At 44.5% G+C, this 135,000-nt stretch overlaps 1 protein-coding gene and 1 long non-coding RNA gene across 3 annotated transcripts; one reads left to right on the top strand and one right to left on the bottom strand.

Moving 5' to 3' along the window:
• Nucleotides 1-15,327: 15,327 nt before the first annotated feature.
• Nucleotides 15,328-89,768, bottom strand: MIER2 (MIER family member 2). 2 transcript variants are annotated; one of them, XM_032224966.1, is made up of 13 exons: nt 89,737-89,768; nt 67,646-67,733; nt 66,643-66,806; nt 60,744-60,869; nt 50,750-50,873; nt 41,874-41,980; nt 40,000-40,069; nt 37,454-37,605; nt 34,782-34,863; nt 26,891-26,985; nt 20,782-20,885; nt 19,432-19,568; nt 15,328-16,731 (listed from the first exon to the last, which is right to left on the bottom strand). In XM_032224966.1, the coding sequence occupies exons 1-13, from the start codon at nt 89,743-89,745 to the stop codon at nt 16,265-16,267; spliced, it is 1,725 nt and encodes a 574-aa protein (XP_032080857.1). In that variant the 5' UTR covers nt 89,746-89,768; the 3' UTR covers nt 15,328-16,264. The 2 variants fall into 2 exon arrangements, with proteins under 2 accessions (XP_032080857.1, XP_032080941.1); XM_032225050.1 differs by having other exon boundaries at nt 20,824-20,885.
• A 2,589-nt stretch (nt 89,769-92,357) lies between these two features.
• Nucleotides 92,358-96,272, top strand: LOC116515804. Its single transcript, XR_004256278.1, has 3 exons — nt 92,358-92,575; nt 94,514-94,582; nt 96,067-96,272. It is a non-coding gene; the product is annotated as an uncharacterized LOC116515804 (long non-coding RNA).
• Nucleotides 96,273-135,000: the final 38,728 nt, after the last annotated feature.

Raw genomic sequence — 135,000 nt, 5'->3', positions numbered from 1 at the left:
GGGCTAATCACCAGGAGACTGGGAGTTCTAGACCTATTTTAGCATGAAAGCTGACTGGGTGACTTTGGGCCAATCACCAGGCGATTGGGAATTCTAGTCCCAATTTAGGCATGAAAGTTGGGCGGGTGACTTTGGGCTAATCACCAGGAGATTGAATTGAATTGAATTGAATGGGTTTATTTATAGGCCGCCCTTTTCCCTGAGGGGACTCAGGGCGGCTAACAACTCATAGGGAGGGGGGTACAGACAATAACATATAACATTACATATAATTAAAAAGTAAACAACATTCATCCAACATTCGGGTGGGGGCAGATCAATCTCTACCCCCAGGCCTGGCAGGATAGCCAGTTCTTGAGGGCTGCGCGGAAGGTCTGAAGGGTGGTGAGGGTACGGATCCCCACGGGGAGCTCGTTCCAGAGGGTCGGAGCTGCCACTGAAAAGGCTCTCCTCCGCGTAGTGGCCAGCCGGCACTGGCTGGCAGATGGCACTCGGAGGAGGCCTAATCTATGAGATCTAATCGGTCTCGAGGAGGTAATCGGCAGGAGGCGGTCTCCCAAGTACCCAGATCCACTACCATGGAGGGCTTTATAGGTGGTAAGAAGCACCTTGAAGCGCACACGGAGATCAACAGGTAGCCAGTGCAGCTCGCGGAGGATAGGTGTTATGTGGGTGAACCGAGGTGCACCCACAATCACTCGCGCGGCCGCGTTCTGGACTAGCTGAAGTCGCCGGATGCTCTTCAAGGGCAGCCCCATGTAGAGCACGTTGCAGTATTCCAGCCTAGAGGTCACGAGGGCGCGAGTGACTGTTGTGAGTGCCTCCCGATTCAGGTAGGGTCGCAACTGGCGCACCAGGCGAACCTGGGCGAATGCCCCCCTGGTCACAGCCGACAGGTGGTGATCAAAGGTCAGCTGTGGATCCAGGAGGACTCCCAAGTTGCGGACCCTGTCTGAGGGGTGTAAAATTTGGCCCCCCAGCCTGAGTGATGGAATGCTAGCCAAATTGTTGGGAGGGAAACACAACAGCCACTCGGTCTTTTCTGGGTTGAGTACAAGCTTGTTAGCCCGCATCCAGTCTCTAACGGCCTCAAGACCCTGGTTCATCACGTCCACCGCTTCATTGAGTTGGCATGGGGCGGACAGATACAGCTGTGTATCGTCCGCATATTGATGGTATCTTATCCCGTGCCTCCGAATGATCTCGCCCAGCGGTTTCATGTAAATGTTAAATAGTACGGGGGACAGGACCGACCCCTGCGGCACCCCATGTGTTAGGGGCCTCATGGTCGATCTCTGTCCCCCGACCAACACCGACTGCGACCTGTCCGAGAGGTAGGAGGAGAACCACTGCAGAACAGTGCCTCCCACCCCCACCTCCCGCAGTCGTCGCAGAAGGATACCATGGTCGATGGTATCGAAAGCCGCTGAGAGGTCGAGAAGAACCAAGATGGAGGGATGACCTCCATCCCTGGCTCTCCAGAGATCATCGGTCAATGCGACCAAAGCGGTTTCTGTGCTGTAACCAGGTCTGAAGCCGGACTGGAAGGGGTCCAGGTAATCGGCTTCCTCCAAGGACCGCTGAAGCTGGTAGGCCACCACCTTCTCAACAACCTTCCCAATAAAGGGGAGGTTGGAGACTGGACGATAGTTGTTGAGTACAGCTGGATCCAGAGATGGTTTCTTCAGGAGGGGTCTCACCACCGCCGTTTTAAGTGCGGCGGGGAAGTGCCCCTCCCGAAGCGAGGCGGTAATAACCGCTTGGATCCAGCTCCGTGTCACCTCCCTGCTGTTAGCTACCAGCCAGGAGGGACACGGGTCCAGTACACAGATTGGGAGTTCTAGACCTACTTTAGCATGAAAGCTGACTGGGTGACTTTGGGCCAATCACCAGGCGATTGGGAATTCTAGTCCCAATTTAGGCATGAAAGTTGGGTGGGTGACTTTGGGCCAGTCACCAGGAGATTGGGAATTCTAGTCCCAATTTAGGCATGAAAACTGACTGGGTGACTTTGGGCCACTCACCAGGAGACTGGGAGTTCTAGTCAGCTGCCTAAGACTAGTTCAAAGTTACCAGATAAATCCACAAAAACATAACACAAAAAAATGCACAGGCACAGTATAGGTGGTACCTTGCTCAGTAGTAGTAACTGTGAGGGCGATCTTGGAGTCCTAGTGGAGAACCATTTAAATAGGAGCCAGCCGTGTGCAGCAGCTGCCAAAAAAGCCAACACAGTTCTAGGCTGCATCAACAGAGGGATAGAATCAAGATCACATGAAGGGTTAATACCACTTTATAAGGCCTTGGTAAGGCCACACTTGGAATACGGCATTCAGTTTTGGTCGCCACGATGTAGAAAAGATGTGGAGACTCTCGAAAGAGTGCAGAGAAGAGCAACAAAGAGGATTAGGGGACTGGAGACTAAAACATATGAAGAACGGTTGCAGGAACTGGGTCTGTCTAATGTTTAATGAAAAGAAGGACCAGGGGAGGCATGATATCAGTCTTCCAATATCTCAGGGGTTGCCACAAAGAAGTGGGTATTAAGCTATTCTTCAAATCAACTGAAGGCAATGGGTGGAAATTAATCAAGAAGCAACTTAGAACTAAGGAGAAATTCCCTGACAGAACAATGAATGTTCCAACACTGGAGTTTTTAAAAAAAAGAGATTGGTTAACCATTTGTTTGAAGTGTTGAGTTGAGTTGAGTTTATTTGATTTCTATGCCGCCCAATCCCGAAGGACTCTGGGCGGCTTACAGAATAAAAAAGAATTAAAAGAAAAAAAGGCTTAAAAACAGTAAGACACACAAAGATAAAAGAAAGTCAACAAACACCCAATCAGAAGGCCTGCCGGAAAAGCCAGGTTTTAATGGCTTTGCGAAAGGCCATGAGAGTGGGGAGAGCCCGGATCTCTGGGAGCAGCTCATTCCATACGGCCGGAGCAGCAACAGAGAAGGCCCTACTCCTCGGCGTCGCCAGCCGGCATTGTCCTGCTGAAGGCACCCGGAGAAGGCCCATCCTGTGCGATCTTATTGGTGTAAGGGAGGTATGTGGCAGGAGATGGTCTCGTGGGTACCCAGGTCCTAGACCATGTAGGGCTTTAAAGGTAATAACCAGCACCTTGAATCGTGTTCGGAGACCAATGGGGAGCCAGTGCAGCTCGTGGAGGATAGGTGTGATGTGGGTGTACCTTGGCACACCCAGTATTGCTCGCGCGGCTGCATTCTGGACCAGCTGCAGTCTCCGAACAGTTTTCAGGGGCAGCCCCAAGTAGAGCGCATTACAGTAATCCAGTCTTGAGATGACGAGGGCATGAGTGACTGTCTGAAGTGCCTCCCGGTCCAAATAGGGCCGCAATTGGTGATAGGTTTCCTGCCTAAGCAGAGGGTTGGACTAGAAGACCTCTAAGGTCCCTTCCAACTTTGTTATTCTATTCTACTCTACTCTACTCTACTCTACTCTACTATCAAAGCAGCCTCTTTTGATGTGGAAAAAATAGTTTGCAGGCATTACAATAAATTGGTATGATATTAGATCGATATTTGAGGATATTATGCCAGGGATTGATGACAAGGGAAGAAGATATGCCAGCCAACTAGCATTGGGATCCGGTTCCCCCAGTCTTTTTCAAACATTCGGAGTATATGGGGCTTTTTAGCTCACTGGTTCTAAGCCCTTGACCTTGGACGATGGTGGAAGTGTGAATTCCTTTAGAAAGGGCAGACTCAATGGAACCAGGGAAATCTAAATTAAGCTCAGGGTTGCCTCAGGGATCATGCTATTCAAACAATGAATTGTTTTTTTTAAACATGTGTGCACAAAAAGAAAATATTGAATTCGGAAATTTGAATGGTGTTTAGTAGGCAAAGTCCCATCCAAACATGAATTAGATTTGGATTCATTGTTTGGTTCTAACTGTTCATCTCATTCAGAAAATCTATGCACATCAGCTCTTTGAATAGCAATATTTCTGCTTGGTCTATCGATTAAAGGGGGAGATTTGTGTGTGTGCGCACAGCAATCACCCCAAATATGGAGGATCCAGTTCAAATCGTATACCAGCAGGGACTCCTGCTTGAGCAGGGGGCTGGACTAGAAGACCTCCAAGGTCCCTTCCAACTTTATTCTGATTGATCAATCAAATGAATACATACATACATACATACATACATACACACACACACACACACACACACACACACACACACAAACACACACACACACACACACACACACACACATATATATATATATATATATATATATATATATATATATATATATATATATATATATATAATGTTTAGTGTCACAACCCCTGGTAGGCCCCAATTATGGGAGGAAGCTAACAGCTTCCATTATCTGTCAATCGGCTCGTCACAAGAGTCCATCACGACAGAAACCCAATATTTTTACTGTTGCCTTTGTTACAAATATAACACACACACATATATATATATGTGTGTGTGTGTGTGTGTGTGGCATGTGTGTGTGTGTGTTGTATTTGAGCTGATAAATAAATAAAGGGAGACTAGTATAGATCTATTTCAAGCTATTTAGCTCTCATCAGCTAGCCATACCCTTACTGGGATTTGAACCTGTGCTGTATTACATATTAAGCAGTTGTGTTAACCACTAAGCCACAAGGTTCTCCTCCTTTATCACACCCCTGGTATGCCCAAATATTTATTTATTTATCAGCACAAATGCAACACACACACACACACACACACATATATATATGGCTGTGTCTGTGTGTGTGCGTTTGTGTGTTCCAACATAACTCTGGGACACCTTGAGCAATTTCAACCAGACTTAGTACACAGATGACGTACTCCCTGGAAGAAAATACTGTGTGGGTAAGACACCGCTAACACCCCTCGGGGTATGTCTTCTGTTACGATGCAGCCTGTTGTGCCTTAAAATGGCTGTCAGCCCTCGGGCTGCTATTCAGAGGGGAGCCAGTCCATCGCCACACCCGCTCAGCCATGCTTACACGCCCCCAATGTTGCCACGTTGATGTTGACTCTCTGATGTTGGTGGAGCCTGTAGCTCCATGTGGCTCTGCAAGGCTTCCCTCATTATTCTGCAGAGTAACTCTTCTACTTGGGTGCAGCTGCCTCCTCAGAAGTAACTCTTTTACTCAAGTGTAACTGCCTACTCTGCCGGAACTCTTCTGCTCGGGTGTGGCGAACCAGAAAGGTTATGATGACATTGAGTGGGGGTGTGGCTGAGGGTGTAGGTCATGGTGATTGGTGGTCATCTGGGTGGAGTTGTGGGTGGAGCAATGGTATATATATGAGTGATGGTGTTAACTTGGTTAGAACTGACTTGGATTTGCTTACCTTTGTATCATTGTCATTTAGTGCTGGTTATCACGTAATATTAGACAAAGTTTTTCACCAAACAAACTGACTCTGTTTGTATTCAACATGAACGCCGGAACGTGACAATGGCTTCTACTGTACTGCTGTAAAACAGGCTTCTACTGTACTGCTGTAAAATAGGCTTCTACTGTACTGCCCGCAGTGGAGTTGCCATGGTAATGGCTTCACAGCACTCCACAAGGGTGCTCCCTCTGGTAAGCGTGAAAATCCAACATTAGAAATTACGTTTGGTCTGGACATTTTCCCTCTATAAATAAATACCTGGGAACTCCAGGTTATCGACTAGTTTTTGATAACATTAAGAGTGATTTTCAATTCCTGGTTAAGTGGGGGTTGATTTATCCTTGAGGTTGAAGCCCTCCCACGCTGTGCATCCATGGGAAGCTTTTGACATATCCGCTACAGTGCCAAAATATCTTTGCAATCTGAGGCTCAGTTTGAAACATTTTTACTGGTAGTCCTTGACTTACGACTATTCGTTTAGTGCCCAGTTACATCAGCACTAAGAAGTGACTTGTGATCGATCCTCACACTTACAACCGTTGCAGCAACCCCCTCGGTTACGTGATCAAAGTTCTGGCGTATGGCCACTGGTATTTTTAGGTAGTCCTCGACTTACGACCCCAATGGAGCCCAAAATTTACGTTATTTAGTGAAACATTTGTTAAGTGAGTTTTGCCCCATTTTGTGATCTTTCTTGCCACCGTTGCTAGGTGAATCATTGCAGTGAGTAAGTTAGTAACATAGTTGCTAAGTGAATCTGTCTCCCCCATTGATTTTGGTTGTCAAAAGCTCGCAAAAGGGGATCACGTGACCTTGGGACACAGTGACGGTCATAAGTATGAACCAATAGCCAAGCATCTGAATTTTGATCACGTGATCCTTGGGATGCTACAAAGATTGTTAAGTTTGAAAAATGGCCATCAGTCGCTTTTTTCAGTCTGTTCTAACTTTGAACGGTCACTAAATGATTTCTTGTAAGTTGAGGACTACCTGTATTTACAATGGTGGCGGGCAGTGGTGGGATTCAAATTTTTTAAACTACTGGTTCTGTGGGCATGGCTTGGTGGGCGTGGCAGGGGAAGGTTACTGTAAAATCCCCATTCCCTCCCAATCAGCTGGGACTCGGGAGGCAGAGAATAGATGGGGGCGCGGCCAGCCAGAGGTGGCATTTACCAGTTCTCCGAACTACTCAAAATTTCCGCTACTGGTTCTACAGAACTGGTCCGAACCTCCTGAATACTACCTCTGGTAGCGGAATCATATGATCACTCATTGCGACCTTCCCAGCCAGCATTGGACAAGCAAAAATCAAGAGAGAAGCTAGATTTACTTAATGGCTGCATAATTCACTTAATAACTGCTGTGATTCATTTAACAACAACAAAAGGTCTGGATTTTTTTTTTTGTTAGAAAGCTTTACCTTAGTTTTGTATGTATAAAATGAGTACGTACAGTATGTATAGGCAGGCATGGCGTTCTTTTTTAAGTAAGGCTGAACAATATTTTAAAGTTGGTAAAGTATTACGGGTTAGATTTGAAAATATGAGAATGAATGATATATTATTCCTCACAGCAAAGCAAGCTGAGATGGTTAAAATGTTTCTTTTATCCAAATAAGAGATTATTTTACATTTTGTCTCGAGTTCGAAATCGGTTCTGGATTTTGTGTTGGCAATGAGCCAAGGTGGCGCAGTGGTTAGCAGGCTACTTCAGCTGACTGCTAGTTCGGCAGTTCGGCTGTTCAAATCTCACCGGCTCAGGGTTGACTCAGCCTTCCATCCTTCCGAGGTGGGTAAAATGAGGACCCGGATTTTTTTTTATGGGGGCGATATGCTGACTCTGTAAACCGCTTAAAGAGGGCTGAAAGCCCTATGAAGCGGTATATAAGTCTAACTGCTATTGCTATTGCTATAATGAGGAAAATAATAATAATGAAACTTTGATTCTGTTCTTGTAAATTAGACAGGCTCCTTGTTATAGAAATGGCTTGTACATATAGCTGTGCAAAAGCAAAAAGTTGTAGTTTTAATGTTGTTATCTTTGACTGTGCCAAAGAGCGTCAGAAGTTGGTGCCTTTTTCCTCCCCCCTCCCATTATACTATATACCCCCCCCCCCCCCGGTTTTCCCTTCCTCTCTTTTTACTTTTTCATGTTTTCTTCCTTTGCATTTTATACTTTGATAAACCAATTAAAAAGTTTTAATTGTAAACAACAATTAAAAAATCGCACAATCAAGCCCTGTGTGCAGCAGCTGCCAAAAAAGCCAACACAGTTCTAGGCTGCATAAACAGAGGGATAGAATCAAGATCACATGAAGGGTTAATACCACTTTATAAGGCCTTGGTAAGGCCACACTTGGAATACGGCATTCAGTTTTGGTCGCCACGATGTAAAAAAGATGTGGAGGCTCTAGAAAGAGTGCAGAGAAGAGCAACAAAGAGGATTAGGGGACTGGAGGCTCAAACATATGAAGAACGGTTGCAGGAACTGGGTATGTCTAGTTTAATGAAAAGAAGGACTAGGGGAGACATGATATCAGTCTTCCAATATCTCAGGGGCTGCCACAAAGAAGAGGGGGTCAACATATTCTTTACAGCCCCTGAAGGCAGGACAAGCAGCAACGGATGGAAACTAATCAAGGAGAGAAGCAACCTTGAACTAAGGAGACATTTCCTAACAGTTAGAACAATTAATGAATGGAACAACTTGCCTCCAGAAGTTGCGAATGCTCCAACACTGGGCGTTTTTATCCAAGGTGTTGGATAACCATTTGTCTGAAATGGTGTAGGGTTTCCTGCCTAAGCAGGGGGTTGGACTAGAGGACCTCCAAGGTCCCTTCCAACTTTGTTATTCTATTTAACAACAACCAGGGGTCCCAATTGTAGTCATAAGTCAAGGACTTACCACTGAGTCATTGGTGTCTCCATTCGAGGTGACTGTATCCTTACGTCTATTCAGAATCTCCCAGGGGTTGCATTAGAAAATACTAAGACCTTGGCTGATTGTGTTATGAACAACACAATCTGGGCTGGCTCCATTATCAGCTGTTGTTTAGTCTACTCAAAGCTCATCTCAAGTATTGCATCCAATTCTTTCTTTCTTTCTTTCTTTTTAAAAAAAGAGCCTGAATAGAGTGGAATGGATGCAAAAAAAGGGGAATAATCAGAGGATTGAAAAGAAAAACCTGTTAAGGAGAATGTTTACAAAATAACAGAGTCGGAAGGGACCTTGGAGATCTTCTAGTCCAACCCCCTCCTTAGCAAGAAGCCCTGTACCATTTCAGACAAATGGTGATCCAATCTCTTCTTAAAAAACTTCCAGTGTTGGAGCATTCACAAGTTCTGGAGGCAAGTTGTTCCAGTGGTTAATTGTTCTCACTGTTAGGAAATTTCTCCCTATTTCTAAGTTGCTTCTCTCCTTGATTAATTTCCACCCATTGCTTCTTGTTCTACCCTCAGGTGCCTTGGAGAATAGCTTGACTCCCACTTCTTTGAGGCAACCCTTGAGATATTGGAAGTCTGCTATCCTGTCTCCCCTAGTCCTTCTTTTCATTAAACTAGACATACCCAGTTCCTGTAACCGTTCTTCATATCTTTGAGCCTCCAGTCCCCTAATCATCTTTGTTGCTCTTCTCTGCACTCTTTCTAGAGTCTCCACATCTTTTCTACATCGTGGCGACCAAAACTGGATGCCGGATTCCAAGTGTGGCCGTACCGAGGCCTTATAAAGCGTTATATTTCTCACCTACATGGTTGGCTCTGTAAATTGGTTTCACAAATGATAAATAAATAAGAAAGGAAGACTAAGCAGGATTTGAAAGTGCAGGTAGAGCTCGACTTACAACAGTTCACTTTGTGACCGTTACAAATTATGCCGTTGAAAAAAGTGACTTGTGACCATTTTTCACACTTACGACCACCGTGGTCACGTGATGATGGATGCTTGATAACTGACTCACATTTATGACCATTGCCCTGTGCCGGGGCCATGTGATCTACTTTTATGGCCTTCTGACAAGCAAAGCCCATGGGGAGTCCAGATTCACTTAACAACCGTGCTACTGATTTCACAACGGCGGTGATCCATTTGACACACGTGGCCAGAAACGGCGTCAGACAGGGCAAAACTCACCCAATTTCTCGCTTGGCCACATAAATGTTGGGCTCGATTGTGGTCATAAGTTGAGGACTCCCTGTTCTACAGCATAGAGATAGCACCCATAACCAAATATTAGGTCTGCAGAATGCGGAGATGTGGATTTAAACTCCAGGAAGGCAGACTTTTATTGAATTTATTAAAAACTATCTAACCGTTTAGAGCAGGGGTGTCCAAACTTGGGAACTTTTAAGACTTGTGGACTTCAACTCCCAGAATTCCCCAGCCAGCTGGCTGGGGAATTCTGGGAGTTGAAGTCCACAAGTCTTAAAAATTCCCAAGTTTGGACACCCCTGTATTCGAGCTTTCAAACTCCGTTTCATGGGATGGGGCTGAAGAGATGTCTGGAATGAGCAGGGGGGGGGGTTGAGCTGCATGACCTCAAAGAACCCTTCCAGAGATATAGCAGGTAAGATCCCTTCTGTGAGAGATGTTGGAGAGGCAGCAGTCAGGTGGGGAAACAGTTCATCCTCAAAGGCAGTGGGTGTGGGGGCTGCGGAGATTAGTAACTCAAAATTTTGTTTTTCAAACTCGGTTACTTGAAGATGGGTGGACTTCAACTCCCAGAATTCCCCAGCCCAGTTTGTAAAAAAAAAAAAAAAATCACCACTGTACAGTAGCCCTGGACTGACATCCTTTTGCTTGGTGACTGTTTGAAGTTACAACAACACTGAAAAAAGGGACTTATGACCATTTTTCACACTTACAACAACCATCGGAGCCTCTGTCGGTAATCAAAATTCAGACACTTAGAAACTGACTCATAATTATGATGGTTGCGGTGTCCCAACTTACAACAATGGGTGACTTTGGGCCAATCACCAGGAGACTGGAAGTTCTAGTCCCACCTTAGCTCTGAAAGCCTGCTGCGTGACTTTGGGCCAATCACCAGGAGACTGGAAGTTCTAGTCCCGCTTTAGCCATGAAAGCCGACTGGGTAACTTTGGACCAATCACCAGGAGATTGGGAATTCTAGTCCCACCTTAGGCATGAAAGCCAACTGGATAACTTGGGGCCAATCACCAGGAGACTAGGAGTTCTAGTCCCACCTTAGGCATGAAAGCCGACTGGGTAACTTTGGACCAATCACCAGGAAATTGGGAATTCTAGTCCCACTTTAGGCATGAAAGCCGACTGGGTAACTTTGGGCCAATCATTTGAAGACTGGGAGTTCTAGTCCCGCCTACAACCTCGAGAGTGGCAGCAAATAAGCCTGATAAATAATTGAACTTCATGCGATAGGTAGCTCTCAAATTGCAACCATTTCCTTAAGGACCATTTAAAGTTGCAACAGCACTGAAAAAAGTGACATGACTGTTTTTCACACTGACAGCCATGGCAGCATCCCCATGGACACACACTCAGAATTCAGATGCTTGGCAACTGGTTCATACTTATGAAGGTTACACTGCCCCAGAGTCACATGATCTCTTTTTGCGAACTTCTGACAAGCAAAATCAACGAGGAAGCCAGATTTACTTAACAACCGGGTTAACATCACAGCTGTAGCGATTCGCTTAAGGACTGTGGGAAGAGACGTTGTAAAATGGAACAAAACTTAACACTTGTCTTGGACAAAACTGTGGTCGCATGTCGAGGACTACCGGTATTTGAACTCTTCTGGTGAGGTAGCCTATCTGTCCCACTGATAGGTAAATGTAAAGGTTCCCCCGCACTCGCGTGCTAGTCGTTCCCGGCTCTAGGGGGCGGTATTCATCTCCGTTTCTAAGCGCTGTCCGAAGACATCTTCGTAGACATGTGGTTGACATGACTCAACGCCGAAGGCGCACGGAACGTTGTTCCCTTCCCACCAAAGGTGGTTCCTATTTTTCTACTTGCATTTTTTACGTGCTTTCGAACTGCTAGGTTGGCAGAAGCTGGGACAAGGAATGGGAGCTCACTCCGTTACGGGGTGCTAAAGATTCAAACCGCCGACCTTAGTGATCGACAAGCTCAGCCTCTTAGCCACCGCATCCCTTACTGATAGGCACCTTAAGGTGGCGCAGTGGTTAAATGCAGCACTGCAGGCTACTTCAGCTGACTGCAGTTCTGCAGTTCGGCTGTTCAAATCTCACCGGCTCAGGGTTGACTCAGCCTTCCATCCTTCCGAGGTGGGTAAAATGAGGACCCGGATTGTTGTTGGGGGCGATATGCTGACTCTGTAAACCGCTTAGAGAGGGCTGAAAGCCCTATGAAGCGGTATATAAGTCTAACTGCTATTGCTATTAATGCAAAAAACAAACAAAAAAATGGAGGGGAAAACGACAAAAAAAGAAAAAGAACCAGAATATTGAGAAGTAAGACAAGAAGGCAAAAAGGGGAGGATAGATCAGAAAAGGAAATTGGGGGGGGGGGGGGAGAACAGAAAGAAAGTGAGATATAGATATAGATATATATTTATTTATATATATATATTTTAAAAAAAGACACAAGTCTCCCATTTGGTTTTTTTTCTTCCCCTCCACAAACTTATGCTTTTAATTAAATAAATAAATGAAGGGTATTCAAGGCAATATCACTTCACAGTGGAGATCCCTCCTCGGCTTCATCAGTCGGGGAGGGAGGGGGGCAGGGAGAGAGGCAACCAGGAAAAAAAAAAGGCAACGAAGATAAATGAACGCTTTGTAACAAAATAAAGGAATAAAGAAGATTTTCTTCTTGTGAAGAATGGCCCTTCCCTTCCCCTCCCTCTCCCCTCATTAGCACGGTATTCCTTAAAAAAAAAAAAAAAAAATCCCCCCCCCACAGCCCCAATGTAAACAAACTTGAAAAATTCATAGTATAAATAAGACATTTTCAGATATTAAAACAGAAGGAATGAAATAGGGCCCATTCCAAAGGAAGCGAGGGGACAAGATGTTAAAAGGATTCATCGGAGCAAAATATTTATATTTATATTTATATTTATATATATATTCTTTTTGAGAAAGGGCATTATGAACAACGGGGATTGTACGGATTGATGGTTGCTTCCATTAAACCAGCGTTTCTCAACTTTGGCCACTTTTAAGATACGTGGACTTCAACTCCCAGAATTCCCCAGACAGCATGGTTGGCTGGGGAATTCTGGGAGTCGTAGTCCACACGTTAAAATAGCCAGAGTTGAGAAGCGCTGAATTAGATGGGGTTTGAATGGGATTGCCGGGGGGAGGATACATCCATCAAGAAGGGCCCAAACTTCTATGGCCCAAGACCCTTCTCTAAAACACAACGAAGGGGCAAAGGTCACACAAGAGCTTCCTGTTGCCAATTGCAACTTTCTGCCAACAGGGGGAAATCTGCCGGCAGAACCTCTGCCCCCACCTACTGGTAGAACCTAGGAATGCAGCAAGAGAAGAAAAGCATTCGGGACGTTGGTCTGAAAGGGGGGGAATGTGGAACTCTTTTGGGTGACCTGAGAAATCGTGTACCAATACATTTGTTTTTGTCCTGGGTGGGTTTTACGTGATCCTGTGGAATGTTCCGGAGACCGTTCGTCATGCCAAGATACCGAAAGTTGTTACGCTCCTCTAAAGGACAGACCCAGCCCTGCGCAGCCATTCTCAAAACTGGGCGGGGGGGGGGGGGCATGGCGTGCGGTTTGTCGTACGGTATCCGGAACGACGACTGAATATGTGAAGCCCCTTGGAAGAAATGTTAACCCTGAGAGCTGCAGACTGACCGTTCTGGGGCGACAGCGGGGGACGGAATCCAGAACTTCGGAATAATCAAGGATTAAATGAGGACGAGAAAGGCGGGTGGGGAAGGGAGAAGGAAGAAAAGAATACAGGACGTTGGAAAAAGGAGCGGAATTCTTACTTTGCTGCAAAAAAAAAAGAGGTATTTTTTTTAGCCGCCAATGCTATGGCATGCGCGCTCGTCTGCCACGCAACCCGGAAGAGGAGCTTCTCCAAGGGGCATGCACGTGCCGGAAAACAAACTTCCAGTTTCCAGCAGGTGCATGCATGCCAGCCAGCTAGTCTTCCGGGTACTGGCACGCATGCACGCACGACGATCAACTGGCCGGCACCCATGCGTATGTGCGCCAGAAACACGGAAGCGGAATGGGCGATGCCGCGTTGTGCTAGGAGACATGGCTCTGATGCCATAGGTTCTCCGTCACGGTGCTATGGTAAAACTCATGAGAAACCAGTTTTTTTTTTGGGGGGGGGGGAGGTCACTGAATCCAGAGGAGCATTGAATGCGAAGGAAGAGAGAGAGAGAGAGAGAAAGAGAGGTAAAAGGAAATACATTTCTGGGACAGTCCCATAAGGGGTTTCATCTCTGCTGAGCTGCAGGAAAGGCCCTAACTGTAGAACAGTGTTTCTCAACCTTCGGCGACTTGAAGTCCTGTGGACTTCAACTCCCAGAATCCCCCAGCCAGCTGTGCTGGCTGGGGGATTCTGGGAGTTGAAGTCCACAGGACTTCAAGTCGCCGAAGGTTGAGAAACCCTGCTGTAGAACATTGAATTCTCAGCTCAGGCAGCCTAGCCACTCCGTCCGCCCCAGCGCTGGTCCCTAAAGCAGATCCCGCCACCTTGTCATCGCCGCTTCATTTCTGCAGCGGCTTTTCCTTCCCTGTTGATCTAACGCCCCGGTTTTTTTCCCCAAGCTCTCTTTTTCCAGAGGCTCCCCAAGGCCTGCGGTGGGAGAGACACAGCCCTCGACCTTCCACTTCAAAAGAAGCTGGGAGGATGAAGGACGGATGAGGTCTCCGACCGGATCCAGAACAATTTAAAAATAAAGTAAAAAAATAAAATAAATCAAAACCCTCCTGCAGCCAACCTTCGCTTCCTCGCCAAAACATCCCGGGGGAGGGGGGGGGCAGAAACAGCCCACGTACGATGCGGTGGGGGGGGATTGGATGGGAAGCAAGGTAGGGGATTATGGGGTAAGGGGGGGTCCTCGTGTCCCGTTCGTTTCCTGTTCTAAGGCTCCAGCTGTACAAAATTGGGGAGAACCCAAAGCTCTTATCTTGCTGAATCGGGAGTTGCGATTAGGAGTGGGACGTTTTTCTTTTAAGAGTATAAACGCAATAAATAACTCCTCTTCGGGACTTCACAATTGTTTAAAAAATTAAAAAAGGTAAGGATCCAAAAACCGCAATCCGGGGACACCATCGAGAAGCGGGCGGCCTGTTATGGCATCATCTTTGTCCTTGCTAATCCTGCCAACCTTTCAAAGTGGCCAAAACAGCCAAGATTGTTGAGGATGGGGGGTGGATGGGGAAGAGAAAAACTTTCATGCTCCCCCTTCCCTCTCCTACACCTCTCTGCACTCCCCCCATCCATCCTCCAGGTCCCTTGTTTGGCACACGGAAGAAGAAGAAGTAGTAACACGAGAATTGCTGCGAATGGAGGAGTAGGTTGTGAAAAATATCTTTCTCTCTAGCAAAAAATAAAAGACAATAAAATCAGAGGGTGGAGTGTTTTTTTTCCCCACCACCCCCGCGATCTTTCCCTTGCTTGAAATCATTCTGCTAAACATGGAATGTATGTTTTTGGTGTGTGTGTGTGTGTGTGTGAAGGGGGATGGGCAAAAATGGGGAGGGGGCACTGAATATCATCCAAAGATGCCACTAGGCCAATTTCCTCTCTTTTCCGCTCCTCATTCTTTTATCTCCCTACTTCACTAAAGGTGACTTTATCAGAAAAAAAAGCCTTGCGAGCAATTTCCTGTAGAGGGCAGTGTTTCTGAACCAGGGCGACTTTTAAGATGGATGGATGGACTTCAACTCCCAGAATTCCTCAGCCATACATGGCTCAGGGGAATTCTGGGAGTTGAAGTCCACCAAATGCCAGCTTGGGAATTCTGGGAGCTGAAGTTGCCAGGGTTGAGAAACACTGAGGATCGGAGAGATGTGTGTGTGTCCCCCCACACCCGGGGACTGTTTTCTGCCCCAAAACTGCACCTGACTTTGAGGAAGCCCCCACCAGAGCGAGGTCACGAGGGAGGAGAAAACAGGATCCAGCAGGGTTTCCGCTCGTTCTAACCACACAAGGGTGCGATCGCAAACATTTGGCAACAAGTCGTCCTGCGTACGCCTGTAGAGCCGCACACTCAGATGCTCTCACCCGTCCGCAACGAACAGGTGTACGGGAAAAGACCTGAACTAGGAGAGGTACCAGTCCTGCCAACTGATGAAACTGGAATTCAGGTATTCTCTACCCTATTTTGCTCCGGTGATTAGGAAGGAACCCGATGCGTTTTTACATCTAGTCCTACGCTCCAGCAAACCTTGCGTTCCACCCCCGTCCAGCCCGCCCGCCCCCTCTTCAAAGTGCTCGCGGTCAGCCTTCTTCCCTGCAGAGTGTCCGTTCTGGGGCCAAAGCGCCTTCCCCTGGCAAATCTGAGGTGTTTGGCTGAATGTGGAGACGGCGGGTTGGGGGGGGGGATGGGGGGAAGACTCGGTCTGTCCCGCATGGCTTTGAGGAGTCCCCCTCCGTCCGTGATGACCCCATGGGGGTCACAGTTCCCTTCGGCCAGCTCCTGCGATAGCTGCACAGGAGATTGTGACGGAGGTGTTTGGTTTTGCCGGAGAGACCCTGGAACGGCCAGGGGCGGGGCTGGTGGGGGAACCGGTGCTCCTCGGATTTCGGAAGGGGAGGAGCAGCAGGTTTGTCACCGAGGACCAGGAAAAGATCATCGTCGAGCCAAGATTTTCGATCTCTCGTCCCCTCGTCTCCCCCAGAATCCGAGTCAGCTCCGGGCCTACAAAGAACCTCTCAACGGCCGCTGTCACTGAGACACTGAGTCTGAATGGGCCATGGGCGCCGGACAGGGTTGTTGAGTGGTCAGGAGGCTATCGACTTCTCCAAGACCCAGGAGGCTGAAATCGGGGACAGCTAAGGACACTTGCGCAGGGGCCACCAACGTCTCTGGAACTCCCTCCAGTCCTGCGTGGCTGGAAATTAAAGGTAAGCTTTCCGTGACGCTCTCGGGGAGTGGGGGGAAGTCCACGGCAATCGCTTCCCCCGAGCACCGCAAGGGCTCCTCCTGCTTGTCCGTCGCAGCCATCTGGTAGAATCCGGCTTCGGAAGGATTTGATGGGTGCTGAAGGTACGTCGGGACACGGCTGGCGGGGGTCACCTCCTCGGGAGGGTCGAAGGAACAGTTTGTTTCTGAAGGCGTGCTGCACTCATAGCCGTGCCCAGATTCGCTGGTGCTGCCGAGACTGCAGGCTGCGCTTTCAATGCTCAATGGCTCTGCAGGGGATTGGGAAGTGTAAGGAGGGGAAAAACAACAACAACCCAATTCATTCAGTACCACTCATTAACTTGCATTTCATAAACTGCCCTAAGCTTTTTTCGGTCTGGTAGCTAAGCAATATAGATACGGAACAGGGCCAGGTAATCTACATTAACAGTCCTATAAGTCAGAGAGGGAGTACACAATTCTTGTCCCTTCCCCTAAAATGGCTAAATAGTAGAAACTGTGAGAGGAATCTTGGACTCCTGGTAGACAATCATTTAAATGTGAGCCAGCCATGTCCTGCAGCTGCCAAAAAAGCCAACACAGTTCTAGGCTGCATAAACAGAGGGAGAGAATCAAGATCACGTGAAGGGTTAATACCACTTTATAAGGCCTTGGTAAGGCCACACTTGGAACATTTGCATTCAGTTTTGGTCACCACGATGTAGAAAAGATGTAGAGACTCTAGAAAGAGTGCAGAGAAGAGCAACAAAGATGATCAGGGGACTGGAGGCTAAATCATATGAAGAACGGTTGCAGGAACTGGGTATGTCTAGTTTAATGAAAAGAAGGACTAGGGGAGAGATGATAGCAGTCTTCTAATATCTCAGGGGTTGCCACAAAGAAGAGGGAGTCAAGCTGTTCCTCAAAGCACCTGAAGGCAGGACAAGAAGCAATGGGTGGAAGCAAATCAAAGAATCATTCAATCAAGAGCTAAGGAGAAATTTCCTGACAGTGACGAAAATTAATCAGTGGAACAACTTGATTCCAGAAGTTGTAAATGCTCCAACACTGGAAGTTTTTATATATCTATATCTGTGTATGTATGTATGTATGTATGTATGTATGTATGTATGTATGTATGTACACACACACACACACACATATACATTGACACACATATCTATATACTGTATGTATATATGTATGTGTGTGTGTGCGCGTGTGTATAATTTCTTACACACACACACAGTATAGCATAACAGGATACAGCATTAATGCATTAAAACCTTCACAAAAACAGCATATAAAATGCCTATCAAAGTATAAAACAGAGCAGTGCATTATTTAAAAAACATGCAGAAAGAGGGGATGAATAAAGGTAAGTATAAGCAGTTACCGATGGCTCAACCTTTGGTTCTGCAACCCAACAAGACAGACACAGACTTTAAAGGATAATTAGAACTGCAGAAAAAACAATTACTGCTAACCTGCCTTCCATTGAGGACCTGAACACTGCACAAGTCAAAAAGAGGGCTGTGAAAGTATTTACAGACCCCTCGCATCCTGGACATAAATTGTTTCAATTTCTACCCTCAAAACGATGCTATAGGACACTGCACACCAAGGCAACTAGACACAAGGACAGTTTTTTCCTGAACGCCATCACTCTGCTAAACAAATAATTCCCTCACCACTGTCAAACCATTCACTAAGGCTACATTACTATGACTATTAGTCTTCTCATCGTTCCTATCATCTCCTCCCACTTATGACTGCATGACTGTAACTTGTTGTTTGTATCCTTACGATTTATATTGATATTGTTTCCTGATTGCTTATTTGTATTCTATGACTATCTATCTATCTATCTATCTATCTATCTATCTATCTATCTATCTATCTATCTATCTATCTATCATCTATCTATCTATCTATCTATCTATCTATCTATCTATCTATCGTCTGTCTATCTATCTATCTATCTATCTATCTATCATCATCTATCTATATATCTATATTATCTACTTACTTATCTACCTATCTACTTATCTACCTACCTATCTATCTTAGGATTTACAGTCACAGACCTTATCTGGCTTGGAGAACTGACAGGTCGATATCTGCAAAACTCTTGGAGAGTCACAAACCAATTAAGTGAACTAATTATCTCCTGCAAACTCCATTCTCCTTTTGCTCCTCTTTTATTTCCTCTGGGAGGGCCATTCATCGTCCACCTGTGGCTTTACTCCCAAGTGGACCCCTGTTCTTTAGCTGTTTCCTTCCTCTGGCAACTCTGTGCATGCACACACTGGGAACAGGCTCCACTTGTTCTTCTGCCTCACTGATGTCTGATTCTGAAGGCAGCTGAGAACTGTCAGACGGCCCTGGCCCCTCTCTGCCTCCGACACAGAGCCCTCATCAGAGCTTTCCCCAGACTCCAGGACTGGCCCATGTTCCTCCCCAACCTCCTCACTCTCCGAATCTGCTGCCAGCTCTGCTGGCTGCTGGCGGGCTACAACATTTCCCTTCATTTCTTTTGTTGGTAAAATATAAATTTAACACTGAAATGCACCAAGTGTTTATATCTCTTCTCGACGTCTATGAGCTAGTGTGGAATTTTACCTAATTTTACCTAAATTCTGTTTCTGTTCCTAAGATACAAGCAATCCTACCTCTCTCACCACCCTCCAGACCTTCCGCATAGCCCTTAAAACCTGGCTGTCCTGACAGGCCTGGGGCTAAAGACCTTAACCCCACCCGAATTGTATGAATGTTGTGCTTTTAACAATGTATTGTCTTATGTGTTTAACTTGGTTTGTCCTCCCTTCCCTCTGAACTGTGAGCCGCCCTGAGTCCCCCCAGGGAAAAGGGCGGCATACAAATAAAATACCTATACCTATACCTCTCTTTCTTTTGATGCAGCCACACGAAGGACCGACCACCCTGGTTTACTGGGATCAAGAAGACATCCAATCTTGTAAAAACGTTACCTGCGGTCTCCATTGTTAAATGATCCGGGTTGAAACAGGAGTCCAGGCAGCCAGTGGCCGATGCGATGGGCGGAGAGCTTCGTGCGCGGCTGGCACTTTCCACTTCCCCGCCATCTAAAAAGTTATCCCCGTAATCCCTACGGAGTTGGAGAGAGGAAAGGGGACAAAAGAGGGGCAAATATGTAGGTGGCTTTTCCATCTGAACAACAACAACAACAAAAAAAGACCACCGGCAGTCCTCGACCTACGACCACAATTGAGCCCAAAATTTCCGTCGCTAAGTGAGACATCGGTGAAGTGAGCTCTGCCCCGCTTTACGACCTTTCTTGCCACAGTTCATGGGCGAATCACCGCAGTTGGTAAGTTATTAACCTGGGTGGTTCAGGGACTCTGGTTTCCTCATGGGCTTGGCTTGACAGAAGGTCGTAAAAAGGGATCGCGTGACCTTGGGACCCTGCCATCGTCGTAAGTACGATCCAGCTGCCAAGCATCTGAATTTAGATCACGTTATGGTACATCTGCTGCAAAGGTCGTAACTGAGAAAAACGACCCTACGTCACTTTTTTTCAGGGCCGTTTTAGCAATAGCAATAGCAGTTAGACTTATATACCGCTTCATAGGGCTTTCAGCCCTCTCTAAGCGGTTTACAGAGTCAGCATATCGCCCCCACACAGTCTGGGTCCTCATTTCACCCACCTCGGAAGGATGGAAGGCTGAGTCAACCCTGAGCCGGTGAGATTTGAACCGCTGAACTGCTGATCTAGCAGTCAGCTGAAGTGGCCTGCAGTACTGCACCCTACCCACTGCGCCACCTCGGCTCTTCTTTAGACTCTGAACGGTCACTGAACAAACTGTTGTAAGTCGAGGACTACCGGTAGAGTCTTCCGCAGTCCAAAATCCCACGAGACTTTGTAGGATTAAGGCAAAGATTAAAAATTTCCATCTACGTTAGTAGACCTGGCCATTTGATGTCAACCTGGAGCCGGTCAGGATCGAATTCTTGGTAGTGGGCAGAGTTACCCTGCAATACTGCATTCGCTCAACTAGGCCACCCACTGTACGTCCATCCGTCCTTCTTTCCTTCCCTTCCCTTCCTTCCGTTTAGTAACTTTAAAAGGTCAAGGACTTCCTGCACTCTACCAAATTCTGACATTACCAACGGTGTGTGTGTGTGTATTCATTTCCTGCTTTCAACTGCCCGTATGCAGATCTCTGGACTCAAGACCCCTAAGGATTTGGGTCAAAAGCTCTGGGCTCAATTCCATGGGGATTCACACCTCGCCACCTATGGCCAGATGACACCAGATATTACTTTCTGGCCAGCAAGTGGCTTCAGGAGGTAGGACGTACTTCTTCCTTCCAAACCGCGTCTGTTGGGTGAAGTAGTCGTACCGTTCCGATTTCTTCCATATGTAATAGTATTCCACGCACTCACCCACCGACCGTGTCCGGACCTACAAAAACAGGAAGCAGGGTGAGGAGTTATTTGAAAAGACTGGAACAGCCACTTGTCTGAAATGGTATAGGGTCTCCTGCTTGAGCAGGGGGTTGGACTAGAAGACCTCCAAGGTCCCTTCCAGCCCTATTCTAATTGAATTGAATGGAAGACCGGCTTTCCTGGGACCTGCTAGAAATGGGAAACAGACACCAGGATCCTTTAAAACAGGGCTCTCCAACCTTGGCAACTTTAAGCCTAGTGTCAGCTTTTCAAATACCGTATATACTCAAGTATAAGCCGAGTTTTTCAGCCCACTTTTTGGGCTGAAAAAAGCCGCCTCGGCTTATACTCGAGTCAGTGAAAAATTTGCCCGAAATGGAGGAGAAAAGGGGGCGGGGCCATGCCGCTGGGTGACGCTCGTGAATGGCCCGGCGCCCCTGTGAGTTTCCCCTCCCTTTGTGCCAGTTTGCCGCGCAGGGCGCACCGCACCATCCCCCCCTCCTCACGTTCTAATGTAATGCAGGGCTGTCTTACGATTCCCCTTCCTCCCCCTCCTGCCGCTCTGCAACGATGTCCCACCTCCTCCTTGTTATGGCAAGCAGCCACATAGCAATGTCCCACCTCCTCTGGTACAGTGATCCAATGATAGGAATCACTGTGCCGTGTGTCATAGGAGGCGGGACATCGCTCCTGCGGCTGCACGGGACATCATTACCGGTAGCTGCTGCATTTCCCACCCTAGGCTTATACTCAGCATCCAAAAGTAAATCAGAGTCCAAGGCAAAGTATTGCTCAAAATTCCAATTTATTAAGAGAGACATGTTGGCACATCTGGGAAAACCCGAATCTGAAAGCTTCCCGGTTTTCCCCACCCAGTTGAAAGTTCAAGATCTTGCCCCCACACCCACAAGTCCATCCCATGGTCCAATCTCCCACTGCCATGCTGGCAGCTTCCTCCCATCCAATTCCAGTCACGTGCAGAGGTGCAGAGACAAAGGATGACCTTGGTTTTCTAGAAAGAATGTTATTATGGCTACATAGCATCTAACTCCGTACAATCCCCCCTCCCATTTTCTGCAGCCCTGACACCTGTGAAGAGCCCAACTCCAATTGAAAACTCCCAGGCAGACATTTTCTCAAAAGTTTCATTTTATTAGAGCAGGTATACTGGCACATCTGGGAAAACCTAAATCTGAGAGTTTCGGGTTTTCCCCTTAGTTAAGTCAAAAGTCCAAACCCAACTCTTGCACCCATCAGTCCATCACATGGTCCAACCCCCATCCGTCCCAACTCGAGACATCACTTCAACCAGTCCTCCTCCAGGTGCAGGAATACCCTGACCTTGATCAAAAAGAAAAATGCTATTGTCGGGCCTGCAGCCACCTTTTCTTTTGGATTTTTAGCCTGCCGCACTATTGTACTGTATTATCTATTATTCTAATATGCAATTTCTGCTGTGGGAAAATGGGAGGGGGGATTGTATGCAGTTAAATGCTATGTAGCCATAATAACATTCTTTCTAGAAAGCCAAGGTCATCCTTTGTCTTTGCACCTCTGCACCTGACCGGAACTGGATGGGTGGAGATGCCAGCGTGGCAGTGGGAGATTGGACCATGGGATGGTCTTGTGGGTGTGGGGGCAAGATCTTGGACTTTCAACTGGGTGGGGAAAACCGGGAAGCTTTCAGATTCGGGTTTTCCCAGATGTGCCAACGTGGCTCTCTTAATCAATTGGAACTTTGAGTAATGCTTTGCCTCGGACTCTGATTTACTTTTGGATGCTATTTGGAACGCTGACATAGACATTTTCTCAAAGTTTCATTTTATTAGAGCAGGTATACTGGCACATCTGGGGAAACCTGAATCTGAGAGTTTCGGGGTTTCCCCTTAGTAAGTCAAAAGTCCAAACCCAACCCCTGCACCCATCAGTCCATCACATGGTCCAATTCCCATCTGTCCCAACTCGAAACCTCACTTCAACCACTCCTCCTCCCGATTCAGGAATACCCTGACCTTGACTGAAAAGAAAAATGCTATTATGTTTAACTACATCCCTTCTACTAAATCCCCCCCCCCCCGATCCTAATTTCCCAAGCACAGGAATGTGGCAGCGTGGAAGATTCCGGTGTTAATATGGCTTCCCAAGCTGACATCAACTTCCAGTTTTGCTGGCTGGGGAATTCTGGGAGTTGAAGTCCGCCAGGATTAAAGTCGCCAAGGTTGGAGGCCCCTGCTTTAAAATGTACATTCTCTTCCTACCAACCAGGTATGGGAATCCTCCTGATGCCTTGATAGGTTACAAGGATCAGTATGAGAAGGTGAGTCTTTGAAAGACTCGTGATGACCTGGTTTATGACGATCACAACTTCTGACTGTATCAGGCAGGCTCCATTATGGTTGTATGTCAAGGGCTACTTGTATTCTAATCTGGCGTTCTGTTATTAGGGATGCAATGGCTCAGTGGCTAAGACCCTGAGCTTGTAGATCAGAAAGATCGGCAGTTCAGCAGTTCGAATCCCTAGCGCGGCGTAACGGAGTGAGCTCCCGTTACTTGTCCCAGCTTCTGCCAACCTAGCAGTTCGAAAGCACGTAAAAATGCAAGTAGAAAAATAGGGACCACCTTTGGTGGGAAGGCAACAGCGTTCCGTGCGCCTTCGGCATTAAGTCATGCTGGTCACATGACCATGGAGACGTCTTCGGACAGCACTAGTACTTTGGATTTGAAACAGAGATGAGCACTGTCCCCTAGAGTCAGGAACGACTAGCACATACTGTATTTTTCAGTATAAGATGCACCAAGATTTTGAAGAGGCAATTTTTTTTAAAAAGTTTTTGCACTCTGCAGACCTTCCAAAAACGGCCCGTTTTTCACAAAAACTGCCCTGTTTTCTGTCAAAAAAAGGGTATGCATAGCCGTTAGGAGGCTTGTAGAGTGCTCCTGGGGGCTGGGGGGGACAAAAACGAGCAAAAAACCAGCCTGTTTTTCGCTCATTTCTGTCCAGGAGCACTCCAGCCCCACTCCAGCCCCCGGGAGCACTCTGGAAGCCTCCTAAAGGCTATGCACATCCATTTTTGCAAAGGGGAGGGGTTTCGGGAGGCAAAAAATGCTGTATAAGGTGCACCCAGATTTTCACCCTCTATTTTGAGGGGAAAAGGTGCATCTTATACTCCGAAAAACACGGTATGTGTGAGGGGAACCTTTGCCTTTACCTATATGGGTAGTCCTCGGTTTACAACTACAATGGAGCCCAAATTTAATGACGAGACAGTCATTAAGTGAGTTTTGCCCTATTTTACGACTTTTCTTGCCACAGTGGCTGAGGGAATCACTGCAGTTGTGAAGTTAGTGACATGGTTGTTAAGTGAATAATGTTTTCCTCATTAACTCTGCTTGCCAGAAGGCCGCAAAAGGGGATCGGTGACCCCAGGATACGGCAACCATCATAAATTCATGCCAGCTGCCAAACACCTGAATTTTGATTGTGTGACTACGGGGCTGTTGCAAGTGTGAAAAACGATAAGTCACTTTTTTCAGCGCTGTTGTAACTTCAAAGGGTCACTAAACAAACGGCTGTAAATTGAGGACTGCCTATATAGGGGTTTAATACTTTAATGTCCACCGCCTGACAAGTAGCCGGCGTGCAAGTTACCATAATCAATAAACAATAAATGAAGTACAGCAACTGTGGTTTGTTAAATCAAGTTTAGCATGATCTGCTATAGCAGTGTTTCTCAACCTTGGCAACTTGAAGATGTCTGGACTTCAACTCCCAGGATTCCCCAGCCAGCGAATTCTGGGAGTTGAAGTCCGGACATCTTCCAAGTTGCCAAGGTTGAGAAACACTGTGCTATAGCCACGAAAACCACTCTGGGAACCTCTGGGGCTAAAGAACAGAACAGGACAGATTGAGATAAATAAATGTGGTTTAAAAAAAAAGATTATCTGTTATACTTATAATCCACCCCAGTCCTAAATGATGCTCAGCAGTACACAACATTAAAAGGCATTGCCGTCAAACCCAAAAATTAAACAAAGAGGATGGAATCAATTCACTCAGGACTTCTAGTGGCCAAATGTTTCATTTCACAATGCAGCCTTGGTTTAGAACAGTGATGGAGAATCTTTTCGGCACCGAGTGCCCAAACCAGAACGCATGTGCATGTGCCGAAGCACCGGAAACCCAAAGACCAGCTGGCTGGCAAGTCCATGCCTGTTTTTTGGCTGTTTTTTTTACCAGTTATTGAGCTATTTTCAGGCCATTTTTCAGCCATTTGGGGGGCATTTTTTGGCTGAAAAACAGCCTAAAAACTGCTAACAAAATGGCCTGAAAAACAGCCTGAAAATGGCCTGGGAAACAGCCCCAAAAGCAGTCTGTTTTTTGGTGGTTTTGGCCATTTGTTCGGGCATTTTTAGAGCTATTTTCTGGCTGTTTTCCTGGCTTGAAAAACGGCCCCCAAAATGGCCGTTTTCAGGCTGTTTTCCGGCGCTCCAGCACCCACGAAGAACAGCTGGACAACACATATGCACGCCAAAAACTAGAAGAGCAGCTGGCGACAGTGCGTGTGCCCACAGAGATGGCTCTGCGTGCCGTAGGTTCGCCATTAGAGGTTTAGAAGATAAATAAGGTAGGGTCTACATATACCGTATTTTTCGGAGTATAAGACGCACCGGATTATAAGATGCACCAATATTTTGAAGAGGTAAATTAAAAAAATTTTTTTTTGCACCCTGCAGGCCTCCCAAACCCTCTGCACGCCTCGTTTTTGTGAAAAGCGGGGCATGCAGAGCATTTGAGAGGCCTGCAAAGTGCTCCGAGGGTGGTGGTGGCAAAAATCGGTCCGTTTTTTGTAAAAAAACAGGGCATGCATAGGCTTTGGGAGGCTTGTAGAGTGCTCCTGGGGGCCAAAAACGAGCAAAAAAATGACCCATTTTTCGCTCATTTTTGCCCTTCCCAGCCCCCAGGAGCACTTTGCAGACCTCCCAAACCTTCTGCACGTCCATTTTGGTGAAGGGGATGGGGTTTCGGGAGGCCAAAAATGCTGTATTCAGTGTATAAGACGCACCCAGATTTTCACCCTCTTTTTTGGGGGGGAAGGTGCGTCTTATACTCTGAAGAATACGGTAAGTAGGGCAGCACGATGGCTTAGCAGTTAAGATGCTGGGCTTGTCCGCTGAAGAGCCGACAGTCCAGGTTCCAGACCTGAGTGGGAAGGTAACTCTGTACTCCGTGAAGTCATGACCACGGAAGGCACATCTAAATGGCCTTGCAACAGAGAGGAGCACCACTCCTAGAGTCAGTTATGACTAGCAGAATAAAATGGCTGCCTGAGGAATTCTAGGACTTGAAGCCCACAGGTCTTTTATGTCAGGCATGCCTCATTCAACACCCAAGAAAGAAAACTCCCAACTCCATTGATTTAGAAAAAAAGGTACTTCTACTGAATGTGAAATGAAAACAGCGAAAGTGAAGCGAGATCTGGGGCAAAAAAGCGTGAACTTGTACATGTCAAACATTTACCCAAACCCCTCCTCCCAGTTACCCCCGCCTAAATGTCCAATTTGCAACTCCCAAGGTGTCATGTGGGGTGCATCTTCAGGTGGCCTCATCCGGCTGGTATGCACAGATGGTTGACCTTGACCAAACACAAACACCAGCATGTGCAGAAGATGGTGAGAACAAAACTCCCTCTTTTGTGATATCTCCTCCGGCACGGTTCCCCTCCCAAATACCATAAACCCCCTCCCTCCCCGTTACTATGGCAGCCGATAGCAAGCAAGCAATATAGAGGCTGACACTTTAACTTGCCAAGGTTGGACACCCCAGGTCTAAATTGTCATCACGATGCCCAAAGTTGCCAGGCCATGCAAGAAGGTTAAGAAGGGGCAAGAAGGGAAGTCATCCTCCTGCAACTTAGCCTTATCCTCTGTCCTTTTGCAATGGAGCCACAATCCTACTTAGGATGCTCCAGAGGCTCCTACAGGTACTTGGCTGGTTTTGAAAGTGGGTGACTTTAAAATTACCTTGTTGGCTTGGATAAGGTGGAAGTTTTTTCCATGCACCCGGAATCCATGTTCAAAGTTCCTGCATTCTTCTTCACTCCAGGCACACAGCTCATCTGGAAGAGGGAGAGAAGCAATCAAGAACAGAACGCCAGCCCTTCGAGGTAGGCCAGGTCACGATATAAGGGCTACCAGAAATACTAGAATTTCGACTTTATTGCTATAGGTCAGTGGTGGCTAACCTTTTTCGCATCGAAAAGTGGGGGGAGTGCAGTGGGGTCGTGCGCGGGCATGCTCCCCCTAAAATTCTATGCGTGCGACCCTCCCACGTGCATGCTCGTGATACCCCCCCCCTTTGGCATCCATTAGGACCCGTTTTTTGCCCTCCCCAGGCTTCAGAGGCTTTCTAGGAGCCTGGGGAGGGTGAAAACGGCCTCCCCTGCCCCCCTGCAGGCCCTCAGGAGGCTTCAGGGGGCTTCCCTAAAGGCTCTGGAGGGCGAAAAACAGCCCTATAAGCAACCCAGATGTTCGGGAATAAATTTCCTGTTTGCCCGTAGGGCCGTTTTTCACCCTCCAGAGCCTTCAGGGAAGCCCCCTGAAGCCTCCCGAGGGCGAAAAACCGGAGGTCACATCCAGGTTGCCCGTAGGACCGTTTTCCGCCCTCCGGAGGCTTCAGGGGGCTTTCCCGAAGTCTCCGGAGGATGAAAAGCAGCAGAAAATGAAAGCCAAAGTCAGCTGGCCAGCGCATGCATGCGCACTGGAGCTGGGAGGGCAACGTCTCGCATGCCCTAACAAATGGCGCCATAAATGGCCATTGGTTCGCCATCACAGCTATAGGTTATAAGAGCAGAATCTTAAAAGCCATAAAAAAAAAGAATCAAAGTAGGAGAAACAAGCTTTTTTTCTCTTATTTTCTTGTCCTAAAGTCATATTTTTCTGACAGTAGAATGCAGTCTGTCTCTACGATCACCTTTGTACAGGTAGTTCTCAACTTAAAACAGGGTTTTTTTGGCCATTGTTCACACAACTATTGCAGCAGCCCCAGGGTCACATGATCAAAATTAAAACATTTGGCAAGTGACTCATATTTAAGATGGTTGCAGTGCCCTGGGGTCATGGGATCACCTCTTGCGACCTTCTTGACAAGTGAAGTCAATGGGGAAGCCGGATTAATTTAACAAGAATTCATTAACTCACTTAACAACTGCAGTGATTCACTTAACAACTGGGGCCAGAAATGTGGTCAAATGGGGGCAAAACTCACTTAACAACTCTCTCTTAGCAAAAGAAATTTTGGGGTTTAATTGTGGCCCTAAGTTGAGGACTATTAGAAAGAAAGAAAGAAAGGAAGGAAGGAAGGAAGAAAGAAAGAAAGAAAGAAAGAAAGGAAGGAAGGAAGGAAGAAAGAAAGAGGTTGGAATGAATGAAGGAAGAAAGGAAGAGATAAGGAAAGAAAAAAGAGAAAGGAAGGGAGGAAGGAAGGTGGGTGGGTGGGTGAAAAGAAGGAAGGAGAGAAAGATACATATACATACACACACACACAGAGACATTAGATAGGTAGGTAGGTAGGTAAATAGGTAAAATAGAGATATAGATATAAATAGATAGATAGATGGACACACAGATAGGTTTGATAGATAGATAGATAAAGATCAGTGATGGCGAACATTTTTTCCCCTCGGGTGCCAAAAGCACATGTACACACGCTATCGTGTGCATGTGCATGCGTGCCCTGTAATTAAATGCCGTGTTGTTCCCACCTGCGCGTGCGACACCCCTACACTACCCCCCGTGCATGCGTGCATGGCTTTCTTGGAGCCTGGGAAGGGCGAAAACAGCCCCCCAGAGGTTTTTAGGAGGCCAGAAATGGCCCATTTCCCGACTTCTGGTGGGCCCATTTTTCACACTCCCCAGGCTTCAGGAGGCTTTACTGAAGCCTGGGGAGGGCGAAAACGGCCTCCCCATGCCCTCTGGAAGTCTGAAAATCAGCTGGGCAGCATGCACATGCACGGTGGAGCTGACATGGAGCAATGCCTTCCGTGCCCTCAGATATGGTTCCGCGTGCCACCTGTGGCATGCGTGCCATAAGTTCTCCATCATAGATATAGATGGATAGATAGAAATAGATGAGATAATTGGATAGATATAGATAGGATAGATGGATAAAGATAGATAGACAGATAGAGATAATTATATATATATATATATATATATATATATATATATATAGATAGATAGATAGATAGATAGATAGATAGATAGAAGTGGTTAGATATAGATAGATAGATAGATAGACAGACAGACAGATAGGTAAGATAGAGATAGATCTAAATAGAAAGATAAATGGATAGATCGATATAGATGATAGATGGACAGATATAGATAGATAGAAATAGAAAGATATATAGATATGTGGATAGATATAGATAAGATGGATAGATACAGATGGATAAGATAGATAGATAGAAATAGATGAGATAGTTGGATAGAGAGATAAGATAGATAGAAATAGAAAGATATATAGATATGTGGATAGATATAGATAAGATAGATGGATATAAATAGATAGATAGATAGATAAATAGATAGATAAGATAGAGATAGATATAAATAGAAAGATAAATGGATAGATATAGATGATAATGGACAGATAGAGATAGATGAGATAGATATATAAATATAAATAAAAAGATATATAGATATAAGTGGATAGATATAGATAAGATAGATGGATAGATATAGATAGAAAGAGAGAGATAGATAAGATAGATGGACAGATAAAGATAGATAGGATAGATATAAATAGAAAGAAGGAAAGAAAGATAGATAGATAGCAGTGGTGGGTTTCAAATCCTGTTCCAACCAGTATGGTTGGAAAGGGGCCAGCAGTGTCCTCATGGATGTGCGCTGCGCGCGCATGTGTTCAAACACCTGTGATACTCCGCGACGCTCCAGCTGCTCCACAGAGTGTCGCTCAGGTGCTGTACACACCATGCGCCTGTGCTGAAGCGCAAAAACCTTTAAACTCTGATAAGGAGTTCAGGCGGGCCCTCCGGAGCACTTTACCGGAACGGTATCTGGGGTTCCGGGCTGGCTCCGGTACTTGTGTATCGGGGCGTACCGCCTGCAACCCACCACTGATAGATAGATACAGATAAGATAGATGGACAGATAGAGATAGATAAAATAAATAAATAGATAGATAAGATAGATATAGACAAGATAGATGGACAGATAGAGACAGATAAGATAGATATCCTCTTTTTCCTAAACTTTTAAGAAATTAGAGCACTCCAAGTAGAATTTTTTTAAGCTGTTCAGATTTTTTCTTTTATTTTTAAAGGAGAAATATGGTTCAGTCCCCAAGCACTGACTGAGATGTTCCTCTGGTCTTGCCGGATCGTTCTGCAACGAGATCCTGACTTTATTGGAAGTAACTGCATTTAATTGTTGCATCGATCGCTGATCCACGATTCTTTCTTTCAAGGCCGAAGACGTAGGAGTGCCTTGGAAACGGCCTGTTCTTTCGACTTTCGCACAGTGCACAAGCTACGCGGGAACTGCTTAGCAAGATCTGAGAGGGAGAGGAGAGGGTGCAAGAATTCAGGCAACCGGATGATAGCTAGTCCTCGACTTATGACGGGCCCAAAATGCCTGTGGTTAAGCGAGACGTTCATTTAGTTTTGCCCCATTCTGCAACTTTTCTTGCCACAGTTGTTAAGCGAATCACTACAGCTGTTACATTAGTCACACGGTTGTTCAGAATGGGGCATTCACAACTTCTGGAGGCAATTTCTTTTCCACTGATTAATTGTTCTAACTGTCAGGAAATTTCTCCTTAGTTCTAAGTTGCTTCTGTCCTTGATTAGTTTCCACCCATTGCTTCTTGTCCTGCCTTCAGGTGCCTTGGAGAATAGTTTGACTCCCTCTTCTTTGTGGCAGCCCCTGAGATATTGGAAGACTGTTATCATGTCTCCCCTAGTCCTTCTTTTCATTAAACTAGACCTACCCAGTTCCTGCAACCGTTCTTCATATGTTTTAGTCTCCAGTCCCTTAATCATCTTCGTTGCTCTTCTCTGCACTCTTTCTAGAGTCTCCACATCTTTTTTATACTGTAGAGACCCAAACTGGATGCCGTATTCCAAGTGTGGCCTCACCAAGGCCTTATAAAATGATATTAACACTTCACGGGATCTTGATTCTCTCTTTCTGTTTATGCAGCCTAGAACTGTGTTGGCTTTTTTGGCAGCTGCTGCACACGGCTGGCTCCTATTTAAATGTTTGTCCACTAGGACTCCAAGATCCCTTTCACAGTTACTACTGTTGAGCAAGGTACCACCTATCCTGTACCTGTGCATTTCGTTTTTGTTGCCTAAACACAGAACCTTACTCTTTTCACCATTGAATTTCATGATAGCAATCTTCCAATGTTTTTTTTTAAAGAGTTTTATTATTTTTCTGTTACAAAAATAAACATTCCATCTTTCTTTATGTCGTCTGGGTACCAACATCTCTGTGCAACATCATTCCTCACTTACCTCATTTTTCACATTCGTATTAACCTTATTTCCCTAAGTTTAGTATTACATTATATTAAGCATTTAAACATGAGAAAACTCTCCATTTATCTTAATATCTTCTAGTAATGGTGTCAGATTAACATTAAACATCATTATTCTCATCATACACATACTAGCAGTTTTTATCTTATTTAAATCTCTATCTAAATATACTGTCTACTTATTTTTTTGCCTTCTTCATTTCCAAACTCCTTTTCTCTTCTCCAACCATTGGTAAAATACTTCCCAAATCATATAGTATATTTTTTGGACTATGAGACGCACTGGAGTATAAGATGCACCATGATTTTGAAGATGTAAATGAAAAAAAAAGTTTTTGCACTTTGCACGCCTCATTTTTTGCAAAAAAAAAAAAAAGGGCATACAGATCTTTGGGAGGCTTGTAGAGTGCTTTGGGGGGGGGGGGCTGGGGGTTGCGAGGGCAAAAATGGCTGATGTTTTGCTCTTTTTTGCCCTCCCCAGCCTTCAGGAGCACTTTGCAAGTCTCCCAAACCCTCTGCACATCCATTTTTACAAACAGGGTAGGGTATCAGTAGGCCAAAAATGCTGTATTCAGTGTATAAGACGTAGCCAGATTTTCACCCTCTTTTTTGAGGGAAAAGGGTGCGTCTTATACTCTGAAAAATACGGTAATATTCAATTTGCTCTTTCTCCTTAATTGCTAATGTTAATCTGTTCATTTCTGCACATTCTAATATTTTCCTTATCAGATTATTATCAATAGGAATCTCTACATTTTTCCAATGTTGTGCAAATACAGGCAGTGTTCCAAGGTTTGAGGGGCTGCCAGAAAGAAGAGGGAGTCAAGCTATTCTCCAAAGCACTTGAAGGCAGGACAAGTAGCAATGGGTGGAAACTAATCAAGGAGAGGAGCAACCTTGAACTAAGGAGAAATGGCCTGACAGTTAGAACAATTAATCAGTGGAACAACTTGCCTCCAGAAGTTGTGGATGCTCCAACACAGGAGGATTTTAAGAAGAGATTGGACAGCCATTTGTCTGAAATGGTATAGGATTTCCTGGTTGAGCAGGGGATTGGAGTAGAAGACCTCCAAGGTCCCTTCCAACTCTGTTATTCTGTCATATAGAAGCTGGAAGAGGAAATTCAACCGCTGATTGAACCTCCTTCAGACATACACAATGATTTAGATCAGGGATGTCAAACTCAAGACCCGGGGCCCAGATCCAGCCCACATGGTGCTTAGATATGGCCCATGGGGCCACCCTGAAAACAGCAAAGGACCGGTCCGCAGTGCTTCTGCAAGTGAAAATGGAGCTTCCGAGGGCCGTGTGCTGGCAGAACACTCAGGCCATCATAGGCACCCCCGACACAAGTGATGTTGAACTGCCCCCCACCCTGCCGAAGTTTTTTGGCCTGCCACACTTTCTATTATTCTGCTATGCATTTTTCTATTATGGGAAAATGGGAGGAGGAATTGTACGGAGTTAGATGCTATGTAGCCATAACAACATTCTTTCTAGAAAGCCAAGGTCATCCTTTGTCTCTGCACCTGACTGGAACTGGATGGGTGGAAGCTGCCAGGATGACAGTGGGAGATTGGACCATGTGATGGACTTGTGGGTGTGGGGGCAAGATCCTGAACTTTCAACTGGGTGGGGAAAACCGGGAAGCTTTCAGATTTGGGTTTTCCCAGATGCGCCAACATGGCTCTCTTAATCAATTGGAATTTTGAGCAATACTTTGCCTTGGACTCTGATTTACTTTTGGATGCTATTTGGAACCCTGACACCAAGCATGGCTTGATAATGTAGTCAACATTCTCCGTCTTAATCACAGTCCTGGTTTGGTTGACGTCTCAGAGCTAAGTGTAATAAGGCTCAGTGAGGTGTTCAAACCCTCCCTTGATTAATTCTTCATTAACTCTCGTCCTTAAATCCACCTGGATATTGGGGTTGATGGGCTCTGTGCGGCTGATGCTTTCAACCACGTCTTTGGCAGGATGGGTCTTTCGTTAATCCAGCAGCCCTTCTCTTCACATTAAGAGCTGAGATTAAACTGGAGATCCAAGTTTAGAACTCTGCTCAGGGGTGAAATTGATCCATGCGTAACCTTTACCTTTAATCAACCTCTTTTTCTTTTCTTTTCTTTTTAATTTCCACCCCACTTTCCTTTCTATTTCTACAACAGTTCATTTAATGACAACCGTTCAAAGTTATGTCACTGAAATAAAATGGAACCTGTTTATAAGTATACTTTTAAAAGGAGAAGGTATGTAAAATTAGCAATACGGAAATATTTTCTGGAATATAATTATTAATGCCACTAATATTAAATGGAGCTTGCTCAGATGCTGAAATACACCGTGCAAATTAGAGAATGGAAGGGAGAAAAAGAGAGGGAAAGAGAGAAAGGAGACAGGAAAGAGGGAAGCAGAAGGGAGGAAAAGAGAAGGAGAGAGGGAAGATGTGGAAAGAGGGGAGAGGAGAGGGAGAGAACAAGGAGAAGTAGAGAAGAGGGAAGAAAAGGGGTAGGGAGGAGGAGAAGAGAGGGAGAGAAGAAAGGTTGAAGATGAAACAGACTATAATATGGTATGTGGAAAGCAGAAGAGCAAATGAAAGTTGATGAGGCTTGATGGTAAAAGAGGAATTGATATAATATGGAATATTTTTTTAAAAAATGTTTGTTAAGATATAATGGTATACTTTGGATTGTATGCATGTTAAAAAATAAAAATGAAACCTTTTTACAACAGAAAAAAAGTGACTTATGTCGGGTTTTTTTCACACTTAACAGCCATTGCAGCATCCCTATACAGTAGCGACATGATCAAAATTCAGACACTTGGCAACTGACTCATATTTATGACAGTTGCAGTGTCCTGGGGTCAGGTGATCCCCTTTTGCGACCTTCTGACCAGCAAAGACCACGGGGAAATGAGATTCACTTCACCACCGTGCGACTCACTTAACAGCTGCAAGCGATTCGCTTGACCACGCTAGCGAGAAAGGTCGGAAAACGGGCCAAAGCTCACTTAACAAATGTCTCACTTTAGCAACAGAAATGTTGGGCTCAACTGTGGTCGTAAGTCGAGGAACGTTCCTGACTTCTTGCCAAGCATTATCTGCTACAGAGTGGCGTTTGGAAGATATCGGTTGGGCAGCTCTCCAAGCCTGAAAAAGCTCTGTAGTTGTGAAATCTCTCGAAAGACTCCTGGCTGGGACTTTGCTGGAGAGGAATTCCCTTTAACCTAAATAAAAGAGGTTTTACCGGGACAAGGAGTCGGCTTTGTGCTTTTGGGGAGCCTAGGTCAGAACACAAACAATAGAAAGATAGAAAGAAGAGGAAGATAGAAGAACTGCCTTCTGTCTCACCTCGAATGACCTTCACATTGAACCGGAGTCGCCGCAAAGCTTCTTCTGCATTGAAGTTACACTTCACCAATTCGTAGAGGGCCTGTGGGGGACACAATCGCACAGGGAGGCGGGATGATCAGAAAAGCAGCTTTGGCTACGAGGACAAGTAAGAGGCTGCTGAGAAACAAGAACCTGAGCAGGGAAGGGGATGGGAAGAAGGAGCAAGACCTTGTCATTGTCTATCACCGTGCAAAAAAACCTATGGGATAACAATGGCTAAGAAGGGACTCAGCTCAACTGCAGCACATTATGAAGAAACGTATGCAAGAAAACAACCACGTTAAGGGGCCCTCAAGGACCACACAGTCATTTTCTTCCATGTCCTCATCTTCCTCTCCTGCTCAACCTCCTCCTCTATGTTCTGCACCCATGTCCTGCTTCTCCACCACCACCTCCTCCTCTCCATGTCTTCCTCCATGTCCTCCACCTGTTCTCCTCCATGTCCTCCTTCTCCACCACCTCCTCCTCTCCTTGTCCTCCTCCTCCACCACGTCCTTCTTCTCTACCCCCTCCTCCTCCTCTCAATGTCCCTGTCCCCCTTCTCCACCTCCTCCATGTCCTCCTCCTGCTCCACTTCTCCTCCTCCGCCTCCATGTCCTGCTTCTCCACCACCACCTCCTCATCCTCTCCATGTCTTCCTCCATGTCCTCTATCTATTCTCCTCCATGTCCTCCTTCTCTACCACCTCCTCCTCTCCATGTCCATGTCCTCCTTCTCCACCTCCTTCTCCACCTCTTCCATAACTCTCCTCCTGTTCCACTTCTCCTGCTCCTCCATGTCCTTCTTTTCCACCACCACCTCCTGCTCTCCATGTCTTCCTCCATGTCCTCCTTCTTCACCACCTCCTCCTCTCCATGTCCTCCTCTTTCACCACGTCCTCCTTCTCTATCACCACCTCCTCCTCTCCATGTCCATTTCCTCTTTCTCCACCTCCTCCACCTCCTCCATGTCCTCCTCCTGCTCCACTTCTCCTCCTCCTCCATGTCCTGCTTCTCCACCACCACCTCCTCCTCCTCTCCATGTCCTCTGTCTATTCTCCTCCATGTCCTCCTTCTCCACCTCCTCCATATCTCTCCTCCTGCTCCACTTCTCCTCCTCCTCCATGTCCTCCACCTCCTTCTCCACCTCCACCTCCTGTTCCCTTCTAGCAGTGACATCTTTGGGTAATAAAACATCTGCACGAAACCAACCAAGCTCAGAGAGCACCAAGGATCCCTCCATTGGCATCGAGATATTCGTTGTCAAAGACCTTGACATCTTAGCAGGGCTTAGAAACATCCTTCTTCTCCAAGAGAAGATAATATCTGTAGCTCAGGGTTAATCTGTGCAGTCCTTGGTGCTCTCTGAGCTGGCTGTCTTCCCCCGCACCCCCCAACTAGGTAACATCTTCCTCAGTCAAGCACCTGCCAACTTTAGCATCTAGTACAGGGATGACTAACCTTTTTGTTGACGTGTGCCAAAAGTGCACCCATAATGCAATGCGCGTGCGCCCCCCTGTGTACCCCACCCCCCCCTGTGCATGGACATGTGACCACCTGAGTGACCCTCGAATCCTGCACATATGTGCGTGACCCCGCCATGCCCCATTTTGGGCCTAGTAGGCCTCTCTGCAGTCTCCTGGGAGCAAAAATGGGCCCGGGGAGGCGGGGGGGGGGCGCTGCATCCCCTTGCCTGTGCATGTACATCCCCCACATGCGCCCCACCCCCCGTGCATGCGTGGCATGATCTGAAAAATCAGCTGGCCGTAAAAACGATGCATGCCGAGGGGCGTGGCCAGCATTGCAGTGACACGACACATTCTCCAGGGGCTCCGAAGAACCGTCGATATCCCTGCCGTCTTGGGGATCCCTTGAGGATCATAACTGTCTTGTAGGGACGGTGAAAAATCATACATGCTATAGGTTCGCCATCACGGATCTAGTAGCTAAAGCTTTGTCTGACCTGGGCATGTCTTTTGCACAAATGTTAAGTTAAGAATCACTGTTAGGGCTGAAACACCTTTAAAGGCAGGCTATTCTATTTCTTTTTAGTTGCCCTAGTACAGCGATGGCGAACCTTTTCGGCACTGTGTGCCCAAACCGGAACTCACGGCGGCACGTCCCTGTGCGTGCGTCAGAGCACCAGAAACTTGAAGAACAGCATGCGCACCGGCCACCTGGTTTTAGGTTTCCAGTCTGGGCAAAGACCATGAGTGCAGCTGCCCTAGGCCTGTGATGGAGAACCTATGGCACACATGCCAGAGGTTGCCCGTAGAGCCCTCTCTGGGGGCATGCGTGCCGTTGCCAGCTGCTCTTCTGGTTTCCAGCGTACACATGCGCACTGGCTAGCTGGTCTTTCGAATTCTGACACTGCAGCGTATACAAAGACCAGCTGGCCAGTCCACATGCACGCGCCGGAAACCAGAAGATCAGCTGGCAACGGCCCACTGACACGGCTCTGCGTGCCACCTCTGGCACATGTACCATAGGTTCGCCATCACAGCCCTAGTGTCCTTCTCTGCTTGAGGGGAGGTTTGAGGCGGCATCAGCATTTTAAAATTAACCCATTAATCAATCTTCCTACTGCTCACGAGCGTTTTCCTTGCAGCAATCTCCCTCGTGATGGGGGAGACTTAGCCAGACAGCACTCACTTGTTCGTTATCCTTCACCATCTCTCCTTCGGGAAGCCTGGCATTGGAGACTTCATCCCATCTCCTCTTGATGGCTCGGAAGAGGAATTCTTCCACCTCCCTCTCCGGGAGGATGTTTGGGTCCCACAGCAACTGGTCATCGTTTTCATAGACTAGGCGAAGAAAGAAACAGTGAGTGAGTGAAACGGAGAGAGGGAGAGAAAGAGAAAGAGAGAGATTAAACCCAGAGTTTAGTTTAGTGATTAAGGTCTTGGCCTAGAAATCAGGAAATTATGAGTTTCCGTCCCACTTTAAGCATGAAAGTCGAGATTTGACAGGAAGTTCTCCAGCTGGACAGATGTGGGGGATGTGAGCTCTGAAGAGTCTCACATGAACCTGTCTGATAAACCAACTTCAGCCATAGCAACTGAACAGGAGTGTTGGGGCGAGATGAAAGACTGGTAAGAAAATTCATTTAACCCAATCATAAATCAAAACTTGGAAAAGGCAAAGAATCTTGAGAGTACAAATAGTATTAATAGACAGATCTGGATTTTAGCAAAAGGAAAGAAAAAAAGGGAAAATGGAGGGTTGAAACACTAGCCCTCCCCCAAGCCAATTGTTTCTGTCCGAAACAATTCGGACAAAAAGGGAGAAAGCAGAGAAGTGACAAACCCACTCAAATACAAACTCTAAATTTGGTTTTGGATTTGAACTAGAAACCAAACATTCCGAAGGAATTACTTCGTCCTAATTTCTTCCAACTAATATATCTTAAGCAACTCCAATCAATGAGAGGTGGAATGCAACAAGGAAGAAAGAACACTTTTTCTCACTGACAACAGATAACCTAATCTTGCCTGTGCGGGAAGTTTTAAATAACCAACTGCCATAAATCAGAACTTGGGAAAGCAGGAGCCGAAGAGAAACATATCCAAGTTTGGTTGTATGCAAGTGTGTTCCAATTAATATATTTTGAGCAACTGTAACCAACGAGAGGTGGAAAGTAGCAAGGGAAAAATAATAAAAAAATCAAGAACTGGGAAAATACAAAAGTTTTTTTCTTTTTTTTCTGCAAAAGTTCAAGATGGCTCCAGCTTCTCTTCCATTTTCACACTTGTTGAATTAGCTAAATTTAAGGTGGACCAGAACTTCAAAATAAGATCTGTATAACTAATTGCAATTTTGGAACTGGGCATTAAAGAAGAACAAAAGACCAAGATGGCTCCCGTCGCTCTTCTCCACAGCAGCTGAATTAGCTAAATTTAAGGTGGACCAGAACTTTGAAATAAGAATTGTATAAAACTGTAACTTTGGAACTGGACATTATGGAAAGGTGGGAATTTGAAGAACTACGTGAAATTATAAAAAATATGCATAAATCATTAAAATCGAGCCTAAATAGAATTCTGAATTCAGGGAAGCAGGTATTTAAAGAAGAAGGGAAGGAAGAGGGGGGGAGGGAGAATTAAAGTGAGAAATAAAAAGCAGACAAAAAACTTCACTGGGTGTGGCAGTGGTATAGGGAAAATCAATTACAGGAGATGGTGAGTTCTAATCCCGCTTTAGGCATGAAACACGGCTAGGTGACTTTGGACCAATCACCAGGAGATGGTGAGTTCTAATCCTGCCTTAGGTATGAGAGGCAGCTGGATGACTTTGAGCTAATGAACAGAAGACTTAAAATTCTAGTTCCGTCTTAGGCATGAAAGCCAACTGGGTGACTTTGGGCCAATCACCAGGAGACGGTGAGTTTCAGTCCTGCTTTAGGCATGAAAGCCCGCTGGGCGACTTTAGGCCAGTCCTTCTCTCTTAGCCCAACCCATCTCACAGGACTGTTGTGGGGAAAACAGGAAGGAGGGATAAAAATCAAATAAATAATGAAATAAGCAAGCAAGCAAGCAATTTCTCCATTCCCGTTACAAGGAATCTAGGAAACTGGTTCAACCAAACTCAGTCCTACGCCCTAGTGGTTACACACATGACAATTGTGCGACCAATGTTCAGCACTTTAACACTGACGCGAGAACCTCAATTAAAAACTCAAATAAGTTTGTAAAGAAGAAGGCAAAGTGTTCAAGCAACAAGGCTTGTTCTTTTAATTGTCTGCAAAAACACTGCAAATTTTCACTCCCCCCCCTCACCCCCCAGGGGCTATTTCTTAGCTTTTCCAAAACTTTGAAATCCTCAGCTGGTATTGTCTAAGGACAGCCCAATTTGCACAGTTCTTGGCCCTGAAGGTTAACTTCTAGGACAGGGCTCAGCAAACGGTGGCTCATCCCTTTGCTGTGGCTTCCTGTCGCCGGTCGGCTCCACAGTTGATAGGGCTTTGGGTTAGGACAGGTAGAGGAAAAAGGATGCCACACTAGGAGGAGACTCTATGGTGGGGGAACCGGACATCCGGTCGGCTCCAGAATTGAACTGGGGGGGCTTCTGGTTAGGACCTTTGTGGCTCTTTTGAGTGTTTAAGGTTGCCGACCCTTGGTCTAGGAAGAGAGATTAAAGACACCCATACAGCACCGCCGAAGGCTAAAACAACAAGGCTCCGCGCAAGAAATATTGCTCACCTTTTTCACCCTGCCTGTTCAAGTGCAAGAGAGGGATGATGGCCTGGTACTGAGGTCCCACCATGATCTCCTAAAAGGGAGTAAAATGTGTAGATATTATAAGCGGAAGGACGCCATCTTTGAGGGTGGAGGGGATAAATTGCACCTGCAAAACGGATACCTATTTCCTTAACTGAAATCTCTAAGAAGCTTCGGTGGTACAGGTAATCAGGGCTGGGCTCAGGGGTGAAATCCAGCAGGTTCTGGAGAACCAGTAGCAGAAATTTTGAGTAGTTCAGAGAACCGGAAAATGCCACCTCTGGCTGGACGCAGAGTGGGATGGGAATGGAGGTTTTGCAGTATCCTTCCCCTGCCATGCCCACCAAGCCACGCCCACAGAACCAGCAGTAAAAAAACTGAATATTTCACACTGGGTTCGCTGCTATGGGTTCGCTGCTATGGGTTCGCCTGGGATCGGGAGAACCTGTAGCTAACGTTATGGCTGATTCGGAGAACCTCCAAATCCCACCCCTGGCTGCCACCCCCCTCTCAGGAGTCTCCACGTGGCCAGCTTTGGATGCGAGGTAAGTGCAGGACCTGTGCGGAGGCTCAGGGAGAGGGGAAAACGTGCCTTTCAGAAGACCGGAAACAGGCGGGAGTGCCTCCGGAGCCCAGGGGAGGCAGTTTTCGCCTTCCCGGAGGCTCGGGGAAAGTGAGCACTCAGCAAACTGGTCGGTAGACCGGTTGAAACACACCACTGACTCACTGTGAGGCCTGCAGCCATCTTTTCTTTTGGATCTTTGGATCCTGCCACACTTTCTATTATTCTGCTATGCATTTTCTATGGTGGGAAAATGGGAGGGGGGATTGTACGGAGTTAGACGATATGTAGCCATAACAAAATTCTTTCTAGAAAGCCAAGGTCATCCTTTGTCTACACCTTACCTGAACTGGATGGGTGCTTAGATCTGGCCCATGGGGCCACCCTGAAAACAGCAAAGGACTGGCCCGCAGTGCCTCTGCAAGTGAAAATGGAGCTTCCCGAGGGCCGCGTGCAGCCCTCCCGAGCTCCGTTTTCGCTGGCAGAGCACTCAGGCCATCATAGGCACCCCCGACACAAGTGACGTTGAACTGCCCCCCCCCCTCTGCCGAGGTTCTTTGGCCTGCCACACTTTCTATTATTCTAGTATGCATTTTTCTAGTATGGGAAAATGGGAGGAGGGATTGTACGGAGTTAGATGCTATGTAGCCATAACAAAATTCTTTCCAGAAAGCCAAGGTCATCCTTTGTCTTTGCACCTCACCGGAATTGGATGGGTGGAACTGCCAGCATGGCAATGGGAGATTGGACCATGGGATGGATTTGTGGGTGTGGGAGCAAGATCTTGAACTTTCAAGAGCCGAGGTGGCGCAGTGGTTAGGGTACAGTACTGCAGGCTACTTCAGCTGACTGTTATCTGCAGTTCAGCGGTTCTAATCTCACCGGCTCAAGGTTGACTCAGCCTTCCATCCTTCCGAGGTGGGTGAAATGAGGACCCAGACTGTGGGGGCAATATGCCGACTCTGTAAACCGCTTAGAGAGGGCTGAAAGCCCTATGAAGCGGTATATAAGTCTAACTGCTATTGCTATTGCTATTGCTTTCAACTGGGTGGGGAAAACCGGGAAGCTTTCAGATTCGGGTTTTCCCAGATGTGCCAACATGGCTCTCTTAATCAATTGGAACTTAGAGCAATCCTTTGCCTTGGACTCTGATTTAATTTTGGATGCTATTTGGAACCCTGACACTCACTGCATCCTGATTGTGAGGCGAGAGCTCCACCTCTAGGCCACCACACACCACTCAGGCCCCCTGTGCTAATGAGGGGTGGCAATTATGGGATGCCAAAGCCCTTACCTTCTTGCAGTCATTAGGAGCGATGGAATCTTCTTCGGAGTCTTCAGCTGAGAAGGAAGCACAAGGCGAAGAACAAGGAGCCTTTTCTCCATCTGCCACAAAATTAGCTTGGGGGGGGGGGGGGAAGAAAAGACAAAAATGACCTCTTTCCGCTTTTAATTGAGAAAATTGTTTTTTTGGGGGGTGGGTGGGGTAGTCCTTGGTGGTCTCTGAGCTTGGCTGCTTTTTTTTTTTTTTTTGCAGATGTTTCATGACCCAAACTAGGCAACATCATCGATACTAGAAGCGAATGGGGGTTTGCTGAGAGCATGGGAGTTGAGACCGAATCCTACCGCCTTGTAGCACGGATTATATTACCTAGTTGGGTTATGAGACGTTTGCAAGGAAACAACCAAGCTCAGAGACCAACAAGGGACCTCACACTTCAGCCCTGAGCTCCCCCATTTGGTTTTGTCAATAACGAAGCAGAGAACAAGCAGAGGACACTTAACAACTGTTCTAAAGCGGTTTAGGACAATTTGGAGTCCAATTGGATAATTATTTTGTCGACCAATGAAGTCACAAATATCGACTCTCTTTGCGTAGATATTATCTCTGGTTTTTTTTTTTTAATCTTGATTTAGTCAGATTGTAACTTGATGTTTCTTCCAATACTTTCGCCATTGATTCTGTAGCAGTTTGTAGCTATACTATAGCTAACTATATTCGTATACAGTTTTTATGTTTTAATATTCTCCTTGCAGATGGCACACAAGAGTTGGTCTATGAAGGAAATGGGCTGCTTCTAACACACAAACACACACAACATAAAGGTCAAGGTTCCCCTCGCGCATATGTGCTAGTCATTCCGGACTCTAGGGGGCGGTGCTCATCTCCGTTACAAAGCCGAAGGGCCAGCACTGTCCAAAGACGTCTCCGTGGTCATGTGGCTGGCATGACTAAACGCCGAAGGCGCACGGAACGCTGTTACCTTCCCACCAAAGGTGGTCCCTATTTTTCTACTCGCATTTTTTACGTGCTTTCGAACTGCTAGGTTGGCAGAAGCTGGGACAATTAACGGGAGCTCACTCTGTTACGCGGCGCTAGGGATTCGAACCGCCGAACTGCCGACCTTTCTGATTGACAAGCTCAGTGTCTTAGCCACTGAGCCACCGTGTCCCTCACACACAGCACACACAAAATTGTAAGCAGCAGCTGTAATATTTTCAGCTACATCCCAGAATATAGAATATTCTATATATATACATATATTGAACAAAACTACTATAAAAAGGTGGATGAAGAAGTATATATCCAAGCGTTCATCATTTTTCTTTTATAAAAAAAAAAAAAGAGTATGCATCCCACTTTTAAAGCTTTCTCAACCCCAAATTTGCAAATTGTAGTTTTGGACTACAATTCCCATCCACTGGCTGGATATTCCTTGAAAAAGTTGTCCAACACTCATTCAGAAAAGGTGAGAAAACTTGCTGTAAATGTTTTGTATCTTGGGTTTACTTTCCTTCTGTTATCCCTCATTCATTAAATGTCTATAGGAGCAGTTGGTTTGAAGCCTCCATATTATAGGCCTTTTCTCTCAAAATACAGGAAGTCCTCAACTTACGACAGTTCATTTAGCGACCATTCAAAGTTACAACAGTGCTGAAAAAAGGGACTCGTGGCCGTTTTCCACACTTAGCTCCATCGCCGCATCCCCATGGCCACACGATCAAAATTCGGCTGCTTGAGAACTGGTTCATATTTATGACGGTTGACGTATGCTGGGGTCATGGGATCCCCTTTTGCCCCATTCTGACAAGTAAATTCTATGGGGGGGGGAGACAGATTTACTTAACAAGAGTGTTACAAGAGCTGTGGTGGCGCAGTGGTTAGAGTGCAGCACTGCAGGCTACTTCTGCTGACTGTCAGTTGCCTGCAATTTGGCAGTTCGACTCTCACCAGGCTCAAGGTTGACTCAGCTTTCCGTCCTTCCGAGGCGGGTAAAATGAGGAGCCAGATTGTTGGGGGGCAATAGGATGACTCTGTAAAGCGTTTAGAGAGACCTGTAAAAGCACTGTGAAGCGGTATATAAGTGCTATTGCTATTACTACCTGAACCGGGAGGCTCTCACAACAGTCACTCGGGCCCTTGTGACCTCTAGGCTGGAGTACTGCAATGTGCTCTACATGGGGCTGCCCTTGAGGAGTATTCGGCGACTTCAGCTAGTCCAGAATGCAGCCGCGCGAGCGATCGTGGGTGCACCGCGTTTCACCCACGTAACACCTATCCTCCGCGAGCTGCGCTGGCTACCTGTCGATCTCCGGATACGCTTCTTGCCACCTATAAAGCCCTTCATGGTAGTGGATCTGGGTACTTGAGAGACCGCCTACTGCCGATCACCTCCATACGACCCATTAGATCTCATCGTTTAGGCCTCCTCCGAGTTCCATCCGCTGGCCAATGCCGACTGGCCACCACGCGGAGGAGAGCCTTCTCGGTGGTAGCCCCAACCCAATGGAACGATCTCCCCGTGGAGCTTCGTACCCTCACCACCCTCCAGTCCTTCCGCACAGCCCTTAGAATCTGGCTATCCCATCAGGCCTGGGGCTAAAGATTGTTACCCGCCCGAATGGTATGAATGTTGCGTTTTAATCATGTACTGTCTTATATGTATAAGTCTGTCCCCCCTTCCCTTTTGATTGTGAGCCGCCCTGAGTCCCCCCAGGGAAAAGGGCGGCATATAAATAAATTATCTATCTATCTATCTATCTATCTATCTATCTATCTATCTATCTATCTATCTATCTATCTATCTATCTACCTACCTACCTACCTACCTATCTATCTAATACTACCTTACAATACAATAGCAGAGTTGGAAGGGACCTTGGAGGTCTTCTAGTCCAACCCCCTGCCTAGGCAGGAAACCCTGTACCGTTTCCGACAAACACAAAGAAGAGGGAGTCAAACTATTCTCCAAGGCACCTGAGGGTAGAACAAGAAGCAATGGATGGAAATTAATCAAGGAGGGAAGCAATTTAGAACTGAGGAGAAATTTCCTGAGAGTTAGAACAATTAATCAGTGGAACATCTTGCCTCCAGAAGTTGTGAATACCCCAACACTGGAAGTCTTTAAGAAGTTGTTGGATAGCCATTTGTCTAAAGTGGTGTAGGATTTCCTGTCTAGGCAGGGGGTTGGACTAGAAGACCTCCAAGGTCCCTTCCAACTCTGCTATTGTATTGTAAATGGCTATCCAACATCTTCTTAAAGACTTCCAGTGTTGGGGCATTCACAACTTCTGGAGGCAAGATGTTCCACTGATCAACCTTAACAGCTGCAGTGATTCACTTAACAATTGCATCCTTTTAGAAAACCGTTGAGGCCACTTGGAGGTTTAGCTGTGTCTTCAGGGTCATGTGAGTGGAAACTGAATATAAATGTCGTATCCCTCCCCCTCTGTTGAGAGGGGGGCTGTTCAATTTTGACACAGATGGCCCCTTTGACCCCTCTTTCAAACCAGCCTCCAAGTGGCCTCATTGGATCTCTAAAAAGCATGCAAATGTCCAGCTGTCTGCAAGGAGCATAAACCCTTCCGTTCCCCACCATCCAACTCAGAGCTGAAGAAGCTTCTTGGAGGAGAAGAGAAACGTCTTTAAAAGAAAAACCAGGCAGTCTAGTTGCCTCTTGAAAAAAGCGCCTTGGTAACATATAAAATTTTCAGGTTAAAAAAAAAAAATCACAGCTGAATGGAAGGGGGAAAAAAAAAGTAAAAGTGGCGGAAAGATTTGTTTTCTCGGGCCGAAGTAGAAAATGAAACGGGAGGCATGTTGGAGACGTAAAGATGATTAATCCCAGGAAAGATGGAAGTGGCCAATTTAAGTGAGATCATGAAGGGTAAGGATATTTCTATGACAACAGGGATCAGAAGAGTGAAAGCAATGGGTCTCCCTTGGAGCAAAGCGTGGCTGCGAAAGCTGGACATTTAAGAAAGAATTAGAGGAGGTAGAAGATTGACACCTCTGAATTATGGGTTACTAAGTTACCATGGACTTCAAGAAGAGTCAATCAATTGGGCCAAGAGGAAATAAAGGCTGACCGTTATCCCGAGGACATAATTAGCAAGCAGAATCTCACATATTATGGACACGTGATGCAAACAGATAACAGAAAAAGAGAGTTGGAAGGGACTTTGGAGGTCTTCTAGTCCAACCACCAGCTCAGGAAGGAGAGTCTGTACCATTTTAGACAAAAGGCTGTCCAATCTCTTCTTAAAAATCTCCAGTGTTGGAGATTTCCACAACCTCTGGAGGCAAGCCCATCCACTGAGTAGTTGTTTCTCCTGTATCCTAGGTTGCTTCTCTCCTTCATTAGATTCCATCCATTGCTTCTTCAGGCCCTCTGGGGCAGCAGTCACCAACTGGCGGTCCATGGACCACTGATGGTCCGTGAGAAAATTTTGGTGTTCTGCAGAAAAACTATTTGCATTTTTTTATATTGCACTAAATCAGGGCTCCTCAAACTACGGTCTCTGGGCAGAATATGTGCAATGAACGCTTGTGTTGCTGCAGAGAGTCTCCCCCTTCGGGGTCTTTTTGTGCGGGGCAGAGGGGGGCAGAAATTCCGACTTGGGGTCTGCTTCAACCTCCTGGTGGGGGGCTTTGGGCGAAGGCTGGAGGGAAGCATTGCTGGTGGCAAAGAGCTGGAGGGCCTCGTTCCAGTGGGACTGCATCATGGCCTGGAACTGGCTGACCATCTCAGCCTGCTGAGCCTCCAGGCGCCGGTACCTGGCCTTGTACTCCCGCAGGTTTTCCTTCTGCTTGGAAAGCCTGTGCTCCTAGTCCTCAGGAGCTTCTGTTGAACCTCCTTCTCGGCCAGATCCAATTTGAAGTGAGCTGTTTTGCCAACTCTTTCTCATAGGGGCTGCTTAGCTCCAGCAACTGCTTCCTGTTGGGGCCTTAAAGAGCATGGGCAGGCAGGCAAGGAGTGGGTAGGAGGGGAGGGGTGAGTTGAGGCTGATGAGGTGCCCCTCAACTGAGTGACATTGAGTTGGCCACGCCTACCCAGTCATATGACCATCTAGCCACACTCACCCAGCCAGTCATACAATACAATACAATACAATACAATACAATAGCAGAGTTGGAAAGGACCTTGGAGGTCTTCTAGTCCAACCCCCTGCCTAGCCAAGAAACCTTATACCATTTCAGACAAATGGCTATCCAACCTCTTCTTAAAGACTTCCAGTGTTGGGGCATTTACAACTTCTGGAGGCAATTTTTGTTCCACTGATTAATTGTTCTCACTGTGGGGAAATTTCTCCTCAGTTCTAAGTTGCTTCTCTCCTTGATTAGTTTCCACCCATTGCTTCTTGTCCTGCCCTCAGGCGCTTTGGAGAATAGTTTGACTCCCTCTTCTTTGTGGCAGCCCCTGAGATATTGGAAGACTGCTATCATGTCTCCCCTAGTCCTTCTTTTGATCAAATTAGACATACCCAGTTCCTGCAACCGTTCTTCATATGTTTTAGTCTCCAGTCCCCTAATCATCTTTGTTGCTCTTCTCTGCAGTCTTTCTAGAGTCTCCACATCTTTTCTACATCGTGGCGACCAAAACTGGATGCCGTATTCCAAGTGTGGCCTTATCATTAGGCAGATCATAATAGTGGTTCGCGGGATTTAAAATTATGAATTTAGTGGTCCCTGAGGTCCAAAAGGTTGGAGATCCCTGCTTTAGAAAATAGGTTGTCTTCCTCTTCTTTGTGGCAGCCACTTAGATATTGGGTGGGTTAGAAAAATACAGCAGTGAGACTTGAATGAAGGAAACAAAAAGAACAAGACACTGAGTAAGATGGATGAAGAAGATCAGAGAAGATCTTTGGAATGTCTTTCTGTTGTTGAGACAGTTTTGCAACTTATCTTGCCACAATTGTTAAGTGAATCACTGCAGTTGATAAGTGAGTAACCTGGTTGTTAAGTGAATCTGGCTTCACTTTGCTTGTTAGAAGGTCGCAAAGGGTGATCACCCGACCCCGGGATACTGTAACCGTCATAAATACGAGGCAGTTGCCAAGCCTCTGAATTTTGCTCATGTGACCATGGGGATGTTACAACTTTGAACGGTCACTAAATGAACTGTTGTAAGTCGAGGACAACTGGAACAACCTTTGAGCCTGTTAGGTAGGTTGTATGAATAAGGCCAGTATGGGTAGTCCCCGACCTACGAACCACAAAATTTCTGTTGCTAAGCAAAGCAAAGCTGATTTTATGACCAATTTTATGACCTTAACCCAGTTACGCCACAACAACTTACTGAATTACTGCAGTTGTGAAGTGAATCACAAGTGAATCATTAAGCTAATCCAACTTCTCCCACTGACTTTGCTTGAAGGAAGCCAGCAGGGAAAGTTGCAAATAGTGGATCACGTGTCCCCTGGGATCCTGAAACCGTCATAAAGGTCTATGGAAATTCTCAGTCATCCAGTTCAGGGATAGAATGGAATAGGAAATTGAATGGACTGGGGATAGGAATAGCAATAGCAATAGGGAATAGCATAGCATAGAATAGGAAATAGACTAGACTAGACTAGGGAATGGGAATAGGAATAGGAAATAGAATAGAATAGAAGCTGGAAGGCGCCTTGGAGGTCTTCCAGTCCAGCCCCCTACTCAAGCAGGAGAACCTGCCAATTACCTCCAATAGACCGATCAGATCCCACAGATTAGGCCTCCTCCGAATTCCATCTGCCGGCCAATGCCGACTGGCGACTACCCGGAGGAGAGCCTTCTCTGTGGCTGCTCCGACCCTCTGGAACGAGCTCCCCGTGGAGATTCGAACCCTCACCACCCTCCAGGCCTTCCGCAAAGCCCTTAAAACCTGGCTGTTCCGACAGGCCTGGGGCTAAACAGCTTTTGCCCCCCCCCCCTCAAATGGTATGGTTGTTGTGTGCTTTTAAATTGTGTATTGTTCTGTTCTTCTTTTTTTATTCCTTATCTGTACCCCCTTCCCTTGACTTGGATTGTGAGCCGCCCTGAGTCCCCTTGGGGAAAAGGGCGGCATATAACTGCAATAAATTCAATTCAATTCAATTCAACCTATATCAGTGATGGCAAACCTTTTTTTGGCTTGTGTGCCAAAAGCGTGGGGAGTGCAGGGGGGGGGGGTCGTGTGCGGGCGTACCATACCCATAATGCTATGCGTACAACCCCAGCGCATACACAAACAACCAGCGCTCCCCCCCCCCCGCTTCTCTGAAGCCTCCGGAGTGCGAAAAACCGGCCCTACGGGCAAACTGTACAGACTTCCTATTTGCTCGTAGGGCCAGTTTTAGCCCTCCAGAGGCTTCAGGCTTCCCTGAAGGCTCCAGGGGGAATAAAATGACCCTACGAGCAAACAGGTTTGTCCGTAGGGCCGTTTTTTGTCCTCCGGAGCCTTCAGCGGCCTTCAGAAGGCTCCAGAGGGCTAAAACTGGCCCTATGAGCAAACCGGAAGTCCGTTCCTGAACTTCTGGCTCGCCCGTAGGGCCGGTTTTTCAAGGAAATCTCCAGAGGGCAAAAAGTGGCCTCAAAAGAAGGCCAAAGTCAGCTGGCCAGCACGCGCATGCATGCATGCTGGCCAGCTGACAGGGCAACACCTTGTGTGCCCTGACAAATGGCTCCGCGTGCCACCTGTGACACGTGTGCCATAGGTTCGCCATCACAGACCTATATCATTTCAGACAAGGGACTGTCTAGTCTCTTCTTAAAATCCTCCAGGTTGTCCCAAAGGTGCTAAGCCCATGCACTTTGGGGTGAACACCCTTCAAATGGTGAGGAGGTATTAACGGGTTTCCAGAAAAATTGCAGGATTCAGGCACCATTTGCGCTTCAGTTTGAGATGCAGCCAACACAGGCTCATCCTCAACAAGCCTGCGCCTGACTTCAACCGGGAAGGGACACAGGGCAGAAAACATCCTGCAGTCAAGAAGGCTTCGTAACCATTTGCGCCACTCGGATGACCCTGAGGACACCGATAAACCTCCAAGTGGCTCTTTTAAAAAGGATGCAAATGACCAGCTGTCTGAAAGGAGTATAAACCCTTCCATTCCCCACCATCCAGTCAGAGCTGAAGACGCTTCTTGGATGAGAAGGGAAACCTCTTCAAAAGAAAAAAACAAGGACGTCCAGAAGCCTCCTGAAAAAGCACCTTTGGGGATAACTATCATAAATACACACTGGTTGCCAGCACCCAAATTTCGATCACATGGCCATGGGGATGCTGCAAGGGATGTAAATGTGATGACCGGTTGTCAATCACTTTTTTTTTTTTGCAGGGCTTGCTCTGACTTCGAACAGTCGCTAAACGAATGGCTGTAAATCAAGGATGGCCTGTGTGAAGAAGTGTGCTGGCTGCCAATTACCTCCCACAGACCCATTAGATCTCACAGGGTCAGCCTCCTCCGGGTTCCGTCTACCAGCCAATGCCACCTGGCTATTACCCGGGGGAGGGCCTTCTCTGTGGCAGCTCCGGCCCTCTGGAATGAACTCCCTGCAGGGATTCGGACCCTCACCTCTCTCCAGGCCTTCCGAAAAGCCGTCAAAACCTGGCTTTGCCAACAGGCCTGGGGGTGATGAGTTCCCTCCCCTCTCGACATGTATGGTTGTGCGACTGTTGTCTACTTTTATTATTTGTATTTTGTCTTTTTATGTTCCCCTTCTTTTCCCCCTTGAATTGTTCGCCGCCCTGAGTCCTCCCGGAGAAGGGCGGCATACAAATAATAAAATACAAATACAAATACAAAATCTCTTTGTCGTGGTGCTGCAGCTGCCAATCTGCAGCCTGACGTACCACAAAGAGCTGAACTGCTCCATCTTTCCGTTTGCCCACCTCCGGAGGTCTAAGAGATGCTCTTAATCAAACTTACAGCCGCTCTGATTGGGGAAAAGGTCTGATGCATCATGAGAAGTGACCGAAGGCGTCAGGTCATCTGCCGAAGACTGCGTCTCCTCCTCCTCTTCTCCAGAAAGTAGATCCTTGGCGATCTGCTCCTTCATTCAACAATCAGAAAAAGAGATTTTTTGTTTTTTTTAAAAAAGACAAGGCTATGCAGAGTCAAAAATTGGGTTGATGAGACTTAAAATCAAGGAGAAAGATGAAAGGGAATCCTTTTTAACATGGGTTTTGTTTTATCAATGGCTAACTAACAGAAACAGAAGTTAGAAATCCAAATGATTAATTAGATAGGGAAGGTTCATCAAAACAGACAAGCAACTATACAATACAATACAATACAATAGCAGTTGGAAGGGACCTTGGAGGTCTTCTAGTCCAACCCCGTCTAGGCAGGAAACCCTATACCGTTTCAGACAAATGGCTATCCAACATCTTCTTAAAGACTTCCAGTGTTGGGGCATTCACAACTTCTGGAGGCAACTTCTGTTCCACGGATTAATTGTTCTCACTGTCAGGAAATTTCTCCTTATTTCTAGGTTGCTTCTCTCCTTGATTAGTTTCCACCCATTGCTTCTTGTTCTACCCTCAGGTGCCTTGGAGAATAGTTTGACTCCCTCTTCTATGTGGCAACCCCTGAGATATTGGAAGACTTCTATCATGTCTTCCCTAGTCCTTCTTTTCATTAAACTAGACACACCCCGTTCCTACAATCGTTCTTCATATGTTTTAGTCTCCAGTCCCCTAATCATCTTTGTTGCTCTTCTCTGTACTCTTTCTAGAGTCTCCACATCTTTTCTACATCGTGGAGACCAAAACTGGATGCCGTATTCCAAGTGTGGCCTTACCAAGGCCTTATAAAGTGGTATTAACCCTTCACGTGATCTTGATTCTATCCCTCTGTTTATGCAGCCTAGAACTGTGTTGGCTTTTTTGGCAGCTGCTGCACACGGCTGGCTCCTATTTAAATGGTTGTCCACTAGGACTCCAAGATCCCTCTCACAGTTACTACTGTTGAGCAAGGTACCACCTATACTGTACCTGTGCATTTCATTTTTGTTGCCTAAACGCAGAACCTTACTCTTTTCACCATTGAATTTCATTTTGTTAGATAGTGCCCAATGTTCAAATTTGTCAAGACCCTTCTGTATCTTAAGCGTGTCTTCTGGAGTGTTGGCTATTCCTTGCCAACTTGGTGTCATCTGCAAATTTGATGAGTTCCCCATTTATCAGAACTATTATTATTATCATCTGATTATTACCAGAATTATTGTTGGTATTATTATCTTTACTATTTTTTAAAATTAACTGTACCCAGACAATGCACTGTTTATGTAATCACTAAATTTTGCATGTTTAATTAAAAAAAACAAATGAAAAAAAAAAGACTTTGTCAACGGCTATCTTATTATTTTAATGCAACCAAAATTTGTGTCTTTTATGTCACATTTATGGTGGACTTGTGAGGAGGCTAAATTTTTTTGAAAAACGATCAAAAATTGGCTGGAGGCAATAATAGGGGTTAAAATAGAATGGAAACCTGAAATTTTTTTATTAGGAATAATGTCTGCGAAATACAAAAAAAGAAATCCAGTATTTAATACTACATATAATTACGGCGGCAAGGATTGCCTTTGCCCAGAAATGGAAAAACAAATTAACTCCAAGCGAAGATGAAATAATAAGAAAGGTTATGGATTGTGCTGAAATGGACAAATTAACTAAAGAAATCCAGGGAAAAGAAGAATCTGAATTCTACCAGATATGGGATAAATGGTATAGGTGGATGAAGGAAAGAAACAAGAATCAATGAAGGAATATAACAAAACTCAAAAAATAATAGTTATGAGTAAAATAAGAGGGTTACGAATGGTGAAATCCAAATTAAATACAATAGAAAGGGAAATGATATAAGGTGAGTGGTATCGATTGATAATTGCTATTAGAAAGAACAGGAAGCTCCTGTTCGTATTGTATTGTGTAAATGTGGTGTACGTTTAAGTTTTGTGTGTGTGTATTTTACATGTTTGTTAATAAAAAGTTTTTTTAAAAAAATTGTGTCTTGACAACATTTAGGCTTGTTTTGGCTCTCCTGAACCTCTGATGGAAAGGGAGGGTAAATACACGTGACAAAAAAACCCTCCTTAATTAAACCATGCCTTCTAAGCGATGGCAAGAGCCGTGAAGACATGGCAGTGGTTAGAATGCAATATTGTAGGCAGATTCTGCCCACTGCCAGCAGTTCGATCCTCACTGGCTGACTCAGCCCTCCATCCTTCCTAAGTTGGTAAAATGAAGACTCAAGATTGTTAGGGTGGGGGCAATAGGATGACACTGTAAACAGCTTAGAGAGGGCTGTAAAGCATTGTGAAGCGATATATAAAGTCTAAATGCTATTGCTATTCATAACACATGCATTCTGGAGTATTTCCTCAGAAATCTTTATAGCGCCCACCCTAAGATCTTTAAAAATTGGGGTTTTTTCCCAATCCTTGGAGTAGGCTGGTGGTGGACCTTAGTTATTCGTTTACTATGATGTGTAGTATGTGGTCATTTGGATAAGTAGATTCTTCTTTGTAATATTTTTTTTGTTTCTAGGTGTAAGCCACCCCGAATTATTCTGCAGTTGGCCAGTCCCTAAACCTGTGTTTCTCAATCTTGGCAACTTTAAGACATGTGGACGTGAGAACCGATGAAGCTTGTTGGATGAGAAACATCTTTATTTTATTTTATTCCTTAAGAGGAAAAAAAACCCACAGTCCAGTTGTCTTTTGAAAAAGCACTTCTGTGTTCTGACCGTGACCCGTCAAAACCGCGGTCCACAAAAGCACGATCGACGAAAGCGCGCATTTGACGTCATCACAGCGCGACGAAAAAAATTAAAAATTCAAATAAAAATTAAATTAAAGCAAGCCGATTCACATAAAGGTAAGGGTTAGGTTTAGGTTTAGGGTTAGGTTAAGGGTTAGGGTTAGGTTTAGAGCGTTAGGGTTACGTTTACCGTTAGGTTAAGGGTTAGCGTTAGGTTTAGCGTTACGTTAACGGTTAGGTTTAGGGTTAGATTTAGGGTTAGGTTAAGGGTTAGGTGTAGGGTTAGGTTTGGGGGGGTTAGGGTAAGGTTTTTGCTTTATTTTTACATTGTTGTTTTCGTCGTGCTGTGATGACGTCAAATGCGCGCTTTTGTCGACCGCGATTTTGTCTTCCGCGGTTTTGTGGTGGAACCGTTCTGACGTAGGCTTCACCAAAAAAACACGAACCAGAGTCCTGATCTCGACAAAACCCCTTTTATTAAACGAATGTGAATCCCTCTCATTCACATTCAGCAAGGCCTGGTAAACAGTCTTTCAAAGGAATATTTATGACCAGAGACCTTATCTATCTTGGAAAGCTGCCATATAAATATTGTCCAAATGAAGTGCTGTGCAAGGAAAGACTGGGCACAGAGTCTCTGAGATTCACGGACAGATCTTCACACTCCTGAAACAAACGAATTGTTTCCTGCAAAAGCCCCCTCCCCTTTCACTCCTCTTTTATTTCCTATGGGAGGGGCCATTCACCATCCATCCACCTGTGGCTTTATTCCCAAGTCGACCCTGATTTCTTAGCTGTTCTTTTCTTCTGGCAGCTCTGCGCATGCGCACACTGGGAACAGGCTCCAGCTATTCTTCTGCCTCACTGCTGTCTAGCTCTGTAGGCACCTGGTCACTGCCAGAGGGCCTTAGCCCAGTCTCTGCCTCCAATGCAGAGCCCTCGTCTGAGCCTTCCCCAGACTCCAGGAGTGACCCATGCTCCTCCCCAACTTCCTCACTGTCCGACTCTGCTGCCAGCTCTGTTGGCAGGCCACAACATTTTGAGATAACTATGATCTGGATGATTGAGAATCTCCAGAGATTCGTGTGGACCACAGCACGGTTGGCTGTGGATTTCTGGGTATAAAACTGCACGCATCCTAAAGTTGCCAAGGTTGCAAAACACTGATCTAAATAGTTATATACTTATACTTTGTTTATTTGTCCAAGTGTGGTTAGACACATAAAGAATTTGTCTCTGGTAAAGAAGCATTTGGTGTTATACAGAATATAACAATAATACTAAAATGTACAGCCAATAAAAGAGGGAGGTAAAAATAATAAAAGAGATAAATAATAATACTGTAGTCATCCCCTAAGGATAAATATGCATATACATTAGACACAAAACGTAGTAGTCACTGTATTTTATCAGCTGCGATAGATTTAGTGAGTAATAATAAATCTAAATCTAGCACATAACCGTGAATGATAATAACTAACTACAAACAATAGCAGTGCAAAGTAGCAACGATGGTGCATTGGAAGATCTGCAAGAAATATAATTTGCCTGCAAGCAAGAAGTGGTGGGATCATAAAGTAGAGAAATAGAAAACGAAGAAGCTAAAGTACTCTGGGACTTTAGAATTCAAGACTGACAGACACCTGTCACAACAATATCCCAGGCTTATCAACTTTTGATAACAAAGTTTGAAAAGTGGACGTGGCATTGCCCGGAGAGGACAACTGGAGAGGATTAAAAAACACAAAGACCTGGAAATAGAAGCAGGGCGACTGTGGCAAAGGAAAGCAAAGGTAGAACCAATGCCCAGCGTTCCAAATACCATGTAGAATTAAATCAGAGTCGAAGGCAAAACTATGCTTAAAGTTCCAATTTAATAAAACAGGCATGTTGGCACACAGCTGTGGGGATTCCAACTCTGGAAGTTACATCAGAATCCCACCCAGTTAAAAGTTCATGATCTTGTCCCCACACCCACAGTCCATCACATGGTCCAATCTCCTTCTTCCACGCTGGCGTCCATGCCCAGTTTCTTCCGGTCAGGTGTACTGGTGTGGAGACAAAGGATGACCTTGCTTCTAGTAAAGAATGAAAAACAATACATTCCAAAATCCTACTCCTATTATCCCCCCCTCCCATTGACTATACTTAAAAAAACAGCATAATGAAATTAGAGAAAGTGTGGCAGGCCAAAATTCTAAAAAGGAATATAAATGCAGGCCTGACACCAATAGCGATAGGCGTCTCGGGGACCATCCCAAAACACCTGGAGCAGCATTTGAACACCATCGGCGTTGATAAAATCTCCACCAGTCAATTGCAAAAGGCAGCTTGACTCGGAACAACTGACATCCTGCGACAATACCTTTTAAGACCATCAAATATCCACATCGGCCTCTCTCAGGTCCTTGGGAAGGACTCGATAGGTGGATAAAAATGCGAAATCCAATCTGAACATCTGGCTGTGCGACGAACCCTACTAATAACTAATATTATAGAGACTAACCTGATTTTGCATTTAATAACCGCAGCTAGACTGTTGGTGGCGCAATACTGGAAGAAGGAAGATCTGCCTACTATTCAAGAATGGACACTGAAAGTAACAAACCTAGCTGAGATGGCTAAAATATCTGCATATCTTAAGGACCATTCAAATGAGATATATAAACTGGAGTGGAAAAGATGGATTGATTATACTCAAAATAAATACAGGACTAAGAAACTTCAGATAGCTTATGACTAAAGAAACCAGGAATGATATAAATTGTTTAGAGCTAGCCTAGCAAGGAGGAGTTAAAGCTCAAGTGAAAGATGTTATCAACTTTTTTTCTTTTTAAGCTTATTGTAGAATGTTTTTGTTAAAGATTTATACCCTGTATTGGTTCTTGGAAGTCCGGGGGGGGGGGGGGGAGGTTGGGGTGGTTTGGGACGGTGGGGGGAGGGAAGTAAATATTTGTAAAAGTTTGTTTTTTAAAAATTTTCATTAAAAAAAAATTAAAGATTGGGAAACACAAGAAGAAAAATGATATAGCTAAAATGGGAAATAATGTAGAATGAATTATGTGTTTGTGGAAACGTTAAAGGGGGGATCCAGAAAATACCCTGTTGACAAAAGAATTTATTATTATGTAACCAAAAAAAACCTTTTTATATACTGATAACTAATATTTACTGACTACTGGAGAGACCAAACTGGCCTACAAGGAAGACCAAATGAAGAACAGAATGGAGGCGTGGGTAGACAAAGCGCTACATGGCCAGTGCATTAGGAAAGTTGAAGACTGTCTCAGGCCTGCAGCCATCTTTTCTTGTGGATCTTTGGCCTGCCATACTTTCTATTATTCTACGATGCATTTTCCATTGTGGGAAAATGGGAGGGGGGATTGCAAGAAGTGAGATGCTCTGTAGCCATAACAAAATTCTTTCTAGAAAGCCAAGGTCATCCTTTGTCTCTGCATTTGACTGGATCTGGATGGGTGCCTCGGACTCTGATTTACTTTCAGATGCTATTTGGAACCCTGACAGACTGAGGGAATAATTCTGGCTGCAGAAGACCAAGCCTTAAGGACAAACGCTTAGAAAGCCAGAATTGAGAAGACAGCAACAGACAGTAAGTGCCACCTATTGCAAAGAAGCTGCAGAAACAACGGACCCACCTGGTCAGCCGCTACAAGAAGATCGCACAGACCGACGGTTCCACCACAAAACCGCGGTGGAATAAAGCGCGCTCGACGAAAGCGCGTACGTGATGTCATAACAGCGCGATGAAAACATCACGCTGTGAGCGGTAAATTTAAAATTAAAGCGAAAACCTTATCCTAACCCCCCCAAACCCTAAACCTAACCCTAACCCTAACCCTAAACCTAACCCTAACGCTTAACGTAACCCTAAACCTAACCCTAACCCTTAACCTAACCCTAACCCTAACCCTAACCCTAACCCTTATGTGAATTGGCTTGCTTTAATTTTATTTTATTTTATTTTATTTTTAATTTTTTTCATCGCGCTGCTGATGACGTCACGTACGCGCTTTCGTCGGGGGCGCTTTATTCTACCGCGGTTTTGACGGGTCACGCAGACCGACTACAAGCAGTGGCATGACAAAGTAGTAGCAATGGTGCTTTGGAAGATTTGCAAGAAATACCATTTGCCTGCCAGCAAGAACTGGTGGGACCATAAAACAGAGAAAGTCATAGAGAACGAAGAAGTTAAAATTGTCCTACGACTTTAGAATTCAAACAGACAGGCCACCAGCCACATAACACCTTAACAGTCTTAACAATTGTCGATAAGAAAGATGAAAAAGTTTGGATCGTGGACGTACAGCAGTGCCTGGAGACAGCAGAGTAGAAGAGAAAGAACTAGAGAAGATAACGAAATACAAAGACCTACAAAGAGAAATAGAACAATTGTGGCGAAAGGCAAGCAAGGGTAATGCCAATAATAACAGGTGCCTTGGGTGCAGCCCCAAAACTGGCGCACTATAGCGCCATAAGCACCAACAAATCTGCCACCAGTCAATTGCAGAAGGCGGCTTTACTTTAACAGCTTCCATCCTGCGACGGTATCTGTAACACCGTCAAACATCCAGATCTGCCTATCCCAGGTCCTTGGTAAGGACTCGACAGGTAGACACAAATGCCAAACCCAGACTGAACAGACTGTGCGATGATCAACAACAACAACAGAAACGACAACAATAATAATTGAAATTGAGCAATTGCAGAGGAAGAAATCAACAGTTGTACGACAGTAACAAGAGTCTTAGGAGCAATACCCAAAGGGCAGCCTAGATACATGGAAATTTTGAATTTATCATACCTGAATATCCTGGCTTTGCAAAAAAAAAAATAAAAAACCCACCTTACTCAGAACTGCCTGTATAGTCAGTTACCTTAACAGCTCTTCAGTTAGGACTTGAACTGTTAAGTTTTTACCAGTCCCAGACTGTGAACCGAATTGAAGATTAAATCTTAAACTTCTTTTTTTGCTTGAGTCTGCAAGTTATTCAAAATTATTAAGGAATATGTAAGCCTCGCCTACAAAAAGTAGAGACTCCTCTTCTTTGTGGGAGGACCGGCTTCTGAGTGCAGAAAATCCCAGTTTTTTTCTTGGCATCTCCGGGGAGCAAGGAGCAGCGAGCAATCCGCAAGAAAGAACTCCTCTTTATGAAATAACTGGAAAAAAATTCTGCTTGTCCTTCCCTTTAACAAAGAAGCGATAGACTCAGGAAGGTCAACGACAGAAAGATGACCCTGGAAGGGAGGTGTTGGTGGGTTGGACCAACGTGCTAGCCTAAGCTCAAATGGCTTTAAAGTAATTGGCAGTTCGGGGTATTGTGGGAAGCAGCTAGGATGTCAAGCCACACTATGGTTTACTACTTTGGGCATTGCATGCCATGTGAACACACAGCAATTGTGTTGAGGTACATTTAGGATGAATATTAAGGAAAAGAGAGTCAGAGAGTCAGTTAGAAGCTGGAGACTGTAAATTCTAGTCCCATTCTAGCCATGAAAGTCAACTGGGTGACTTTGGGCCAAACACCAGGAGACAGTGAGTTCTAGTTCCACCTTAGCCATGGAAGCCAGCTGGGTGACTTTGCACAAATCACCAGGAGACAGTGAGTTAGAGTCCCATTTTAGCCATGAAAGCCAGCTGGGTGACTTTGGGCCAACCACCAGGAGACAGTGAGTTCTAGTCCCACCTTAGCCAGGAAAGCCAGCTGGGAGACTTTGCACAAATCACCAGGAGACAGTGAGTTCTAGTCCCACCTTAGCCATGAAAGCTGGCTGGGTGACTTTGGGCCAATCACCAGGAGACAGTGAGTTCTAATCCCACCTTAGACAGGAAAGCCAGCTGGGAGACTTTATACAAATCACCAGGAGACAGTGAGTTGCAGTCCCATTTTAGCCATGAAAGCCGGCTGGGTGACTTTGGGCCAACCACCAGGAGACAGTGAGTTCTAATCCCACCTTAGACAGGAAAGCCAGCTGGGAGACTTTGCACAAATCACCAGGAGACAGTGAGTTGCAGTCCCATTTTAGCCATGAAAGCCGGCTGGGTGACTTTGGGCCAACCACCAGGAGACAGTGAGTTCTAATCCCACCTTAGACAGGAAAGCCAGCTGGGAGACTTTATACAAATCACCAGGAGACAGTGAGTTCTAGTCCCATTTTAGCCATGAAGGCCAGCTGGGAGACTTTGCATAAATCACCAGGAGACAGTGAGTTCTAGTCCCATTTTAGCCATGAAAGCGGGCTGGGTGTTTTTGGACCAATCACCAGGAGACAGTGAGTTCTAGTCCCACCTTAGCCAGGAAAGCTAGCTGGGAGACTTTATACAAATCACCAGGAGACAGTGAGTTAGAGTCCCATTTTAGCCATGAAGGCCAGCTGGGTGACTTTGGGCCAATCATCAGGAGACAGTGAGTTCTAGTCTCACCTTAGCCAGGAAAGCCAGCTGGGAGACTTTGCACAAATCACCAGGAGACAGTGAGTTCTAGTCCCACCTTAGCCATGAAAGCTGGCTGGTGACTTTGGGCCAATCACCAGGAGACAGTGAGTTGCAGTCCCATTTTAGCCATGAAAGCTGGCTGGGTGATTTTGGGCCAACCACAAGGAGACAGTGAGTTCTAGTCCCACCTTAGACAGGAAAGCCAGCTGGGAGACTTTGCACAAATCACCAGGAGACAGTGAGTTCTAGTCCCATTTTAGCCATGAAAGCCGGCTGGGTGTTTTTGGACCAATCACCAGGAGACAATGAGTTCTAGTCCCACCTTAGACAGGAAAGCCAGCTGGGAGACTTTATACAAATCACCAGGAGACAGTGAGTTCTAATCCCATTTTAGCCATGAAGGCCAGCTGGGTGACTTTGGGCCAATCACCAGGAGACAGTGAGTTCTAGTCCCACCTTAGCCAGGAAAGCCAGCTGGGTGACTTTGGGCCAATCACTCTCTCTCTCATTCCCACTTGCTTCACGGGGTTGTTGTGGTGGGGGAAATAGGAGGACAGTCTTGCCATTTGAGTTATTTGTAAAAGCAATAAAACGGGACAGAAACGACATAACAAATTAAAACCCAGGAGAATCAAATCCTAACACATAACATCTCAACCTGGGCATCCCACCGGGCAAGGCAGTTCGGATCATCACCCCCTACCTTATCCAGGGTCATGTCTGGAAGATTGGGCGTGGCATCATTGCTCTCGCTCTCCTGCTCAGAGATGGCGTCCGAAGCCTCGTAGCCATACAGTGCCAGCAGCTCTTCAAAGGGCATCTCACTGTTCTGAGTGGCAAAACAGGAGTGATACTGATTCAGTTCTGGCAATGGGGAAGTTGAAAAATCAAGCAGTGCAATATATAGGGGCGTAGGGGGTGGTCCTTGAGTTACAACCATTCATTTAGTGACAGAAAGTCTGGGCTCAATTGTGGCGCGTAGGCTGAGGACTGCTTGTGTCAGACCCAGAAGCCATCTTTTAATTTGGGCCTTCAGGCCTACCATATTTCATGCTGTGGAAAAATGGGAGGGGGGATTGTATGGAATGTGGGAGATATATAGTCTAAATAGCATTCCTTTCTCAGAGAGTCAAGGACATTTGCCCTGCACCTTGAGGGGTGTGACTGGGAGGTAATTCCAGTTTTGGATGGTGCTTGATTGGACAATGTGATGGACATGTGGGTGCTGGGCAGGGACTCTCTCTCTCTCTATCTCTCTCCCCCCCTCTCTCTCCCTCCCTCCCTCCCTCTCTCCGCCTACCTACCTATGATGTATGTGTATATGTATGTATGTGTGTGTGTGTTTGTGTGTGTGTATGTATTTATATCCGTCCTTCTTTCCACCCTCTGTCGTTCCTTCCTTCCTTCCTTCCTTTCCTTTTTCCTTCTTTCTTTCTTCCTTCCTCTCTCTCTCCCTCTCTCTCTAGTAGTCTTCGACTTAGGGCCACAATTGAGCCCAAAATTTATTTGGCTAAGAAAGTGTTTATTGTTAAGTGAGGGTCAGATCTGGAAGCCATCTTTTGCATTAGGCCTTCAGGCCTGCCTCATTGATTGCTGTGGGAAAATGGGAGGCGGGATTGTATGGAGTGTGGGAGATTTATAGTCAAAATAACATTCCTTTCTCAGAGAGTCAAGGACATTTGCCCTGCACCTTGAGGGGTGTGACTGGGAGATATTTCCAGTTTTGGATGGTGCTTGATTGGACAATGTGATGGACATGTGGGTGCTGGGCAGGGACTTGAACTTACAGAGGATCCCTCTTTCTCTCTCTCCCCGCCTACCTACCTATGATATATATGTATGTGTATATATATTTGTGTGTGTATGTATTTTTATCTGTCCTTCTTTCCACCCTTCCTTCCTTCCTTCCTTCCTTCCTTCCTTCCTTCCTTCCTTCCTTCTTTCTTTCTTTCTTTCCTTCCTTTTTCTTCCTTCCTTCCTTCCTTCCTTCCTTCCTTCCTCTCCCTCTCTCTCTAGTAGTCTTCGACTTAGAACCACAAAATTTATTTTGCTAAGAAAGTGTTTTTTGTTAAGTGAGGGTCCGACCTGGAAGCCATCTTTTGCATTAGGCCTTCAGGCCTGCCTCATTGATTGCTGTGGGAAAATAGGAGGGGGGATTGTATGGAGTGTGGGAGATTTATAGTCAAAATAACATTCCTTTCTCAGAGAGTCAAGGACATCTTGCCCTGCACCTTGAGGGATGTGACTGGGAGGCATCTCCAGTTTTGGACGGTGCCTGAGGGCCATGTGATGGATATGGGGGGTGCTGGGCAGGGACTTGGACTTTCATTTGGGTGGGGAAAACCTGGAAGCTTTCAGATTCGAGTTTTCCCAGATGTGCCAAGATGACATCTCTAACGAAGTGGAACTTTGAGGAAGCTCAAGTCTCGGAGTCTTCTTTCATTGGGGGTCTTACTTGGAACCCTGACAACAAATTATAGAAGATGCCCAACCAAGGGAATGTCTTAGCAGCTGGTAGCAGATACCCAGCTGACCTTATCTGGGGTTACAAGCTAAGCAAGAGTTAGGCCTATTCATACATGGATGGGAGACTGTGGAGAAATACAAGGCATCAGTGAGCACAAGTAGTCCTTGACATAAAATACTTCATTTAGTGATGGTTCAAAGTTACAATAGCACTAACAAAAGTGACTTATGACTATTTTTCACGCTTTTGGCCGTTGCAGTATCTCCATGGTCACATGATCAAAATTTCAAGCAACTTTGGCAACTGGCAAGTATTTTTGATGGTCACAGTGTCCTGGGGTCTCGTGATCCCCTTTGGTGACCTTCTGACAAGCAAAGTCAATACGGAAGCCGGATACACTTACGGATTTGTGTTAGCAACTTAACTGCAGGGATTCACTTAACAACGGTGGCAAGAAAAGTTGTACAATGGGGCAAAATTCATTGAAGAACTGTCTCGCTCCGCAACAAAATTGTGGGCTCAGTTGTGGTCGCATAGAGCTAGTTCTCGAGTTATGACTGGCAGTGCAGCAACCGTTTAAAGTTCTTACAGACCTTCCCAAGGTATTTATGATGCAGTTCCAAAGTTCTGACTTCTGCCCCTCTCCCTTAACAGAAATCTTAACAGAATAACAGAGTTGGAAGGGATCTTGTAGGTCATCTAGTCCAACCTCCCCCCACCCACCCACCCAAGCAGGAGACCCTACACCATTTCTGACAGGTGGCAGTTCATTCTCTTCTTGAAAGCCTCCAGTGATGAAGCTCCCACAACTTCCGAAGGCCACTTCTGTTCCATGGGTTGATTTTTCTCCCTGTCAGAAAATTTCTCCTTATTTCCAGGTTGAATCGCTCTTTAATCAGTTTCAATCCATTTTTCCTTGTCTGGCCTTCAGGTGCTTTGGAAAATAGCTTGACCCCCTCCTCTCTGTGGCAGCCCTTCAAATATTAGAAGACTTCTATCCTGTCTCCCCTGGTCCTTCTCTTCACTAGACTAGTCATGCCCAGTTCCTGCAACTGTTCTTCATATGTTTTAAATCTCCAGTCCCCTAATCATATTAGTTGCTCTTCTTTGCACTTTTTCTAGAGTCTCCACATCTTTTTTTATAGTTTGGTGACCAAAACTGGATGCAGTACTGTAGGTGTGGTCTTATTAGGGCTTTCTATAGTGGTATTAGTACCTCACTTGATCTTGATTGTATCCCTCTGTTAATGCAATTTAGGATTGCATTGATTTTTTTTGGCTGCCGCTGCACACTGCTGGCTCATATTTAGCTGGTTGTCCACTCCGAGATCCCTCTCCCAGTCACTGCTATTAATCCTGGTTTCACCCAGTTTATATGTGCACTTTTGGTTTTTCTTGCCTAAGTGTAAGACTTTACTTTTCTCTACATTGAATTTCATTTTGTTAGATAGGGCCCAGGGTTCCAGTCTGTCAAGATCCATCTGGATCTTGAGCCTGTCATCTGGGATATTGGCTCTTCCTGCCAGCTTGGTATCATCTGCAAATTTAGTAAGTTCCCTTTCTATTCATCTGAGTCATTTATGAAAAAGATATTGAAAAGTACTGGGTGTCAACTCTGTAAATGACTCTAGCTGAAGCCATATTTTTCTTGTTTCGTTTCTTAGTTGCCATACTTAGGGACGGAAGGGGGGATTCATGGAATGTGAGATGCCTTCCTCCAATGTGCCAGACATAACAAAAATAAGGCTCCTGAAAACCAAGGTCAGATCAACAGTGCCCTAGCAACAGCAGGAGAGAGTTGTTGTGACCTGCCAGCAGAGCTGGCGGCAGATTCGGACAGTGAGGAGGTTGGGGAGGAACATGGGCCAGTCCTGGAGTCTGGGGAAGGCTCTGATGAGGACTCTGTGTCGGAGGCAGAGAGGGGGCCAGAGCCGTCTGAGTTATCAGCTGCCTTCAGAGTCGGACATCAGTGAGGCAGATGAATAGCTGGAGCCTATTCCCAGTGCACGCATGTGCAGAGTTGTTAGACGAAGGGAAGAGATAAAGAACAGGGGTTGACTTGGGAGTAAGACCACAGGTGGGCGATGAATGGCCCCTCCCAGAGGAAATAAAAGAGGAGCGACAGGCGAGTGGAGTTCGCAGGAGACAATTCGTTCATTCCTGCATTCTTGCCAAGCACTGAAAGTTTTCTGAAAGGTGTCTGAAAGATCTCGGCCTGGCCACTATCCAAGCCTGATAAAGGTCTGTAATTGTGGACTACCTTGAAAGACGGTGGGAGAGGAAAGACTTGGCTGGAGAGGAATTCACTGTCAATTAAATAAAAGGGGTTTATCGGGCCGAGGAGTCGGCTTCGTGTTGCTGGGGAAGCCTCGGTCAGAACAGGGAGTGCTGAGAAGTTCATCACCTGCTTGGTTGGCTAATGGGACCTGTGACACAAAAGTGGTGGTGTGTGTGGACGGTATATATTCTTTAATGATACCAAAAACGCAGGAATTATTCAGTCTTGGTTTTACATTTGACCGCGCCGATATGATGTACCCCAAATAAACAGGATTTTTGAGGAAGCCTAGGCCTCAGAGTCCCGAATTGGTTGGGAGCATTGCTTGGAACCATGACACTGGGTCTAAGACGGAACCTTGTGGTACCCCATGGCTTACTGCCCTCCCTGCAGTCACATGACCACCTTTCGAACACTTGGCAACCCTGTGAGCCATGGTGGCGCAGTGGTCAGGGTGCGGTACTGCAGGCTACTTTTGCTGGCTGCCGGCTGGCTGCAGTTTGGCAGTTCGAATCTCACCAGGCTCCAGGTTGACTCAGCCTTCCCTCCTTCCGAGGTGGGTAAAATGAGGACCCAGATTGTTGGGGGGCAATTGCCTGACTCTCTAAACTGCTCAGAGAGGGCTGTGAAGCTTGTGAAGTGGTATATCTAAGCCTAAGTGCTAGTGCTATTGCTGTAGTGCTGGAATCCCCTGGCTAAAGAGAAAAGGGAATAAAGAGGTGGTCTTCTCTGGAGTTGCTCATGGAGGAAAATAGCAGAGGCCAGACTACAGGCAGTCTTCAACTGATGACCACAACTGAGCCCAACATTTCCGTTACTAAGCGGACCATTTGTTAAGTGAATTTTGCCACCATTTCCCGACCTTTCTTTTCCACGGTTGATAAGTGAATCACTGCAGTTGTTAAGTTAATTATCGTGACTGTTAAATGAATCCAGCTTCCCCCATTGACTTCGCTTGTCAAAAGGTCACAAAAGGGGATCACATAACTCCAGGACGCTGCCACCTTCATCATTATGAGTCGTCAAGCGTCTGGATTTTGATCACGTGACCATGGGGGGGGGGATGCGGCAACGGTCCTGCTTCAGTGCAGACTACAGGAAGCATTTGCACCACTCAGGTGACCCCGAGGACACAGACAAACCTCTAAGTAGCCTTAACAACTCTCTAAAAAGAGTGCAGATTAAAAGCTGTCTGCAAGTTCGCTTCTGAGTTGACACAGCTGTCTGCAGGGAATATAAATCCTTCTGTTCCCTACCATCCAGTCAGAGCTGAAGAAGCTTCTTGGAGGAGAAGCGAAATGTCTTAAAAAAAAAAACACCAAGGAAGTCCAGTTGCCGCTTGAAAAAAAACACCTTTGGGACAACCATGGCATGGATATCTGAGAGACCGCCTCCTGCTACACACCTCCCAACGGCCGATAAGAACCCACAGGCTAGGCCTCCTCTGGGTGCCGTCGACCGGACAATGCCGGCTGGTGACCTCCCGGGGGAGAGCCTTTTCTGTAGCTGCTCCGGCTCTCTGGAACGATCTGCCCGCAGAGATTCAGACCCTTCCCACTCTCGCGGCCTTCCAAAAAGCCACCAAAACCTGGCTGTTCTGGCAGGCCTGGGGCTGTTGATCTATGAATCAGGTGCAGCCCCCAGCTAAGCCAAATGTATGTTGTGTTTTTTAATCTGTTTTCATTTCTCCCCTATTTGTTATTTTATTTTATCTCGTATTTGTAAGCCGCCCAGAGTCCTACGGGATTGGGCAGCATATAAACTCATTAAATTACAAATTACGGATGACTGAGAATCTCCATAGACCTTCCCTGGGTAAGCAAAGAAGACACAAGGATAGACCTCCAAGACCCTTACCTGGGCGGCATTGAAACTTTTCTCTATCTCTTCCAAAGGCTTCGCTTTCTCCTCTCTGTGGTCTGGTTCCTCGTCGGCCTCCTCCGTTTTTTCCTGTACTCCGTAGTTCTGGGACAGGATCTCAGCCAGGTTGAATCGGTGGTCAGCTGAGCCCATAGACACCACTGTGTGGATGGAAGGGAAGAAACGGAAGGGGGGAAGAAACGGCTACCGTTAGCCACTCTAGAACTGAACTTTATTATTTACAAAATTTATAGCTGGGCTCCAAGATAACCACAGATGGGGACTGCAGCCAAGAAATTAAGAAGTTTGCTCCTGGGGAGGAAAGCTATGGCAAATGTAGATAGCATACTGCAAAAGCAGAGACATCACCCTGCCAACAAAAGTGTGTATAGTCAAGGCTCTGGTTTTCCCAGTTGCAATGGATGGCTGTGAAGATTGGATCATAAGAAAGGCTGAGCGTCAAAGAATGGAGGCCTTTGAATTAGGGTGCTGGAGAAGACTCCTGCTTTGAGTCCCGTGGACTGCAAGGCCATCCAACTGGTCAGTCCTAGAAGAGATCAATCCTGACTGCTCTTTAGAAGGCCAGATCCTGAAGAGGAAACTCAAAGACTTTGGCCACCTAATGAGAAGAGAGGACTCCCTGGAGAAGAGCCTAATGCTGGGGAAGATGGAGGGCAAAAGAAGAAGAAGGGGACGACAGAGAATTAGGAGGCTGGATGGAGTCACTGAAGCAGTCAGCGTGAGCTTAAATGGACTCCGGGGATGGTAGAGGACAGGAAGGCCTGGAGGAACGTTGTCCATGGGGTCGCGATGGGTCGGACATCACAAAGCTGGCTTTCTGAGTGTTTTGGTATTTTTTTGGTGGATGCACAGCAAGTTGGTTGCAGAGAAGGAGAACCAAAGCAGTATCAGGAGGAATATTAATGAACAATCATAATGCAAAATTAATGAACAACAATCAGTCAAAAAGACTGGTCTTGAGACTGGAAGGTCCCCTTACCTGCCGTGGTATGAAGATTGGATCGCCCAGAACATAAGTTATGCGCAGGATAAGACACGATCCTTGGGCTTTGCCTCCCAATCGAGGCCTTTGAAGGAAAAAGAAAAGAAGTTATTTCACAATTCATATTTATTACTAGCTGATAACCCGGCGTGTTGCCTGGGTATTTATTTATAGGGAGAAAATGTCCGGACCAAACGTAATTTCTAATGTTGGATTTTCCCCCTTACCAGAGGGAGCCTCCTTGTGGAGTACTGGGAAGCCGTTACCATGGCAACTCCACTGCGCTGTACGGTAGAAGCCATTTTACGGCAGTACAGTAGAAGCCATTTAAAGGCACAACAGGCTGTATCTTAACAGAAGGCACACCCTGAGAGGTCTTACCCCACCCAGTGTTTGTTTCCAGAGAGTAAGTCATCTGTGTACCAAATTTGGTTGAAATTGCTCGAGGCGTTCCAGAATTCTGCTGGAACACACACACACACACACACACAAACACAACCATGATGCGGCCCTCAATGAAATCGAGTCTGACACCCCTTAACTAGAACTACCATCATTCTCAGCAACCCAGCAGCTGGGATGATAGGAACTGTGGTGCAATGTATTTATTTGGACCAGTTAATCTTTCTCAGCCCAACCCACCTCGCAGGATTTCTGTTGTGGGGAAAACAGAAGGAGGAAGGTGTTTGGCTGCCTTGAGTTACACGTAGATATAATAAAGGCAGGATACTCGTCCTCGTCTTACGACCCCAATTGAGCCCAACACTTCTGTTGATAAATGAGACATTTGTCAAATGAGATTTGCCCCCGTTTTACAACCTTGTTTTGCCACAGCTGTTAAAATAGCCACACGGTTGTTAAGTGAGCCTGGCTTCCCCCTTGACTTTACTGGTCAGAAAGTCGCAAAGAGGGGATCCCGTGACCCCGGGATCCAGAAACCGTCATAAATATGAACCAGCTGCCCAAATGTCTGAACTTTGATCACATGAGAATGAGGTTGCTGCCACGGTCAAAAATGTAAAGTGTAAAAAATAGTCATAAATCACTTTTTTTCAGCGCCGCTGTAACTTTGAACGGTTACTAAATGAACTGTTGTAAGTTGAGGACCACCCAAGCTCATGGTCTTCTAGGAAAATCCTGTGAGGAAGATGCCTTCAACCCAGTGGTGAAATCTAATTTTTTTACTACTGCTTCTGTGGGCGTGGGTTGGTGGGCTATGTGACTGGTTGGGTGTGCCTATGCAGTCATGTAACTGGGGGATCAAAAGACAGAAGCTCACTTTAACAATGTCTGGCTGGGGCAGGGTTGGACTAGATGACCTCCAGGCCCCTTCCAGCCCTGGATTATCCTTTGAAGCTGCGTCTTAATGCCTGGTTTGTAGTCCTTCCTTCCTCTCCTTTTTCCCTCCCTCCCTCCCTTTCTTTTTCTTTCTTTCTCTCTGTTTCTCTCTCTTGCTTTCTCAGCACCCCCCCCCTTTTTGGCCAAGCAGGCTTCAGGAAAGCCTTCTGGGAGCAAAAACAGATCCCCTCACCCCCACATTTCCAGAGAACCTATAGTAAAAAAAATGCTTAAAAAGTTTTTAAAAAAAGTTCCGAAGATCAGCTGTGCGATGTGTGATTGTCGGAATGTTTTTTTAAAAAACTTTTTTTTAGTATATTTTGCTACCGGTTCGGCCAAACTGGCCCAAACTGGTAGCATTTCACCCCTGCTTCAACCTGTAGGCAGGAGCATATGTGTTGTAATGTGTTATCCCCACGGGCTTATTAGTAAATTGTGGATCTGTCCTCATTAGAGATGGCTTGATGACTTGGGGCAGGGGTCAGCAAACTGCAACTCTGGAGCCGCATGTGGCTCTTTCCTCCCTCTGCTGCGGCTCCGTTACTGGTCGGCGCCACAATTTTGAGAGGAGCTTCCGGTGGGGGGGGGGGGGGGGGAAGAGAAGCACAGTGCGCCAGGAGAAGACTCTATGGCAAGGGGAGGGTTTTCCAGTTCTCTCCGCCATTGATAGGGCTTTCGGTTATGACAGGTAGAGGAAAAAGGACGCCGCGCTAGGAGGAGACTCTATGGTGGGGGAACTGAACTTCCGGTCAGCTCCAGAATTGAACAGAGGGCTTCCGGTTAGGACCTTTGTGGCTCCCGGTGTTTTCTTTTCTGTGGGAAACAGGTCCAAATGGCTCTTCAAGTGTTTAAGTTTGCTGACCCCTGGCTTGGGGGAAAGAATCTACTAAATGCCAGGAATGCAGAACAGAACCACTTGAGGGACAATTCAAAATCCTCCACTAGTGGTTTAACAGACATACAGGTAGTCCTTAATTTACAACAGTTCATTAAGTGACCATTCAAATTTACAACGCCACTGAAAACATAGACTTACAACCATTTTTACGGTTATGACCTTTGCAGCACCCCCGTGCTCATGTGCTCAAAATCCAGACGCTTGGCAACTGACTCATATTTGCAGTGTCCCGGGGGGGGGGTGTCCCGTGATCCCTTTTTGCGACCTTCCGACAAGCAAAGTCAACGGGGAAGCCAGATTCGCTTAACAACTGGTTGACTAATCAACTGCAGTGATTCACTTAATGACTGAGGCAAGAAAGGTCGTAAGATGGGGCAAAGCTCACTTGGACAAGGTTCTCGCTTAGCCTCAGAAATGTGGGGGCTCAACTGTGGTCATAAGTCGAGGACTGCCTGTACGCCTATAAATTTTGCTTTCCAATTTCTTTTGAATGACAGCAAAGGAAGCAGATGCCCAGAAACGAAGAATTTGGATGCCAATTCCTAGAAATCCTTTTCAAATAACCTTTCCAGATTGGTGCCAAAAAGAATTTTAAAAGCTGGTTCAGTTATTGTCGAGCGTAAAAACAATCCGGAGCCAGAGCCGTTCAAATGAATGCAGGTTTATTGCATGCTAACACTCTCTACAAGAATCTGACCTAATAACGGCCAAAGCAAATTGGGGATAGATAAGGATCAAGGAAATTCAAAGTTCTCCTACACAACACCACCACCTGAAATCCCACCTGATCGTATACAGGGAGTCCTTGACTTACAACAGTTCGTTTACCTACGGTTCACAAAGTTGCAATGGCGCTGAAAAGTGATTTATGACCGTTTTTCAGAGTTACGACCTTTGCAGCATGCTCGTGCCTCAGTTGTTAAGTGAATCTGCCTTCCCCCCTTGACTTAGCTTGTCAGGAGGTCGTAAAAGGGGATCACGTGACCTCGGGACACAGCGACCGTCATAAATATGAGTCAGTTGCCAAGCGCCTGAATTTTGATCACATGGCCACGGCCACTAAATGCAATTAGTTCGTATTTATGACGGTTGGTGTGCCCTGAGGTCATGCGAGTGCGTTTTGCGACCTCCTGCAAAGGGGGAAGCCAGATTCACCTAACAACCGAGTTCCTAACTTATGAACCATGGTGGTTCACTTAACAACCGAGGCAAGAAAGATAATAAAATGCGGCAAAACTCACTTAACAGAGGTGTCACTTAAAATGAAGGATAAGGATAATATTGAACCTATGTATATTTGGTAGATGATTGGTGATATTATGCATAGTTGTAAGTAGTGATGTATATTATAAAGATATTTTGTTGTTAAACAGTTTAATAAGGAAGTAATGAAAGATTGGTACATGTATCACATGAAGTGTTAATACCACTTTATAATGCCTTGGTAAGGCCACACTTGGAATACTGCATTCAGTTTTGGTCACCACGATGTAGAAAAGATGTGGAGACTCTAGAAAGAGTGCAGAGAAGAGCAACAAAGATGATGAGGGGACTGGAGACTAAAACATATGAAGAACGGTTGCAAGAAGTGGGTATGTCTAATGTTTAATGAAAAGAAGGACTAGGAGAGACATGATAGCAGTCTTCCAAAATCTCAGTGGCTGCCACAAAGAAGAGGGAGTCAAACTATTCTCTAAGGCACCTGAGGGTAGAACAAGAAGCAATGGGTGGAAATTAATCAAGGAGAGAAGCAACTGAGAACTAAGGAGAAACTTCCTGGCAGTGAGAACAATTAATCAGTGGAACAGCTTCCCTCCAGAAGTTGTGAGTGCCCCAACACTGGAAGTCTTTTTAAGAAGATGTTGGATAGCCATTTGTCTGAAACGGTATAGGGTTTCCTGCCTAGGCAGGGGATTGGACTAGAAGACCTCCAAAGTCCCTTCCAACTCTGCCATTGTATTATTATATGAAGTGAATATTTAGAACACTGTTTAAAAATGAAGGATTAATATTTGTGCTTGAATGTATGATGCACAAGGACAACAATGAACGTAAGTATACTTGATGAATGATTGGCGGGACTATGCATAATCGAAAGTAGTGATGCATAAACATAAACAGTTGGAAAATTCACACTGTAAAAATAACTAGAATGAGATAGGTGATTACATAAAGGTATATTGTTGTTATTAAACAGATAATTAAGGATGCAAGGGAATTAGGTCTGCTTAAAAGGAAGGAATATTAATTGTAACCGAATACATGATGTGCAATGAGTGAGGTACTTAATTATATTTGATGGAAATTTAGTGATCGTATATGTAATTGAAAATACAGATGCACAAACGCTTGTAACCAAACGACATGCTGTTATGTAATTGATGAGAGTTTTATATCTTATGTGTTGTTGGTCTTGTGTGTCTAAAAATAAAAATAAAATATTAAAAAAACCCAGATGTGTCACTTAAGCACAGAAAGTTTGGGGTCAATTGTGGTCGTAGGTTGAGGACTGCTTGTACTCAAATTAAAGGTATGTCTTAATAGGTGGCAGCAACTAACCAGCTGACCTTATCTGGGGTTACAAGCTAAGCAAGAGTTAGGCCTAGTCATACAGTGGGACATATGGTCACAAACGCTTCTGACCATGACCAAAGCAGGTGCCAACCAAAAACCCCGCTAAATCCGTGATGTTGAAACTATGGCACACATGCCACAGTTGGCACATGGAGCCCTTTCTGTGGGCACACAAGCCATTGCCCAGTTCAGTTCCTCCTGCCGACCAGCTGATTTTCAGGTCTCTGCTGTGCATGTGCAGGGCGCATGTTGGAGATGTGCCCTGCACCCCTGCTCCGTTTTTGGTCCCAGGAGGCTTCAGGGAGGCCTGCTAGGCCCAAAACAGGGCGCTGGTGGGGGTTCGTGCGCGCATGTGTGTGTGTGTGGGGGGGGGTGCACGTGCATTGCATTATAGGTGTGGGCACACGCCCGCATGCTGTTGCACGTGCATGCACACTTTTGGCACACGGAGAGAAAAAGGTCAGTCATCATTGCGCAAAATGTTTCACACTGTTCACGGACACAACCTCGGGTGGCAATCAAACACAGCCGCAGCGATTTCCCCTTCCGTGCCTCCTTTGTTTGTGCGCACGCATGCACAGTCAGTCTTGCTTCCGGTCACGACCAAATTGTGTGCTGACCGAAGTCCTGGAATGGATTACGGTTGGATGGGAGACCATGAGGAAATACAAGGCGTCAGTGAGCATAAGTAGTCCTCGACTTGCAATAGTTCATTTAGTGGGGGTTCAAAGTTACAATGGCACTGAAAAAAGTGACTAGTGACCGTTTTTCACGCTTTTTTTTCACATTTTTCATTGCAATATCTTCCGTGGTCAGATGATCAAAATTCAGGCGCTTGGCAACTGGCAAGTATTTATGATGGTTGCAGTGTCCCAGGGCCATGGGGTCCCCTATTGCGACTTTCTGACAAGCAAAGTCTGTGGGGAAGCCAGATTCACTTAACAACTGTGTTACTCACTTAACAACTGCAGTGGTTCACTTACCAACTCAGGCAAGAAAGGTGGTCAAACGGGGCAAAATTCATTCTACAACCGCCTGACTTAGCAACGGGAACTTTGGGCTCAATTTGTGGTGGATTACCTGTATTAAGAAGAGACTCGATGTCTTCCAACAAAAATGCTTTCGACAATTCGCTATTTTGACCATGTCACTAACGAAGAAGTGCTCCAAAACAGTGTCTCTTGCAAATTATAGGTAGTCCTCAACTTATGACCACAATTGAGCCAGGAGTGGGTTTCAGCCAGTTCACTTGTGTGCATCCTGGATGTGCATTGCGGGCACAAGTGCAGTTGAATGGAAATTGTTCTGCGCATGCGCAGAACTAAAAAATAAAATAAAAATGGAGGTAGCAACCAGAGAACTGGTTCGGGGGCGTGGCCAGCCTTGGTCACTTCCCGTTCTGCAAACCCAGGCAGACATGACACTACCAGTTCGGCCAAACCGGGCTGAACCGGTAGGAGGCCACCTCTGAATTGCACCCAAATTATTTTACACGATGGCTGACTCACGCCAGCACAACTGCGTCAAGAAAGGTCTAAAATGGGGCAAAACTCACTTAACGATAGAAAACGTGGGCTCCATTGTGGTCATAAGTTGAGGACTAGCTGTATTCTAGAGCGCTGAAAAAAATGGTTGGAGATGGCAATGGCAACCAATTTCCACACTGTTGACACGAAGAAGAAGAAATACAAGGGTACCCACAGCCTCAACATCAATTGAACGTCACTCTACTTGTAAAGAAAATAATAAGATTGTTGCTCTATATATCAAAGGGATCATAATATCAAACAAATCCATAAATCTCAAAAGAGATCAAATTCTTCACGGAACAGAGAGGAGTGGCAATACCTCATAATGATTTATTATCAGGGACGTGTGACTGTAACCAAAACACCTTTATATGGGAAAGGAAACGAGGGAATTATCCAAAGGAGGAAAGGATGGGGGACTCTAGTTACAGATAGTCCGTGAGGTTCCCATCGCACATATGTGCTAGTCGTTTCCGACTCTAGGGGGCGGTACTCATCTCCGTTTTATAGCCTAAGAGCCAGCACTGTCCGAAGACATCTCCATGGTCATGTGGCCGACATGACTAAACGCCAAAGGTGCACGGAACGCTGTTACCTTCCCACCAAAGGCAGTTCTTATTTTTCTACTTGCAGTTTTTATGTGCTTTCAAACTGCTAAGTTGGCAGAAGCTGGGACAAGTAACAGGAGCTTACGCTGTGTTAGGGATTCGAACCGCTGAACTGCCGAGCTTCTGATCGACAAGCTCAGCGTCTTAGCCACTGAGCCACCATGTCCCTTTAGTCCTGGACGTACGACGTACGACCACAACTTATTTTTTTTTGTTGGTGAGACCTTTGTTAAGTGAAAATTCTCCATTTTATTACATTTGTTAAGTTAATCAATACAGTTCTTAAGTTAGTAACACGATTGTCAACCCTGAAATGTACCTGGCTGAGGCCAACTTGGAGGCTTCAGGGTTGCCATAAAGCAGAAGAAGGGACAGAGAGTGAATAGCTATATGGAGTTTTGTAGCCAAAATAAATTTAAGTTTCCTTGTGGGAACCAAGGACATTCTCACAGGTGGCTGGCCAGAGGAGGAGTGAAGTAACCCAGCAACCAGCCAGCACCTTGATTGGACAGTGTGACCAGTGACTTGGGGAAAAGGGGCAATGTTTACTTTTTAATTAAGTAAAAGCCGCGGGAACTTTCAGAGTCGGCTTTAAACCTGTTGTGCCAATAGGATGTATCCAATAAATTGTTCTTTCGGGGAATCTACCTGCCTTGGAGTTCTGCATTCTATGTGTGCATTACTTGGAATGCTGACAACGATTGTTAAATGATTCCCCATTTTATTACATTTGTTAAGTGAATCACTGCAGTTCTTAAGTTAGTATCATGGTTGTTAAGTGAACCTGGCTTCCCCATTGACTTTGCTTGTCAGAAGATCGCAAAAGGGGATCGCATGATCCCGGGACATTGCAACCGTCATAAATATGAATCGGTTGCCAAGTGTCTGAATTTTGATCACGTGATCATGGGGATGTTGCCACGGTTATAAGTATGAAAAATGGTCATAAGTGACTTTTCTGACCGAAGGCTTCCCAAGCATGAAGCAAACTCCTGGTCCTGACAAAAACTCCTTATTAATTTACTGTGAATTCTGCTAATTCACATCCAGCAACGTCTTTCGAGGGAGGATTTACAGTCACAGACCTTCTCTGGCTTCGAGAGCTGCCAGGCCGATATCTGCAGAACTTGGCAAGGAACCTCGGAGAGTCACATACCAATTAAGCGAACTAATTGTCTCCTGCAAACTCCTCTCCCCTGTCGCTCCTCTTTTATTGCCATTCATCATCCACCATCGTCCGCCTTACTCCCGAATCAATCCTTGTTCCTTAGCCGTTCCCTTCGTCTGGCCACTCTGCACATGCGCACACTAGGAACAGGCTCCAGCTGTTCAGCTGCCTCACTGATGTCTGACTCTGAAGGCAGCTGATAACTGTCAGACGGCCCTGGCCCCCTCTCTGCCTCCGACGCAGAGCCCTCATCCGAGCCTTCCCCAGACTCTAGGACTGGCCCAGGTTCCTCCCCAACCTCCTCACTGTCCGAATCTGCTGCCAGCTCCGCTTGCCTGTGGTGGGCCACAACACTAACTTCGAATGGTCACTAAACGAACTATTATAAGTTGAGGAGTAACTATAAATGCTCAAGGATGGGATGAATCCACATTCCATTCACGAGACAGAAGTGCCATTTTTAAAGCCTTGAAGCCTTAAATCTCGCCCGAGACCCAGGTCTCACTGATCCAACTGGAAGTATTAACACAGCACCAAACGGATTCAATTTATGGACAAATGGAAAACATTTTTTTCAGGCAACCCAGCCCACTCCCATCCCTTCCAGGCAAGAATAGAAAGCCCCTGAAATTGAGGGGACTGCTTTAAAAGCAGTTGAAAAGGAAAGTTGAATGGATCAAACCACTTTGGGATGCTGGGGGGGGGGGTAGGGTTCCTGAAAAATCACATTCATAGATGATTTACCACAGGTCAAGTAAGGTACTTGAGTTCAAGACCTCTCCAAAATGATTAATTAGCATTGTCAAGGAAGCTATTAGAGAAAATGGAAGTGTTGCCAAAATGAACAAAAAAGAAAGAAAGAATGAATCCATACACGTGCTTAAAAATAATAATCCAAAAATCTAAACGAATAATGAGGGAGAGGGATATACAGGTGAAACTCGAAAAATTAGAATATCATGCAAAAGTTCATTTATTTCAGTAATGCAACTTAAAAGGTGAAACTAATATATGAGATAGACTCACTACATGCAAAGCAAGATAGTTCAAGCCCTGATTTGTCATAATTGTAATGATTATGGCTTACAGCACATGAAAACCCCAAATCCACAATCTCGGAAAATTAGAATATTGTGAAAAGGTGCCATATTCTAGGCTCAAAGTGTCCCACTCTAATCAGCTAATTAAGCCATAACGCCTGCAAAGGGTTCCTGAGCCTCTCAGTCTGGTTCAGTAGGAATCACAATCATGGGAAAGATTGCTGACTTGACAGTTGTGCAGAAAACCATCATTGACACCCTCCATAAGGAGGGAAAGCCTCAAAAGGTAATTGCAAAAGAAGTTGGATGCACATGCGCTCAAAAGCCCGATTGGGCTTATTATCTGGGGAGGTCTTATTTTGAGGGGAACAGGGTATATAATTACACACACACACACACACACACACACACACAAAGCACGCACACAACCTCAAGCAATTCTTTTCTGATATTGTATAAGGATTATTATCCAACGTGGTGGAAAGATTTACTAAGACAAAATTATAAAGTCTATGCAAAGGGAAATTCTTCCCTTTAAAAAAAACAACAGCAACAACCACAGAATAAAAACGTATCTTCCGAATGGCAAGTTGTTCATCTGAGCTTTTCCAAAAGGCTTTTGACAAAATCTCTCCAGGGGAAACTCAGGAATAGGAAGTGCATATGATTCAATAAAAGCAAAAGAAGAAATAGGATGCTCTTACACCCAACGGTGCTTTTTCCAAATGGCAACTGGGCTTCTTGGACGAGAAGCAAAACGTTCCCAAAGAAAAAGAAAACCCAAGGAAGTCCAGTTGCCTTTTGGAAAAGCACCTTTGGGGCAACCCCAACCTGGATGACTGAGAATCTCCATAAGACATACAGAACATTCTTACAATACTGTACAGCAATCCAAAACAGTGAAGTCTGCAGTTACACATATTTAAAACCTGGTTGGTTACCCATGCTTGAGCATTAATGAGTAGTTACCATCGGCCTCTCCTCTCCACTTCTCTCCCTCAGGCGTGCCCCACAGAAGCTTCTCCTCTCCTCTCCCCTTCAGGCTGGCCCCACAGAGGCCTCTCCTATCTTATCCCCTGCTCTCCCTCAGTCTAACTCCTTAGCATCACAGCGTTTTTCAGGTGGGGAGGGGGAGTAGAATGTGTAAACTCCCAGCCTGCAGGCCGGATGAGTCATGCGTTGGCCATGCCCACACCCAAGTGGCAGTTGGAGCAGAGTTCTTTTCAGGTGGGGAGGGGGAGTAGAACGTCTAACTCCTTAGCATCAGAACGTGTTAATAATAATGTAAGAAATGCTAACGATCTGATGGTCATTTTGAAAAATCCTTTCTTAGCGAGCACCTAAAAGCCAAGAGGAACATACGTGCCAAATTTCAAGTTTGTAGGCTTTACAGTTTTGGAGATTTCGTGATGATGCGTGAGTGGTATTTCGCACACACACACACATGCATACACAAACACACATACACACACACACACACACACACACACACACACATATATATATATATATATATGATGGATCTTTCCATCTTTCCTTAAACAGTGTGTCATCTGGATACAAATATCTCATTGCAACAGCCTTCAGCATTTACAACATCATTCATGTTAATATTAATTCTCTAGTCTTAGAATTATAGTATATTAAACAATTGAACATAATACTAACAGTTATCTTATTTATACCTCTCTTAAAATATTTTATATCCTTCTTTAATCTTCTTTTATTTCCAATTTCACTTTTTATTCTCTAATCATTGATAAAATACTTCCCATATCATATAATATTCAGTTTGTTCTTCCTCTTTAATTGTTAGTGTTACTCTGTTCATTTCTGCACATTCTAACATTTTCCTAATCACCTTCTCATCAATAGGAATCTCTTCACTTTTCCCAAATGGAAGCTTTTCAACTTCTTCATAAATGCCAAAATTGAGATGATTCGTTTACTTTTAATTTATGAAAGTTAAAAGAAGTTAATTTGATAAAAAAATAGCCTAGCTTCAAACATACCTTAGTAAGATCTGTGCTGATAGTAATCAGACGGGATAGTAATATTGGAAAGGGGATAACTGTACGTTTATACCACATGAATCAAAAAGAGGGCTGTGAAAGTATTTATAGGTTGACTCAGCCTTCCATCCTTCCGAGGTGGGTAAAATGAGGACCCAGACTGTGGGGGCGATATGCTGACTCTGTAAACCGCTTAGAGAGGGCTGAAAGCCCTATGAAGCGGTATATAAGTCTAACTGCTACTTCTATTGCTATGCTATAGACTCCTGGACATAAACGGTTTCAACTCTTATCCTCAAAACAATGGTACAGAGCACTGCACACCAAGGCAACTAGACCCAAGAACAGTTCCCCCCCCACTCCCACGAAAGCCATCATTCTGCTAAACAAATAATTCCCTCACCACTGTCAAATCATTCACTAAGGCTGCATTACTATTACTATTAGTCTTCTCATCATTCCTATCACCCACCTCCTTCCACTTATGACTGCAAGACTGTAAGTTTATGGCTTGTATCCTTATGATTTATACTGTTTCCGGATTGCTTATTTGTACCCTCTGACTATAATTAAGTGTTGTATCTCATGATTCTTGAAGAACGTATCCTGTCTTTATGTACACTGAGAGCATATGCACCAAAGACAAATTCCTTGTGTGTCCAATCACAACTGGCCAATAAAGAATTCTATTCTATTCCTATTCTATTCTATTATTCTTCTATTCTATTCTATTCTATTCTATTCTATTCAGGGCTTCATGAAAATATCAATGGGAAAACCTGCTTTTAAAAAGGTGAATTGTATAAATCGGATCACTGGGAAGAGGAAACAACCGGGAAAGGACCAATATATTACTGTAACCTACTCTGTATGGGGATGTCTTTGAAAAAAAGATTCAGATACTTTTGTTGGTTTAAAATGCAACAGCCTGCCTGCTAAACAAAAGTACAGGCTTAGTTATATTACAACTAAGGAGGCTACGTAGGTTTTAAGAGTTCAAGTCTCTCATACAATTCAACATGCTGGTATAAATATAAATGTGTGCCTTGGAGTCAGTTTTTCTGGTGGCTATCCAAACAAGCCCATGAACTTCAACCATTAACTGTAAAGCGGGTGTATGGTTTGGTGCCTGAAAAATTTGCAAAAGTTTATTTCCCACCCAGGTTTGACCTGTCCTATACAGGGGGAAAGGGTATGCGGAAGCATTTTGCCCCAAGAGCAAACAAGGGACAACCTCCTTGGTATATTCAATAGGTGTCAATAGTAAGAGGGTTTAGTAGTAAAGGCATCAAGCTAGAAACCGGAAAACTGGGAATTCTAGTCCTGCCGTAGGAATAAAAGCCAACAGGGTAGACCAACCACCAGGAGACTGGGAGTTCTAGTCCTGCCTTAGGCATGAAAACTGGATGGGTGACTTTGAGTTAATCACCAGGAGACAGTGAGTTCTAATTGTGCCTTAGGCATGAAAGCTGGCTGGGTGATTTTGGACCAATCACCAGGAGACGGTGAGTTCTAGTCGTGCCTTAGGCATGAAAGCTGGCTGGATGATTTGTGGGCAATCACCTGTAGACAGTGAATTCTAGTCCTGCCTTAGGCATGAAAACTGGCTGGGTGATTCTGGGGCAATCACCAGAAGGTGGTGAGTTCTAGTCCTGCCTTAGGCATGAAAGCTGGTAGGGTGATTTTGGGCCAATCACCAGGAGGCTGTGAGTTTATTTATTATTTATTACAGTAGTTCCTAACCTGTGGTCTATCCACCACTGGGGGAGGAGGGGCGCGATGTCGTCAGAGGAGGATCTGCCAAGGCTTGAAGAAATGTTATGATTTAAATCTTAAGTTAAGTCTTGGGGGTGCATGGCCATAGTCCGTGGCCACAGAAGTTATTTAAAGGAGGTCCTTGGTGAAGAAAAGCTTGAAAACACTGATTAATCAAATTTCCATAAATAAATGATAAATAAAAACAATAAAGCCGGCTGGGTTACTTTGGGCCAGAGTAACTGGGGACTGAGAGTTCTAGTGTGTTGTCCTGCCATTGGGTTCTCAGCTTGTTTCACGGTTCCGTCGCCACGAGAACCAACACTCCCCATTTATCCGGGCTTGTGACCGGCTATGTTCTTATAGGCTGGGATTCCAGCTAAGATGCCTACGCAACATTCTGCACATAACTCTACGGGACCGGTGGAAAAACGAAACAGTATTGCAGCTGTGTAAAAACCAAACTACAATCGAACTTTACCTAAGAAGACAACGACTTAGGTGGTTTGGACACGTTTGCCGTATGGACAATAGCCGATTACCTTACCGATCGATTAACTCGCTGCGACCGGATAGGTGGAAAATCGCACGAAATGCCCCAAAGAAAACGTGGATATCCCAAGTGGCTCACGATCTTCAACCACTCCATTTTTCAATAACCGATGCCCAACAAGCCGCCCTAAATCGGAATCAATGGCGTGCTGTAATCCGTGACGTCCTGCCCCTGGCCTTCACAATGCAACGGTCACTGCCTTAAGGACGTTGACATTTACGAAGATTAAGTCCAAGTCCAAGTAAGTCCAAGAGAGTTCTAGTTCTGCCTTGGATACGAAGCCAGCTTGGTGACCTTTGGCCAGTCACTTTCTCTCAACCCTAGGAAGGAGGCAATAGCAAACCACCAGAGACGCCTTGCCAAGAAAACTGCAGGGATTTGTCCAGGCATCTCCAACAACCTGAAACTACTGAAGGGAAGCCAAAAAACCCAAAAAATGGAGTCAAGAATCACGTCCTAACAAACCACTGGTGAAATCTAAATTTTGTTCCCACTGGTTCTGTGGGCGTGGCTTGATTGGGGGGGGTTGTTCATGCGACGGTGGGTGTGGCCAACTTTTTTTCACTTTTTAAAGCATTTTTTTCCTGCTGGTTTGGGCGAATAGGCAGGAAAAAAATGCTTTAAAAAGTGGGAAAAACAAGCTTCTGACGATCATGCAGTTCCCAGCTGATCCGCGCGATCCTCGGAAGCTTTTTAAAAAAACTACCGGTTTGCAGAACCAAGGACAATCGTCCCTACCGGTTCAGTCGAACCAGGCTGAACCAGGAGGATTTCACCACTGTAACAAACCTAAATAGAGCAGCTGCGGTAAATACATCTAGTTATCAAGACTAATGCCAAGTCCCTAGCAGCTAATCCTCATGAAGAAATGGAGGCTGCCAGAGACTTTTTAATCAAATCTTAATTGTAAGGCGTGGGGTGGGGTTAGGTTACAAAGTCTTGACCTGTTGATAGGTTTACCTTAGCACCCCATTTATCTGCAGGCTCTCTGGAGTCAGTGCTTAGGTTCCTTAATCCTCTTGATGACCATCTACAGTGGTTATCCATTTTCATGATAAAAGGATGTACAGATGTTTTCAACCAGAATCTCCCCCCCCAGGTAATTTCTTCAGCAAGGAATGTTCTGACGCAAGGTTCTACATTTAGTCAAGGAAAACCAAACGCACAGGGATAGAGTAGGGCAGTGATGGCGAACCTTTTCTGGCTCCTGTGCCAAAAGCCGGGGGGGCACGGGGGGGGGGGTCGTGCTCGGAAGCACCATACTCATAATGCTGTGTGTGACCACACTCCCCGCGCACATGTGCACGTGACTAGTGGACACCTCCCCTTTTGGCGCGGTTTTTTCGCCCTCCCCAGGCTCCCGAGGCTTTCTAGGAACCTGGGAAGGGTGAAAACAGGCTCCCCCCCAGGACGCCCTCCGGAGGCCTCAGGAGCTTTCCTGAAGGCTCCGGAGGGCAAAAAACAGACCTACGGGCAACTCGGAAGTTTAGGAATGGTGAAATTTAGGAAGAGCCGAGGTGGCGCAGTGGTTAGGGTGCAGTACTGCAGGCCACTTCAGCTGACTGTTATCTGCAGTTCAGCGGTTCTAATCTCACCGGCTCAAGGTTGACTCAGCCTTCCATCCTTCCGAGGTAGGTAAAATGAGGACCCTGACTGTGGGGGCGATATGCTGACTCTGTAAACCGCTTAGAGAGGGCTGAAAGCCCTATGAAGCGGTATATAAGTCTAACTGCTATTGCTATTGCCCATAGGGCCGGTTTTTCACGCTCTGGAGGCTAGTCTCGAGAGAGCGAAAAATGGCCTCAAAAGAAGGCCAAAGTCAGCTGGCCAGCACGTGGATGCCCTAACAAATGGCCCCATGTACCACCTGTGGCACACGTGCCACAGGTTCACCATCATGGGCGTAGGGGGTACCTGGCTCAATACTTCGTAATTAATTTATAATTTAACAAAGTTGGAAGGGACCTTGGAGTTCTTCTAGTTTAACCCCTTGATTCGGCAGGGAAACATACACCACTTCAGACAAACAGTTATCCAATCTCTTCTTTAAAACCTCCAGTATTCCAATAGTAGCAACTGTGAGTTGGATCTTGGCATCCTAGTGGACAATCCCTTAATAATGAGCCAGCCGTGTGCAGCAGCTGCCAAAAAAGCCAACGCGGTCCTAGGCTGCATAAACAGAGGGATAGAATCAAGATGACGTGAAGTGTTACTGCCACTTTATAATGCCTTGCTAAGGCCACACTTGGAATATGGCATTCAGTTTTGGTCGCCACGAAGTAAAAAAGATGAGACTCTAGAAAGAGTGCAGAGAAGAGCAACAAAGATGATCAGGGGGCTGGAGGCTAAAACATGCGAAGAACGGTTGCAAGAACTGGGTATGTCTGGTTTAATGGAAAGAAGGACTAGGGGAGACATGATAGCAGTCTTCAAATATCTCAGGGGCTGCCACAAAGAAGAGGGAGTCAAGCTATTCTCCAAGGCACCTGATTAGGTTTGGTTTCATATCGAAACAGATGAAATAGATGACAAGATAACAACGCTCCAATATTTGAGGGGCTGCCACAAAGAAGAGGGGCTTCACTTATTCTCCAAAGCACCAGAAGGCAGGACAAGAAGCAACGGATGGAAACTAATCAAGGACAGAAGCAATCTAGAACTAAGGAGGAACTTCCTGCCAAATCTAATGGCTAGAGAACATAGGAAATCCAAGTGAGTCCTTCCTTTTCTCAAAAGATACTGTATAATAATTCACAACTAACCCCCCCCCCCAAAACAACCTCTGCTTTTTGCTACCCAAATGAAAGAAGCCAATATCTCAGAAATTCTATTACACAACAATTACAGACAGGAAGACTTCATAGTATTATTAACTGCACACTTATATTGCTGGATTATAAACCTTATATTTATAAAGTACCTAAGGGGTACGCTTGACGCTTTATTACTCGGTAATTCTGCATGGTTAAAAGTCTTCGAGGCTTAAAAAGGAAAATACAGATGAACCAAACATGGGAGTTAGACTCTGAACTCAGCGGCGAGACTTTAGGTTTTACTGGACAATCCTTTGGTGCAAATCAGATGGAAACTATGAGTAGGCTGCCTCACCGTTCGTTTGCATGCTCCAGGGCAACCTGGAATTAAGGAGAAACTTCCTCACAGTCAGAACAATTAACCAGTGTATCAGCTTGCTTGCAGAGGTTGTGGGTGCACCATCACTGGAGATTTTTAAGAGATTGGACAGCCGCTTGTCTGAAATAACATAGGCACGCAGAACCCTCTCTGTGGGCACGCGCACCTTCGCCAGCTGCTTTTCTGCTTTTTTTCCTGGTTTTCGCCAGCTGGTCTTCGTGTGTGCTGGAGTGCTGGAAACCCAAAGATCAGCTGTCCGGTGCACATACAAGTGCCAGCCACCTGGTTTTGGGGTTTCTGGCGCATGCATGTGCACTGGCCGGTTGGTCTTTGCTTGCGCCAGAGCACTGGAAACCCAAAGACCAGCTAAACAGCATGCATGTACACACGGAAACCCGAAGACCAGGTGGTTGGCGCAAGTGTGCATGTACCCAATGACTGGTGTATGCGCACTGGCCAGCTAGTCGTCAGGTTTCCGCGCTCTGGTGTGCACATGCATGTGCATTCCTGTTTGAGCACTTGGTTGCGGTTCACCATCATGCATATAGGTTTTCCTGCTTGAACAGGGAACTGGACTAGAAGACCTCCAAGGTCCCTTCTAGCTCTCTTCTGATTAGTAATCAAGGAGGAACAGGAACATTAAGGATTCTTCTAACAGTATTAAGTCTTAGCAGATACCCAAATCTTAATGCATATTTTAGTTTAACCTTGGAGCTCACAGCTGCTGAGTAAACTCAATGACTTTGTCCTTGAGAAGATAGTACAGCTATTTGGGGGTGGGGGGAAAGAACCCAAATAAATTACTGTTTATCCCAGTTTTCAGATTGCACCCAGCACTGCTCCAAGCAAAGAAACTTATGCTGTTGGTTTGAGATCGACAATTTGGTTGCAAAGGTTTTGTCACCATTCGAGGAGACATCGTCAATGCATTTTGAATTGTTTGAACAAAACGCACTGATGACGTCTCCTCTAATGGTGGCGAAATGTTTGCAACCAAATTGACAAGCTCGGAGCACAAACCAACAGCCTAACTACCAACCCGAGCTACTAATATCCAAACACATTTCAAAGAAACTTATTCTGGATCTTCCAAACTACATTTTGGACAACAGCGTGAAGACTTATCATTGGGACCGATAGTAATCTTCATGCTGTTCACCGTGAATTCTCAGTAGAATCTGGCATGATTGACCACAAAATGTGGATAACTTTAAGGGGAAGTAATCTACTTCAGAAAGTGGTGATGTTTTAAGAATTTTTCTGACTTCTATTAATCTAGAAGGGTACTGATCATCATTACTGATCCTCCAAAAATGGCAGGAAAAACTAACTAAAGATTATTTCCAATTTTTGGAACTTTTTCTTTTCAAAGGAAGACCAAGCTAAATCCACTTTTGTTATTCTTTTCCCTGCTTTAATCTTTTTATCAAAAAGAAATCAGGCAAGATTTGGCAGCTTAACCTGACATTTTTTTTTAAAAAAAATTGAAACATTTTAATCAGTGTTTATTTATTTTTGGTGCTGTCCTATTCTAAATAGATTTTGTCTGCATGTCTATAAAATATAAAACCTATTTTGCTTGTTATTTTATTACGGTGGGTTTCCTGAGCATTGCATTTGATAGGAAAAGAGCATAGATTTAATATAAAGAAATAAAATCAAGGCGGCATTGAGAAACCCCGCGGATGATTCCCAAAGTCTATTTTCCTATTCAAAGCTGTCTCAAAAAGAGCAGCTTCTTCCTTAAACAAATCACCAACATCAGGTCAGCAATGGATAATATTGGAAAAGCAGAGTTGGGAGTGAGATAAAATAGGCAGTGATACTCTACTTCATATCCTCAATTTCATGCCTCCAGAAATGCTGGACATCACCTTCTATCATTCACAGGCAATTTCAGCGATGCCCCTTGAGAATTCTATGAGTTCAACACATCTCGGAACCAAGTTGCGGAAAAAAATGTGTTCTAGAATGAGGTCACACTTCATGAGACACCAAGACCCCGATGCCTATGGTTTCCTTGGGGACATCAAATTTCAGTTTAAAAAAAAAGATATTTAAATCAGGATTTGATATATTCGCCCTAAGACGCTAACCCCAAACAAAAGGCAGCACAAGAGTGTTTCAAATAAAATAAATAAAAAGATTGTCCACCCACAGTACCGCTTCACAGTCACAATCCAATTTCACAGTCCATACAGAACCTGACAGCTGTGAACATGTGAATTTTCCCCCTTAAATTGGCACACCGATCTTTCTTCTTTATAGCCTAGAGGTTACACACATTAGCATTAACATCTGGAACAAGGATAGACTTATTCATTATTTATTTATTTTAAATATTCCTAGTTGCCCATCTACTGGGAAGGACTGGTGGGGTGACATGATAGCAGTCTTCCGATATCTGTGGGACTGCCTTAAAGAAGAGGGGGTCAAGCTATTCTCCAAAGCACCTGAAGGCAGAAGAAGCAATGGGTGGAAACTAATCAAGGAGAGAAGCAACCTAGAACTGAGGAGAAATTTCCTGAGATAACCATTAACCAGTGAAACAACTTGCCTCCAGAAGTTGTGGGTGCTCCAACACTGGAAGTTTTTAAGAAGAGATTGGACAACCATTTGTCTCAAATGGTATAGAGTTGACTGCTTTGAGCAGGCATTTGGTCCCTTCCAACTCTTGTTATTCCGTTAGCCACGCTCATGGAAATTATAGTTTAAAATGCAATAAAAACACAAAAAGCAATAAAAAGGTGTACATACTAAAATATAAATCAGCGTCCATAAATAATGGAGTTTTACCATTCTGACATTTCAAAAGTCAAAATGTCGAGGGTTTTCAGGATTAAGTTGTGAATTGACTCCATAAAGTAAAGGTAAAAGTTCCCCTCTCACATATGTGCTAGTTGTTCCCGTCTCTAGGGGGCGATGCTAATCTCTGTTTCAAAGCCGAAGAGCCAGCGCTGTCCGAGGACGTCTCCGTGGTCATGTGGCTGCCATGACTAAACACCGAAGGCACACGGAACGCTGTTACCTTCCCACCAAAGGTGGTCCCTATTTTTCTACTTGCATTTTACATGCTTTAGAACTGTTGGGTTGGCAGAAGCTGGAACAAGTAACAGGAGCTCACTCTGTTACGCGGCGCTAGGGATTTGAACCACTGAACTGCCGACCTTTCTGATTGACAAGCTTAGTGTTTTAGCCACTGAGCCACCCTGTCCCATAAAATAGTGATGTGTATTTTTGGTACCATGCAGAAGCCAGAAGAAAGATGGGATGGTTTAAGTAACAGCAGAGAGGTAATTGCTGCCCTTGTGTGAGATCTAAAACCTTTCCTCCAAACTATCCTTGAAGTGTACACATATTTAATGTACAACATCTGAAGTAAGATAACTACATTTTACACACCCAAAGGTCTATTTCCTATTTTTTTAAAACTCTGATCCTACACCTATATAATCCCACCAAATTAAAAAAAAAGCTCAAGGTGAAGATTAAGACATTAATGAACACTCATCAAAGGAGCAACTGGAAGGAACTAGAAGACCTCCAAGGTCCCTTCTGACTTCATTACTCTGCACAAATGTTACAGAAGTGAAGACCTCCATTTCACCAGTTCTTTTTTTCTCTCCCCCGTTTCTAAGTTCTCCTTTTCACATTCCCTCACACAGCTCTTTATCTTCTTGCCCTTCATCTTCAGCCCACCCAAATTCCAGCTGCCTCCACCTTATCTCACTCATGTCCAATTATTTTTCTTTACTCAAAACCTCTGCCAAGGCCATTGCAAAGCAGATGTAATCTTTAAAGAACTCCCTTACTTTTAATTCCCCAATGGTCTGCGGAAATGCATCATCCCCTTTCAGAAAACCACAATTTTTCATTTTCATCTTGGCCACTGGATGACTCAAGATTTTGTTTTGTTGTCTCTTCAGATGGCCAACCCCCTCTCCCCCAAACTGACCCTCTTGAGATCTTTAGATGGGATGTTCAAGCCTTCTGCATGTCTCCAGTATTTGTCAGATTTAAAGCTTGTTGCTCTTCAAAGCCGGGTGTTAGTTTCTAAACAAATACGGCTACATCATCTCTTTTCTTCCAAGTGCAGTTATTTCCACCAAGTGCAACCTTGAACATGGACTACACCAATTAGTCAACAGCTCCAAGTCCTTCTCCCCAAATATCCTACATGTATTTTTCTAATATTCCCTACTCTTTTATCTTCCCTTCAAACCTGAATCGAGCTTCTTAGAGTTTCTGGCTTTTCCCCCTCAGGAGATACACCATTTCTAGCTCGATTCTCCAAATTTCAGTTATGTTCCCCTGTCTACGGAAGGTCACCCCTTCCTCCATTTTGCAAATTCAAAACGTAACCCTCCAGGTACTTTATATTTATCACACCAAAAATTGACATCTTTGTAGATGAATATCCTGATTAGAAGCATGCCAACCATACCACGTCCCATCTGTACCATTTGACACACAACATTCGCACCTATCCCCGGACTCCTTAATTTCGGGAGCCACTTCGTCCTGAGAACACCCCCCATTCATTTGTGGCCTATCCGAGGCAAACCTCAAGTTATCCCCACCTCCCCAAAAAGTAACCCCAACTCCACCGAAGTGGCCTAAACCCCAATTTTTCTTGAATTCCTCTAAACACAGCTGTTTCCCCATAAAAGACCCCCACCCTGACCTCAATATTTAAACCCTGGAAAAAGTCACGAAGCGAGCATCCGCAAACCCTCAAGACGTATTTATAAAATACCCCCCCCCAAAAAAAAATCTTTTGCAAACTCTCAAGAATCCAAGTTGCTTTTGCAACACCTGCCCTCTAATCAATCCTGCACCCCCAATCCTAAGGGCAACACGTTCTACCTCCCCTGCACCCCAGATCTGTGCAGAGCACCCCAATCCCTCATCAGCTCCCTGCCCCCCACACCCAGAAGGCCTCAGCACTCCCACCTTCAGCTCTGCACCCCCAAATCTTCCTCTGGTCCACAAGTTTGCCCCCCTCCATCCCCATCGTCTAAACCTGCCCATCCTTGCTGAGCCCCCCCCCCAGTAACCCAAAGTCCCTCCAGAAGTTTTAACGACCCTCCCGAAGTGCCCCCCGCTCGGCCACACCTTCCCACCTCCCCCCCCACCATAACCCCACAAACTCTGACCCACTCGAGACTCCCCTCCTGCCCTGCCCCTCCGACCCCAGGCGCTGCACCCCCACCCAAGTCCCAACTCCTCCATCCTCTCCGGCCCCTTCATCCCCCCCCACATCCCCCCCACCCAGGAACTCTCTCACCTGCAAGTCCCACCTGCTCCCCCCTCCCCAAAAGCAGCCCCTGCCCTGGCTCCCCACTTCCTGCTCCCCGACAGTCTCCCCCCTCCCCCCGCGGGGTGCCCCCTTCTCTTCGGAGGGGGGAGGGGAGGAGGGGGGAGGGGGAGAGGGAGCCGACTTTCTCCTTCCCCCCCACTCCCTCTCTCTCACACACTCACCTCCGCCATAGCCGAGAGTGAGAACGGCGGCGGGGGGGGGGAGGCAGGAGAGCCCCGGATGTGGAGGCGCGCGCTGATTGGCCGCCGCGCACGGGAACGGAGCGGGAGGGGAGGGCCGCGCGCGCGAGAGGGGGGGGCTGGGAGGAGGTGAGGGGTGCGCGCGGGTGATGGGTGGGGGGGTGGGGTGGTCGTCGATGGGTGGAGGGGGGGAGGCCGACCCGAGGGAGCTCTGAGGTAAAAATGTGGGGTGGAGGGGCGTGGAAAGCTGAGGGGTGAGGAGGGGGGGAAACGTCGAAGGGCGGCGGAGAAGGAGGGACAGGTGAGGCAGGTGAGGGTCTCGGAGCCCAGCGGGGACCTGGAGGGAGCGGGGAGCCGGCTCTGGCGACCCGCCGGGAGGGGAGAGGAACGCGGGCGAGGGGAGAAGCTGAGGTAAAAAAACAGGAGGGGGAAGGAATTGGGGGATGTCAGGGAGGCTGAAGAGGGAGAGCCGAGGGGGCTTCCTGGGGAAGGAAAGGATGGAGAAAGAATGGCGTGAAAAGTAAGGTCCTACGTTTAGGCAAGGAAAACCAAAGGCACAGGTACAGTGTATGCGGTGCCTGTTGAATTTATAATTCAACAAAGTTGGAAAGGACCTTGGAGGTCCTTCTAGTCCAACCCCCTGCTTAGGCAGGAAACCCCACACCACTTCAGACAAATGGTTATCCAACATCTTCGTAAAAACTTACACTGTTCCAATAGTAGTAACTGTGAGAGGGATCTTGGAGTCCTAGTGGACAACCATTTAAATAGGAGCCAGCCGTGGGAAGCAGCTGCCAAAAAAGCCAACACAGTTCTAGGCTGCATCAACAGAGGGATAGAATCAAGATCACGTGAAGGGTTAATACCGCTTTATAATGCCTGGGTAAGGCCACACTTGGAATATGGCATTCAGTTTTGGTCGCCACGATGTAAAAAAAGACATCGAGACTGTAGAAAGAGTGCAGAGAAGAGCAACAAAGATGATTAGGGGATTGGAAGTTTGCCCGTTGGGTTGTTTTTCGCCCTCCCCAGGCTTCAGGAAAGCCTCTGGAGCCTAAGGAGGGCGAAAACGGCTTCCCCAGGCCCTCCGGAAGGCCAAAAATCAGTGCACACAGGAGCTGAGGGCTGCCGTGACAGCAAATATGGCTCCGATTGCCACAGGTTCACCATCACGGTTATAACAGCGCTCAAGACGAGGAAGGGATCTGTATTTTGTACCAACTGGAGTTTCAAAGTAGCTTTCCAAGACAGCCCCATATAATGCACATTGCAATTTTATCCGGTTCCACCACAAAAGCGCACTCGACGAAAGCGCGTACGTGACGTCATCACAGCGCGACAAAAACATTGCGCTGTGAGCAGTAAATTTAAAATTAAAGCGAAAACCTTACCCTAACCCCCCCAAACCTAACCCTAAACCTAACCCTTAACCTAACGCTAAACCTAACCCTTAACCTAACGCTAAACCTAACGCTAACCCTTAACCTAGCGCTAAACCTAACCCTAACGCTTAACGTAACTCTAAACCTAACCCTAACCCTTAACTTAAACCTAAACCTAAACCCGGGTTGTTGGGGGCGATATGCTGACTCTGTAAACCGCTTAGAGAGGGCTGAAAGCCCTATGAAGCGGTATATAAGTCTAACTGCTATTGCTATTGCTAAACCTAACCCTTACCTTTATGTGAATCGGCTTGCTTTAATTTTATTTTAATTTCAATTAAATTTATTTTAAAAAATTTTCGTCGCGCTGCTGATGACGTCAGGTACGCGCTTTCGTCGAGCGCGGTTTTGTCTACCATGGTTTTGACGGGTCACGTTTTATCCAGTTTTAATACATAAGAATATGAATTATTGTGAATACCCAGCAGAGAAAAGAATGGCTCTGATTAAAAATAGGCAAATTGTAGGCCACGTATGAGAAATAATGTTAATGGACAAAATGAAAAGTGGACACCAAAAAAGTAAGTGGAATAAAACATGGGGATAAGGCGGAATTTTGACAGGCAGGAGAATAAGGAACATCACTGGGCAACATTAAAGTATGTTGAGTGCAAAATGTGATTCAGTTCATGTGATCAAAGTTAAATGTGGGAAAATTAGTATGTATGGTACATGAAAGTAGTCAAAATGGACTAGGGGGTTAAAAGAATGTAGTGAAAGTACGGGAATAAGAAATGAATAGTAAAGAGTTAATGAATTGTAAAAATTAACAGGAAAGAGGACAAAGCTAAGATAAAGGATGAATATCACGCATGATGTTTCCAGATATCTATAGGCTTTTTTCATCCAGAATCTCATAGAGCCAGACTGACTGGTTTTTTTGGTGATTAAATTTATCATCTTTAGTCTATGAGCTATTATTTGGGTTCATCCATGGTTTGATTTGGTTATGAATCCACTTATTATATTTTACTTAATGCATAGTATGTGAAATCAGTTACTGTATTCTGCTGAAAACGCGCAAGCGACGAGGCAAAAATTAAGATTCTAAGATTAAAAAATTGGAGACACAGAAATAGTGATAGAAGTATATGAATGGAAAAGTTTCATTGTCCACACGCAATTCAGCAAAATAAGGTGTAAAATAGTTAAATAAATCATTCCATAATTTTTTTGGGAGCAGGGACAGGTAGACTTCAGGTGTATAGAACCTAATTTATTAATAGAGAAAATCCTAAAGTTCTTCAACAAAGGGACAGCATAGTTAATCTGAGGAATTTGTTTTAAATATAGGCTTGGGATACACAACTTTTTTCACACAAAACGTATTCCTATTTTCTTGATTTCAGCAGCTGGATTCAACAAGTAAAAGACTATAGGTAATTGTTACTATATTGAAATTAATTATTAATTATTAACAAGAGTCACACGTTGAGATGGACAGCGCTATAAATTGAATGAATGCATGCATAAATAGCATTAAAAACACTTTTTGATCTACTGAAAATCATCCATCTTCTGCTTATTTTTGGTTTAAACTTTGCTGTGTTGACTACATTGATTGCATAAGATCATGCCTCTCTGCAGCATACTTTCTGATATATGTCCTTTCCCCCAAACTGTACATATGTGGTCCCCAGACTCTCTTTCACAATTTGTAGAACTGTCAAAGTGGATGGAGCCAAACATTTTGGCTCATATCTTCTTGGATGTTATAAATTTGGGAAAGTTAAGGGGCAATATTGGTTTTCTAAGCTTTATAGAGACTAAAAGCACTCTTTCCATCCTTTAAACCTTTCTCCGCAATTCTTCCAAATTGATTGTTGTGCAGTTCACTTTGGAGAGAACAGTTCTGGATACTGTAAGTTGCATCAAGTTTAGGGTAGCCTTCAAAAGATGCACCCCTGAACCTAAACTAAGAATTACCATAATGTTATTCAGGAATGAAGGAATAGCACTTGTAAGTTGCCCAGAAATATTTAAATGTCTACTGTTTAAAGTTAGTAGAAACACAATGTTCTATATTTCTTATGAGTACCACCTGACCTGTTGGAAATTTTCAAATTTGATTCTAAATATAAATGTAAACCAACATATCAATGTAAACATGGCATTTTGCAACAGAATTGGCTTATACATAGAACTGTTAAGTTTCTATGATGCATATATTAATCAACTATTAGATAAAAAGGACATCATGGAGGCAAGTATTCCTAAAAGCACTAATATGTTTAGTAAAAGAAAGGAAATTGTGTTAATGGAAATTTCAAATATTTAAAAACATTTGATGTAACAACATAAATATTTTTGCTTTGTTCAAGTGTAGGACAATTTAAAATCCTTGGGGTGTAGATTCTGTTTGCTTTAGTGCAATATTAAAAGATCTGGATTTTAATGTCCAGTGAGTGCTTTTGTAATAGAGTCTAGGCCTAATATGTTTTTTCTTGCTTGCTTCTCTTACTTTAGTTGTAAAAAATTAATTACCCACATATAATGTTGGAGGATTTGTTATGTTCTTATCAAAAAATGATAATTTGTGCATATTCTACATCTTAAGATAAGGTATTGAAATGCATCACAGCCAGAATCTGATTGGCTTAAGCAAGGATTTCTGTAATTTATGATATTACTTGATTCCAAAGAACCAGCAATGTTTCCGGCAGATGGAATTGTGCTGAAGATCAAGCTGAGCAGAATCTGTTTGAGTTAAGGTCATCAGGCAGAAGTAGCCAGGGGCCTAACCACTGATCCATTGTATATGATAGGCAGTTTACAGTTCTGAGAGACGCAAAATCCTTTAATTGGTTTCCCAAATAATACAGAAACAAGGAAAACCAACATCTGCACAATTCAAATTATTCTTCCTCGCACTCTTGCTGGATGACTAATTTCAATAATGCGGGGAGAAGGATTGTATTTGAGAGCAGCCTTGGAAATTTTGTATGGGTCGTGCTCTTCAAAAATATAGATCCGGGGTTTGGAGAGTTTGTCTAATTTTTCTGCTGTAGGAAGAGAACGGCGTCTTCTATGTGGCTCTGTAAGAACAAACCCAGGAGAGAGAAGCAAGTGTTAAAGGCTAAACTGACCATGACCAATGTTTCTAAAAAAATTCAAAGATAAATAAAATGATGCAAAATTCCTCAAACAATAAGATTTTAAATATCTAGTAGTTTTAAGGAATTGACTTTATAAATGCAGCTTTCCTCTTATGAGGTACCTTGGATGATAGAAAGAGTTGGATCCAAGGGTTTACATTGCTGTCCAGCAGTTTAAGCAAAGAAAGACCAACTCAGCTGTTTTCTCCCACTTCATTATAGAGATTGCAAGTCAAGAAGAGAGTGGTTTTTTTTCCATGCTTGCTCTTATGTGTGAGTTGGGCACCAAAAGTAAGTACACCTTAATATTTAAAGTCCTTTTTGTTAAACAAGTATTTAATACATAGGATGCTTTTTGGCTATTGGATTTTTAAAATTTTGATTGCAACCTTGATATTATTCATTCATGTCATAATGGGATGAATTAATACCAAGGTTGCAATCAAAATTTTAGAAATTGCAATACACTAAGGGGTATACTTATTACTAAGCAGAGTGAGAGCGCAAATTATAATAGTTACACAGAATGCATAGCAAATTGTCCCTGTACTAGTGATTTTGTTAAGGATGCAGTCAGACATGCATCTGCTAGGATACCTTCATTCTGGTCCCTGCCCCACTCTAACAGCTTGCTGCAGCACTGTTCTATGGACCTTCCCACTGCTATGGTAAAGTGTTCATTCATCCTTGAAGTCAACAAAAAATGTTATCAGTAGGAAATTTACTATGCCTCTCTCACCTCGTTTCGGGTCATTGCATTTAAAAATAGGGAAAGCCCCCATGTCCACTGAGAGTGGATCCTTTGGGTTTAATCACTGAACCACCTCTGGAAGCCGGAGCAATATTATATCAGAGCCAATAATGAGAGAATCCTCGGCTTAAAGCAATGTACTGAAGGTTGTAGATATAATGATCAGAATTGAAGACTTTCAAAACTAAGGTGGAAAGTTATTGTTCTTTAAAAAAATTGCAGTAAGAATGTTATGACATTTGTTTAACCTCATCTTGGCTTTGATCAAACTATTTTATCAAGTATTTATTCAGTTTGCACTTTGCAATCAATTACTGTACATCCTTAACAGTTGCAATGTGTATGATACAAGTGCAATAAAACAATGACAAAGAATAGATAAGTAATTATATCAAGTAGCATTACAAATTACAATGGAAAAAAACCACCAAAACCCACAGCTCATCTGAGTTACCATAAGCATTCTGTGGTTAGCAGATTTCAGAATGTTAACACTAGGGCAACAAGTTTGCAGGAAGACTTCCACCACATAATGGCGATTGCTGAAAAACAAACCCTTGCAAATCATCCATGTGATCATCCACAACAGTGGGTCACAAGCAGTTTTCCTGACATGCATGAATCAGATGAGTCAGTCATAACCTGAGTAGCCAAGCTATGTAAAGCCAAGCCCTTGAATTGCACCTAGAAAAAAATAGATTAGTTCAAGGCCTGAAGCATCAGTGGAACACATTTATGGTGATGAACACGCCCCCCCCAAAATAACTCGCTGCCTTTTGAAATGAAATTTCTGGGTGGTGTTTAAAGGCAGTGTAGAGCAGTGGTGGGATTCAGCCAGTTTGCACCACTTTGGGAAAACCAGTTGTTAAGTTTCTGAGCAGTTTGGTGAACTGGTTATTGGAAGAAATCATTAGGGCAGATAACCAGTTGTTAAATTATTTGAATCCCACCACTGGTGTAGAGTGAAGTGTTCATGCACAGTGATGAAAAAATGAATTAATGTCACCTGGTTCTCTTGTTTTAGAAAGGACTACAGCCAGTGAACCAGCAAGATGGGCAAAAGCTCTCTGCACACAGTTTCCACCTGAAGCTATGTAGCATTAACTATGAGACTCAAGTTGCAGTCTGCTCTCTGGGATTATACTACCCAGTCAATAGGCAGCACCAGAGCTAGCAGAGAATAAAGCAGGGGTGAAATTCAGCAGGTTTTGACAGGTTCTGGAGAACCGGTAGCGGAAATTTTGAGTAGTTTGGAGAACCGGAAAATACCACCTCTGGCTGGCCCTGGAGTGAAGTGGGAATGGAGATTTTGTAATATCCTGCCCCTGCCATGCCCACCAAGCCATGCCAACAGAACTGGTAGTAAAAAAAATGAATTTCACCACTGGAATAAAGGGTATGAGTAACTGGAATCCTTTTTGAGGGTTTTTGCCAGTTATTTTGATGAAGAAGATGAAGTGGATTTTCTTGAAGAGATCTTTTAGCTGTATTGGAGAACTGCCCACCTTCTTCTTTTAGGGAAGGTTGTTGAAAAGCTAATGGTCCTTCAGTTGAAACTGAAGAAGCTTTTTGGAGGAAAAGAACCATCTTCAAGCAAAACCAAGGAAGTCCGGTTGCCTTTTGAAAAAGCACCTTTGGGATAACCATGACCTAGATCAGTGTTTTTCAACCACTGTGCCACGGCACACTAGTGTGCCGTGACATAGTGTAAGGTGTGCCGTGGGAAAATTACTTTATATATAGTCAATATAGGCACAGAGTTAAATTTTTTTAACATTTTCTAATGGTGGTGTGCCTCGTGATTTTTTTTCATGAAAAAAGTGTGCCTTTGCACAAAAAAGGTTGAAAAACACTGATCTAGATGACTGAGAATCTCCATAGACTCTTGAATTGGTGGCACTCTATAGGCTCAACAACAGTCTCTTCCTAAACTGCTTCAAAGTGTTAAAATAGAAAGCCTTGTTCTGCCATGATTCTACTTCTCTCTTAAGTGGGTGATGCCAGTCAGTTTGAGGGATTGGCCTGATTGATATTCCCAGTGGTGGGCCACAGAGTTTGTTCTACTTCCCTCTGTTCTGTAACACCTGCATGAGACTGCAAAGAGATATTACCTATCAATTTAAGATATAGTATCATTAGTATGCTGCTGATGTCCAGATGAATATCTATAGCCTGGGTTAGGCCAAAGATGCTGTAGAATTCTTGACTTAGTGGCCAGAGGCTGTGAGAGTCTGAATGGGACAACACAGAAACAGTCCTACCAAGACATGGTTTCTGTTTGTGCAGTAATAATTTCTTTTTATGTTCCAGTCAGCTTTAGAGAGGGTTTTGCTCTCCTTGATAGAACAAGTTTACTACTTGGGAGACCTGGAGTCAGTTCCTGCTGGTTTCACAGGTGGAAACAGGGCATGGCCAGAGTTACCTTTGCTCAAATTCAGCTAGTGTGTAGCATTCCTACTTGGAGCAAAAGATCTTGGTGACATGATTCAAAATCTTCTCATTAATGGATTAAATGGATGCAAAGGTTTGACACCAAACTGCCTGTGAATTCTATTCTGAAATGTAACTGGTGTAAAATATAGCAAACCAGGCCCTAGTCGGCGAGAACAAACAAATCCATTCTTTTCAGTTTGTTTACATAAATCAACAATCAGCCTAATTTATATAATTAGTAATTTGCATTAGTTCACATATTTTGTGTCATGTAATGCTCTATTGTTATTTGGAGCAATTTAATTTGGATTTAATAAACATTCAGATTTAATGGACACCTTTCTCCCAAAATGGTCTACTAAATCAAGGTTTTGCAGTTAGTCCTTGACTTAACAATGTTAACAACAGTTAACAATGGTATGATGGCTTCAAAAATAGTGACTTGCAACCTGTCTTTAGAGTAATGACTGCACCATCATCCCCATGGCCACAACTGGGGCCATTGCCAACTGGCTCCCATTTATGACTTGTAGACTATCTTGTAGTTATGTGATTGTAATTTGTGACCTTCCCATCTAGCTTCTGAGAGGCAAAGTCAATTGGGGAAGCCAGAGTCATTTAATGACTGCATGGTCCACTTAACAACCATGCAATTTGCTTAAATAACCACAGTAAAAATAATTGTAAAATTGGGTCCACTCATATGATGACTCACTTAATAACTACATTGCTTGGCAACTTAAAGTCCAATCCCAATTGTGGTCATAAGTCGAGCACAACCTCTACAGTATTAACTGAAAATATAGTTGAGTGTAAAACTGTTTTACATGCAGTTGACACATTGTAAGACTCTATTTCCAGTTTTCTTTCCTTAATATAAAATTTAAGCACCATATTTAGTTATTTTCCTCACTATTGTAGATATGATAAAATCTCCAGCTAGAGTGTGTGTGTGCGTGTGAAGAGAATGTGTGTGTGCGTGTGAAGAGAGGGCACAGAAAGTGGCACAGACCTTATCTCCCTCAAATTCCCTGAAGCTTTTATCTGACCGTTCCCAAGAGAATGTAATCAGTCTGGTCAGATTCTTGTAAATACAACAATATTTACAGTTATTCTTTATTGTCGTAATAGGAGTGGCGTGGTGGCCTAGAGGTGGAGCTCTCGCCTCACAACCAGGGGGCTGAGAGTTCGATCCTAGGCAGAGGCAGATATTTCTCTCTCTCGGCACAATGAGAATATATCTACTGAACAAAACTCTGCATTGGCAACAGGAAGGGCGTCAAGCCAATAAACACTCTGATAGCTCCATTCAGTTGCTTAGACTCCACCCCACAAGGGATTATTCGGTCGTTAAAAGAAGATGATGATTCTTTATTATGTAATGCCTGACAGTGTGGGCCTTGTTCCTTGTGCCTTGACAGTAAATAAAATTGGATGCCACTGGATTCTTGTGGAAATAGTGGTATATTAAGGGCTTGAGGTTTCAGGTGGCATCTAGACTTTTTTGTTTATCTTGATGAAACTGCCTACAGTCAGTTTTTTTTCCAAACAGTTAATTTAAATTCTAGAAAGTGGCTTGCAATTGGCAGAGATTTTAGAATTTCTAAGAGCAGTAGTCATCAATCCTTTCAGGCAATAAATGCCAAAAGTTAAAAACAATTGCAATCTCATGGAATTTCAGTGATCAGTTCCCCAAGATCTTAGCATTCATGCTTAAAATTACAAATGGCTTCAATATGGTTTTCAACCATTTTTAATAATGATTCATATATATATACACATACATACATACATACATACATACATACATACATACACACACACACACACACACACACACACACACACACACACACACATACATACATACATAAATACAGTTTTGAGGTTCCATGAGATGTTATAAACACACTGGTTTTCATAGGTTCTGCATAGCCTATCCTGCCTTAAGAGTATCCAAAATTAACTGAATGTCATTAAAATTGAATTATAAGATAGTTCTCCCCATTTTTATTGCATCATAATACACTATTCAAAAAAGTCAACGGCAAGGACATCTTTTTCAATACTCAAATTCTGATTAATTACGTATTAGGAAATATGGGTTTAATTTTTATGCTTCCATTGGAATATATTTGTCTTTGATAATTGGCTGGAATAAAACAAAAATTCAGTTCCTTTTCGGGGCTAAATCTGTAGATAAGTATATAACTCCACTAAAAGCTAAGCAGTGAGGATTTTTTTTTGTTTGGAGATCTATTTCATTATAGTTGTATATTAATTATTATATTTATCTATTGAATTATAGTTAATCTTATAGTTGGATAGTGATTCATAGACATAGTTCTTTTACTTGCAAGAAACTCAGTTTAAAAATAATTTAGAAAACTTTAGGGTAGCCTTTGGACTTCACATAATAGTGTCACCATGGCTCAATGTATCTTAACTTTTTAATACTTAATAGCTGAGTTTAATTAACTTCAAAATATTTCACCAGAATACATTTATTTCAGCAAATAATGTTTGGTCTTGATGCCAAAAGTGGTTTTAATAGTTACATTATGGTATTTTGAAAGATGCATTGAAAACACTGGAAGATCCTTCTTAAAACGAAATCAATATTAACAAAAACCTGTTTAGCTTCTACAAGTAGTCCTTGACTTACAACTGTAATTGAGCCCAGAAGTATGTTTGTAAGTCAAGGCACCCACGTGACCAGAAGTACGGTAATTTTCTGTCCTTTTTCACAGCAGTCCTTAAGTGAACAAGTGATTGTTAAGAAAACCCATTCATTTCAATGGGCTTTTTTGCCTGAAACTGGCAAAAAATGCCAGAAATTGGCAAAAAACCCTCTCAAATGGCACATGACTACAGAATGCTACAACTGTTCATAAAACTGACATGACTGTGAGAGAGGCTGTGCATTTATTTAAGATGGTTTGCATTGGGCCTTCCGGCCTGCCGCATTCAATAACACTTGCAAAATGGGAGGGGGGATTATATGGAGTATGGGAGATATATAGCTAAAGTAACATTCTTTTCTCAGAGAGTCAAGGACAACTTGCCCTGTACCTGGAGAGGTGTGACTAGGAGACATCTCCAGTTGGGACAGTGGCTGATTGGGCCATGTGACGAACATGTGGATGCTGGGCAGGGGCTTGGACTTTTACTTGGGTGGGGAAAACCTGGAAGCTTTCATATTGTGCCAATATGACATCTCTAACAAAATGGAACCTTGAGAAATCTCAAACCTTGAAGTCTTATTTTGTTGGGGGTGTTACTTGGAACCCTGACAACTGGTCATTAAGCAAGGACCACCTGTACGGATATTTCAGAGTATCTTTAGTAATTCCATTGCTAAATTGGCATTTGAAATACAAAGGTCTGTCAATATGATTTCATAACAGTGACTGTTTGTCAAGGATGCCTGTTTTCCCTAGATTTTATCCCTAGCTATATGGATTTTATTAACAAGCAAGGAAAATCTGTATGAGAGGTCTCAGCTTGCTGGTTTTCTTGCACATGTTTCATTACCTAAACTGCAGTGCATCAGTTAATGAAACATCTGCAAGAGAACTACCAAACTCAGAGAGCACCAAGAACTCTTCATTTCAACCCTGAGCTACAAATATTTTTTCTCTGTTGGGAAATCTGTATATCGGGCATACTAAATAAAATACAGGAATCACTGCCCTACTTAGAGCAATGATTATTATTTTCTTGGACACACAAGGAATTTGTCTTTGGTGCATATGTTCTCAGTGTACGTAAAGAAAAATAAAATAGAATACATTCATCAAGAATCATAAGATATAACAGTGATAGTCATAGGTTACTAATAAGCAATCAAATTATACTAGGAAACAAATAAAACAATATAAATTTTAAAGATACAAGCAACATGGTTATAGTCATAAGTGGAAAGAGAGAGGCACTAGGAAGGAAAAGAATAATAATAGTAATATAGTCTTAGTAGGTAATTTGAAAGTGTTGTGGGAATTAGTTGTTTAGCAGAGTGATGGCATTCAGGAAAAAAAAACTGTCCTTGTGCCTAGTTCTGTTGTGCAGTGCCCTATAGCGTCCTTTTGAGGGTAGAAGTTGAAGCTGTTTGGTTGCAGTGTCTGTCTGTCTGTCTGTGTCTGTCTTATCTATCTATCTATCTATCTATCTATCTATCTATCTATCTATCTATCTATCTATTAAACATTTCCTTCCTTCTATGTTGTGTTTGTAAGAGATATTATTTTTTGGTAGCATTTGATATATGACCAATATGTGCTGAATTATGGATCAGAATAGTCATTTCTTTATCTATATATTCCTTTTCCTTAATCAAGAAAAATGTTTGTAGAGGAGAGGGAATTGACGTCTGTGATTTGATCATCTTCATCCATCCTTCCTCATGGGGAAATGGGGAACCATTCCTGCACTGTATCGCTGTGGGAAGGGAATCTCAGGCGCTATAGGGAGTCATTCAGCCAATGCACAGAGGCACCTATGTTTGTACAGCTCTATTCTCCTGTTGCTAATCTTCTAAAAATTGGAAAGAGATTTATTATTTAGTAAGCAGTGTGACACATCTCCCCCCTCCCCTGTAACTAAGAGCCCCCAGAGGATCTGCAACTAAACTGGTGCAAAGAGCAAGCTTATCTTGTCAATAATAGGAAGGGTAGAAACAGATTACTTAAGACCACATCTGGAATCCTGCATCCAGTTTTGGTAACCACATTACAAAAAAGATGTTGAGATTCTGGAAAAAGTGCAAAGAAGGAGCAACTAAGTTGATTAAAGATCTGGAGACTAAAATATAAGAAGGGTCTCAGGAATTGAGTATGTCTACTCTAGAGAAAAGAAGGACTGGGGGTGACATGATAGCAGTATTCCAGTATTTGGAATTAAGAGCCATGGTGGCGCAGTGGTGCAGGCTACTTCTGCTGATCCCCAGCTGCCAGCAGTTTACAGATCGAATCTCATCAGGCTCAAAGTTGACTCAGCCTCCCATCCTTCCAAGGTGGGTAAAATGAGGACCCAGATTGTTGGGAGCAATAGGCTGACTCTGTAAGCCACTTAGAGAGGGCTGTAAAGCACTGTGAAGCGGTATAAGTCTAAGTGCTATTGCTATTTGAGAGGCTGCCACGAAGAAGAGGGGGTCAACATATTTTCCAAAACAGGCAAGGTAAGAAACAGTGGATGGGAATTAACCAAGGAGAGAAGCAACCTGGAATTAAGGAGAAACTTGCTAACAGTGAGAGCAATTGGAACAGCTTGCCTCCAGAAGTTGTGGGTGCCTCCATCACTTGAGGTTTTGTAATGAGACTGGACAGCAACCTGTCTAAAATGGTAAAGAGGAGGATGGGCTAGAAGACCTCCCAGGTCCCTTCCAGCTGTAGTCAGATTACTTACTCTCTGAAGTTGTGGGACAGCACTTTGGTTTGGCTAGATCAATTATCCGTGGTGTGGGAACTGCAGTTAAGGCTCCTTTTTTCACCTAAAGAGAAGAAACAAAGCTGGTCTTTTCCATAAATGAACTTAAATGTCCCCTATCACCACAGTCCAAACTGAGAACAAGTACAAATTAGCATGAAGATGCTGCCAATCAAATTTTACCACAGCTTTATCATCCCTCTTCTGGATCAGATTAAAAACCCATGAGCTGTGTTTACACCACAGGCTTAACTGTCAGTGATCTATGAACTGTGTTCCTACCACATGCTTAACATGCTGCACCTCCACACGAGGAAAAAAAAGGTCCACAAACATAACAAAGGATACAAGACAAACAATGTAGATTTAAACATTTTTCAAGACAAAGTTCCCACAATTTGAGCCGTCACAACTGACTTAATCCTAGCCTGCTGTGTCTGCTCTGGGAGACAGCCTGTCATTATTAGAAACTGCTGATGCTCCCACTCACCATGAGCTTGTCCCATGCCACTTTTCAAGCCATGATGTCACTCTAGGTCTATAATTATAACTTGTGGCAGCCACTGTGTAGGTTCAGTATGTGAAAACAACTTCCTTTTGGGGGATCTAAATCTTTTGTTTTTAAGTTTTTTATTTTTTTATGAACATATCAATGCTTGAACACTGTGGCACCTGGGTGTCATACATTCTAATACAAATAAAATGGGTGGGTAACTGTTGACATCACTGTCGGTTCACTGCTTGCTCGTACGTCGGACATGCGCTGCACATGAACAGTTGCCTATAAATTGTTCTGTGCAATGCACAGAACATTAAAAAAGGACTAAAAAACATGCCGGCAACATCATGGGTGACTGGTGAACTGGTTCAGGGGCATGGCCAGCCTGCCATCCCTATCAGTTCGGCGACCCAGTCTCAATTTCTACTATCGGTTCACCCAAACGAGTGCGAACCAGTAGCAACCCACCTCTGAAATAAAACTAATAAAATTAATCATAATTATTGCATTCAACCAACTTATATATTTCTAATAGGAGTACATACTTATATTGCAGTTGGTTATTATTCAATTATTCCATGTTTTCTCTTGTGATTGCTCTTATTTTATTATATAAAAATATCTACATTAATATTCCCCCTTTCTCTTATTTCTATCTCTTATTCTAACTTTTAATTATATTGCCCTTTATTAAAAGACATTTTCTTTCTATCCTACCTAACTTCTAATCATGTCACCTACCTAAAAAAGGAGAGAGAAAAAGAAAAGCAAATCATAACAATAACCACAAAAAGAAATCATCTATCTGTCATCTCTTGCCCACTTCAATACTTTAATTGCTATGTTTTTTTTTACTTGGCTTTCATATTCCTCTCTTGGATCTTTGTCTCTCTCTGCATCTATTTTTTGGCTGTTCAATCTAGGTATTTCTCCCATCTCTACCCCCTTCCACTGCCTAGTTTTCAAAATTTCTGCCCAAACCCCTGTCTCCCTTTCGAAAGTATCTTCCTGTATCTCCAATTCTGGGCATCTAAATCTTCTACTGTTCAACATTGTTGGATAACCCATGATGTTATACAGATAGTCCTTGAGTTACAAAAGTTTGTTTAGTGATCAGTTAAAAGAAGCAACGGCACTGAAAAAAAAGTGACATGGCCATTTTTCACACAACCTCTGTAGCATACCCATGATCATGTGATCAAAATTCAAATGCTGGGCAACAGCGGCCAGCAGAGCTGGCAGCAGATTCAGACAGTAAGGAGGTGGGGAGGAACATTGGCCAGTCCTGGGGTCTGGGGAAGGCTCAGACGAGGGCTCTGCGTCAGAGGCAGAGAGGAGACCAAGGCCATCTGGTAGTTATTTGCTGCCTCTGGAGCCTCTGGAGTCTGACATCAGCGAGGCAGAAGAACAACGGGTGCCTGTTCCCAGTGTGCACATGTGCAGAGCTGCCAGAAGGCAAGAACAATTAAGACAAAAAGGGCGACTCTGGAGTAAGGCTTGGAGATGATTGGCCTCCTCCCATAAGACATAAAAGAGAAGCAAATGGAATATGAGCTTTTGCAGGGAGCAATTAGTTCATCTGGTCGGTTCAAGCTTTGAAAAGTTCTGTTTGACTGTGCTAAATTTGGCTTTGCTCTGCCTTTGGCAGTTAGGTCTCTGGCAGCATTCCCAGGGAGATAAGGTGGGTGTTTATCAACATTTCCCTGAAAGACTGTGGCAACTCGAGCAGACATCTGTCGGAACCTTCGCGGATTGCTTGTGAAGCCTTGCGGACCGTTAATGATCATAATTTACAGCCGTATAAATAAAAGAGGGTTTTGGGGACTAAGATTGTGATTTATGCTTTCTCAGGAAGCCTAAGTCAGAATATGCTCATACTTGTGACCGTTTTTGTGTCTCAAGGTCATATGATCCCCTTTTGCAACCTTTTGACAAGCAAAGTCAGTGAGTAAGTTATAGTTACTTAGTAATCATGTTAGTAACTTATCAACAACTGTAGCAAGAAGGTGATAAAATGGGGCAAAACTCACCTAACAAATGTCTCACTTAACAACAGAAATATTGGGCTGAAAGACCACCTGTTCTGTACTATTTTGAGGCAGAAAAGTTTTACCTATTTCCATGTTTTTAAGTCATAGTTGTGACTCTCCCCCTTTTGCATTTTTCTGCACCCTTCCCTTTATCCTTTTGGCACTTCTAAGTCGTTTCATTTAGCCATTTGCGAAGTTTCCTGTTTCTGAGCATGTAAAAACACATTGTTGGTTTTGATAGTTTTCAGGGTGTGTTCAAGATTTTTATTTTTTGTATGCTGGGTGAATCTTATGTATATTTATTTATTAAATTTATATGCTGCCCATCACACTGTCAAACAACTCTGGATGGCTTACAAGCAGTGGTGGGATTCAAATTTTTTTTTCTACTGGTTCTGTGGGCGTAGCTTGGTGGACATGGCATGGCTTGGTGGGTGTGGCTTGGTGGACATGGCATGGCTTGGTGGGTGTGGCTTGGTGGGCGTGACGGGAAGGATACTGTAAAATCCCCATTCCCTCCCCACTCCAGGGGAAGGTTACTGCAAAATCCCCATTTTCTCCCAATTAGCTGGGACTCGGGAGACAGAGAATAGAGTAGGGCCAGTCAGAGGTGGTATTTATTGGTTCTCTAAACTACTCAAAATTTCCGCTACGAGTTCTCCAGAACTGGTTAGAACCTGCTGAATACCACCTCTGCTTACAAGAATGTTCCTTTGTATTCTCATTTGGACACCTTCTCCTGCAGTGCCTTAGCAAAATGGATTTTGCTCCCCCTTAGGGACTGACTGTTTAAGAATGTAGAGGAATTATTGCGAAACTAGTGGAAAAATAACCACAATTCAGCTTCTGTCTTGAAAGTAACTACAATTTAAGATCTGTCTAACTTATTTATTTATTTTGCAAATGCTGCATGGCAGCTTAGTTCTATGGGGAATATATTCTCTTGGGGTATGAGTGAACAAGAAAAGATGGAGAGAACAGAACAAAGGAGACTAACACGCTATAAAAAACGTGGAAACAGGTATGGGGAGAGACAGGGCCACATACATTGAACACACTTGACTGAGGGGTTGACTAAATTTTGGGGTTTACACAATAGAGTCAATTGCATCAAGACTGACTTCACAGAAATTGGTAAGCCGCTAGAAAACCAGGGGTGGGATTCTACCAGTTCGGACCAGTCCAGGTGAACTGGTAGCTCCGACCCTCAGCTGGGAACAAACCGGTTTGCTCCAAGAATGAAGTGGGCCCACCCGCCCGCTCCTGCGCTTAACTCACCTACCGTATTTTTCGGAGTATAAGACGCATCTTTTTCCCCCAAAAAAGAGGGTGAAAATTTTGGTGTGTCTTATACACTGAATACAGCATTTTTGCCCTAGTGAAACTCCGCCCCCTTTGTAAAAATGGATGTGCAGAGGGTTTGGGAGGCTTGCAAAGTGCTCCTAGGGACTGGGGAGAGCAAAATTGAGCAAACGTTTTGCTTGTTTTTGGGCCCCCCAGCCCCCAGGAGCACTCTACAAGCCTCCCAAAGCTCTGTATGCCCCCCCTTTTTGTGTGTGCAAAAAACGAGGTATGCAGACAGTTTGGAAGGCATGCAGAGTGTAAAAACTTTTTTTAAAAAAAATACCTCTTCAAAATCATGGTGCGTCTTATACTCTGATGTGTCTTATAGTCCGAAAAATACAGTATATCTTCTCAGCTGAGTCATGCAGAAGAGCGGATTGCCGCACCTCAGCTGTTTTCCTCCCCAGCAGCAATGCGGAGTTACATTTTCTCAAAACTGTGCATCATGCGAAGCGCACGATCACCGAACTGGTTGTTAAACTGGTAGGATCCACCACTGTAAACAAAACCCTGACCTGGGTTAAAACTCACCTAAAGCAGCATAAAAAAGCCAACAAAGGATGGTGTGATGCATGAGTTATTTATCAGGGGCATATCAAAGACCACACTCCATAAGAATAAGATAAGATCACAATGAAAAAAAATACATTTGATTCTGTTCAAACATAGGAGTTTGCAGGGCTGTTCAAAATCAAAGCAGTCACTTTGAATTCAAAATGTATGGTTACCAGCCTACACTGTTTCAACCACTACAGAAAGGTGTTAAGTCTGAAATTGGTGTTTTGTACTTGACCCAACCATTTTGCACTCATAACATTTCCACAACAGTCCAAACGGTGTCAAAACACTTCTGGTAAAGTGCTCTAAAGCCCAGCGGTTTTGAACCTAGAATATTGAACAGGATATTATAATCGTGAAAGAAATGTTAGAGTTCGAAACATTTTGAATTCAAGTGCGCCATTAATTAATATGCCACCCCTTGCGGGGGAGGCAGCTAGCTACATAAATTTGAGTAATAAATAAATAAGAAATAAATGTAATTTGTCATCTTAAAAGTAGTTTTGCGACATTGCTAAGCAAAGCTGCCAGGGTGGCTGCATTCATACCATAAGTTAGATGAGTCTAATATGGAATTGGGTCATTTGTGGTTCACTCAGAGGTGGGTTCCTACCGGTTCGGCCGAATAGGTAGTAACTCGGCCGGACATATCACTGTACCGGTTCTATCCTGAGTGCCGCCATTTTTATTTTCTGTTCTGCACATGTGCAGAACACTCTTAATTGAAAACATGTATTTTCCCCCTTTTTTAATGGTGTGTGCATGCTAGTCCCAGAAAGGTCCCAGAGATGGGCCAAAAATGGAGGCATTTTTGCCTTCTCTCAGCCCCCAGAAGCACTCTGCAGTCTTCAGCAGGGCTGAGGGAAGCAAAAATGCCTTTGGTTTTGTGAAAAAAGACCCATTTTCCACCCATTTTCTGCAAAAACAGAGGTGTTTTTGCCTTCCCCCAGCCCTGCTGAAGCCTGCAGAGTGTCCCTGGGGCCGGGGAGGACAAAAACTTTTTTTCTTACTAGGTAGTTTGTAGGCGCTCCCTTAGCTCCAGTGAGGCTGGAGGCCTCTCCCACCCCCCGGTAAAAACTTTTCACCATTTCGGTGGGCATGGCTTGGTGAGGGGTCATGTGACTGAGTGTGCATGAGTGATGTCAAGTTGGCTATGCCCACTCAGTCGTATGCCCACCCATCTAGCCATGGTCATCTAACCGGTGGTAAAAAATTTTTGAAACCCACCTCTGGGTTCACTGTGTTGTGGCAAGAACTCAACTACAGGTAGTCCTCAAATTATGACTGCAATTGAACTCAGAATTTTTGTTGCTAAGACAATTGTTAAGTGAGTTGTGCTCCATTTTACGACCTTTCTTGCTACAGCTGTTAAGTGAATCGCTGCAGTTGTTAAGTCAGAAGCATGGATGTTAAGTCAAGCTGGCTTCCCCATGGAGTTGGCTTGTCAGAAGGTCGCAAAAAGTGATCGCATGACCCCGGACACTTGAAATGTTGTAAATATGAGTCAGTTGCAAAACGTCCAATTTTGATTATGTGGGGATGCTGCAACAGTTGTAAGTATGAAAATGGCAATAAGGCACTTTTCCCAGTGCCATGTAACTTTGAATAATCACTAAGCAAATGGTTGTAAATCAAGGACTTTCTGTGTGGTCTCAGCATGTCATACGATCAAGGCTCTTATATTACCATATTTTTCAGAGTATAAGAGGCTCTATAAGACGCATCAAGCTTGAGGGTGGGAGAGAGGGTAGTATACTAGGTTGGAGGAGGGGTGTTGGATTTTAAGGTAATATGATTGTATATGTATACTGCTATCTTTTCTTTTTTACGTACATTGAAATGGAATTATAAATACCATCAGCACAAAAGGGAGTTTGCTCAGAAGCTGAAATACACCAAGTGAATTAGAGGAAGAGTGGGAAGCAGAGGAGAGAAGAAAGATAGGAAGAGAGGGACAGGAGAGAGGGTAAGGGAGGGTAGATGAGATGTATAAGGAGGAGTGGTAAGGGAAGAGAGGAGAAAGAGAAAGGAAGTGGAAGTAGAGTAGAAAAGGATGATGGAGGGAAGAAAGGAGGTAGAGAGGGGAGGAGAGATGGGGAAGAAAGTGTCAGATAAGCTATAAATATGGTGTATGGAAAGCAGAAGAGCCAATAACTGTTTTTTTTTTTTTGGTAGTTGATGGTAAGATGATTTGATGTAATTACTTAATAATACAACATGATATTGACTATGTAATAGTATACATGTGATTATATGCTATGAAAATGGAAAATAAAATAAAAATTATGCAGAAAGACGCACCAAGCTTTTGGGGAGGAAAACAAGGGGGGGGGGGGAAATCTGCCTCTGCCTCCCAGCAATTTGCCTCCTTGCAGCAAACGGTACAGAAGATATACACACTTTGTGGTGTTACATTTCAGACTGTACTAGTACAGATGTTGTTAAAATTGATGTGGCTTTCTGGAAATATACATTATTTTGTGCCATTTAAAAGAAGATACAATAGCATTGGTCCTCTTCAGATCAAGCATTTCTTTTAAAAAGCTTCGGTTTTTTAAGTTGTCTAAAACAATAATAAAGCAGTCTTTAAAAAATAAGTCTAATAATTTGAACATTCTATTGGCATTTATAGTTATTGACTTACCTCTTTTCAGCAAATAGACTGTTTCAGTTTAGCCTGATTAGAAAAAAAATCTCCCTCTGCCTCCCAGCAATTTGCCTCCTTGCAGCAAATAGCGTTTCACTTTCAGTTTAAGCACGATCAGCTGTTTCAGGCTGCAGGGATTGCCATAGCTTATTGCCGCCTTTGCAAGCCCCATTTTCTCCGTTTGCTGCAAGGAGGTAAAATTCTCTGCAAGGAGGCAGAGGCCAAAGGGTGGGGGTAGGTGGGCGTGGCTACATTTGGTGTATAAGACACACCCAAATTTTCACCCACTTTTGAGGGGGGGAAAGGTACGTCTTATACTCCGAAAAATACAGTAAATCACAATTTATTTGTTTAAGTGCAGTGTGTTCTCGGAACATGGCGATTACTTTCAGGATTTAACTTGTGTGAACCTGCTACTAAATCATTTCTATTGCCCCTCTGCTTCTATGCTGGCTGTACTGACTGATAGTGGATTTTCAGGTTCTGAAAAAAAGTTTCTACCAGTCTATTCTGGAGTTGCAGAGACCACATCAGAAGAGAAACAAACATCTTGAAATGTGGTTCAGAACCAGGGGTGCATTGCTGGGGGTCCGCAGGGGTTTGGGAAAACTTGTAGCTAAGATTCTGTGCAGTTCGGAGAACCCCCAAATCCCGCTTCTGGCTGGCCCCACCCACCCTGCCCCTCCCAGGATTCCCCACGCGGCCCGTTTTGGATGCAGGTAAGTGCAGGACGTACTTGGAGGCTCAGAGAGGGCAAAAAATGGGCCTACCGGAAATTCAAGAATGCCAGAAATGGGCTTGTTTCCGGCCTCCGGAGGGCCTCTGGAGCCTGGGGATGCTGTTTTTGCCCTCCCGGAGGCTCAAGAAAAGCGTTCAGAGCTTGGGGAGGGAAAAAACACACACACCCTGCCCTGGTGCAGGATGCCGACTAGGCCATGCCCACCATGCCACACCCATCCAGCAACCAGGCAGAGAACCTCTTGCTAAAATTTTTGAAGCCCAATGGTGGAGGAGGAGGAGGTCCATCTCTAGTTGGTTTGGGATAGTGCATCCATCCTGGGTCTCTCTTTCAGTGGATTTTGACACCATTGATCACAGTATACTTCTGGATCAGCTCAGGGGAGTAGCGGTGTGAGGCATGGGGCCTCACATGGTGAAATCCAGCAGGTTCTGACAGGTTCTGGAGAACCAGTAGCGGAAATTTTGACTAGTTCAGAGAATCGGCAAATAACACCTCTGGCTGGCCTGAGAGTGGGTGGGAATGGAGATTTTGCAGTGTCCTTCCCCTGCTATGCCTACCAAGACACATCTACCAAGCCACACTACATCCATTTCATTTCCATTTCCATTTGTTGAATTTATAGGCCGCCCAATCCCGGAGGACTCCGGGCGGCTTACAGAAATAAGAAATATTAAGAAGGGATTAAAAGAATAAGACACAACAAAATTAAAAGAAACACAACATGCACGCAGTCTAAGCAGGGCTGGACCTCAATCAAGAGGTCAACAGCCCCAGGCCAGCTGGAAAAGCCAGGTTTTGATAGCTTTATGGAAAGCCATGAGAGTGGGTAGGGTCCGGATCTCTGGGGGTAGCTCATTCCATAGGGCCAGAGCGGCAAGAGAGAAGGCCCTATTCCGAGGCATCGCCAGCCGGCATTGTCCAGCTGATGGCACCTGGAGAAGGCCCATCCTGTGAGCCATGCCCACAGAACCGGTAGTAAAAAAAATTGAATTTCACCACTGCATGGGGCTATGGAGAGTCCCTTTCTTTGCAGCTAGTTTCAGTAATTGTTGAAGGATCTGTTTCAAGGCCGTACTTTGCAGGATGCCCCCTGTCAGTTCTTGGTCAACATCTGCATCAGGGCTATCCAACCTTGGCAACTTTAAGACGTGTGGACTGCAACTCCTAGAATTTCCCAAGCCAGAATGTGCCAAAGAAATCCAGATGGATGATATCACCCAGTCTTTATGTAGATCATGACTGGCTGGGGAATTCTGGGAGTTGAAGTCCATATGTCTTAAAGATGCCAAGGTTGGCAACCCCTGATCTACATGAAGGCTGAGTGATGTCATCCATTTGGACTTTGCCAACACATTCTACATGTCCTTGAGAATTCTATGGCATGAGCACTTTTGAGCATGTCCCAATGCAAACACATAACACCACAGCTGCATAACTTGTACTGGCTTCCAGTGGGTTTCTGAGTGCATTTCAAGGTACTGGTTGTCATCTATAAAGCTGTACATGGCACAAGGCCAGGTAATTTGCAGGTTCTCTTGTCTTGGATCATTTCTGCTCACTTCACCAAATCCAACGATGGGCATGCTCGGGTCTCGTTTGTCAATCGGTGCCATCAAACACAATCTGGAAAAGATGCTTTCTCAGTTGAATTGCTTGTCCTATGGAGCAGCATTCCCCCAGTAAATCTGATCACCCCAATCCTATTAGCTTTCCATAAGTCTAAGGGACTTGGCTTTCCCCTTAAACACTGAGGCTTATATGTTAGATTAGCCTGGTTAGTTTGATGTTTATGTGCCCTTTCATTTACAGCATGGGTCTCCAAACTTGATTTAGAACATTTAGTACAGCCAGCTTGGCTGGCTGCAGAATTCTGAAAGCCCACAAGACTTAAAGTTGCCAAGTTTGGAGACCCCCGATTTTCAGGATGGAAGGGGTGGGGTTTTGTTGTTGTTGTTTTTTAGACCTCAGATGCACTGTGTTTGATTGCTGTTATGTTGTTGTTAGTTGCAAAGTCTTGTCCGACCCATCGTGATCTCATGGACAACGCTCCTCCAGGCCTTCCTGTCCTCTACCATCCCCCGGAGCCCATTCAAGCTCATGTCAACTGCTTCGGTGACTCCAGTCAACCACTTCATTCTCTGTGGTCCCCTTCTTCTTTTGTCCTCCATCTTTCCCAGCATGAGGCTCTTCTCCAGTGAGTCCTTCCTTCTCATCAGGTGGCCAAAGTATTTGCATTTCCTCTTCAGGATCTGGCCTTCTAAAGAGCAGTCAGGGTTTAATCTCCTCTAGGACTGACCGGTTGGATGGCCTTGCAGTCCAAGGGACTCGCAGGAGTCTTCTCCAGCACCAGAGTTCAAAGGCCTCCATTCCTTGGCACTCAGCCTTTCTTATGGTCCAACCTTCATAGCCATACTTTGCAACTAGGAAAATCATAGCCTTGATTATACATACTTTTGTTGGTAGGGTGATGTCCAGGGGTGGGTTTCAACCGGTTCGCACCGGTCCCTGCGATCCGGTTGGTCGCCGAACCCGGAAGTAAGTAACTTCCGGGAACGGCGAAGCCCCCCCCCCGCGCCTGCACGCGCCCGCACACCCGCGCCCGCTCCTTACCCGGTTTTTACGAATTCTGCGCTTCCACGCATGCGCAGAACGCATACAGCGCCTGCGCGATCCTCCAGGAGCAGCTGGAGCATCGCGCAGACGCTAGTATGCATGCGCGCGCTGCGTGCGTGCGTGAGGACGCCGCGTGCGTGCGTGAGGACGCCGCGCGCGTGCGCGAGGACGCCGCCGGCCTCGTTCCAACCGAACCGGTTGGAACGGGGCGAGAAACCCACCCCTGGTGATGTCTCTGCTTTTTAGTAATTGTTTTGGATTGTTGGTGTTGGTTTCAAACCGACTTTAAACCCATTTGCAAGATGGGCATCCATCTTAATTGTTTAAATAGCTAAATAAATACTAGCTAGAGCTAAGCGCCAATTTTTCCAAATTGTCCATCCAACTGATGGATATGAGATGGAAGATTCCTCCAAATTTCCCCAGGGCTGAAAAGGAGATTCTTTATTCATTTCTCAAGGGCAAGAGTCCCTTTAGAGTGACAACTGTAGCATCATTGTTTTAAAAAAATCACATGGGAAGAGTTCCCTCTTAAGGGATTGAAAGGAAGTTTGTAGAGCTAAGAAAGCTGCAGATTATTGGCAACATTACTGAACGATGAAAGATAGGATATTTACACAAGGTCCTTGGCCACCTCATTGCTAATTAGATGCATTCCCAACCCCTGAGAAAATTCTCTTCTCCTTGGAGGGAAAAGGCGAATCCTCTTTCTTGCTATGGATAGATATAAAAAATACAGTAGAACCTGAGCATTGGTAGGGTAAGGCTATGACTTAAAAAAAAAAGATGTACTAGATTTTCTGATCCCACTATGGCAAATATATATTACATGAACAGGAATGGAAGCTGTTTGACAAAAGTTGTCCATACCATAAACCAGTTAAGATTATTTAACTCCGAGATATCCGTGACGGGTCGGGGCCGTGACAGGTTAATTAACCTGGGCGATGCCAACACATTCAGAGCTGTGGCTGTTACTGGCGTCTCAGAAAAAAATCTAGTTTGATATAAAAAAAGAAGTAAGAAGAAGAAAAAACAATTAAAACCAAAAAGAAAACATGCAAAGTTCATTGCGCTAATCTTATTCTAATCATAGCATAATTTATTTGACTTATTGTTACTTGTTAATAGTAACCTAGTGTGAATTTACTAATTTGACTTGTGTTACAAATCCAATCACTGTCAATTCAATTCAATTCTACCCTACCCTACCTTACCCAACTCTATTCTATATCAGGCCTGCAGGTATCTTTTATTTTGGATCTTTGGCCTGCCATACTTTCTATTATTCTACTATGCAATTTCTATTCTGGGAAAATGGGAGGGGGGATTGTATGGAGTTAGATGCTATGTAGCCATAACAAAATTCTTCCTAGAAAACCAAGGTCATCCTTTGTCTTTGCGCCTCTGCACCTGACCGGAACTGGATGGATGAAACTGTCAGCCTGGCAGTGGGAGATTGGACTATGTGATGGAGTGGCGGGTGTGGGGGAAAGATCTTGAACTTTCAACTGGGTGTGGAAAACTGGGAAGCTTTCAGATTCAGGTTTTCCCAGAAGTGCCAACATGGCCTCTCTTAATAAATTGGAACTTTGAGCAATACTTTGCCTTGGACTCTGATTTACTTGGATGCTATTTGGAACCCTGACACTCCATTCCACTCCACGATATCTTATCTCAGTCACTTTGGTATAACAGTGATAGAAAAACTGACTGAATTCTAATCCTGACAGCTGGATGACTGGGCCAGTCCTTTTCACACAGTCTTAGGAAGAAGGTAGTGACCAACCAAATCCAAAAAATCCAACCAATTGTTATTTAATACCCTGTTTCCCCCAAAAAATAAGACCTCCCTGGATTATAAGCCCAATTGGGCTTTTGGGTGCATGCGCTAAAATAAGCCCTCCACCGAAAATAAGCCCTCCTCTAAAATATTTAAACGCATGTGCAGCTGGTCCCCACCATTTCCTGGGGGGGTGAGGGGGTTGGAACATGCCCCATGTGGTCCACATTCCCCTGCCATCCACACGGAACGGCGTCACGGAGGCCGCTGCTGTAAACCCTAGCTACCGCGGCCCTTCTCTTAGTGGCAGCTGCAAAAAGAGCGCCAGGCCCAGCAACACTAACAGAGACAGAATTTGCGGCCCTCTCTGGATCAACAGTCCGAGGTTAAGGGGCCTCCCGCACCTCAAAAATAATAAGACAATCTCAAAAATAAGGCCAGGCACTTATTTCGGGCATTTTCGGGGAACCACAGAAGTCATAATGAAACCAACCATGGTTTAGGAAGGGCAGAGTTTCACTCCCATCACCCTAGTTTTCAGCCTCAGGGGAATATGGTGACGTCAACTACATTTCTATGCCTGATTTTTTTTTAAAGCCTGCTTTTATTTTTTTTAAAATAAACTTTATAGTTTGGAGAGACTTTGAAATAAAATAGAGGGTTGTGAAAACTATGTGGCCAGGTCTCAATATCCAACTGGGAGGAAGATGGACAATCACAGGCCCCATGGGAATTTTTTAATAACCTGTAAATTATCCACCTGATCTGCAGATCATATAGGAAGGATACCAATGCCAAGAACTAGGCTGCAAATCTCTACGCAGCTGCTAGATGACAGGTTTGATGTTTCTATATCTCTTTGCCATCAACTTGTCATCTAGAGTTTTTACAGATTGGTTATATTTTGTTTGTGCATTTATTTATTTATATCCCACCTTTATTATTATTTTTTTACAAATATCATATTTTTCAACGTATAAAACACACCGGAGTATAAGAGGCACCAAGATTTTGAAGAGGCAAATTAAAAAAAAAAAGTTTTTGCACTCTGCAGACCTCCCAAAAACGTGCCTGTTTCTTTGTCAAAAAAAAAAAAAAAAGAGGCATGCATAGTCTTTAAGAGGCTTGTAGTGTGCTCCTGAGGGCTGGTGGGGAGGCAAAACCAGAACGAAATGGCCTGTTTTTTGCTCATTTTTGCCCTCCCCAGCCCCCAGGAGCACTCTGGAAGTCTCCAAAAGGCTATGCACAGCCATTTTTGCAAAGGGCACTGGGTTTGGGAGGCCAAAAAGGCTGTATTCACTATATAAGACACACCCTGATTTTCACCCTCTTTTTTGAGGGAAAAGGGTGCGTCTTATACTCTGAAAAATACGATAAGTCAAGGCAGCGAACAGACACCTTCTCCTATTTTCTCCACAACTCTGAGGTGGGATGTGCTGTGGAGAGGAACTGCCCCAAAGTGACTCAGTTGGTTTATATGCCTAAGGCAGGACTAGAACTTGTCATTACCTGATAATTGGCCCAAAGGCATTCCTAAGGGAGGACTAGAACTCAAAGTCTCCTGGTTTGTAGTCCAGCATCTTTATCTCTACACCACACTGGCTCTATGAATCCAGTCAACTCCACTTTATTTGGGGAGATCTGGCTAACTAAATCATGACCATTAAAAGTGGTTTAATACTGACTAAAATCCAGTATTAAAACAGTTTCTTTTCCCCAAACTATAACAGAATAATAACAGACTTGGAAGGGACCTTGGAGGTCTTCTAGTCCAGCCCCCTGCTCAGGCAGGAAAACCCTATACCATTTCAAACAAATGGTTCTCCAATCTCTTCTTAAAAACCTTCAGTGTTGGAGCATTCCCAACTTCTGAAGGCAAGTTTTTCTACTGATTAATTGTTCTAACTTGTCAGGAAATACCTCCTTAGTTCTAGGTTGCTTCTCTCCTTGATTAGAATAGAATAACAGAGTTGGAAGGGACCTTGGAGGTCTTCTAGCCCAGCCCACTGCTTAGGTAGGAAACCTTACGCCACTTCAGACAAATGGTTATCCGACATCTTCTTAAGAACTTCCAGTGTTGGAGCATTCACAACTTCTGGAGCCGAGGTGGCGCAGTTAGGGTGCAGTACTGCAAGCCACTTCAGCTGACTGTTATCTGCAGTTCAGTGGTTCAAATCTCACCGGCTCAAGGTTGACTCAGCCTTCCATCCTTCCGAGGTGGGTGAAATGAGGACCCAGACTGTGGGGGCAATTTGCTGACACAATTTGCTAAAAATCTGTAAACCGCTTAGAGAGGGCTGAAAGCCCTATGAAGCGGTACATAAGTGTAATTAATACAATAAATAAAAAATAAAATTTGTTCCACTGGTTAATTGTTCTAACTATCAAGAAATTTCTCCTTAGTTCTAGCTTGCTTCTTTCCTTTAGTTTCTACCCATTGCTTCTTGTCCTGCCCTCAGGTGCTTTGGAGAATAGGTTGATCCCTTCTTCTTTGTGGCAGCCCCTGAGATATTAGAAGACTGCTATCATGTCTCCCCTAGTCCTTCTTTCTATTAAACTAGACATACCCAGTTCCTGCAACCGTTCTTCATATGTTTTAGCCTCCAGTCCCCTAATCCAGTGTTTCTCAACCTTGGCAACTTGAAGATGTCCGGACATCTTCAAGTTGCCAAGGTTGAGAAACACTGCCCTAATCATCTTTGTTGCTCTTCTCTGTACTCTTTCTAGAGTTTCAACATGACCAAATTAATTTTCTCTTTTCCTACCAAAGTCAATGCTTGGCAGAGTCTTCAGATTAGCTCACTTCCCCCCCCCCCACCTGTTATATTTGTAGCCTTGTTGGACCATCTTGAATTCCGCCAACTCTTCCTGCCTGGAAGTCATAACTGCAAAAGAGTCAGGAAGGGAAGTGAGAAACAGTGCAGGTTAGACTAACATTCCCAGAGATGTGACGCCCTTCATTTATATTCACTGGAGTCATTTCTACTAAAAAAATATTTGTGATTTCAATCCATTTTTTTTAAAAAAAATATTCTGAATGTTTCAATGTATTTCTTTCCAGTACTTTTGACATTTTTTTCATGACCATCCCATATGATATAATGTTCCTTCTTTGTTATGGCAATTCCCGTGTTTATTATTACAATATGTGGTTTATCATTTTGGCAGCTGGTGAAGTTATATATCATTTATATCAATTTAGCTTGGAGTAAATTTAATTGGCTTTTTTCCTGTAACTCTTTTCATTGATCCACTGTGATTACCTCTTTCAAATTTTCCTTCCCTTTTATTACACAATGTTTTTCTTTGCTCTGTCATTATATTTCAGTAAAGACTTTATAGATACAGCCCAATAAACAAACTCAGTTGTATATGTATCTAGATTCACCTTTGGCAAGATGAGTAGCATATGCTTAATTACACAAATAAATATATAAATAATTTTACTTTTTCAAGTCCCTTCGGTTTTTATGATCACTTTTTACATGTTATAATTCTTTACCTTTCTAATTATTTGCTGATACATTAACTATGATAGATTCCTTCTTTCATGGGTTCATGTTGTGTTGTTTATCTGTTTCCTAAATCCGAAAGTGTTATTTTGGCATATCTCATTAAATCTTAGCTGTCTTTAGAGCAGGGGTCCTCAAACCTTTTAAATAGGGGGCCAATTCACCATCCCTCAGACTGTTGGAGGGCCGGACTGGCTGGGTGGGCATGACTAGGTCATCATGACCAATTTAACCATCCATTGAACAATGCACACACATTAAACTTTAATTTGGTTTGCTCCTGGGAATGTTTTATTTACTTTTATTTGCATGTTGCTCTTTTAGTTGTCTTTTTTTTTTTACTAGATTGTTTTTTCAGTTGTTTAGGAGTCTAGTGATCCACTTCAGGAAACGTAGTTTTGCCGCAATTCTTCTCAGCTCCAAGGAGCTTGAGATCTCTCTCTCTCTCTCTCTCTCTCTCTCTCTCTCCCCCCCCCTCCCTCCCTCCCCCCTCCCTCTGCCTCTCTCTGTCTCTGTCTCTGTCTCCCTCCCTCCCCCCTCTCTGTCTCTGTCTCTCTCCCTCCCTCCCCTCCTCCCTCTCTCTCTCTCCCTCCCTCCCCTCTCCCTCTCTCTGTCTCTGTCTCTCTCTCCCTCCCTCCCCCCTCCCTCTCCCTCTCTCTGTCTCTCCCTCCCTCCCTCTCTCTGTCTCTCTCTCTCTCTCTGTCTCCCTCTCTCTCTTTATCTTCCAGAGAAGAGTAGGTGAAAAACGAGCCGTTTTTGCCTATTTTTTTTTTACCTCTTGGGGTCTCTGTGTGCCCCGATTTTCACCTCTCCCGCCTCCAGAAGTCTCTGCAGGCCAAAATTGTTGGCCTTATCTTTCAGTTCTAGTCCATGGGGCTCACGAAGGTAAGTCATGCGATTGGCCGAAGGATGGGTGGAGTGATGTGGGTGGGGCCTCGTGATCCTCCGCAGGCTGGATTAATGGCTTCGGTGGGCCGCATGCAGCCTGTGGGCCATAGTATGAGGACCCATGCTTTAGAATAACAAGCTTTTGGCAAAATGCTGGCTGGGGAATTCTGGGAGTTGAAGTCCACACATTTTAGAATTGCTAAGGCTGAGAAACACTGCCCTAGTGAAACCTAACGCTCAGTAGGTGTGCTGGACTTGAGTTCCCGTAACTGTGGGAAATTATATCTATGTAGGATTGAGGAAAATCATCAATATTCTTGTGGCCTCTTAAAAACAAACAATAATGCTGGATAAATGGCCAGTGATCTATCACGATGCCATGAAGTCACTAGGAAGAGCCGTCGGTATTCATTGTGTCCTTCCTAAAGGATTGAAAATGTTGGCCCATCTAGTCTACAGGTATTTTAAGAGCTGTCAAAAGGGCGCACTGGATACAACGTGCAGATCACAGTCCAGGCATCTTTGCCCTGGAAAATAAATTCTGACTAACTCACCTGGAATCGTGTATCTTGGCTGCTCTTTGGGTATTTTATCTACCCAATATACGGAAGGTCTGCAGGGAGAAAAAAAGAGAAACCAAATTAATCTAAATTAAAACCTCAGAATTTCTATCTCCATAACCCTTCTTCTGACTCCTAACATTATTGAATGTTATTCAATTCACTTTACTTTATTGTCATTGTACGTATATACACAGCAGTGGGGGATTATGTCCGGTACGCCTGCTGGGAGCACTAGGAACACAATAACAGAGTTGGAAGGGACCCAGAGGTAGTATTCTACCGGTTCGAACCAGTTTGCCTGAAACTGGGAGCGGAAATCCTGGGTGATTCCACCTACCCGCCCTGGCTCTACAGCATCCCATTTAGGCCCCCTTTTTTTTTTGCCCAAAGCGCATGCACAGAAGGCTGTGTGCATCAGAGGTGGTATTCAGCAGGTTCTGACCAGTTCTGGAAATTTGGAGTAGTTTGGCGAATCGGTAAATAATACCTCTGACTGGCCCCACCCACATCTATTCTCTGCCTCCTGCGTCCCAGCTCATCGTGCGTCTCCCCTGCCACACCTACCAAGCCACGCACACAGAATCAGTAGTAAAAACGTTGAATCCCAACATTGATGCACAGAAGTGGTCGCTCACATTTGCGAACCGGTAGGGAAGGTAAGTGAATGTCACCCCTAAAGGGACCTCTTAATCCATCCCCCCACCCAAGCACAAGATCCTACCCCATTTCTGACATATGGCAGTCCCATCTCTTCTTGAAAAGTGATGAAGCTCCCACAACTTCTCTTCCACTGATTAATTGTTCTCACTGTCAGAAAATTTCAAATTTGAATCTCTCCTTGATCAGTTTCCATCCATTATTCCTTGTCTGGCCTTCAGGTGCTTTGGAAAATAGGTTGACTCCCCTCCTTTCTGTGACAGCCCCTCAAGTATTGGAACACTGCTATCATGTCTCCCCTAATACTTAACGTATTTTTCAGAGTATAAGACGCACTGGAGCATAAGACACACCAAGGTTTTGAAGAGACAAATTTTTTAAAAAAGTAGGTAGGGAGAGAGAGGGAGAGAGAGAAAAATACGGTAGGTAGGTAGAGAGAGAGAGAGAGAGAGAGGGATAGAGAGGGAGATAAATACAGTAGGTAGGTAGGGAGAGAAAGAGTAGGTAGATAGGTAGATACAGGGATAGAGAGCGAGAGAGAAATACAGTAGGTAGGTAGGGAGAGAAAGAGTAGGTAGATAGGTAGATAGATAGAAGGATAGAGAGAGAGAGAGAGAGAACTACAGTAGATAGGTAGGGAGAGAGAGTAGGTAGGTAGATGTTTCCAGGTGTATTTATCCATGTGCTGGAGAAGGAAATCGTTGACAACCTGCAGCACCTAAAACTTGTTTCTGCTGGTACAGCACTTGATCAATATAATTCTCATCAATCAGTTAAAAAGCTTCCCAAAAGGGAAAAAAAACCCATCCCAAAAATGTTTTTCGCAAAAATGGGCCCGTTTTTTTCAAATAAAAGGCATGAATAGCCTTCGGGGACTTGCAGAGTACTTCTGGGGGGATGGGGAGCAAAAACGAGGAAAAATGGGCCCGTTTTTCATGAAAATGGGCCTGTTTTTTGTCAAAAAAATTGCATGCATAACCTTATGCAGGCTTACAGAGTGCTGCTGGGGTCTGGGGGGGGGGGCAAACAACAGCTCATTTTTTGCTCATTTCGGCCCTCCCCAGCCCCCAGGAGCTCTCTGAAAGCCTCCATAAGGGTATGCACAGCCATTTCGGTGAAGGGGCAGGGTTTCAGGAGGCAAAAAATGCTGTATTCGATGTATAAGACTCACCCAGATTTTCAGCCTGTTTTTGAGGAAAAAAGCTGCATCTTATACTCCAAAAATACAATATTTTCTTTAGACTAGCCATGCCCAGTTCTTGTAATCGTTCTTCGTATATTTTAGTCTCCAGTCCCCTAATCATCTTCATTGCTCTTCTTTGCACCCTTTCTAGAGTCTCAACATCTTTTTTATAAACTGGATACAGTAGGCGTGGTCTTACTAAGGCTTTATAGAGTAGTATTAACACCTCAGGTGATCTTGATTAAATCTCTCTCATAATGCAATTTAGGATTGCATTGGCTTTTTGGCTGCCGCCGCTCACTGTTTACTCATATTTAATTGGATTCAAAAATTTTTACTACCAGTTCTCTGGGCGTGGTTTGGCAGGCTTGGCTTAGCTTGGTGGGTGTGGCTTAGCTTGGTGGGTGTGGCTTAGCTTGGTGGGTGTGGCTTAGCTTGGTGGGCATGGCAGCAGGTGGATACTGCAAAATCCCCATTCGCTCCCCACTCCTGGGGGAAGAATACTGGAAAATCCCCTTTTCTACCCCACTCTAGGGCAAGGATAGTGGAAAATCCCCATTTCCTCCCCACCCCACTAACCTGCTTTCCAGCTCCGTTCTCCTGTGCAGGGCAACAGAAGAAGACCCAGGCAATCAGCTGGGACTCAGGAGGCACGAATAGATAGGGCGGGGCCAGCCAGAGGTGGTATTTGCCGGTTTGTCAGGACTGGTCAGAACAGACTGAATACCACTTCTGACCCAATGGGTGACTTCAGAGGACTGGCACAAGTTGCCTCACCTCTTCCCATACTCAAGGCAGAGAAACAGAGGTATTTTCACTGCCTCTGCATTTCACCTGTGAATATGCTTTAAATCCCGGGAGTTTTGAGAAAATAGGAATTCTCACCTGGGGAGTAGAACTTGGTGGTTGATTTTTGGTCGGGCAAGGATGCTGAGCCGATCCTGCTTGCTCCCCCATTTTGAAGGCATCGGTTACCACAGCAGCCAGGCAGCCCTGCAGACTTATGGAGGAGAGGAAAACTGAAGTGATGCTTCCAAGCGAGCCAATGATGATGAAAGATTCAACATCTGTTGAATGGGACATAGATGTCTCAGAGAGGTTCTGGCAACATGGCATCGGACCTGGGTACTTGAGAGACCGCCTCCTGCCAATTACCTCCCAAAGACCGATTAGATCCCACAGACTAGGTCTCCTCCGAATTCCATCTGCCGGCCAATGTCGGCTGGCGACTCCCCGGGGGAGGGCCTTCTCTGTGGCTGCTCCAGCCCTCTGGAATGATCTCCCCGTTGAGATCCGGACCCTCACCACCCTTCCGGCTTTCCGCAAAGCTACTAAGACCTGGTTGTTCTGGCAGGCCTGGGGCTGTTGAATCTTCCAGCCCCATCCAAGGTATGAATGTTGCCGTATTTTTAAATTGTTTGTCTTTTTACTTTTATTTTGTACCCCCCCTCTTCCCCCCAGGTTGTTAGCTGCCCTGAGTCTCTCGGGAATAGGGCGGCATACAAATTAAATAAACCTTAAACCTAAACAGGAAAAGCATGTAGGGGGTTAGGGGACCGGTTACTTCGAATGGTCACTAAATGAACTGATGTAAGTCGAGGACTACCTGTTTAGATAATTCTTGACTTACAACTATTCATTTAGTGACCAAAGTTGCAATGACACTGAAAAAAGTGACAACCAGTCCTTGCGTTTCCAACCATTGCAGCGGCTCCACAATCACGTGATCAAAATTCGGGCACTCGGCAAACAGCATTTAACAACGGATTCACTTAAGAACTGCATGATTCACTTAACTGCAGTTATTCGCTTAACAAGCGTGGCAAAAAAGGTTGTAAAAAACCCCACACAACTGCCTTGATTAACAACAGAAATTCCAATTATGTTTATAAGTTGAGGACTGATTGATTCTACCCAGATCCATTTCTTTCTGGGTTATGTTGTGGTCCAGCGGCGGCCTGCGGAGCTGGCAGCAGAGTCAGACAGCGAGGAGGTTGGGGAGGAACATGGGCTAGTCCTGGAGTCTGGGGAAAGCTCTGATGAGGGCTCTATATCGAAGGCAGAGAGGGGGCCAGGGCCATATGGTAGCTATGTGCTGCCTCTGGAGCATCCAGAGTCAGACATCAGTGAGGCAGAGGAACAGGCTCCCCGTTCCCAGTGTTTAAACGCACAGAGCTGCCAGAAGGCAAGAACAGTTAAGACAAAAGGGATGACTTGAGAGTAAGGCTTGGAGGTGATTGGCCCCTCCCATAGGACATAAAGGAGGAACAAAGGCACGGGAGCATATGCAGGAAACAACTTTGTTCGTGCTGGTCAGTTTACCTTCTGAAGCTCCGTTTTGACTCTTTGCTCCTTGTGGCCTGCCATGCTAATTTCCAATTAAGTCTTTGGCAGTATTTCAAGGCAGATAAAGGTGGGTGCTTAGCAGCCTTAACCTGAAAGACTTTGGCAGCCTACTGTAGGACTCTTTACAAACTATTTGGGACTCATTACGGGCTGTGAATGAACATAATTCACAGCCTTTGAAATAAAAAGAGAGTTTGGGGGACTAAGCATGTGCTTTTTACTGTATCAGGAAGCCTAGGTCAGAACAGGATGCTGAATTCAGTTCCCAACCAAGCCCTAATTAGTTTGTTTCCTCTCTTTCATTTCCCTATTTCATTTCCACCCCAACCAACCTGTTTTGGTACTTCAGAAGGGACTTTTGTTCTCTTAAAGCCCAATGAGTCAGATAATTAGTTGTGTCTACTTTGTAAAACGTATAATTCACAATTTCTTCAGAAAGAAATCAAGGCAGTCTGAATTCCTCTCCTTTCTCCAGATTTTATCACCATAAGCAGCTTGGGATGTAGGCTCGGTTGAGGGACAAGGACCAGGCCAAAGCTGAGCTTCTATGATTGAGGGAACTTCTTTTTTTTTTTTCGTGAAACATAGATTTAGTAAACCTTCTAACATAAAAAAATAAATGCAAGATGGCTGCTGGGAACGATGCAGTAGCCATGAAAATCGCAATAAACTTTTTAACTCCAGGAGAGGCAACTCTTCATATACTTAAGTATACTCAGAAAGTTTAATGTTGAAAGAACTCATGCGGAATATTCTTCGGTGTGTTGCAAATCTGTTCTGAACCAATAGCAGGTGAGGTCTCGCAACACACCTTTTGGCTGTTTGCGTATTGCTGAGCTCAGGACTGAACCTTGCGTAAATGTTGGGACACTTTGCGTAATCCAGACTACTCTTGCCCAAGCACTTAACCTGTAAATCCCCTGCACCCCAGGGTGGGTTTTTGTGAAGATCTCTCTGGTGATGAACATGGAACTAGCATGAAAAAGATTTGGTACAGTCTTCCCACTTCACACAGACCTAATGTCAGGGTTCCAAATAGCATCCAAAAGTAAATCGGAGTCCGAGGCAAAGTATTGCTCAAAGTTCCAATTGATTAAGGGGGCCATGTTGGCACATCTGGGAAAACCCGAATCTGAAAGCTTCCAGGTTTCCCCCACCCATTTGAAAGTTCAAGATCTTGTCCCCAACACCCACAAGCCGATCCCATGGTCCAAATCTTCCCCTACCATGCTGACAGCTTCCACCCATCCAGTTCCAGCCAGGTGCAGAGGTGCAGAGACAAAGGATGACCTTGGCTTTCTACAAAGGATTTTGTTATGGCTACATAGCATCTAACTCTGTACATTCCCCCCTCCCAATGATTGAGGGAACTTCTTAATCTAGCCCCATCAATACTCAGTCACTCTCTCTTTTTATTTTACTTGTATTGCCTATGTCCAGAACTGGGAATAATCCCCAAAAACCTATTTGGTGGCACTCCCATATCTATTTCCAAAATTGGATTCTGCCTTACTGTAAAATATACTAAGCAGGCTGCCTGGTGATTTTTAAAAAAAATAATAATAATTGCATTACAGGTAATCCTCAACTTACAATCACAATTGAGCTCACACAAAGGATTTCTCTTGCTGAGTGAGACAGTTGTTAAGTGAGTTTTGCCCCCTTTAACGACTTTTCTTGGCACAATTGTTAAGTGAATCATTGCAGTTGTTAAGTTGGTAACATGGCTGTTAAATGAATCTGGCTCCCCCACTGATTTTGCTTGTCGGATGGTCGCAAAAGCAGATCACATGACCCCGGGACACTGCAACCGTCATAAATATGAAACCGCTTATCAAGCAACCAAATGTAAACCACATAACCATAGGGATTTGTAAGTGTGAAAAAGGGTCATAAGTTGCTTTTTTTCCACGCCATTGTAATTTTGAATGGTCACTAAACAAACTCTTGTCAAGGATTACCTGTACTAGGGCACAACTCCAGAAATCAGTGACATCATTTTTAGAAAGGTAATATCAATGATCACCACATGAGGGTAGCCTTGCTTCAGAAAATGGTGATATTTACTTATGTAAAAGTTTGAACAGAAAGTGGAAATCGAGACACCTGAACAATTAGAGATGCTTTGGATTTAGATAGAGATAGATAGGTAGGTAGGTAGGTAGGTAGGTAGGTAGGTAGGTAGGTAGGTAGATAGATAGATGATAGATGATAGATAGATAGATAGATGATAGATGATAGATAGATAGATAGATAGATAGATAGATAGATAGATAGATAGATAGATAGATAGATATGGATGGATGGAATGGAGAGATTTCATAGATAGATAGATAGATAGATAGATAGATAGATAGATAGATAGATAGGGATGGATGGAATGGATGGATGGATGGATACAGACAGACATAGACAGAGAATAATTAGTTGGATAGGTGTGTGGATGGATAAGATTAGAGATAGGTGGGTGGGTGGGTGGGTAGGTAGGCAGGCAGGCAGGCAGGCAGACAGACAGACAAACAGACAGACAGACAGACAGACAGACAGACAGATAGATAGATAGATAGATAGATAGATAGATAGATAGATAGATAGATGATAGAGATGGATGGATGGATGGATAGATGGATGGATAGATGGATGGATAGATGGATGGATAGATGGATGGATGGATGGATACAGACAGACATAGAGAATAATTAGTTGGATAGGTGTGTGGATGGATAAGATTAGAGATAGATGGATGGGTGGGTTGGTGGGTTGGTGGGTAGGTAGGTAGGTAGGTAGATAGGTAGATAGATAGATAGATAGATAGATAGATAGATAGATAGATAGATAGATAGATAGATAGATAGATAGATAGATAGATATGGATAGATGGATGGATAGATGGATGGATGGATACAAACAGACAGACAGAGAATAATTAGTTGGAGAGGTGTGTGGATGGATAAGATTAGAGATAGATGGATGGATGCATGCATGCATGGCTACAGAGAAGAGGGAATTGACTTAGTTTCTAGGGCATCACAGGGAAGGACAAGAAGTAATGGATGGAAGCTTGTTAAAGATAGATCCAATCTGGAACTAAGAAGAAATTGTCTCACAGAACAATTGATCAGTGGACAAGCTTGAATAGTTTGGACAACATTTGATCAGGTAGATATAAAGTCTCCTGCTTTGAGAAAGGTGTTGGACTAGAAGACTCTAGTTCAGGGCTGTCAAACTCACATCGTCACGGCGTCGTCACATGACATATCAGGACATTCCCCCCCTTTGCTAAATCAGGCAGGTGTGGGGCCAGCACATAACCCATCCGGGCTGTGGGCTGCAAGTTAGACACCCCTGCTCTAGTTGGACCAGATGTAAAAAAGGTGTTGAGACTCTAGAAAGAGTGCAGAGAAGAGCAACCAAGAGAATTAGGGGACTGGAGACTAAAACATATAAAGAACGGTTATAGGAACTGGGTATGTCTAGTTTAATGAAAAGAAGGACTAGGGGAGACATGATAGCAGTGTTCCAATATCTCAGGGGTTACCACAAAGAAGAGGGAGTCCAACTATTCTCCAAAGCACTTGAGGGCAGGACAAGAAGCAATGGGTCAAAGAGAGAAGCAACTTGGAACTAAGGAGAAATTTCCTGATAGTGAAAACAATTAACCAGTGGAACAACTTGCCTCTAGAAGTTGTGGATCCTCCAACACTGGAATTTTTAAAGAAGATGTTGGATAACCTTTTGTCTGAAGTGGTATGGGGTTTCCTGCCTAAGTAGTGGGATGGACTAGAAGACCTCCAAAATCCCTTCCAACTCTGTTATTCTATACTTCCAAGGTCTCTTCCAGCCCTAAGGTTCTATGTTCTATTTCATATCATTGTTAATTAGAACTTAATATATGGCTGACTCAGGAATTCTGGGAGTTGAAGCCCACAAGTAGTAAAAGGCCGTAGTTGCTTACCCATGCTCCATTGTGAAAATCAGAGGAATTTGCTTAAACACATGGACCCAATATCTTTAATCCCAGGCCAGTTTGGAGAAAAAAACTAAAATGTCATTTCAGCGGGGAATGGCTAGAATTATTCAGTCTTTTCTATACTACTTAACAGCTAATGGGTGATTTGGAATTTAGATACTTTGGGTGTGAGAAATGTGAATAATTGCTTCAAGGCCAGGTGATGTTTTCTCCAATCTGCTACCACCTTCCCAAATTTTGCTATCATCAAGTTCAAAATTGTTGCCATAGCATCCTTGCTGCTATGTGGAGAAAATCCATGCTTCAGGGAATTAGTGTGTTTTGGTCCACAGGAGCAGAAACAGAAGCAAATCACACCCCCAGAAGTTGCATCCACAAAACTAACAGATCTAGATTAAATTGGGGCCAGGCCTTTTGTAGGTCAGCAAATTTTGGCAATTTAGCTGTTGGTTGAGTCCCACCTTCAACATTCTTTACTAAGTTTGGTAGTTGTCATGAAAGAGGCTGAACAATTCTATTTTTTTTCCACAATGAAGGTTTCCTGAAAGTCCCAGGGTCCTAAACCAACAAGGGACTTGGGCAGCGTATAAATTTGATAAATTACTATTATTATACTTAAGCCTCTTTTTTTTCTGCAAGCCCTGGAATTCCCTTCAAATCCAATCCAATCACGGAGGCACAATTGCTAAGAATTATGTCAGTTTCATGCCATTTTGAGGACGTGACCCCCTAAAATAGGCTTCATGTAATTGAAATAAGTAAGACATACAGAATAACAGAGTTGGAAGGGACTTTGGAGGCCTTCTAGTCCAACCCCCCACCCAAACAGGACACCCTAAATCAGGGGTGTCAAACTCAATTTCATGGAGGGCTGCATCAGGGTTGTGTTTGACCTTCAGGTTGGCGCGGCCAGGGTGGGTCGACTTCATGTCGGGGGCGCTTGTTGAGGCCCGAGCGCTCGGCCAGTGAAAACAGACTCCTGAACTCCATTTTCGGCTGCGACGGCCTCCTGCAACCCTTTGCCAGAGAAAATGGAGCTCAGGAAGGTCGCATGCAGCCCTCCCGAGCTCTGTTTTCACTGACAGAGTCACTGCGGGCCAGTCCTTTGCTGTTTCCAGGACTGCCCGCGAGCCAAATCTAAGCACAGCCGAATCTGCCCCCCAGGCCTTGATTTTGATACCCCTGCCCTATAACATTCTGAACAAATGGCTGTCCAGCCTTTTCTTTAAAAGCCTCCAGTGATGAAGCACCCACAACTTCTGGAGGCAAGCTGTTCCACCGATTAATTGTTCTCGGTGTCAGGAAATGTCTCCTTAGTTCTAGTTGAGAGTAATGGACTTCTTCCATTAGTCTCACACCACCTTAAAAAGATGGGAATGGCCAATCCTACCTGCCTGTATGCTATTTTCCCCACCTTCTTGCTTCCTTCCCCAGTCCTCTGACTTCCCAAAGTAGTTCAGCCTGGTTCTATCAAGAGCCAGCCAGAAGACCTAGACATTTTCCTTGTTGAATAAAAAAGTAGACACACCTTCAAGATGAGTCACCTTGAATGATTTCATCCCCAGTTGTCTTGGCAGTAGCTTGGTTAGGTGTGATCAACAAAGTCAAGATAATGGCTACAGCTAGTCCTTGACTTACAACCATTTGTTTAGCGACTGGAGTTTTTTTAAAAACAGATTAACAGAGTTGTAGGTCATCTAGTCCAACCCCCTGCTCAAGCAGGAAACCCAACACCATATCTGACAAATGGCAGTCCAATCTCTTCTTGAAAGTCTCAAGTGATGACAACTTCTGTTCCATGGGTTGATTGCTCTCATTGTCAGAAAATTCCTCCTTGTTTCTTGGTTGAATCTCTCCTTGGTCAGTTTCCACCCATTATTCCTTCTTATGGCCTTCAGGGGCTTTGGAGAATAACTTGACCCCACCCTCCTCTCTGTTGCAACACTGCTATCCTTTCTCCTCTGGTCCTTCTCTTCACTAGGCTAGCCATGCCCAGTTCCTGCAACCATTCTTCATATGTTTTAGGCTCCAGTCCCCTAATCATCCTGGTTGGTCTCCTCTGCACTTTTTCTAGAATCTCAACATCTTTTTTATAATGTGATGACCAAAACTGGAGTTATATAACTTCACTAAAAAGAAAGACTTATGACCAGTTCTTGCACTTACAACCATCACAGGGTTTCAATGGTCAAATTTGGGCACTTGGCAACGAGCATGCATTTATGATGGTTGCAGTATCCAGGGGTCATGTGATCCCCATCTGTGACCTCCCAGCTGGCTTCTAACAAGCAAAGCCAATGGGGGAAGCCAGATTCACTTAATATCCATGTGGTTTGCTTAATGCAGTGTTTTTCAACCACTGTGCCGCGGCACACTAGTGTGCCGTGACATAGTGTAAGGTGTGCCGTGGGAAAATTACTTTATATATAGTCAATATAGGCACAGAGTTAAATTTTTTTAACATTTTCTAATGGTGGTGTGCCTCGTGATTTTTTTCATGAAAAAAGTGTGCCTTTGCACAAAAAAGGTTGAAAAACACTGGCTTAATGAACTAAGTGATTCGCCTAACTGTGAGAAAAAGGTTGTAAAATGGGGCAAAACTCGTTTAACAACTGCCTTGCTTAGGGATGGAAATTCTGGTTCGAATTGTGTTCGTAAACTGAGGACATTCTTTGATCAAAACTTTGCCTGTTATTTGCAGATCAAAACAGGCAGAGCTGTGGTGCCCTATCAGGGCCCAATATTAGATATTTCTGCTCCAGGATTTTTGTTTTATTTCCCTATTCATCTAGTTACTAGACCCATGATACCACTTTATAATGCCTTGGTAAGGCCACACCAGGAATATTCCATCCAGTTTTGTTCACCATGACATAAAAGAGATGTTGAGACTCTAGAAAGACTGTAGAAAAGAGCAGCAAAATGATTAAGGGGCCGGAGGCCGAAACATATGAAGAATAGTTTCAGAAATTGTGCATGTCTAGTCCTGGGATGGCGAACCTATGGCACGCATGCCACAGGCGGCACACGGAGCCATTTCTGAGGGCACATGAGGCGTTGTCCTGTCAGCTTCAGCGGGCATGCGGCCGCTGGCCAGCTAATTTTCTGCCTAGATTTTTGGCCATTTTTCTCCCTCCAGAGGGCAAAAAATGGCCCAACGCCTTCAGTAAGGGCTATGCGCATGCGCAGGGAGGGTTGTGCATGCATGCATCGGGGGTATTGCATTATGGGTGTGGGCATGCATGCATGCACATGACCCCCCCCCCCACTTCCCCCACTTTTGGCACACCTTGACAAAAAAGTTATCCATCACTGGTCTAGACTAATGAAAAGATGGACTAGGGATGGCATGATAGCAGTCATCCAGTATCTCAGGGCTTGCCATAAAAAAGAGGGAGTCAAACTTTTCTCCAAAGCATCTGAGGGCAGGACAAGAAGCAATGGGTGGAAAGTAACCAAAGAGAGAAGCTACCTGGAATTATGGAGAAATTTCCTGACAGTGAAAACAGTTAATCAGTGGAAGAACTTGCCTCAAGAAGTTATGAATGCTCCAACACAGGAGGCTTTTAAAAGAAGAGACTGGACAGCTACATTTCTGGAGTGGTATAGGGTATGAGCCAAGGTGGCACAGTGGTTAAATGCAGCACTGCAGGCTACTGCTAGATCAGCAGTTCAGCGGTTCAAATCTCACCGGCTCAGGGTTGACTCAGCCTTCCATCCTTCCGAGGTGGGTAAAATGAGGACCCAGATTGTTGGGGGCAATATGCTGACTCTCTGTAAACCGCTTAGAGAGGGCTGAAAGCCCTATGAAGCGGTATATAAGTCTACTGCTATTGCTATTGCTATTGCTATCTCCTGCTTGAGCAGCGGGTTGGACTAGAAGACCTCCAAGGTCCCTTCCAACTCTGTTATTCTGTTATCCTAGTGATCTTCCACTCATTGACTTTGCTTAGATATTGAGAATGAGACAATGCTTATTACTGTTGCCTGGAAGTATGCCAATGTGCACAGCACAGAATAAATTGTTATACTGTATTTTCTAGAAATTTAAAATTTGGTAAACTGAATTGGGGGAGGGGGTAGTATGCAATTAACATCCTTAATTTTGTGTAGGAGAAGCTCAGCTCACCTGGTTCCTCTGACTCTAGAGTCTTGTTGCTGTTGGTGATGAGGTTTCATCCTCTACAATTGGGTGTGTTTCGTTGTATTTAAGTACAATGACAATAAATATTATACTTATACTTAAACACACTTAACTCAATCCTTTTTTTTCTGACACTGGACACTACCCTGAGCTTTAAATGAGCCAAAGAGATTTGCACAACATGCTAAGACACACATATATATCCATACACACCCATAGGACCTAGCTATAATGATCTTGGTGGGTGAATCTGGTTGACTGATCAGTAAACAGTCAGTTGAACCTGTGTGAACTCAGCTACTATAGGTAAAGTTTCCCTTGCACATATGTGCTCGTCGTTCCCGACTCTAGGGGGCGGTGCTCATCTCCGTTTCAAAGCCGAAGAACTGTCCAAAGACGTCTCCGTGTCATGTGGCTGGCATGACTAAATGCCGAAGACGCATGGAACGCTGTTCCCTTCCCACCAAAGGTGGTCCCTATTTTTCTACTTGCATTTTTTATGTGCTTTCGAACTGCTAGGTTGGCAGAAGCTGGGACAAGGAACGGGAGCAGCGCTAGGGATTCGAACCACTGAGCTGCCGACCTTCTGATCGACAAGCTCAGTGTCTTAACCACTGAGATGCTGTGTCCCTTCAGCTACTATCTAAACGTTTGGTTTTTTAAAAAAAGAAATACTGTTCCATTAGGTGGGCTTTGACCAAATAGTTCATCCAGGTTCCTTGAGACATCTCACCAAAGACATTTATGGATGGGCAACTGTGATAACTAGCTAGAAGAAAACTCATTCAGAAACAGTACTTGGACCCAGTGGGAGCAGCTTCCTAAGTTCCTGGGCCTCTGAGTTATTTTCCTTCCTGGCCCTTTTCCTAATGCCGCTCTACCCCCTGTGGATACCAACCTGCCTTGAGTCTTTGCATGGCTTAAGCAATCAGAGTAAGGCAAGCGATGTTGCCACGGAGACTATGACCGCATCTTCCGTTGCCTGGGGAACCTCTTTGGACCGAACGCCTCGGATGCATTCTGAGAAAGGCCAGTGGGACAGAAGAACATTCAAAGAGATCCGTTGGGTACGATAGCATCAAACTCCTAAAGGCTTAGAAGAACCTTTCACTCTTTTATGAGTCAATGCCACCTTCTCATCAAAATCTTTGAGTGTTTATAAGCGATGCAGATTTTTACCTTCAGCACATAACTGTGTCCTGAGCTCCTTGTATACAGTCAGAATAGCTAAGTTGGAAGGGAACTTGGAGGTCCTCTAGTCCAATCCCCTGCTCAAGCAGGAAACCTTAATACCATTTCAGACAAATGATTGTCCAATCTCAGCCAGATCCAATCTTTAGACTGGATGTATTTGTATAACATTGAAAAAGTGAAGAGATCCCTATTGATGGGAATGTGATAAGGAAAATATTAGAATGTGCATAAATGAACAGATTAACACGAGCAATTAAGGAGAAAGAGCAAACTGAATACTATATGATTTGGGAAGTATTTTACCAATGGTTGGAGAAAAAAAAGGAGTTTGGAAATGAAGAAAGCTAAAAAAATAAGTAGACAATACACTTAACATAAAGATATAAAACTGTTAGTATGTGTATGATGAGAATAATGATGTTTAATGTTGATATGATATTATTACTAGAAAATAGTAAGAAAAATGGAGAGTTTTATAACGTTTAAATGCTCAATATATTATAATACTAAACTTAGGGAAATAATGGTAATATGAATGTGAAAGATGTGGCAATTGAGGAACGATGTTGCACAGAGATGTTTGTACCCAGACACTGCATAAAGAAAGATGGAATGTTTATTTTTATAATTGAAAAATAATAAAACTCTTTTTTTATAAAAAAAAACCTGGATGTGGCATTTTTTTTTCACCTATCAAGGCCTTCTCAAGGACCTAGGATAGGCACATGTTCCTGTTGATTGGTGCTAAAGGTATTGTCGCAGGATGCGCTTTGTTCCAAATAACATTGCCTTTTGCAATCGACTGATTTCGTTTATGCCAATAGTGTTGGAATGATGCTCCAGTTGTTTTGGGATTGCACCCAAGGCACCTGATACTATCACTGTTTCCATTTGCCACAGTCGTTCTATCATTTTTTCCCCCCATTCTACAAATCCCATCCAGCGGTTTACTGAAATCGGTGGCATAGTCTGTTGGCTTCCTAAAGTGGGAACACACAAAAAGTGTTGTGTACAACCTTAAAATAAGATCGAGGTGTTTATTTTTAAAGAAAAGCCGAGAAACACTCAAAATCTCTCTATAAATTCAGGGGAAGAAAACAGAACCTCTGGATTGCAGCAATGTGTGCGATAAGGCTGTCACTCCTCTGTATTTTTATATCCTTCTCTCAAATACAAGGGAAAGGTTGAGTCTCCAGCAGTGGTGGGATTCAAATAATTTAACAACCGGTCCTCTGTCCTAATGACCAGCTGGGTAGGCGTGGCTTAGTGGTCATGTGACTGGGTGGGCATGGCCAACTCAACGTCAGGGCGATGGGTGCTTCACCTTAGCTATTACAATGTCATAAGGGTTAACCGGAGAGGCAGTTTCTGTAAGCAGGGCAATAAAGATTAGGCTAGAAACAACACCAGAATGTTTCCTTCCTGCCT

Source organism: Thamnophis elegans, chromosome 1, assembly GCF_009769535.1.
Source record: "Thamnophis elegans isolate rThaEle1 chromosome 1, rThaEle1.pri, whole genome shotgun sequence".
Taxonomy (NCBI): domain Eukaryota; kingdom Metazoa; phylum Chordata; class Lepidosauria; order Squamata; family Colubridae; genus Thamnophis; species Thamnophis elegans.
This window is presented reverse-complemented; position numbering and strand designations above follow the sequence as displayed.

What these genes read in the sequence shown, in the direction of transcription:
- MIER2 (XM_032224966.1), bottom strand. An exon ending in CAGACATGACCCTGGATAAG is followed by an intron (nt 50,874 to 60,743) that starts GTAGGGGGTGAT and finishes TGTTGAATGAAG; the next exon opens with GAGCAGATCGCCAAGGATCT. An exon ending in GAACAGGCAGGGTGAAAAAG is followed by an intron (nt 37,606 to 39,999) that starts GTGAGCAATATT and finishes TTCTTCGCCTAG; the next exon opens with TCTATGAAAACGATGACCAG.